This window comes from Zootoca vivipara, chromosome 4 (genome assembly GCF_963506605.1).
Source record: "Zootoca vivipara chromosome 4, rZooViv1.1, whole genome shotgun sequence".
In the NCBI taxonomy this organism is placed as follows: domain Eukaryota; kingdom Metazoa; phylum Chordata; class Lepidosauria; order Squamata; family Lacertidae; genus Zootoca; species Zootoca vivipara.
The window spans coordinates 81,243,967-81,388,145 of record NC_083279.1 but is presented as its reverse complement, the minus strand read 5'-3'; the positions used below and the strand labels follow the sequence as shown (position 1 = coordinate 81,388,145).

At 42.7% G+C, this 144,179-nt stretch overlaps 2 protein-coding genes across 8 annotated transcripts; one reads left to right on the top strand and one right to left on the bottom strand.

Moving 5' to 3' along the window:
- Nucleotides 1-51,025: 51,025 nt before the first annotated feature.
- ZC3H12C (zinc finger CCCH-type containing 12C) lies at nt 51,026-96,446 on the top strand. 2 transcript variants are annotated; one of them, XM_035116643.2, is made up of 6 exons: nt 51,026-51,427; nt 80,780-81,543; nt 90,164-90,303; nt 91,407-91,641; nt 92,782-92,888; nt 93,527-96,446. In XM_035116643.2, exons 2-6 carry the CDS (start codon nt 80,852-80,854, stop codon nt 94,921-94,923), a joined length of 2,571 nt encoding a protein of 856 aa, XP_034972534.2. In that variant the 5' UTR covers nt 51,026-51,427; nt 80,780-80,851; the 3' UTR covers nt 94,924-96,446. The 2 variants fall into 2 exon arrangements, with proteins under 2 accessions (XP_034972534.2, XP_034972535.2); XM_035116644.2 differs by lacking the exon at nt 51,026-51,427 and having other exon boundaries at nt 79,803-81,543.
- A 17,379-nt stretch (nt 96,447-113,825) lies between these two features.
- Nucleotides 113,826-143,631, bottom strand: RDX (radixin). 6 transcript variants are annotated; one of them, XM_035114926.2, is made up of 15 exons: nt 143,132-143,631; nt 137,146-137,353; nt 136,476-136,553; nt 130,339-130,422; nt 129,647-129,742; nt 126,751-127,025; nt 125,246-125,329; nt 124,602-124,748; nt 124,221-124,317; nt 123,486-123,649; nt 122,174-122,304; nt 119,657-119,817; nt 118,717-118,809; nt 117,787-118,035; nt 113,826-116,381 (listed from the first exon to the last, which is right to left on the bottom strand). In XM_035114926.2, the coding sequence occupies exons 3-15, from the start codon at nt 136,485-136,487 to the stop codon at nt 116,217-116,219; spliced, it is 1,758 nt and encodes a 585-aa protein (XP_034970817.1). In that variant the 5' UTR covers nt 136,488-136,553; nt 137,146-137,353; nt 143,132-143,631; the 3' UTR covers nt 113,826-116,216. The 6 variants fall into 6 exon arrangements, with proteins under 6 accessions (XP_034970817.1, XP_034970818.1, XP_034970819.1 ...); XM_035114927.2 differs by having other exon boundaries at nt 143,271-143,631; XM_035114928.2 differs by lacking the exon at nt 137,146-137,353.
- Between the last annotated feature and the right edge of the window lie 548 nt (nt 143,632-144,179).

Sequence of the window (144,179 nt, the reverse complement as noted above, 5' to 3'; positions counted from 1 at the left end):
CACTATGGCCCATTGGCACCCTGGAGTACTCTGAAAATTTCAATCATGTTCAAGATCTGGAAGCCAAACCGCTAAGTAGGCAAAGGTCCAATATATACCAGTACATGATTGTTAGACATGGTTTGGGTGGGAAGTTTGGCTTCCCAATTCAATTGAGCTCAATACCAAAATGAGCTAAAACCTTAAGCCTTAAGCCATGGTCATGTGTGCCTCAGGTACCATCAAGGATGGATTACTACTTAGATTCTCTACTCAATAGTGTCTTTGAAAAACAACTGCAAATTTAAACCAATGCACAGTTTTTAGAGCATGCGACTCCTTATCGATTTCACCAGATGCTGGTCCACTTCTGAGCTCAATTCTATGTTCAGTGGAATTTGCTGCCAAGGAGTATGGTGGAGTCTCCTTCTTTGGAGGTCTTTAAGCAGAGGCTTGACAGCCATATGTCAGGAATGCTTTGATGGTGTTTCCTGCTTGGCAGGGGGTTGGACTGGATAGCCCTTGTGGTCTCTTCCAACTCTATGATTCTATGATTCTACCTATAAAACCCTAAACATCTTGGGAGTCCTCTCCTTGGGACCGCCTCCTCTCATATGATCCTGTCTAACTCCTTAAGTCAGCTGGAGAGGCGGTTTTGCATGTTCCACCTCCATCTGAGGTGCAGTTGATGGAACTCGTGGTGAACTGGCAGAATCAATGCAGGTACAGTACTTCCGCTGGTACAAATTTTTTACCATGCCAAACTCAGTACCATTTCTTGCAGTGGTTATTTAAATTTATATACCTTCATCAAAAAAAGAAAGGCCGCAGGGCCGTTTCCAACATGGCGTAGACCCTGGGCTAGAAAAATTCTATAAACTGTTCTGCAGAGTCTAGGGAAGAATGGTCATATTTCCAATATCATCTATACAAAGTAATCCAATCAGGCAAATCAGTTAAGCTTGTGTTCAGATAGACGGGAGCAAACTCAAGTCATTGATGACAGTTCTTTTGATCAAATTGCAGCTTAGAACTAATTAACTGAGTGAGTGGTTGCAAGAAATTGAGTTTGATGGCGGTGTTGACAGACTCAACAAAACGAATTGATTTGGCTTTAAATAATATTTATGAGGATGACAGCATTGGTATAGTATAGGTTGTCAGAGTTCTCATCAATTGCCCCATTCTCTTATCCACCCTCATCATTCTGTCTCTGGTACCTGTGATGTATTAGCTTCTAATAATAGGTGATAAGCCAGCTACTCCCAGGTAACTATTATATATATATATATATATATATATATATATATATATATATATATATATGTATGTATGTATTAGTCATACTCAGTGCGGATCCACTGAAATCAATGGAGTCTGCTCTGAATATGACTAACATTAGTTTTTACTCAATGATTCTGTAGTGTTACATTTATATATATTATTCCCCCACCCCCACCCTTTAAATCAAGCTGTGTACAAGTCTGTCTTTCATCTTCTCGCCCACACCAGAGGTGTGAGAAATGATGAGATCAGGATCTTCCAAAACCTGCTTAGGAACTGTCAGGGACTGGGCAAAGGAGGAATGGTGAAGACCGCCTCCCCACCTTGACCCTTTCAGGGATGAGGAGGAGGAAGACAGTTTAGATTTACAACAGGGGTTTGAGGGAGGTCGCAGCTCAGAGGCAGATGAGAGGGAAAGCTGGAAAATCATGGGAGAGGAGGAGGAGGAAGCACCAGGGGGGCAACAGCTGATGGACACAGTGTCTTTAGAAAGAATTCCAGACTCCCCTCCCAGAAGAACCCGGCGACACTGGTGGAGGAAGAGGGGGCGGGGAGCACACCTCCCCCGGCAGCACGATCCCGGTGGGGTGCCATCACGGCTCCCCCCCACCCGCGCTGGGTACCATGCCCCCGCAGGCGGTGCGCCACACCCCCAGGCGGTGCGCCATGCCCCCACCTGATCTCCGCCCCCCAGTGCTGGAGCATGAAGCTCCGCCACTGCGCTGCAAGCCTTGAAAGGCGCCCTGAGAGCGAGTCACGAAAACTTGGAGCTCCGCGTTTTGCCGAGCCCAACTAAAAGGATAGTGGTGTTTAACGGGGGGTGCTTAGCGTCAAGGCCCCCCCTCAAAAAACGACGAAAGTACGGGGGTTTCGTCGGAAAGAATTAAAAAAGCGGCAAGAGGGACAGAACTCCGCAACCGGCACTTTTTGTGGAGGCGGCGGAGAGGAGTCCAGCTTTTACTACAGACGCCATTATCGCGACGCGGCAGACTTGCCTGGTAAGCGCTTGAAACTCACCGACTTTGAGAATATTAAGAGGGATCCCCCCCCGTGAAGGACGGAGGAACAAAGCAAGGATAATTTAACCACCAAAGAGTGAAAATCTTGCAGCTTAGAAAAGCGCTGCTAAAGAGGACGATTGGAGAGGCGGGGGGGGAGAGGACAAAGTCGGAGGAACACAGTATCATTGGCTGAAAGAATAGCTACAATATCTGCTTGTGTTTAAGCGTAACTTGTAAGAAAATATCACAACCTGAGCTACAAAAAGGTTAGAGTGCTGAGCGCCAAGGAGACTATTAACACCGGGAGACTTTTTGACTGTTATACGATCGGGTCTGACTGTGACCGGAGACTTGGAACTGTGTTTAAGAGAAGGGGAGGAGAGGAGTGAAGAAGGGAGGATTAAATAACATCTTGGAGGAGAGAAGACGTGGCAGGAGGAGAGGGAGAGGAGGGGGAAGAGAGAAGGGGTGACTCAGGATATATTGAAAGAAAATGGCGATCGCCCGCTCTTGCTAAACCGTTTAGACAAACCTACTTGAGGAAGTGGGTGAACTTGGAGGACTTGATTGGAGTGACATCTAGTGGCTGAATACCGTAACGATATTTAGATATTTCACCCCCCTCCCCTCCTACGACCTCTAAACCCTCTCTGCGAAGGCAGATGCATTTGGAACTCCCCAATTAAGGCCCAAATTAGACGGGAACTTTTTTTTATATTTTTTGATTTTATGTTTTCAATTTCAATTTGGGAATAATGACTCACTAGAGCCCGTATAAGGAGATTCCCACAAAGAAAGGATTGGGGCTGAAAGAAAGTGACCAAGGCGAATCTGGAGAATCAGTGGACACCTGTTTCGGAAATAACAAAATTTGGAAAGAAACGGAAGAACATGGGATCCAAAACCAGAGCAGCGACGGCAACGGCAACTTCAAAACGCCAATCCCTTACGGGAGACAACGACCCGTTAGGTGATGTCAAGGATCTGATCACCGAAATGAATAAAACTCTAATTACTGAAATAAATAAAACTTTGAATGATAAATTGGATTCTGTTGAGGCTAAATTAGAAAATAATTCGAAAGTGATCTCAGAATTGACAGGCCAAATTAAAGAACTTTTTGGCAAGAGCAAGGAAATGGAAAAGGCGATGAAGGAGCTGAACACCAAGGTGAACAATCAAGAAGACAACATTAGCAAATTAACAACAGAGAGCAAAGACCTGAGGAGAACCCAAGAAAGAAATGATAAAGAGAGAAGAGAATTATTAAAGATGCAAGAGGAGCTGGCGGATCAACTAGCCCTCGTTGAGATGAGACAGAAGGAGTTAATTCTCCGTTTGAGAGGCGTCCCTGAAAGGCAAGGTGAAAAGATCGATGAGAAATTATGCAAAGATTTAGCGGAATGGCTCGGTGTTAAAGAAGAAGATCTGATACTAGATGTGGACAAGATATACCGAATTAGAGGGGACAGATCCAAAAGATTTAAAGGACCCGGGGACTGCCTCATATTTTTAAATTCTGGCTTACTAAAAGACAAAATTCTCCAAAAGAAAAAACAGGGACCCTTGGTGATTGAGGGCAAATCGATTGCCATTTTTAAGGAGATTCCGAAACGAATTAGACTTAAGAGACAAAAATATAAAAAATTGACAGACGCCCTAACAACGAAGGGGATCTGGTATGTGTGGGAATTTCCTGAGGGTCTCACATTCACATTTAAAGACAGAAAGAAAACTATAAAGAGTGCAGAGGACGCAGAAGCCTTTTTGGAGAGATCAGGGAAAGAATTGTTGGGAGGGGGAGAGGAGGAAGAGAATTGAGATTGAAGTTAATTGATAAGAAAAGGCCTGCAACTGAACGTAATCTTTATAGAGGGGTGGAGGTGAGGTGATTATAACATTGAATGATATAAGTCTATGTAGTAAGTTCATGTATTAAGCTTTCTTTATTCTTCTTATTGAAATAATAAAAGTTGACAATCCTAAGGTAAAGAAGTAAATTATTAAGAGGAATATCTATACGTATACGTAAGCAGGTATACATATAGATATATAGAACGACAGCAAATCCAATAGTATCAAAATAATTATGGAATTAAATATAATGTCATGGAACATAAATGGGCTGAATTGCAAGAGGAAAAGAAATAGGGTGGAGCATGTTTTGAAAAAAGGAAATTGGAATGTAATTTGTTTGCAGGAAACCCATGTGGTAAAAAAACATGAAAGAATCTTAAGGAACGAACGATTGGGGATAGAGTATGTATCGGCTGACAAGAAAAAGAAAAAGAGAGGAGTAGTAATATATGTAAAAGGGAATTTAAAATCAGAAAAGGTATTCCAGGATGAAGAGGGGAGGGTGGTAGGGGTGAGAATTTACACTCCGAGAGGTAATGTAATAGTGATAAATATATACGCACCCAATGGATGTAAATCCAAATTTTTTCAGAGAATTGAACAAAATCTAAATGAGGTTATTGATGGAGAGGAGATAATATTTGTGGGGGATTTTAATGGTGTTGTATCACCAAATTTAGACAGATCAAGCAATACTAAAAAGGGAGGTAAACTGCCGAAAACATTCTTCCAAATAACCGAGAATTATGAGCTTAAAGATATATGGAGACTCCAACAACCAATGGAAAGGAAATATACGTTCTTCTCTGAAGCTAAGCAATCAGCCTCAAGGATAGATATAATTTGGGTCTCAACAGGGCTAACAACATTGGTTAAAAGATGTGAGATTATGGCCAAATCGGTAACGGACCATAACCCAGTGATGGTGCAGATTAAAGATGTGAGGGAAAGCATTAAAAGGTGGAGAATGGACGATAGGATGTTGGAGGATGAGGTCTTTGCCAGGAAACTGAAAGAGTCGGTGAAAGAATTTTTTCAACTTAACATATCTCCAGAGGTAAATATAACATCTGTATGGGATGCTAGTAAGGCCTTTATTCGAGGATTGTATATGCAACAAAAAAGTAGATATAAGAGGGATAAACAGGCAAAATTAGAGAAATTAAAAGCAGAGATAGAACTAAAAGAAAAGGAGCTGGGGAGAAACCCGAAAAATATGAATATAAAGACACAAGTGAAAATTTTACAGAATAATTTAAAGCAACTAATGGATGAGGAAATAGAGAATAGAATCATGTGGGCAAAACAAAGAACCTTTGAATTTGGAAATAAATCTGGCAAATTATTGGCCTGGCAACTAAGGAAAAGACGAAGTCAACAACAAATTATAGCTATAAAGGATGGGGATAAAATTAGGACTAACCCGGATGAAATACAAGATTGTTTTGTGAAGTATTATAGTAAATTGTATAAAGGGGAAATTGTCAATAAAAAGAAATTAGAAGATTATTTAGACAAATTTAATGGAATTTGTATTGGGTCAGAAGAATTGGAGAATTTAAATAAGCCAATATCATACCGAGAAATAGAAGAAGAGATAAATAAACTCCAATTGGGGAAATCACCAGGTATGGATGGCCTTTCAGGGAAACACTACAAAGTGTTACAGGAGGAATTGAAAGAAGTGTACAAGATAATGGTGGATGAGATTTTAGAGGGAGGAGAATTTCCAAGAACATGGCAAGACACATATATTACCCTGATACCCAAAGATATAGAGAGAAAAGAGGAAATAGGAAATTACAGGCCAATTTCATTGTTAAATATTGATTATAAAGTATTTGCCGGAATTCTAGCCAAGAGGATTAAATGTGTTCTAAACAGAGTAATAGGGAAGGAACAACAAGGATTCTTACCTCAAAGAAAGATGTCAACTAATATTAGGATTCTGTTGGACATGTTCGAATATGTGGAATGGAATCCTAGTAAGAAGGTTGCCTTTGTATTTTTAGACGCCGAAAAGGCATTTGATAACCTGGCATGGGAATTCATGAAGGGGGCGTTGGAAAAATTAGGAATCAAGGGAAGATTTATGGAAGGAATAAAGGCCATATATAGCAAACAAAAGGCGAGGTTGATTATTAACGGGAACATAACAAATGAATTTGAAATAACTAAAGGAACGCGGCAGGGTTGCCCTTTGTCCCCGCTATTATTTATATGGGCCCTGGAATTCTTAATAAGAGATATTCAATTGGACAAAGACCTCAAGGGTATATCGGTCGGGAAAAGTGAGTTTAAAATACGAGCCTTCGCCGATGATCTGATAATAATGCTGGAAGACCCAGTGGAGACCCTACCCAAGTTAAAAAGAAAGTTATTGGATTATGGGAAAGTAGCTGGCTTAAAAGTTAATAATCAAAAAACTAAATTGATGATTAAAAACGTAAGAAAAGCAGAAGGAGAAGAAATACAAATGATTAGTGGGTGGGAGATAGTGAGGAAAATTAAATATTTGGGAATCATTATTTCTAATAATAAAATGGAATTATTTGATAATAACTATGCCAAAATTTGGAAGAAAATAAAAATAGATATGGATAATTGGAAGGGATTGAATCTAACATTTTCCGGCAGGATTGCCGCAATTAAAATGATGATTTTACCGAAATTGATATTTTTATTTCAAATGCTGCCAATAAAATTAAAAAAAGAAACATTTGACACTTGGAAGAAAGATCTAAACAATTTTATTTGGCAAGGAAAGAAGGCAAGAGTGCAATACAGATTATTAACGGATGCAAGAGAAAGAGGTGGATTAGGAGTTCCAAATCTCAAATTGTACTACGCGGCATCTTGCCTGTGTTGGATGCGGGAATGGTTCATGCTGGATGATCTTGAGCTACTCAAATTGGAAGGTTTTAAAAACATTGGAGGTTGGCATGCATACCTATTAAAGGAAAAAAGAGGTGAATACACATCATTTACAAACCATGTAGTTAAAAAACCCCTATTTGATATATGGGAAGAATTTAGATGCCTATTAGAACCTAAAATTCCATGGTGGGCCTCACCTATAGAAATGTCTGCAACAAGTAAGGAACCCAAAGGAAGTAATTGGCCGACATATAGAGAATTGCTTAGAAAAGTAAATGACCAATATGAGCTAAAACCATATAACCAAATCGAACAATACTGTCAGAGCTGGTTACATTATCTTCAACTGCAATCGATCTTTAAAGGACATAAGATAATCGGATTTGAGAATAAAAGATCAAAATTACAAGAATTATTATTGGAAAATCAGGAAAAACCATTGGCAAAAATTTACAAATTTTTATTAGAATGGGACATGAAAGACGAGATAGTAAAAGAGGTAATGATAAAATGGGCTAAAGATATAGGGAGGGCAATTTATGTTAAGCAGTGGGAGAAATTATGGACCGAGGATATAAACTTCACAGCTTGTATGACAATAAGGGAGAATATATGGAAGATGGTTTATAGATACCACCTCACACCAGCTAAATTGGCAAAAGTTTACAGAAACAATCAAGATAAATGCTGGAAATGTAAGGAGAAGTCGGGAGACTTTTTCCACTGCTGGTGGAGTTGCTGTAAGATTAGCTCATATTGGTCAAGCATATACGAAGAACTGAAAAAAATGTTGAGATTTACATTCGAGAAAAAACCCGAGATCATGCTGTTAAGCATGATCCCGGAGAATATACCACTGGATAGGAGGAATATACTACTCTATGCATGTGCGGCAGCCAGGATGTTGATTGCCCAAAATTGGAGAGGAGATAAAATCCCAACTATTCAAGATTGGTACCTAAAACTGACTGAATACATGACATTAGCAAAGTTAACCGCAGCGATCAGAAGAATACCTAAACAAAAAGTCAAAGACGAATGGAAATATGTGGATGAATATTTTTATAAACAAAAAATAAGCACAAAATTAGTGATATGTTTAGATTGAGAGACACAAGAAAATAAGAAATAAGGTGATGGGAGTGGAGAAAGATACTTAATTAAAAAGAAAGGAGAAGCTTAATAGAACACAATAACGAGAGGGAACCAATGATAAGTGTTTGGAAGTCATATCTTTATTCTACTTCACATCATACTTACCTTTACTTTCCCTACTCTTACTTTTCCCATTTTCTCTCCTCTTCCTTTTCCTCCCCTTCCCTTGTCCTCCCTCTTTTTATTTTATCCTACCCCCCTTTTTGTCTTGCCCCCCCCCTGTTCCCCCCTCTTGCCACTGACTTACCTGGGATCTTTCCTTTACTTTGTCTTCTTTCCGCCCCTGCTTTCTTCCTATCTGGCTTTTATATCTCGAGCCTCTCGGTCCAAGATTGTAAAAATTGTAAAGATCAAATCTCAAATTACCGAGACTCGGAGGCCGATTTTATAACGGTACAATTTGAAAATATTGCTTATTTGTTATATATATATTGTTTTGTTTTGTAATTGAATAATATGTGCTTTCTATGTATTTTCTTATGTATTTTGTTTTCTGAAATTTTATAAGTAAATAAAGGTTTATTTATTAAAAAAAAAAAAAAAAGAAAGTAGGAGAGCAAAGAGCTCAAAGACAGAGGGCATGTAGCAGCACCCATAGCAGAGACAATGTGAATGACGAATGAGGAAGTGGAAGAGACAGGGGCAACGCCATTATCCAAGAGGCTGGGTTCTATAGCCTCTCTCTGTAAATACTGAATAAAAAGCGGATGGTAAGAAACTTTTCCTTGTCTATGTACGTACCTGGGCAACAAGCCGGGAGTCGCTGGCATCAGCCTGACAAGAACAATCGCTCAAATTCAAATATGGGTATCCACACATGCACGTGCGAAAAATGTTCAATTAGATTGCTTGCCACATAATTGCCTGTTACCTTCAGTATTTCTAAATTCATTTTAGGCTTTTGATAATCTACCTTCCTCTTCGGGGATTGGACTGCTGATCCTTTTCTACATTTCTTTCCATTGTACATTTAGAACATTTCAGGCGGTTTGTTAGCAACAGACACAGTCCTGGAGTGAACTACACCATCCTAGCTTTCATCTCCTGCCATGTCAAAGAACACCTGTTTGGTTCATTTGTTATCTATTAGCACATGCCAGAAATGCAGCTTGTGCACTGGAAGGAGCCAAACCATCTGGGAATCATGTCTTTGAAAAGAAGAAGAAGAAGAAGAAGAAGAAGAAGAAGAAGAAGAAGAAGAAGAAGAAGAAGAAGAAGAAGAAGAAGAAGAAGAAGAAGAAGAAGAAGATTGTCAAAAGTAAGCTGTTAAATCATTATTTAGTCATCTGTCACTCCGAGTGTGGAAATAAACAGGCCACTTGAAAAGTGATGGTTAAATATTTAATGTTATGATTATTACCAGCATTTATATCTCCGCTCTTCCTCCAGGGAGCTCAGGATAGTATGCAACATTCCGCCCCCCTCCCTTTGGCTCAATCACATGGTGGTTGGCAGCTCAGGATCAACCAATGAGATTCATAACTGAGTCAGGATTTGAACCTGGGCCTCCTCATGCTGTGACCAGCATGCTAACCGCAATGCTTAGCTTCAGATCTATTCCTTCAAAGTCAGTGATTCCCAAAGTATCAAGACCTGATGCCCGGTTAATGCCAGCAAGGCTAATCCAGTTCCCATACACACCAACATGTTTCCAATTTCCAAACCAGGACATGCATCTTCCCATCCATGCGCCTGCATGAGTCATGTGATCTGCATGAGATCATAGAGCCCAAAAGACACACTTTTGGGGAGGGGGAAACGTGCTCTCATTGTGGGGTGCCATTTGAGATCACAGCCCCGAAAAGCGCATTTTTCGAGGCGCGATATTGGGGCAAAATCACACGAAATCCTGGCGACCAAAATGGCTGGCGTGGGGGGAAACGAAATGTCTCGGTTCTTCTGGAACACTTGTGGGGTATGTAGATCAGTTCCATCATGGACTGAGCCAAGAAACAAGCTGCTTAGCACCAGACCCTTGAATTGGAGGGCCTTGTATGACACCACAGAAGAACAAGGGCAAGAAATGCTGCCTGAATACATAGGAAGCTGCCTCATACCAAAGCCACATTCAAACCGTACACTGAATACCACCTTAAACAGCCATGGCTTCCCTCAAAGAATTCTGGGAGCTAAGAGTTGTTAGGAGACCCCTATTCGCCTCACAGAGCTGCAGTTTCTAGAGTGGTTTAACAATCAATCCCTCTTCTCAGGGAACTCTGGCATTCTTGAAACCATTGGTTGGAGAACTGTGTCATATTATTCAGATAACTGCATGTTTTGAAGGTTAGCTGGTTCTCCGTGTGCATATTTGAAGAAAGGGCAAGTTTGATAGATTTGCCCTGAGAGATGAATGGAGTCCAATATCTCCCCCATCCCTAGATATAAGTATTCTAAATAAATATATAGGGCATGGTGCTGTACTTCAAGGTGTGCTGCGGTGTGCCTTGAAACAGAAAGTCACCATGTTGGGTGGATCTTTCAGAACGAGACCAGTGTCTCCATCTCTCTGTCAGTATTAGGGCACTGACATCCCTCTGAGGGGGAGAGAAGGGGAGTAGCCTGTGGCAGCTGAAAGGCATGGAAGAATTTCAGAATTATTTCTACAAGGAAGTAGCTATAACAGCTTCTCTCCGATAACCACTGAAAGTATCCTTTGTTGCATTTTGTGACGCAGTTTTGGGCGGACTCCCACAGAAACCACCCTGCAGTGCCTAACACTGCAATTTTGTCCCATATACATTCCAGGATTATTATTTTTTTAGCAATTCTATATCTTTGGCTCTTCCAGGCATAGCTTTCTCTGTGCACGTGCAACTCAGTGGCAATTGCCAAACCGAAAGAATGTAATTCACATTAAGTAAGTATGACCTGTTCTACAGAGACGAGAGCAATCATATTCATCACCGGCCGAAGGAAGTGGAAGCGAACAGCCCTGGGTAGAATGGAACACTGCCATCTTCTGTTTTGGCTCAGCAGTTGATCTATGGTTCTGCTAGGATTGAATTATGAGTGCATTACAGGAGGCTGCTGGGTTTCTCCTCTGAATTGTTGCTGTTTAAAGGCTGGTTTGTTCATTCAGCAGAATCAAGTGGCAAAGCTTTTTTCTAGAACTTCAAAACTGGGTCAGGGAGCTCATTCAGCTTAGTGGGTGACCATTTCCAGCTTCTCTCACATACACATACTCACCCTACCATTGCAAGCGCTGCAAGCAAGGAACTCCCATTAACAATATAATATAACAAATATAATAATATAATATAATATAATATAATATAATATAATAATAATAATAATAATGCTATTGAAGGCAGGCAGGCGGACTAAGACAAGGGATAATACAAGGCTCAAAAAGAGAGGAAACAAACTGAATCAGAACCACAGAAGCAAGGTGCTGGGGACTGTTTAATTTTGAAAATGCTCCAATAAAACTTTTTTATGCTGTGTTAATTGAAGTATCTGTTAAAATAAACATTAGCCAGGCTTGGTCACTCCCGGTCTAGGAACACAAATCTTTTTTATTTTATTTTTTTAAATATTTAATCATTTTTTCTCGATACCGCAAAACCATTTTTTCATCAACCGCAAAAGACACATACAGTACAACAAAAACCATAATAACAATAATAACACAATTTGACAATTCAGATTTGAATACACTGATATACCTATGACTACACCTTTTTAAACAATATTTTCCCACCTCTCTCTTCTCCCCCTACTATCCGCTTTATCGCTTAAATATTCGTTCCAGATTTCATCAGATTTATCCATTCGTATTTTGCATCGACAATTCGTTTGTATGTAGCTAATCTGTCCATATTATCAATCCATGTGCTCAATGGAAACTTTTTGCGGCTCTTCCAATTCATCACAAATTTTGAACCACCCTGAGATCTATCGATGGAGGAGGAGGAGGAGGAGGAGGAGGAGGAGGAGGAGGAGGAGGAGGAGGAGGAGGAGGAGGAGGAGAAGAAGAAGAAGAAGAAGAAGAAGAAGAAGAAGAAGAAGAAGAAGAAGAAGAAGAAGAAGAAGAAATGCTTGCCGCAAACACAAAAGGAGGATTTCAGTCCTGAGAAGCCCTCTCTGTCTTTGTATTTTTACTGTATTGGTTTATGCTCCAATGATGGGCAGTGGAACAGAGCAAAGTCAGAGATCAGCTTTACTGGAGACCATGGTGAGATTAAAAAAAGTGGATATGCACTTCTATCACCTCAAAAACTTGTCATCTGTACTTGCTCTCTGATTTGTTGTTTCAGCCTTCTGTTTGAGAAGGTTGCAAATCACCAGAGGAAATCCTAGAAGCAAGTGGAAAGAGCTCGACAGAGTTAAGTACCAAGGATCCTCTGCAAAATGTTAATAGTTCTCAGCATGATATTTAGGAGAGAAGGGGATTTGTTGTGGAAGCTTAAGCCATTGACAGACAGCACGAGTGCATTAATTAAACAGCGAGATGTCCTACAGAGACTTGCACAGTAAGCAGAGGTTATAGCCAAGGTTATTTTAATAAAGGACAAAATGGACACAAGAATGCCATGGAAAGGGGGGTTGCCAAGAAAAGTTCCTTTCTTCTTAGTGAATACCCCCCTCCCTCCCGCCATATTTATTAATGCAAAGGACAACGTCGAACTCTACCAGGGCTTGAACTATGGGGCTTCTAAGTTTAACCACACCATACTGCCCTGGAATTTCTCTTACATCATGACTTAGAAATGGTGCTTTGTACTCTTAACAAACTGTATCTTGAATGCACACATGTCTGCTCATCCACTGGATGCAATCCTGAGCAGAATAAGGGTTGTACCCAATGCTCACCGACCCATTGAAAGTAATAGACCTAAGTTGGCCGTGTTCATTCATTTCAATGGGTCGACTCTGAGTACAACCAATATTGGATTCAGCCCTAAATCCTCCTCTGCTCCTCTTCCCCGATTTCCACACAAGAGCATCAAGTTATGGAAACGGGTGCTTCAACTCGCCCATCAATCAAAGCTCAGCTACAGGTGGCACAGCCCTGAATGAGAACCAGCTTCCTTCTTCCTTTGTTTCTTCCATTCCATAGAACAATCTGCTTCCATAAAATATACACCGATCCTTCAAAGAGGATAGACTTGCTCCTTTGAAAGATCCCACCAAGGGATTCAAGGTGGGCTTTTGTCAGCTCGCTTCCACTTTGGGATGCTCAGCCTGCCTTCCGTATCACTGTCACTAAGGAGTGCCTAGGCTGTCCATCATAATGGAGACATTCAAGTTATACATTATGATATTATTCATTTGAGCACATTAATATTCCTTCCCTGCTTTTGCCTAATGAGCTCCTGATTTGTAAGCTTTCCCTACTCCCCACCTGGCTCTGCCACTGCCCAGCCAGCTATTGTTTACTTCCTATAATCCTTCTCAGAGTGCCTTCCATTGTCCCTCCTCATATCTTCTCAATGCGCCATTCATCCTGGAAAACATTTATCGAGGATTAATTTGCCATAAATTGCTGCCATACCCTCATCTTACTGGTAGGATATAGATTGCCCTTCTGTCAAAGAGCTACGGGTAAAACCATTACTCTAACTCTGTCCCACCCCTCTTCTTCCCGCTTCCATAGAGGACAGGATTTGCATTCTTGAAAAATAAAATATGGCTCTGATTATTCAGCTTTGAGCTTTTTGTTTAGCGTCAGGCTGAAAACATTTGCCCCAATCCAACCGGTGGAAATGTGCCTGGCAAGGGATGCTGCCCATGTATTTTTCTGGGCTGAACAATCAAAATGTCAGGGCTGGGCCATGGTAACAGTCTGAGATAGGAGCCGGGGATAAATTCAATTCAGGTCACATTTAAAGACAAGTCTGTCAAGTTCACACTTTCTGAAATAATTTGAAGACAGAACCGTGGTCATCCTTCAAAATTTGCTTATACAAAAATATTGCGATACAGTACTCCAATCAAAGAATTTTTGCCAAAAAAAACACATATCAGAGGGAACTGTGCATAAAATTCAATATATTCATGAAAATGACATTTGTTGTGTTATTTTGCTTGCAAAGTTGTCACCTATTTAAACCTGAGAGATGTTACTGGGGCATTTTTTACCACATTTTTAGGTTATCAAGGCTAACTGCTCTCATTATAAATAACCTAGAAATGGGACAGTAGTTATCGGGAGTGTATTTATTTAAATCGGTTAGAGAAATATTATTAAAATTGGGGGGGGGGCTGTCATTTGAGTGCAGCTTGTGCTGAGCCTCTACCATTACTTTCCTGAATAAAAATCATTCCCATACTTACCAGTAAGAGTCGCTTACTGCATGTGTTGGAGCGCAGTCAAAACCTCAGACTTTCATCTCTCTCTTACCCCCAACACCTGTGTTGGGAGCCCTGTCAGAAAGTTGTATATAGCCTTGTGCAGAAGTTAGTAACAATTGTGCTTAGCCTGCATTCAAGAGACACTGTCTGCCAACAACAAACATTCAACTTTGTTCAGCTGGTCATGTGTAGATGCCTGATTATTGTCTTCCAAAGCAACTACTCTATGGAACTACAAAAATGGAAAGCGTAATGCTGGTGGTCAACAAAATAGGTTTAAAGACTCTCTCAAGGCAAATCTTTAAAATGTAGTATAAACACCAACAACTGGGAAACACTGGTCTGCGAGCGCTCCAATTGGAGATCAGCCTTTACCAAAGGTGCCATGGGCTTTGAAGAAACTCAATCTCAGGACAAAAGGGAGAAACGTGCTAAGAGGAAGGCACACTTGGCAAACCCTCACCATGATCAACTCCTGCCCGGAAACCAATGTCCCCACTGTGGAAGGACGTGTGGATCCAGAACTGGCCTCCACAACCACTTACGGACTCACTGTTAAGACCATGTTCATGGAAGACAATCTTACTCAGTTACGAGTGATCGCCAGAAAAGAAGAAGTTTCCTTCCTGGAACCAACATGACAAGGTTGCTTTCGTTTGTTCATGAACTGGGTCTTTCTTCTTGAAATCAAAAGCCAGCGTGTAAATTATTCTATTAATATTAAGTCAATAATAATTGCCGGCATCAAGTAGCTAAGCAAACTGATGATAAAGCACATCCCCATATTCAGGCAGAGGACAAGGATTGCTGGGCCTGTCTTGGTCGTTTCTGGCTCAAGAACTTGCATTGGCACATGGATGCATCTTTCCCCGTTGGATGAAGTTGTTGAGCTATAAACAGTCGCAGTGGCTTGCTTTTGTTTGGCTTCATCATGTGTTGTTGTCGTGACCTCTGCAGAACATGCACTGGCGTAGCAAGTGGGTGCGATGGGGGCGGTCCGCCCCGTGTGACACCCTGGAGGGGGGTGACACTCGGGGGCGCCCCCCCATGACTCCCAAGCCGAGTGGCGTCGCTCCAGCGCCATGTAGTGATGGTGCCAGGGTCCTCTGCTCACGGCTGCAGCTGTGAGCGGAGGATCCTCCATTCGTGGCTGCAGCCACAGGCGGGAGGTCCTGGCGCCATCCCTGTGTGGCGCTGGAGCAGTTTGCCGGCACCGGCACTGCGTGGTGTCCATGTGTGGCGTTGCTATGTACAACGTGATATGATAGCCGTGTTCAAATATATAAAAGGATGTCATATAGAGGAGGGTGAAAGGTTGTTTTCTGCTGCTCCAGAGAAGCGGACACGGAGCAATGGATTCAAACTACAAGAAAGAAGATTCCACCTAAACATTAGGAAGAACTTCCTGACAGTAAGAGCTGTTCGACAGTGGAATTTGCTGCCAAGAAGTGTGGTGGAGTCTCCTTCTTTGGAGGTCTTTAAGCAGAGGCTTGACAGTCATCTGTCAGGAATGCTTTGATGGTGTTTCCTGCTTGGCAGGGGGTTGGACTGGATGGCCCTTGTGGTCTCTTCCAACTCTACGATTCTATGACGTGCGTGGTGACATGTGATGTGTGTGGTGATGCCATGCATGGTGCATGGTGCGTAGTGACGCTGCACATGCACGCTGCGTGGCAACGCCCCGCCCCCGGTTGCACGCCCCCGGGTGCTGCTCCGGGTGCCTGAGCAGCTTCCTCCGCCACTGGCACAATGTTTAGTTTCAGGCACAAAAGTTACCACTTCTTTTATTTGTAAAATAATATATCAACTCTGCCAAACGCACAGAGATCTTGTGGAGGTTCTTTGAGCCACGATCTCATTCGCCCTTGCTGCGGGAAGTTTGTCTGCACACACGCTCCCCAATGCCACAACTTAAAAAATAGAGCAACCACTTCATGCGGCATTTAAGGACATTACCCAGTGAATATGTTGGTGCAGCTTACGCTTCCGGCATGCTAAGTAACTGCCTGTACTGCTCCCCACTGCATATCTTAATGAAATGCCGACAGTTTGGCACCTCCTTGGATAGAAGCATTCCAGAGTATCAGTCACAACTGACAGCTGTTCAGGAAAAGTGTACAAAATAATCTCGGAGACAAGAGCTTCGCCACGGCAGCATGGTGCATTATTTATATCCTAGTTATTGGTGGCAATAGAAAGCCAACATTTTAGGCACAGAACATCTTTAGATCTAGCAGGAAACGACGCACCACCAATTTGTCACTTGGTATAGAAGAAGGATCTATGCAAAGTTTTAAAAGCAGCACTTGCAACTACATTTGCAACTTTTGGTCTGGTAGAAACCCCTCTATTGGTCTGTACCTTAGAGTCCTGCTGGGGGATTGCTTATAGTCCTATTAAATTAACTTGTTTTATTATGTAACATGTGTGTGAAGGCAGAATCAGTAGCTAAGTTTCAACAGCCAATGTTTGGTGCTAGAGCTTTCATGGTCACCTCGTCCCGCTGGAAACAGACCGCAAACCATTGATTCCAAATCTCTGCAGAGTGAAATACAAATCTGGAAAGAAGAACAGAAAGACTGTGATCCCCCATCTCACAGTCTTGCACAGAGGACCAATTTGCTAAAGAGAAACATTTGGGCCAGGTGACCGAGAACCACTGAAAGGTTGTTCCTCTTGCCTAATGCCAACGGGCACTCAGTTCCATAAGGCGGGTCCTGCTGCGCTAAAGGCAGAACATCACAGCAAGGGAAAGACTTCCTGGCCCCATCTACTGGCCTGAGAAGGAATAGCTGCAAGGAGTGGGAAGCTCCCATCCTTGCCAAAGGCCAGCTTATTCTTGGTCTGTAATACCAAAGGGAAGCATGTTCTGTTTATTCTGTTTCCAACCATCATTCAGAGGGCTAAAATGTATATGTGTGTGTTATTAGTAGTATGAGCTTCTTGTAAGCTGCCTTCAGAATCGTTTAATTGAAAGGCAGGGTATAAAATCTTCAAAATAAGATGGGATAGCTCAGTCAGCACAACATGAGGCTATTGATCTCAGGGCTGTGGTTTCAAGCCCCACGTTGGACAAACGATTCCTGCACTGCAGGGGGTTGGACTAGATGACCCTTGTGGACCCTTTCAACTCTTTCATTCTATGTTTTTAGGAAATAAGTAGATTGGCTCTCAACGGGGCAGCCAAGAGGCAGGTACAGAGGGTACTAGTGTACCAGGCCTAAGGACAGCAATGGACCTGAGACACGAAGCTTTCATTCTGGAAAAGAGCAAGTCTCTTGCCCTCCTAGAAAGAAAGATATGAAGCAAAATGTGCAGGTAACGTTCTAGGCAATTTCTGTGAAATGTGCCAGTCTTGCTGCTTCTACTTTTCAGTGTTTTTAGCCAACAAGTGAAGTTGTGGTTGACAAGTGAGATGTTTGGACACCAGGTGATAAGAATCACCAAGGTCCTAAAGAGCAGACCGTCCAAGTGTCCCTATTTTCCAGGGACTTCGCTGATTTAGGGAAGCCGTCCCAGTTTCTGAGTTGATCCCGGAATGTCCCACTTTTCCTTAGGATGTCCCTATTTTCATTAGAGAAATGCTGGAGGGTATGGAGTTATCTGACCCCCGAGCTGTCTGAAAACAATCCTGTATAGGAAAGGGTTTTTTAATGTTTAATGTTTTATTATTATTTTTATATGTTGGAAGCTGGAAGTGCAAGTGTACATGGTCCCACGACACTTCCTCATCTCCACCAGTCTGTCAATGGAAATGGCAAAGGCAAAGGCAGAGAGTGCTGCTGCATTGAGCTTTCCTGCCCAAAAAAACACCACAAGGACAGAATGGCCTGTGCACAAACAACAGGTTCCTAAATTGAAATATACTTGGAGTCGAGAGTGAATTTCATGCACTTTATTCAGCTTGTGTAGCAGAAGAAGAGAAGAATGGCTCTTTCCCCAAAACGTCTGCTTATATACATTATTTACACAATGGGCCTTGTGTGGTTGGCTACTTCAGGGCTGCACCTGTAGGCCAATCAGGTTGCGGATTCACTTCTGCCAGCAGCCTGATTGGCTGCTCCTGCAGGCCAATCAGGTTGCGGATTCACTTCCACCTGGAGCTGGATTGGGTGGCTCCTGCGGACCAATCAGACTGCTGCATTCTGGGTCCTATTGTTCTAGGATTCAGCTCAGTACATAACATATATCAATCAACAATCTTGAGCAGGTGATAAACACAGAGTATTGCCCATGATCAGCACTCTAGTAATAAAGTTGCCAGTTGCTTGGGAATTCTAAGAAACCAAAATATTTCAGTGCAGCTTTTAAATTAGCAGTTAAAATCAGAGCAGTTCTGATAGGTTCAATGTGCCATCTTGAATCAAAATGGCATCCAAATGTATTCAGACATAGACGAAAACCTCCTCCTTGATCTTAGGAAGACTGGCTGGGGAAACCCAGCCAGATGGGCGGGGTATAAATTGTTGTTGTTGTTGTTGTTGTTGTTGTTGTTGTTGTTAGGAACCATCATGCAAAATGTAATTATAACCTGAGAGGTCTCCGAATGCATAACAAGGACAAAACTTTCCTAAATATATTGTAGTTCATAATTTAGGATCGTTTTGGTGTGCTCATCCTCCATTCTACCCCATAAATATCTTTCCCAAATATTTGACAAAGAAAACCAAGACTCAACCCTATATTTAAATGATTCCTATCCCTAAATTTTCTTGCCATCCCACAAAAAGGTTATGCCTTTCCTTTCTCATACCCAAGTAGGTCATTTGGGCCTTATTTTTAGAAAGGATTTATTCAGGTAGTAGCAGGTGACCTTTCTTACACACCGTATTGATTGCGCTGCAATGTCTCAGGCTGACAAGGTGAAAATGGCTACAGTATTTTACAGTTTACAGTTCTTGTTTATTTACCTGGTTATGTAATACATTCGTGCACTGCCTGGGCTTGATTGATTTATTGCTTGCGGCCTGGCTAGGGGAATTTCTTCAGCTGCTTGCTTATATGCGGCGCTCTCTGTGAATTAACAAATTACAGATAAGGAATTCACCCAAGAGCATTGTGTCTGCGCTTCGTATAGGAACAGCAGGTGTGGGTGTGAAAACTGTTCCTAGAATCATAATGATGGACTGGGTGATCCTTTAGTTTGATCTGGTTCTTACTGCGAAAGACTGCAGCTATTTATTATCTATTTCATAAAAGTACAGTGGTACCTCGGTTTACAAACACAATTGGTTCCGGAAGTCTGTACTTAACCTGAAGCGTACTTAACCTGAAGCTAACTTTCCCATTGAAAGTAATGGAAAGTGGATTAATCTGTTCCAGACGGACCGTGGAGTACTTAACCTGAAGTGTACTTAACCTGAAGCAAACTTTCCCATTGAAAGTAATGGAAAGTAGATTATTCCGTTCCAGACAGGTCCGCGGAGTACTTAAACTGAAAATACTCAAACCGAGGCATACTTAAACCAAGGTATGACTATATTTATTCGCCACCCTCTCATAAAATATTAGAGAGGTGTACAGCACAAGAAAACACAAACGCTGTTAAAAAATAGTGCAAAAGAATCATTAATGTGGTTGGCTAATCAAATAATGTTTTAACAGTAGCAGAGGCCTGTTGTAGTTTCCAAGTCACCTTCAAAGGTAGCCCCACATACCGGTAGAGCACATTGCAGTAGTCCAAGTGGGAGATAACTAGAGAGTGTACCCCTCTGTCAAGACAGTGCGCGGTCAGTTAGGGTCTCACATACCCTCCAACATTTCTCTGATAAAAATAGGGACGTCCTGTTCCGTTGTCGTCATCATCATCATCATTTTATTATTTATACCCCGCCCATCCAGCAGGGTTGCCTCAGCTATTCTGGGCAGCTTCCAACATATAGAAAAACATAATAAAACATTAAACATAAAAAACTTCGCTATACGAGGCTGCCTTCAGATGTCTTCTAAAGGTTGTATAGTTACTTATCTCCTTGGCTGGGGGGGTTGCATAACTCTATACCCCCCAACATTTATCCAATGAAAATTGTTGTTGTTGTTTAGTCGTTTTGTCGTATCCGACTCTTCATGACCCCATGGACCATAGCACGCCAGGCACTCCTGTCTTCCACTGCCTCCCATAGTTTGGTCAGACTCATGTTCGTAGCTTCGAGAACACTGTCCAACCATCTCATCCTCTGTCGTCCCCTTCTCCTTGTGCCCTCCATCTTTCCCAACATCAGGGTCTTTGCCACAGAGTCTTCTCTTCTCATGAGGTGGCCAAAGTATTGGAGCCTCAGCTTCAGGATGTGTCCTTCCAGTGAGCACTCAGGGCCGATTTCCTTCAGAATGGACCAATGAAAATTGGGACGTCCTAAGGGGAAGTGGGACATTCCAGGATCAAATCAGAAACCGGGACAGCTTCTGTCAATCCGGAACTGTCCCTGGAAAACAGGAACATTTGGAGGGTCTCAGCTGACGTAGCAGATGGAGCTGGTAGACTACCGCCCCGGGCAGAGATTTACCTGCACCTCCATGGACAGCTATGAATCCAAAATGACCCCCAGGCTGCACACCTGGTCCTTCAGAGGCACATTTACCCCATTCAGGACCAAGGAGTCCCCCACACCTGCCCGCACCCTGTCCCCCAGAAACAGTACAACGGATTCACCCTCAATCCATTGACCGCCATTCAACCTCCAACCGCCTTCAGATACCTACACAGGAAAGAGTTATTGACTGTATGTCCTGCTTATGGGCTTCCTCCAGAGACATCTCGCTGGCCACTAAAGGGAAAAGGATGCTGGGCTGGTCTGGTCTGATGTAGCAGTGTTCTTTCGATATTCTTATGCACAGTGCAGCTCTCAGGTATGTGCCCAGCCACAGTCACACTGATTTATATTTTTTTTAATATGCTCTAACCGAATACTTTATTAATGCATCCTATTTGCCCTGAAATGTGAGCGGCTGCTGCTGTATGAGAAGCTATCGATTATTATTTTTGCCTGCAAAACAACAATTTTGAATCCAATCACTCAGAAGCTTTGGAGAAAAGTAACATGAGTAAAAGGGAAAGCATATTGCTGAATAATAAATGAAACATAACCATTCAGATTATGGCAGCGAGTCAAAGAAAGGTGACTCATATTTCTCCTTAGTTTTTAGCAGAAGGTTTAGACTTCAGCTGGGCAGAAGTAAGACCTATGCCTCCATTCAGCGATCTGACTTCTTCCACAAAATACTATTATCGAAGAGGGACGCGGGTAGCGCTGTGGTCTAAACCACTGAGCCTCTTGGGCTTGTCAATCAGAAGGTCAGCGGTTCAAATCCCCGTTGCTCTGTCCCAGCTCCTGCCAACCTAGCAGTTTGAAAGCACATCAAAGTGCAAGTAGATAAATAGGTACTGCTGTAGTGGGAAGGTAAGCAGCATTTCTGTGCACTCTGGTTTCCGTCATGGTGTCCCGCCGTGCCAGAAGTGGTTTAGTCCTGCTAGCCATATGACCCAGAAAGCTATCTGTGGACAAACGCCAGCTCCCTCGGCCTGAAAGCGAGATGGGCACCACAACCCCACAGTCGTCTTTGACTGGACTTAACCATCCAGGGGTCCTTTACCTTTTTTACCTTTACTATTATGAAGGAGACGTGACTTTGAGACTGCAATGACATCTCAGATTAAAATTACTTGCTTATGCGGCAAAGAGTAACCATCAGGTATAATTCCAAAGCTCATAATTAATCAGTGGAATGAAATGATTATATTTACAGCAACAAACCAATAACAATAACAATAACAATAACAATAATAATACTTTTAAAATCCTCATTATGTCTGAAGCCACCAAACTTAATCCTGGTTGCTGTCTCATTCCTGGTGCCCATGTGGCTGCAAAGGAATGAAGCAGGGGCAGTTAGAACATGAAACCAACATTAGGCAAAACAAGCTGTGATTACTTTGTCTGCAAGCCTAATCCTGGTTTGTGCAACAAACCATAGTTAAAGCAGACCACAGTTCAGCATTACTGTACGTGCCAATCCATAACAAGTCTAGCTTTTAAATAAAACTTTTTAAAGCATTTTTGTGTAATATTTTAGCAGATTCAGTATTTTTGAAACTGTTAATCTCTAACCCGTTGTTCAATTAAATGCTGCTTCTCTAGTAAAGATTTTTTCAGATAACCTTAGAAGAGGAGAGGTGCCTTTCCCAAGTCATATCAACTTGCTCTGAACAGGATTAGATGACGCAGTGAGCTAGATTAGCTAGCTAAAGCATTAAATTGCAAGGTTTAAAAGACCTCCTTGCTTTAATGTCACGGCTTCTGTTCCTTCTGTGAAGCAGCACCACAGAACAAGGTACCAAAGTGATTTTTTTGCGTGGACAGGCAGAGACAACCCCCACCCCCCAAACCTCAGGCGATTCCCTAGTGGAATAATGACTGATGACAACATGTTATGGGATTAAAACTGGCCACAACTTTATTAAAGATTCAGATGTAGGGAGACCTTGGCTTAGGCATTGAGCATTTATCCCTCCCAGTCCCCAGCCGGGGATCTGGGGAACATCAGAGTTATCCAAAATGTGTGGGGATTGGGCTGGCTCTGGAAAACGTATGTTTAAGCAGAGAGCCCCCCCCCCCCATTTCGCGACAACACAGGGGAGACCACTGACAACCTATCGGCGTATGGCCAATGACTCCCCGCAAAACAACCACTTTAATGGGGAACCCTGGGATTGTTGCCGCAGGGGGGGGGGAACGTGGGTCACCGCTACACACACACACACACACACACACACACATTTAGGGAAGATAGACTAAAGGATTCTGCCCAAGGCCTGAAACCACCCAAGTTTTGCTATGGGGAAGGAAAAACCTGCCAATGCAGGGAAATTCCTTCCCGGTCCTTTAACAGCAACCAATGACGTAGCAGCGCCCGCATACCTGTGGAGAAGAGGTTAACCTGCAAAAGAAGGCATAACCTAGAACAGGCATCCCCAAACTGTGGCCCTCCAGATGTTTTGGCCTACAACTCCCATGATCCCTAGCTAACAGGACCAGTGGTCATGGATGATGGGAATTGTAGTCCAAAACATCTGGAGGGCTGAAGTTTGGGGATGCCTAACTTAGAAGCTCTGGAGCCGACTGAGGACTCCCAGGTAAGTTCCACCCTCTATTTGGTGGGCAGGGCAGTCCCACCCTACCTGGCCAACTCCTCTGGCAATGCCCACCCCCACCCCCTAGGATTGGTTAACTGTCTGAGGTTAGGCGGGAACCTTCAGGTATCCAGGGTGGGAGGGGGCAAAGTCAGGTTGTATTTTAGGGAGCTGTGTAGGATTGGGGGGGAGGCACATGACCACGCAAAAAATGCCCCCCCCCCATTTGATGTGGGGAGCGGTCATTTCTGCCATAGGTGAAATCCTGGTGGTGGATTATGATCCAAGCTTTAACAGTGACTTGGCAATGCTCATGGAAGCCGAAATCCAGAGCAGATCTTTCCTTTTGTGCTCTGTGATGCGAGGGGAGTGCACATTAACGGCAGGCATAAATTGTAATTTGTTCAGTATAATTAAGGATAATCTCCAGAAAATAATTAATAAGTTTGTGCTGAACCAAGAGGTACTACAACGATGGCAAGGTTGGTTGAAACTCCCCACCACATTTTAATCACAGTAATGCAATTACAGGCGGGGTTTTTTTCCTTTTATTGAAAACAAATGCTGTCCTTTGAAAAGAAGAAAAAGCCAAAGAATGCCATTAATTATTGGCAATGATTTTTTATCTCTCTTCTAATGGTCGAGCAAAATGAATGTGAAACGCAGGCCCGTAATTAAAAGAGGCTCCAGAGCGAAAGCATTGCACATCTCCAATGCAAATTCTTCCGTTCCCAAATCATCGTTACCAAAAATGATGCAGTGCTTCCCATCCAGGAAATTCTACAAAAATTAAGGCCTGTGGTAGAGATAAAAACAAGAAAAAGGAGTCACATAGGCAATAGTGATGAGAGCCTGCAGTCTCTTTGTCATAGCCAGGCATCCCCAAACTTCGGCCCTCCAGATGTTTTGGACTACAATTCCCATCATCCCTGACCACTGGTCCTGGAGGGATTTTGTCACCCCCTCTCGGCATGACACCCGGGGTAGACCGCACCCCCCGCACCCCCTTGTGATGTCCCTACCTCTGCTGCTGGGAGGAGCACAGAGAGAAGAAACGCCGTGGTGCAGGGGCAGCAGCGCAACCAGAATCCTTCATCTGCCCTTGCTGCAAGGCCCATTTCCACCTGGCCTAGGGGCGGGGCCCACACGCATCCTGAACAGCTAAAAGAGGTTCCTGGGAGGCCAATGGGACATTGCTGGAACAACTCTTGGGCTGGGGCAACTGGCTAAAATGTTTTAAAATGTTTTAAACGGTTCTAATTTTGCTTCCTCTGTTTCGGTTTTGTCAGGTTAGTGTTGGTTAAATGTTTAGTTGGGGTTGGTGGTTACTTTTATTTGGGTATAACTGTAAACTGTTTATTATGATGGTTGTTGTTGTTACTGTTATTACTGATATTATTGTTGTTGGTTTCTATTGGTTTCTTGGTTTGTTGCTTGTATAGGATATTTTGTTTTTAATGTTTGATGTTTTGTTTTGTTTATATACAGTGGTACCTCGGGTTACAGACGCTTCAGGTTACAGACGCCGCTAACCCAGAAATAATACCTTGGGTTAAGAACTTTGCTTCAGGATGAGAACAGAAATCGGGGGGCGGCAGCAGGAGGCCCCATTAGCTAAAGTGGCACCTCAGGTTAAGAACAGTTTCAGGTTAAGAACAGACCTCCAGAACGAATTAAGTTCTTAACCTGAGGTACCACTGTATGCTGTAAGGCAACCAAAGTGGCTGGGGAAACCCAGCCAGATGGGCAGGATATAATTTTTTAAAAAATTATTATTATTATTACTACTACTACTACTACTACTACTAGTACTACATGTCTCCCCTGCATTGGTCTACAGCCATAGCAGGTGCTGCAACCTTCCAAGAGTTTGACTTCACCTCCAAAAGCACACTCCTCTGTTGTCTCCTAAGATCAGGGGTGCCAACGAATAAAATATGGGGGATGCAGGTAAGCCTCGCTCCACATAATCAATCACATGATGTGGGGCAGGCCCATTAACTGGGGGGGAGCCCCCTCAAATATTTTATTGTGGGGGCTGAAACCCCCTTAGCCCCAGGAGTTTGTGCCTATGCCTGACACAGTTGGGTGTCAACAACTTGCATAGCCATTAGGGTTGGAAGGAAATATTCTGGCAGAGTTTTGCATATCAGAATCCTAGATTTGTAAAATTGCAAAGTTGGAAAGGAGCCTAAGGGTCATCAAGTCATCAACCCCCTGCAATGCTTGGAATCTCAACTAAAGCACCCTATCGCTAAACTATTAGTTTGTATCCTTTTCTGATACCGGCTGTGTTTGCCATTGCAAAAGAAACCATTGCTCCACAGACTTGCATCATACTACAAATCATACGGCTGGCGCATGAGAAGGGAAATGGAGCATTGCCATACCGTTGTCTGCGCCGTTGATGCAGCGCATCCCGCCAGCCGAGAAGGCAGTTGGAAAAGCTGCATCATAATAATGCAGATATCAATGGAATCCTGCAGGATTTCAGGCTCGGTGCACCGCCAAGGCCCTGTAGAGATCTTTATAGTTCACGTTTTCTGCTCCTGTTGCTTTCATTATCATTCCTTTTCTCCCTGTCGGAAATAAGATATTTGGAATGTGGGATCTTAAGTGACGGTCCCAGAGCGTGTGCCATTCAAAAGCAACAGAGATATTTCATGTAGAACAAAATACCGCAAGGTGTTTCAAGTACCAAAAAAAAAAAATGCCTGAAAAATGCATCAGTCTGAAACCAATGAAATAAAATTCTACAAAGCAATACATATTGTTTACAAAATATAAAAGAGCAGAAGCTAAGGAGAGAGAGAGAGAGAGAGAGAGAGAGAGAGAGAGAGAGAGAGAGAGAGAGAGAGAGAGAGATGTATGGCAGTGGTAGAGAATTGCTGGCTTTGGGGGCCTCATTAGGCGCAGCAGGGGTCCTAATTTGGCTCATGAAGCCATCTTCCCCAAGCCACACACACACACACAAAACATCTAACATCATATATGATTGAAATAAAAAATATATAAAAAGAATATTGTCCAGTAGCACCTTATAGACCAACTAAGTTTGTTCTGATATAAGCTTTGAAGAAGTGTGCATGCACACGAAAGCTTATACCAGAACAAACTTTGTTAGTCTATAAGGTGCTACTGGACTATTATTATTATTATTATTACTACTACTACTACTACTACTATTACTACTACTATGTCAGACCAACATGGCTACCTACCTGAATCAAGAACAGGCACCCCCAAACTTTGGCCCTCCAGATGTTTTGGGACTGCAATTCCCATCATCCCTGACCACTGGTCCTGTTAGCTAGGGATGATGGGGGTTGTAGCCCCAAAACATCTGGAGGGCCGAGTTTGGGGATGCCTAATCAAAGTGCAAGTAGATAAATAGGGACCGCTCCGGCGGGAAGGTAAACGGCGTTTCCGTGCGCTGCTCTGGTTCACCAGAAGCAGCTTTGTCATGCTGGCCACATGACCCGGAAGCTGTCTGCAGACAAACGCTGGCTCCCTCGGCCTATAGAGCGAGATGAGTGCCGCAACCCCAGAGTCGGACACGACTGGACCTGATGGTCAGGGGCCCCTTTACCTTTACCTTTAATCTAGAACATAGCTGTCAAGTTCTCCCTTTTTTTAAAGGGAAATTCCCTTATGCTGAATAGGCTTCCTCGCGAGAAAAGGGAAAACTTGACAGCTATGATCTAGAATGATGTCAGTTTCGGGGCAGGTAAAGACACAGCTGCATAGGAACAGTCCGGAAGCCTTAGAAAGAGCTCCGGCTTGTTCCTAGCAAGTGGCACTCGTACTCAGCATCTGTTGAATTTGGCAGCCAATGCCAGTGCTCCTGGGACCGGTTTCATGTGGGAGCTCCCAATCAGAGCTCCTGAGTGGTTCCAATCTCTGATGAACAGCAGAGATCAAACTCAGTGCTAATCAGCCAATAAGCTCTTTTTTAAGCCTCGTTGGGCCAGCTCCACTCCAAACATTCTCTAATCAAGAACTCAAGAGCACAGCTGATGTATGTGTGGCTCCCCAAGGGTGATAGGGAGCTAAGAATCCAACCCACTGGGTTGAACAGGATCCCTACCCCTGATGTACAACAGACAGGTGTAACCCTCAGGTCCTTTCTTTCCAGATACATTTCTCCATCATCTGCACCTTTTTTCTTTTTGAAACATTTTCAGCAAAATGTTGATAGGAGGATTGGCCTAGCTGGATCTAGTGGGGATGGGGAGGGGGAGCATAACTCTCATCAGAGTTTGGTTTGATTCCACTTGCTTGCTCCTATCCAGAAGTTAACAGTTCTCTCTGCCACAGCTTAACCTTGATATTTATAATGTCTCCGCGCACCCTACCATATGGCAATAATGATGAATTAATCTTCATACATTGCTGAAATGAAGCCTAGGTACGTATAATTGCAACTGCGAAACGTTTAATCCCTATGGTTTCTTCATTCACCCTCTGTCATCGGCCCCATGGTCAGTGTCTAGATTGTAGGGTTGGAAGGTACCCCAAGGGTCATCTAGTTCAACCCCCTGCAATGCAAGAATCCCAGCTAAACTATCCATGACAGATGGCCATCCAACCTCTGCTTATGTGCTAATATGCCTCTTCTTTACTTTCCAGTTTCCTTCCCCACCCCACCCCCAGTTTCAAATTTTCACAATCACCAGGTTGGTGCAATGTGTGTGTGTGTGTGTGTGAGAGAGAGAGAGAGAGAGAGAGAGAGAGAGAGAGAGAGAGAGTTAGTGATTAACACCAAACTGCTAAATCAAATTAAAGTTAGAAGACTCGCTTAAGGTTCCAAATACTTCAAACTCATGGCTTCGTCTCCTGTCTTCAGTGGAGAGTGCAAACATTTGTTCCCTCACTTCTTTCCAACATCCTTGTAAATATTTCATAACTGTCAACATATTTCCCCTACGCTCATCTGTTCTCTAGACTAAACAGACCAAGGAGTGATTTGTCTTCTAACCCTTTCAGAATCCTCAAAGTTCTCCCCTTCTAACTTGTCAACATCCTTCTTAAAATGCCCCCCCCCCAATAAAACAGACAAGGTTCGGAACAAATGAATGTTGTTTTTCTTTAAAGATCTGGATCTGAAATAGATATGCTTGCAAGGATGCAGTGTCTCACAGCAGGCATGTAGCAGCAGGGAGAGGAAAAATCATGGATATCTGAATCACTGATATCCTGGTCAAAGAGGCACTTTGTCCTAGAGTTTGGCAGGAAAACATATAGACTGCAGTGAAGCTGATGGGAAACTCACCAATGGGGATGCGAATTGCAAAGATAATTTACAGGTTTTGTTGCATCAAAGACTTAGGTAGTACCAAAGATGTTTTCCTGCTTTTTGTAAACAGGTGTGTTTATTTTGGTCCAAATAAAAGTTTCTTCTTCTTCTTCTTCTTCTTCTTCTTCTTCTTCTTCTTCTTCTTCGTCTTCGTCTTCGTCTTCGTCTTCTTCGTCTTCTCTCTCTTGAATGGACACAGAGGTTTGTAATGCAGGGAACCAAATCAATTTGCAAATCAAAATGCAGCCACCCTCTGAAATTCACACGTCTCCTAATTTTGCAACGTGAACTAGTTTGGGAACATGTGTGCAAAAAAGCATTATAATGGGGGGAACTGCTTTGCAAAATTATGTATATTCACAAACAGATGCTGAAATGTAGAGAACTGAAGGGTGGGGAAATGAGAAACCAAAATTGACATATTTGCTCAGCTTTAGTCTGTCTGTTGTGCAAACTGTGACTGCTGTTCTGCTGCATCTGTCTCTACCCTTACTCCTTTGCAGAACTCACAGCAATCTATGTGTGGCAGAAAATACCATCCCCTCTCATGCCTTCTAATTTCATTCTAATGGCCTGAGGGGAGAGAAACGCCTGAGTGATCGTTTAATTGTTTCTCGCAGAGCAGCAGGCAGAGCAAAAGTATAAATATGCAAAGGCCACTTCATTTCAGAGGAGTGTGGATAACTAGCAGATGGGCAGCTGGACGTGAAGTTCTTTCTTATCTAGAGAAACTGCCCTCCCCAGTACAAATGGCACCCATCTGGCTGGATACCACAGCCCGCTTGGGGAGAAGGGGGCCAAAGGATTGTGGGAGATCCTAACTTCATTTGCATGTGGCAGTAATGATAAACACTATCACTGTGTGCAACTTTTTCCATTTCTTCCACTAGCTCACAACAATGCACACTTTATGCTGGAGAAGCATTCTGCAATCCTTTGCAAGCGCTGCCTTCATGCACTTTCAAGAATAAAAAGCATGTAGCATTATGATCTTTATTTAACAAATGTTATAAACCAGTTAATGAGACACGTGTGTGTTCTTAATAGTACAAAACATTCAAAAGAAAATGCAGATAAAATCAACAGACTTTCTTTTAAAGGGGGGGGGGCTTTATGGTTTGTATTCAAAGTACTGTAGCGCTAAACAGAATATTCCAGCAGTGCAATGATTTTCCTAGAACTTTCTCCCATCTCCTCTTGCCCCCTAAATATGTTCTGGGGGCTCCCTTCCAGAGCTTTCCAGCCCAGTCACCTGAAAGGCCTTCAGCTTTTTCCACCCCAGCTGGTCAACAGATGAACATGTAACTAACAACTACCTGACTTCGCTTATTTCCTCCTCCCTCCTGATCCATTTTCCTTTGGTGTCATGTCTTTTTAGATTGTAAACTGCTCTGGGAGCCTTCTTTGCCTGAAGCGTTCGATAGAAATCCAGCAGCAACAACAATAGGATTCTCCTCCTTCCTCTTTAATCCAGAAGCACGCAGTTCTGGCCTGCAGCTTATCCTGCAGACCAGGCCCCTCTAAACTGGCATTAAACAAACATCCTATTTCCCTACCAAGTCACTGGAAAATGAAGAAACTTGAACTGCCAACATAACCGGTTTTTGTATTCTCGTTGGCCCTCATCCAAACATTTTTATGTGTGGCAGTGAGCTTTGTGGTTGCTTCAGAGCACAAAGAGCTTCCAGCTTAGCAGATGAACTATTCTATCAGCTTTGACAGAACTGATCTTCTATTTGCAGGGAGAGAGAGAAAGAGAGAGCTTTGAATTAGTCCCACCTGTAGTTGTCTCTGCCTCCGGCCACAGTTAATGTCTGAGCCATTTTTGTCCCCACAGATCACCATTTACTGGGACAGTGGGAAAAACACAGCTGCATATCCTCCAACATTTCTCTGATGAAAATAGGGATGTCCCATTCCATAATGACAATTCTACTATATATGCCCCACACATCTTACTGGGTTGCCGCAGCCACTCTGGGCAGCTTCCAACATACAGGTGAAACTTGGAAAATTAGAATACAGTATTGTCGAAAAGTGCATTTATTTCAGTAATGCAACTTAAAAGGTGAAACCAATATATGAGATAGATGCATGACATGCAAAGCAAGATATGCCAAGCCTTTATTTGTTGTAATTGTAATTATTTGTCATTAGGTGGGTCAATTATAAATGGAATGTAATTAATGGGATGTAATAGCCATGTTTATTTTTGTTTATTTTTGTATTATTGTAACTATTTGTTTTATTACTGTGGAATTTCCAAAAGAAAGCATTTGCAAAAATTAAAAGAAAAATAAAAAATAATAAGTTATATTACTGAAATAAATGCACTTTTCGACGATATTCAAATTTTTTGAGTTTCACCTGTATATAAAAACATTAAAAAATGTTAAACAGCCGTGTCATGCTTATGACAATATTTTATTCTCCTGTCCTTTGTAATGTTTTATTTTGAAATCTTTAAAATCATATTTTAGTTTCCTGTTAATTATGCTGCTTTGACTGTATACTTTGACTTTCTTCAGAAATGTTTGATTCTGGATTGTTCTATTGATGTTTAGTATGCTGTAATCGAGGTTTTTCTTAAAAATATCAAGTGGTACAGAAATGAAAATAATAAATAAACATTTTTTAAAAACTTCCCTATACAGGATTGCCTTCAGACAGCTTGGGGGGGTGGGTCTGATAACCCCATACCCTCCAACATTTCTCCAATGAAAATAGGGACATCCTAAGGAAAAGTGGAATATCCCTTTTCAAGGACATCCCTGGAAAATAGGGACACTTGGAGGGTCTGCAAGCTGGAGAGATGGTCAGTGCACAATGACTGGTGTCTGTTTGAATCCATCACGACACCTATGGAAGAAACAAGACACTCTTGGGATGTTAATGCTGTGAACCCCTCTTCCGTAGGCTCAGGTTGTATATATGTGTAAATAAACCAAAGACCACAGTTTCCAAAAGGAAATGCGAACCCAGGGCAAAGTGCCTGGAAACCCCTGGAGTCTCGCACTAGGGTTGGCGTGCAAAAATAGTATAAGGAATTCGCACTGAAATGCTGATGAGAGGCCTTTCGAAAAGTCGTAGAGTGTTGTCAAAATGTGAACTTTGAAGATTGAAAAAATGAGAAAGGAAGAGAAACGGACATTGAAAGCTTTGCTCACTTTTACTCACAAGACTTTTCCACTGTAGGATTATTTGGCTATAAGATGAATGGGGATTAGGAGCAGAACCTGTAGATGTTTTTGCTGTCCTCTGCCAAATATATTTCTTCTTTTTCTTCTTCTTCTTCTTCTTCTTCTTCTTCTTCTTCTTCTTCTTCTTCTTCTTCTTCTTCTTCTTCTGTAAATCCCTTTCTCTGGCTTGTTTTCTGAGCTCTCCATCAGTACTGAAGGCAGAAATACGATTTTTTTAATTTTATTTTTACTCCTGTACCCTTCATCCAAGGATACATAGGCTGCTGTCCTAGAAAGTTGCCACAGTGCCCTCTAGTGCCTTCCTAAGAGCAAAATATTTTCTTTCTATATTGCCTCTGCCTATCCAGAATTGGCCTCCACAGTCACTTACGGACTCATTTTTAAAACCGTGTTTATGGAAGACAATCTTACTCGGCTACGAGCGATGAAGAAGAAGAAGAAGAAGAAGAAGAAGAAGAAGAAGAAGAAGAAGAAGAAGAAGAAGAAGAAGAAGAAGAAGAAGAAGAAGAAGAAGTGTGTATCACAACCTTTTTAGGCAAAAGGGATTTCGCTGCCTTGGAAGACGGTGGACTCTCCTTCATAGAGGTTTTTAAAGCAGAGGCTGGCTGCCCAGCTCTCAGGGATGTTGTAGTAGTAGATTCCTTCACAGGCCACGGAGCAGGGAATGGATGGGATGATCTTTGAAGCACCTGACAAGGAATCATGGAATCATAGAGTTGGAAAAGACCCCTGGGGGTCATATAGTCCAACTCCCTGCAACGCAAGAATCTCGCTACAGGAAGAGAAAGTAATTTTGCCACCACTGCCTCATGGGGGGGGGGGGGCTTGAGCATGAAACAGGTGTCTTTCTTTTTATTGTTTTATAATTTTATGAAAATAAGACATAACAGAAAAAGAAGCATCTCATAATACTCACCCCCTCACCTCCCAAGCCCTCAGTCATACAGTTAGATTAAAGGTAAAGGTAAAGGGCCCCCTGACCATCAGGTCCAGTCGTGTCCGACTCTGGGGTTGCAGCGCTCATCTCACTCTATAGGCCAAGGGAGCCAGCGTTTGTCCGCAGACAGCTTCTGGGTCACGTGGCCAGCATGACAAAGCTGCTTCTGGCGAACCAGAGCAACGCACGGAAACGCTGTTTACCTTCCCGCCGTAGCGGTCCCTATTTATCTACTTGCACTTTGATGTGCTTTCGAACTGCTAGGTGGGCAGGAGCTGGGACCGAGCAACGGGAGCTCACCCCGTTGCAGGGATTCGAACTGCCGACCTTCTGATCAGCAAGCCCTAGACTCTGTGGTTTAACCCACAGCGCCACCTGGGTCCCTACAGTTAGATTACAAGTTACTTAAGAATTATTAGGCTCTTGGTTTGGTTTGGTTTGGTTTGGTTACTTGGAGTCATTGGAAGGAGTCTGGGTGGAGTTTCATTTCTCCATTGCAGTGGAGATACAGAAGAAGACCAAGAACTTGTTCTCATGATGCTGTTTGATGCTCATACATTGATGCGATGATAGCCATATCTGTCTTTGAATGGATGATCATTGGTCCGCCCCGCGATTGTCATTAGTATATTTAATAAAAGGTCACTAAACCTGAAATATACTTGGAGTCGAGAATGAATTTCATGCTCTTTATTCAGCTTGTAGTAGCAACAGAAGAAGAAGAGAAGAATGGCTCTTTCCCCAAAACGTCTGCTTATATACATTATTTACACGATGGTCCTTGCGTGATTGGCTACTTCAGGGCTGCACCTATAGGCCAATCAGGTTGCGGATTCACTTCTGCCAGCAGCCTGATTGGCTGCTCCTGCAGGCCAATCAGGTTGCTGACTCGCTTCATCCAGGAGCCTGCTCCTGCAGGCCAATCAGGTTGCTGATTCACTTCCATCTGGAGCTGGATTGGGTGGCTCCTGCGGACCAATCAGACTGCTGCATTCTGGATCTTATTGTTCTAGGATTCAGCTCAGTACATAACAAAACCATTTTTAAAAACCTATTTGCTTTGAGCGATATGGATGTCTTTAAAAAAAATCCCTCATTAAATGTTCCTCCATTTTTTAAGGAAGCCGTCTAATAAGCAACCCATAGCAGCTTGCGGGGTCGTTCGAACACCACCATTAACTTCAGCCTACTTGGTGGGACTGAGTGCTGGAGCCAATCCTGTGTCCCTGTCAGTATGTCAATACAGTCCCAACCTTGGCCCAACAGCATCCAGATAAGACCCCCTAGTCCCCACACGGAGCTACAATTCTCAGAGCAGTTTAACAGTCAATTCCTCTTCCTATGGAACTCTGGGAATTGTAGAAATGGGGGGGGGGAGAGAATAGGAGTCTCCTTACAACTTTCTTTGTGGGAAGCAACAATTGCCTGGCAATGAAAATCTGAAAACTGCTTTAAGCATACTCTCCAACATTTCCCCGATGAAAATAGGGACGTCCTATTCAATAATTAATTTAATATTAATAATAATAATTTTATTATTTATAACCAACCCATCTGATTGGGTTGCCCCAGCCACTCTACACAGCTTCCAACCCATATAAAAACATAACAAAACATTAAACATTAAAAAAGCTTCCCTGTACAGGGCTGCCTTCATATTTCTTCTAAAGGTTGTATAGTTACTTATCTCTTTTGCTCGAGGGTCACATAACTCCATACCCTCCAACATTTTTCTGATGGAAATAGGGACGTCCTAAGGAAAAGCGGGATGTTTCAGGATCAAATCAGAAACCGGGACAGCTACTGTAAATCCAAGACTGTCCCTGGGAAATAGGGGCCCTTGGCGGGTCTGCTTTCTGTCCTAAGAAATGTGACTATAACTAGATTGTAAATGCATACTCAGCTTGATGGTCCTAAAAATACAGCCAAGGTATCTGCTATGGTGTCACTAGGCAAGGAGATCCAAAGTCCCTGTGCCGCCACAATAACAGAGTGATTTCTTACAAGATGGGGACAAGAAGGAAGAAGAAGAAGAAAAAGAAGAAGAAGAAGAAGAAGAAGAAGAAGAAGAAGAAGAAGAAGAAGAAGAAGAAGAAGAAGAAGAAGAAAAGGAGGAGGAGGAGGAGGAGGAGGAGGAGGAGGAGGAGGAGGAGGAGGAGGAGGAGGAGGAGGAGGAGGAGGAGGAGGATTTAATAAATGTAGATCTATTTAGTAAATATAAATAAATAAGTAATTTCTGCAATGAAAACCCACCAGAGCTCAAGGCTGGACTGGTGCAAGACATTTCGGCATGTGAGGTGGACTCCAAAATGGCAGCCCCTTCCCTGCCACAGAAGAAGAAGAAGAAGAAGAAGAAGAAGAAGAAGAAGAAGAAGAAGAAGAAGAAGAAGAAGAAGAAGAAGAAGAAGAAGAAGAAGAAGAGTAGTTTGGATTTGATATCCTGCTTTATCACTGCCTGAAGGAGTCTCAAAGCGGCTAACAATCTCTTTTCGCTTCCTCCCCCACAACAAACACTCTGTGAGGTGAGTGAGGCTGAGAGACTTCGGGGAAGTGTGACTAGCCCAAGGTCACCCAGCAGCTGCATGTGGAGGAGCGGGGACGTGAACCCGGTTCCCCAGATTACGAGTCTTAACCACTACACCACACCGGTATTATGGGGCACCTCTAATTGTGCTCTAATTGTGCCAGTTTTGCAGATCGAAGGATTGAGTTGGCATGGCCTGAAAGTAAACTGGTACCAAGCCGTTAAGGGCTTTATACGTGTGTACTCATCGTAACACCTTGAACTTGACCTAGTAGCAAAAAGACAACCAGTGGAGGTCTCTGAGAAGTGTTATATGCAGAGAAATGCAGACACTGGGGTTTCAGGTATCTATTCTGGGGCTCGTGCTTACAACTAATCAATTAGAGCACAATCTCTGCTTTTAAAGCATGTTGCGAGCAGTTTTGTGCAGAGAAATAATCCCTTAAAGAAAATGAATTTCAATAGTGTTATTTAAGACTGCAGTCTTATACATTTTTTTCTGGAAGCAAGCCCTGCTGAATATATTGGGACCTACTTCAGAGTGAACATGCACAATCCCCAGCTAGGATAGTCCTAAAGATGTTACAGAACCAATACTGTTAACATCTCTATTGTTAGTAGTTATCAGAAATACTCATGACTACCCACTAGAGGACACCATCCCATAAGCTTAGAGAAGCAAAAACAAGTGAAATGGCAGCTCGTGTTGCATTTATCCCTCCTCCTCCCTTAAAACCCTACAAGTTTGCTTTTGAAAATGGGCAGAGTCCAGGCAAATGAAGCTCTTGGGAACGGAATTGATTTCAACAGGAGAGATTTTGAGCAGATGCTATATTCTCCTGTTGAGATAAGGTTACCCGGGGTTTCCCAGGGGCAATCCCTGGATTTACAAATCAGTCCCCATACAAAATCCATTGAAGTTGAAGAGTGTCCCTGGATTCATTGAAAAAAAATCTGGTAACCTGATGTTGAGATCAAGATTACTTTAACAACCATTTCATCTGATCTTGCTTATGCCTTAATTTGTTATCCATTGAGCAAAAGTGAGAAGGCTCCCTTCATTTTCAAAAATTCTTCTTTCTTTAGTAGGGTCTGTTTTCAATTTTATCATAGAAGCACCAATCTAGCCCAGGGGTGTCCAACTTCCAAAAGACTGTGACCAACCACCACTATAAATAAAGTGGCAGTGATCTGCCCATTGGACTGACCATAGTTGTTGAGCTTTTGGGGGGGGGAGACTAGAGTTGTTGAGCCTTTTTTGGGAGAGATGAACCAAAGTTGTTGAGCTTTTTTATTTTTATTTTTTCAACAAAAATTGGGGGAGTTGATCGATGGAGATCACGTGATCGACCAGGGACAGGGATCAACCGGTAGATCACGATCAAGCAGTTTGACAGGCCTGATCTGTGTTAATTCTGTGTTAATTGGATGGTGGATAGCTTGATCTCAATGCGGCTGGGGAATGCCCAAAGTGGGGCTGCTACGAGTCCCATTCACCCTTTTAAGCCAAGCCCATGATATCTTATTTATTTTTTGAAATATTTAAGCTTTCCTAAAAATGCAGCAAGGCAGTATGCAGCATACAAATTACAATAAGATGAATAAAACCGTCAATAAAACATTGGGAGGGATCAATAAATAATGATTGTTAGAAGAAAAAACCACGACACATTGCAAACGCTTGTGTTTTTCGGAGACTTCTCAAAGAAGGCAGGAATTTTATTTTTCCTTGTCTCAATCTTCAAACTCTTTGACTCTGCATTTGGCATCCATGTTACAGAAATCAAACTGGTACAGCTGCGATGATTAATTGAAACAACAGGTCTGGTGGTATGTGCTGAGTGTACTAACATTTTGTGTGTGTGGTGGCCACTTCATGTCCCACTCCAAATGTCCCAGAATGGGGCAATGTGCAATATCCAGTGCATGCTGGGAAAATTAAATGACAGTAACCAAGAGGCAACTGGTGAAATCTGCTCCCTTGTCAGTGTCACAAATGAGAGCAACGCCTCGAAGAGTGATGCAACTACAGTATGTAGCTGAATCCATCCTGTTGGGTTTGAAAATCCTTTCTGTTGAAAACAAAAAGCTCTCTCTGGAGAATCTAACTACTTCTCAGTATATTCATGTGATTATTTAACCAGCTTGATGACAGCCTGTTTTTAAGTTAATGCTTAATGTTCAGAGCCCACTCAGAGGAACTTGGAATCAATTCATGCACTTCTCCAAGTGTCTTTCTAATGAGAACATTTTATTTATGCTCTCAAATGAATGTGGTTACTCATCATTTCAGGCTCTGCTAGGATTTTACTAAGATGTCATATTGGTAAAGGTAAAAGGTAAAGGAGGACCCCTGGACAGTTAAGTCCAGTCAAAGACGACTGTGGGGTGTGGCACTCATCTTGCTTCAGGCTGAGGGAGCCGGCGTTTGTCCACAGACAGCTTTCTGGGTCATGTGGCCAGCAAAACTAAACCGCTTCTGGTACAATGGAACACCTTGACAGAAGACAGAGCGCATGGAAACACCATTTACCTTCCCGTGGTACCTATTTTTCTCTTCGCAGTGGTGTTAGGTTGGCAGAAGCTGGGACAGAGGAATGGGAGCTCACCCCATTGTGGGGATTCAAACTGTCGACCCTCTGATCAGCAAGCTGAAGAGGGAGCAGGTGGCGCTGCCATACTGATGTTATAAAATCATATTGGGGGGGGGGGTTGCAGGACACCATTATTAATGAACAGAGAGGGGTGACCGAATCTGACAGCTGCAGTTACCCAGAATCCCTCGCAACACCACCTTCTTCGCCTCTGCTCCACTCCAGAGACCCGCACCCCTCCCGCTTGGACTCAACCCTGCCTTAAGGAAGGCTTAAGGATCAGCATATGCACACATTTCCACATGACTAGCAACTTGGGAGCCATAATTCCCTGTCAATGGTATCTCATTCACAATGGAAGACTCCTCTGAACAAAAGACAGTAATCAACTCTTATGAAAATGTTAATTTCTCTTTGTGTTTAGGAATTCACACCTGGGAGGGGTGATAGGAGGACTAGGAGAGGTGTCAAAAGTGCTCAGATTTCTACCTTGAACCCTCCTTTTTTGTGAGGTATTGATTACATAGCTGTGATGTAGGAATGATGTACTGGGGGCGTTTCTTGGTGATGGGGAAACTGATAAAAGTGGAGGTTCTCTTTTGTTCTGGGTTCCTTCCTTGTTCTCCTGCGTGAGGGGAAGGACCCTGTTGCAACAGCAAATAAAGGCTTTGCTTCTCAAACTTCTCTGGTTGGCCTCTGTTATATATTCTCCGACCGATGGAGAACCCAATAAGGCTCTTGTGTACCCCATAAGGGAATAAGAGCAGATTTTGCTTAGAACACTGATATACAGTGGTACCTCAGTTTAAGTACACAATAGGTTCCGGAAGTCTGTACTTAACCTGAAGCGTACTTAACCTGAAGTGAACTTTCCCATTGAAAGTAATGGAAAGTGAATTAATCCATTCCAGATGGTCCGCGGAGTACTTAAACTGAAGCGTACTTAACCCGAAGTATGAGTGTAATTGGTTCTGGAAGTCCGTACTTAACCTGAAGCGTACTTAACCTGAAGGGAACTTTCCCATTGAAAGTAATGGAAAGTGGATTAATCTGTTCCAGATGTGTCCGCGGAGGAATTAAACTGAAAGTACTCAAACCGAAGTGTACTTAAACTAAGGTATGACTGTAATCCATCTCTGCCTGCCTGCTAGGGAAATCCAGTAAGCAGGCAAAGCCTAGAAGCCTACAGATCTGCAAAGCAAAGTTACCCCTTCCTTGTTATTGTTTCATGAACGACAACCCTTTGCAAGGCCACTGGTTGATATGCTCTTGTAATGCACCCTCCCCATTTTCCCAGCATAGCAATGACGTTGTTTGCTGAATGACTTGTTTGCTGAAAGCAAGAGGAAAAGAAAATAATGCTTTTAATGTTGTCAATTCAAACACCAGAAGCCCGTGCAGGCAAGCAGCAGAATCAAATTGGAAAGCTTCATCTGAACATTATTTTAAAAGTGGGGGTGAATGTTAAGAACATAGGAAGAGTCTGCTAGATCAGACCAATAGCCCATCTTAGTCCAGCAGACTATTTTCACAGTGGCCACCCAGAAGCCTATGGGAAATCTTCAAGCAGGACCAGAGAACAAGAGCACTCTCCCCTTCTGTGGTTTCCAGCAACTGGTATTCAGAAACATTGCTGCTTCCCAGTAGCGTCTTAAGCTTGTCTCGCACCCTGGTGCAGGGATCCCTAGGGCGCCCCCGGGGGTCCCCCCCACCCTCCCACATGCACGCCTGACACCTCGCCCACACTTTCCTCAGCGGCTGCCTTGGCCAGGGAAGAACAGCACCGAAGCCTCCTGGGGAGCGCGGTGCGCCTTCCTGCCAGGCCCCGACCACGGTGCCTCGTCCTCCGCTGCCACGTCCCGCAACAGGCCCGCCATGCTCACTGCCTCCCCCTCCCCGGGGGGTCTCGTTGCTCTGCCTCAGCTGAGCCGTCACTGCGCGGAGAGCCGCAGGGCCGGGGAGAGTGCAGCCTCCGGAGAGGCTTCGCCACCAGCGTGCACACAGCACGGGGAAAAGGAGAAGGAGGCACAGTGCGGCGGTGGGACCAGCATAGGGCTTAGTGGCTGGCTGGTTGCGCCCCGCCAGTGCCCCCCAGAGGCTGGCGCCCTGGCGCAACGCGCCACTAGGCCCTATGGCAAAGACGCCTCTGCTGCTTCCAGCTGTGGAGGCCAAGCATAGTCATCAGGGCAGGTAGTCACTGATAGCCTTATCTTCCATGAATTTGTCCAATCCTGTTTTAAGTCATACAAGTTGGTGGCTATCACTGCCTCTTGTGGGAGTGAGTTCCACAGTTCCACCATGTGCTGTGTGAAGAAGTACTTTCTTTTATCTGTTCTGAATCTTTCAACATACATGAATGCTAGTGTTATGAGAGAGGGAGAAAAAGCTTTTCTCTATCTAATTTCTCCATGCCAGGCATAATTTTATACACTTCTATCATGTCACCTCTCGCTCACCTTTTCCCTAAACTAGAAAGTCTCAAACACAGCAACCTTTCTTTTGGCTTGCATGCCTGAATGCTCCCAACCACCAAAAAAAAAACCCCCCAAAATCCTCTGCACACAGCAAACAAGCACATCATGGAGAAATGCATTCTGAATCCTTCTCCTTAACATGCTAATTTTCTAAGTGTAGGATTGTCTTAATAATAATAATAATAATACCGTGTTTCCCCCTTTTTAAGACACCGTCTTATATTTATTTTTCCTTAAAAAAACACACTATGGCTTATTTTCAGGGGATGTCTTGTTTTTTTATGGTACAGCAATCTACATTTATTCGATTTATTTTTTTAAAAAACGCCCAGATCAGATGGCCCCCAAAAATAAAGACGTGCCGCTACTGCTGCGTCGTTTCCTTCTAAATGCACAACAGAGGAGGCTGCAGAGTCCCAGCCACTTGCAGCGCGATCCTATGGCTCCTAACTCAGAAGAAAGCCCCGTGGAGTTCAGCGGGGCTCTGACAGCCAGGGACCAGCTTTGGCTGCGATCCTGCTGCTGCTGCCGCCGCCGCCGCACACATTTCCCCTGGGGGTAAAGCGCGCCACTGAATGCGCAGGATGGCACTGTGCGCGAGCGAGGGGACGAAAGTTAACTGACCCAAACGGCAGATCCCCAAACCAAAGCGCACAGTCGGATCAAATGCCTGCGCCTCCTTTTGTGCATTGCTTCCTCCCTCCAGCTCCGCAAGAGGGTTAAAGGCAATAGGGCAGCCCAATCCTGTGCAGAGTGAACCTCCATACGCCCGCGCTTCAGTGTGCGGGACCCGGGAGCGGGAGACGCTGCAGCGAGGAGAAGAGGCAGCGATGGCAAAGGGGGAGGGGGAGGAGGCGGGGGAGGAGGAGGAGGAGGCGGTGGAAGTGGCTTCGGCTTCACCTCCTTTCCTCCCTTGCAAGGCTTCTCAGGAGCCCCGGCGCTAGGCAGAACCTTGGGCCCGGGAGCCGCCGGCCGGCACTCACCAAAGGGAAAGGACCCAGCGTGCCGGCGACGTGCGCTCTGCACCAGGGCCACGATCCTCGCCCCCATCTCCTCCAGCCTCCCTACTCGCCCTTCCATGTTGGATGCCTTGCAGAAACTTCGCTTCTGTAGGTGCAGAGTTGCAGCCGGACGCTGAGTGCCGCTTCCCGGCTCCCCCCCCCCTGCGGTTTCCCTGCGGTCTGCCTCGATCCGAGGCCAATCAGGCTCCCACATTGCTTCGTTCGATCACCTTGAAAAAAATCAAAGCGGGGAAATGGCGTGGGCGGCCGCCGCTTTTGCTCTCTTTTCATCCAGTTCTTCCTCGTTTTCACTCAGGTTCTTCAGCTTTCCTTTAATTGCTGCTGCTGCCGCCGCCATTGCTATTGTGCTTTTTACAGCAGAGTGGATCCGGCGGCCTGCCGGGTCGGCGCCGATCAGCGCTGCGCTGAGCACCGGATCGAGGAAGTGGCCTGCAGGGTCGGCGCCCAGCAGCGCCACACGGAACACCACCTCCTCAATCCAGCACGGCGCTGCTGGACGCTGACCCTGCAGACCGGCTCCTCGATCCAGCACTCTGCGCGGCGCTGCTGGGCGCCGACCCTGCAGGTAGACCTATGGCTTATTTTCGGGGTATGTCTTAAATTTTACAAAGATTAAAAATCCTGCCCTGGCTTATATTATGACTACGGCTTAAAAAGGGGGAAACACGGTAATAATAATAATAACAACAACAACAACAACAACAACAATAACATTAACAATAATAATAATTTATTATTTATACCCCGCCCGCCCATCTGGCTGGGTTCCCCAAGCCACTCTGGGCGGCTTCCAACAAAATATTAAAATCCAAAAATCCATCAAACATTAAGAGCTTCCCTAAACAGGGCTGCCTTGAGATGCCTTCTAAAGGTATGGTAATTGTTGTTCTCTTTGACATCTGATGGGAGGGCGTTCCACAGGGCGGGTGCCACTACCAAGAAGGCCCTCTGCCTGCTTCCCTGTAACTTGGCTTCTCGTAGCGAGGGAACCGCCAGAAGGCCCTCGGCGCTGGACCTCAGTGTCCGGGCAGAATGATGGGGGTGGGGACGCTCCTTCAGGTATACTGGACCGAGGCCGTTTAGGGCTTTAAAGGTCAGCACCAACACTTTGAATTGTGCTTGGAAACGTACTGGGAGCCAATGTAGGTCTTTCGCAGGGGAACATTAAAATATAAACTAATGAACACACCATTATACTATTTAAATTTGGATATTCCAGGGAAAGGTATGGCAATTGATTGGGCTGTTTGTATACTCTGTGTTGATTTGACAAGTTCTGGCAAGAAGTTGTTTTAGATCTCGATATCTATGGCTGCAATCAAGCTGGGAGTAAACCTCGCTGAATTCAGAACTTAATTCTGAGTAGATGTGGTTATGATTCTCCCCCCCCCCTCTTCTCAGTTTGTTAAAATGACTGAGAGGTTTGGGGGTTCACGAAGTTAGAGGTGTTGGGAGAAATTTATAGGTTTATGGATTTGTAGTTTTGAGGGTTAAGAGTCTTAAGTTTTTGAGGTTAGAAGTCCGTTTAAAGTCCTTAAAGATACTCTGAATAAGTTTATCGCAAGGAGTCAACGGGAAACCAGGAGGGAGTGCCTTAATGCCCAGGATGGAATGTCTGAGAGCCTGAGAGGCTGTTTGACTTCATTAAAACTTCATTAACTTCATTAAATCCCGGCACCGAGGTGGATAAGATAAGATGTTCAAAAGTACAACGAAGTGGTAAAACTGGAAATATAAATCAAAACAAGGAGGAGAGCCAGCAACAGAGGCATTTAGTTTAAAAGATTTCTTCGAGCTCCGATAAGAGCGTCTTACCTTGGCGCCATCTTTGGTTCTCGCAAAGGCGGGCTTTTATGTTGGCCCGTCTAAACATTTTTCCATCTGCATTTGTCAGGGGAAGATATCAAAACATTCCTAGAAACAAGAGGTTCTGCAGGTGTTCTATGAATGTCCCGAACACTGTAGAGCAGCGTTTCTCAACCGCTGTTCCGCGGCACACTAGTGTGCCGCGAGACGCTGGCTGGTGTGCCGCGACGTGCGGCGGCGAGAAGGGTGATTTGCATTGTCACGTGCCTGGCGGCCGCCAATACACAAGGCTTACCCGCCAGAAAGCAATATTTCTCCTCCTCTTTCCCAAAGCTCAGTGCAAACGAGCCTGAGGGCCGCCAATACACAGCGCTGACCCGCCGGAAAGCAATATTTGGCAAGTGTTTCTTACAGTCATAATTATAATATAGGGCGGCACAGAGTTAATTTTTTTAACTTTTTAAATGGTGGTGTGCCTCGTGATTTTTTTCACGGAACAAGTGTGCCGTGGCCCAAAAAAGGTTGAGAAACACTGCTGTAGAGCATACCTATTCTCTTTCACTGTCCACTGTACAGTACGCTCCGTCAACGTATGCTGTCCCCTCTTTTGGGTGGTCTGGAACCCCAGCAAGGTGAAAGTGTGGGATTCTGCCTATCTGACATTGACCAAAGGGTAACGGCGGGGGTAGCCGAGTTTTTAGTAGCAGTCCTCCAAGGAGCAGGTTAACAGGGAAAACCACAGTTTCTCTCTCTCTCTCTCTCTCTCTCTCCACACACACACACACACACACACACACACACACACACACAATCAGTCTATGTAGCCAACTGCTGCCTTTTTAATATATATTTCAAGGCTCTTATATGTGTTTTTCTCTTTTATGGTTTTATTTGTAAAATGCCTAATAAAGGTTTGATAAGTAAGTAAAACTCCTTTTAAAATAGGAAAACAAGGTAGTTTTCTACATATAATGAAGACTCTGCGATGCATGTCTAAGAAAGCAACAGCTTGTGGGGGGGGGAGTGTGTGTGGCAGAAAAATACAATGCATTGCCTTTGGCCTTCACAACTAAGACTCCAGGATGTTAAAACCAACCATCTATTGAAAAGACAAGCCCCAAAATAATTGTGCACGGGGCTTAAAAGCTCCCATAAAAGCAAGCAGAAAATTGATGACAATTACTTGTGAATGGCAGGTACACTCTCCCACTCAGTGTGGGGGCAGAAGATATGGAAATTTAGCTCATCATTCCCCTTTGTTTCATGGATCTTGTTCATCAGATCTTCTCCTCTATGATCTCATGAACGATAGGGGCTTTTAACTGAACAAGGGAAAGAAGTTATGACTACTACCAGGGTATATAGTTATGCCTATTCTGACCCCACCCCCACTGCCCCACCATGGTATAAGTCAGGCATCCCCAAACTGCGGCCCTCCAGATGTTTTGGCCTACAACTCCCATGATCCCTAGCTAAGAGGACCAGTGGTCAGGGATGATGGGGATTGTAGTCTCAAAACATCTGGAGGGCCGAAGTTTGGGGGTGCCTGGTGTAAGTTGTTCTTGTTTTCCCTGAATGAAGTGTCCTGGCACTTGACAATTCTTCCTTGGGAAAATATGGATGTCTCATGAAATTCATTAACAGAGACAGCGTTTATGTCTTGTGTGTCTGTGTGATGAGTGGCAAATCCCATAGATGTGATGCAAGGAGGCTCTCGTAAAGAGGAGTGGACCTACTTGAGGGAAAGGAGGCAATGTTGGCTCTGAAACACTAGTCTTTCTCCAGCATTTCACCTTACCAGGTGTTCCAGCAAATAAAGATTTCATTATTTGAAAATCAATAAAGTTCTATAGATCCACCAAGAAAAGAGAGAAAATAGGTGGTCTTGTCTCTGGGCCATATGTACTTTTGAGCCTCAGAAATACATAGACTTTCTCAGAAATACACTAAGAAAGGAGTGAGTGTGGAAAAGAGAGTAGCAGAAAGCGAGAATTGATCCGCTCATCAAAAACCATCAAAACGAATCATCTGCGACCCCAATGGAGCAGTTTGGATCCCAATTTCCCCAAACTTTTGGGATTATCCCCATATCAGATAAACCCGAGTTTACAGAGGGAAACCATCCAGATTGGTGTCACCCGAGAGCTAAGGTCATGTGGATTAAATGGAAACACAAACAGCAGCAAACACACAGTAAACTCTGGCTTGGACAAACCTTAAGTTTCCTTCCCTTCAGCCTAATGTGCTTCCTGGGGTGGCTGTAAGCATAGAAGGATATAAAGATCAATTGCTATCTGTTCTTTCTATAGTTCAGATTATGTCGGAAAGAGATCAAAGTTGTAGAACACAGTTTTTAAAGGGTTGCTATCCCCTGCAGATGTTACAATCTCCTCTGACATGATTATTCACTGATAACAATGTTTCTTCCCAGAAGTAATGACATTGATTAGATCTGGGTGTCTATAAGGCTTTCATTTGGTGATTTTCCCCTCCTGCTGATTTCCTCTTTTAAAACTCAGGCAGGCTGATTAAACCTGACTCATCTATAAAACACAGGCATAAAAACATAGGGCTCACACACTTGCTTTGCTTGAATAGAACACTATCTATCTTACCACATTTATAGATTACCAAGTGGAACAGCTACCTTAAAAAAAAGAAGAAGAAGAACTGGAACAAGCTGTTTTTTAAAATAAATAATCAGTTTCACACAATCTTTCCATGTACTCATTAAAAAATAAAAAATAAAAGCTATTAGGGCACTTGTTTTGAAAAGGGTTCTATTTTATGGGTTTTTGCCGAGCCATTTTTTCACTGAGATCCAAAAGAATTGAAGCAGGAACAGAGTATACACTTGTCCTCACATTTTTTCATTCCCGATATTGAGTGATTGACTGAGTTTAATTATATGCCGCCTATGCACCCAAACCATTTACAACCAAGATCCACTTATCAAAGTTCAAAGCATTGGAATCAGGGGGTGGGGGTGGGGGGCAAGTAAGCTTCCAAGACATAAAATGAATAAACAGGACGAAGGTCAACAATTTGGCAAACAGAGAATAAACTCGGTGTTGCAAAAGGCATCAAAGAATTATAGAATTGTACAGTTGGAAGGGCCCCTGAGGATCATCTAGCCCAGTGATGGCCAAACTTGGCCCTCCAGCTGTTTTGGGACTACAACTCCCATCATCCCTAGCTAACAGGACCAGTGGTAAGGGATGATGGGAGTTGTGAGTAGAGAGGCAGAGATGCTAAACACTTGCTCTTCCCATCCATCTTAGGCCACTCCCCAAATCTTTCTACTTTCTAAATGCATGCATGAGTGTGCTGCAGCTAGAGGCTGTGGGGAAAGTGTTACTGTTTAAAACAAAGGTTCCAATTTGAAATCTTTCAAATCATATTTTGCAATATGATCGCAACAGAAACTCTTTAGAAAAAGAAAAACGAGGCAGGCCTCTGCATAAAGGAGGAAACAACTGCATCCAGGAACCAAATTATTCCTGGCTTATGGAGCCTTCCAGAAACTCATGAGGGGAAAGTGTTAGAATTATTAATGTGCAGAATACGTAAACAGGGATGAGAGATATTCTGCTCACGGGGAGGCTGCTGTTGTGGAACCTGAATATACTCTAGGGTCAAGCGCAGCATATAATATCCTTTCCAAATAGAGATAGCCTAGACGCTCTTACATATCATTCGTTATACAACTTTTCATTTGATGCACAACTGCAACAAATCAACCAAAGTTCAGCACTTTCAAATGCCTTTGATTTCAGCTGGAGCATATAGAATCATAGAGTTGTAGCGTTGGATGGGTCCCTGAGGATCATCTAGTCCAACTCCCGCAATGCAGGAATCTCAACTAGATCGATCATGACAGATGACCAACCAAGCGCTGCTTTAAAATCTCCCCGGAAGGAGAGTCCACAACCTCTCAAGGGAGTCCATTCCACTGTTTGAACAGCTCTTACTGTCTGAAAGTTCTTCCTGATGTTTAGTCATAATCTCCTTTCTTGTAACTTGAAGCCATTGGTTTGAGTCCTACCTTCCAGAGCAAGAGAAAAGAAGTTTGCTCCAACATCCATGTGACAGTCCTTGAGATAGTTGAAGATGCCTATCATATCTCCCCACAGTCTCCTGATGAGAATCCCATCAATCCCTTACATCATTTATAAAGATGTTGAACAACAAAGAGCCCAGGATAGACCCCTGTGGCTCCGCACCACTTATTACTTTTTTCCAGGAGGACAAGCAACCATTACTGTAGTGAGCACTCTTGGTGTTTTTTTCAGTCAGCCAGCTACAAATCCACCTAACCATTACCTTATCCAGCCCACATTTTACTAGCTTCTCCACAAGAATATCATGGGGGCCTTTGTGAAATCAAGATACACCACATCCACAGTATTCCCCTGATCCACCAAGCTTGTAGCGCTATAAGAAAGAAAGAAAGGAAGGAAGGAAGGAAGGAAGGAAGGAAGGAAGGAAGGAAGGAAGGAAGGAAGGAAGGAAGGAAGGAGATTTGTCTTTCATGATTTGTTTTTGAGGAAACCCATTCTGGGTCCTAGTAATCACAGCATCCTTTTCTAAGTGCTCACAGACTGACTGCTTAATTATCTGTTCTAAGACCTTTCCTGGTGTCAATGTCAAGCTCACCAGTCGGTAGTTACCTGGATCTTGTTAGGCCTGCCATGAAATGGATAGTACCTGAAAGTGTTTAAATTTGGTTGGATTGCATCTATACTATGGGACCCTGAACTTCATGGAAGTACAATGTGATAATAAAACAATGACACTCTCTAATCACAGCCCCACTAATTCAGTGGTGTACACTGAAGCAAATGCAGTCATGCATCCCCAAAATATGCATTGGTGCAGATGTCACCAACAAATCTGTGCTGGAAGAGAGTGTTCCACAACATGGGACTGGGGACACTAAAAGCCAGACTTCTCATTGAGGCCATTTGGGCCTCTGTAACATAGGTGACAACTAAGAGTGCTCCTCCATCTTATCTTAGGGATTGAACTGGGCTCGAGTTGTCCGGAGCTTTGTGTATGAATACAATAACATTGAACCAGTCCTGGTAGGATATGGGCAGCTAATACAGATGCTTTAGCAGAAGTGTCACATGCTGTCATCCAATGTAAAGGGACAGAATTGCAAGGGCCTAGAGTTCAGAGGCTATTAAGTGTATTTCATAGTCCTCAAAATACAGCTCTGTGCAAGTATTCGTGTAAGAGATTGCCACTGGAAATTATATAGAATGTTTTGCAACACACTCAAATCACTGTCACCTTTCATCCATGACAACCAAAACCAGAGAAACAAATACACTTTCATTATTTTAAGACCTATTTCCCATTCCTGGCATGAGTTTAAGCGCTCTAATTTGTGCTTTTCTAATGCTGTCAGCAGATGTTTGCTTTTTTTTTATTTGATGCTGGTTTCATTGATACACAAGGGACAGTAATTGTAGGGTGTTTTGATAGATGAGCTATCTACCTTGACAAGGAATACAGAAATGCAGCAGCAGCCTGCTTTAATATTATAGTATAATTATCCCCACACTCTTAAAATAAGCCAGAGTGGGACGGGAGGTTGTCTCAAGTGGCAAAATGTCCCCGACCAGCCCTGGTGAGGGGAGTCTTCAGTTAACTATAACCACCAGGTCTTCAATTAATACAGCTTCCCATGTCATCTAAATGGGGAAAGTATAGTTAACTGCTTCTGAACAAGCCAAGATATTATGCCATGATTTGAGTTGGGCTAGTATCATGGCTTGTTCCAAAGCTGCTGACCATACAACAGTTACCGCCCAGTCAGCCTGACATCAATACCAGGAAAGATTCTAGAGCAGATCATTAAGCAAACGGTCTGTGAGCACCTAGAAAGAAACTCGGTGATCACTAAAAGTCAGCATGGGTTTCTGAAAAATATTTCATGTCAGACTAATCTGATCTCATTTTTTGACAGAATTATAAGCCTGGTAGATGAAGGGAACGCTGTGGATGTAGCCTATCTTGATTTCAGCAAGGCCTTTGACAAGGTGCCCCATGATATTCTTGTAAAGAAGCTGGTAAAATGCGGGCTAGACAATGCTACCATTCAGTGGATTTGTAACTGGCTGACTGACCGAACCCAAAGGGTGCTCATCAATGGCTCCTCCTCATCCTCGAGAGTAGTGACTAGTGGGGTGCCAGAGGGTTCTGGCTTGGGCCCAGGCTTATTCAACATCTTTATCAATGACTTGGATGATGGGCTTGAGGGCATCCTGAGCAAGTTTGCAGACGGCACCAAATTGGGAGGAGTGGCTGGCCATACAACAATTACTGCCCAGTCAGCCTGACATCAATACCAGGAAAGATTCTAGAGCAGATCATTAAGCAAACGGTCTGTGAGCACCTAGAAAGAAACTCGGTGATCCCAGTGTCCCCAGAGGACAGGATCACATTCAGATGGGTGTATTCATCCAAGTTATTTAGCCTGGTTCACAGGGCTACCACATTTCTGTTTGGAGTCACTGAATTATGGAGGAAAAAGTAGGTTGGGCGGGTTACTTTATTATTATCAGTGTAAAGGTGGCAACCATTTTGGGTGGGTACTCCATTCCTGGCCCCTGCGTGCGTCCGCCCCTGTTCTGCCCTCTATCGGGTCCCAAAGGACCCATGTGTTGGCAGTCGTGCATCAATTAGACGTGAGCAAAATGGTCGCCTTCTGTATATAATATTCAAGGTGGTTCTCAACACTTTTAAAAAAGGGAGCCTACAGGAACAATTTCAAAACTGGCTTGAATTCAGTGGCATCCAGGTATGAGTGGAACAGAATTATCTTTGCAGCTGCCCCCCCCCAAACAAAGTAAATACATAAAAATACTTACCTGACCAATTGCATCACAGATAACTTGGTTATGCGCCCCCCAACATAAATGCCTGCACACCTCCCAGAATATTTTCCTGAGGGTTGGGGGATCCTCTGGAGCATATTTGAGGACTGCGATGGGAAGAAGGGGAAGGAGAAGACCTGTTGTGCAAGTAGAAGTCTGCTCACCTGAAGTTGGATATTACCCTGAAAGAAGAATATGCAACAACAACATAAAAGACACACAAATAATTAAAGACATATATTTGAATTATTGTTGTATGCTTGATATTTTGCCAACCACCATATGTACCCAAAGAATGCATATGTACCCAAAGAATTCTTTGAGGGACTGGTTTCATAGATTGTAGAACTGGAAGGTACCCCCGAGGGTCATCTAGCCCTAGGGAAAGAATAGGATTTGTTAATGCGGAAAGAAAAGCAGTTTCTTTTCTCTTGCGATTTCACATGCTCCATATGTGAGCACTGATGCTGAAAACAAATGATGGGCTTTAGCTCTAACAAGCCACTACAGACGTCTTAGGGTGCCAGTCTCCCCCACCCACCCTACACCAGGCACCACTGATACGTTGTCACTTTGTCAACATTTGTGTTCGGATGCAATTCTTACCAACCTCCCTCCAGCAGGAGGAGGTTTAGCAGTGAGCTGAGTGAGCAGCTTTTGAGCACTGCCTTCCCTTGGCAAAGAGGAAGCCTCCTTCCTTGTACTAAACGGCGGCATGAGAGGAAGCAAAGAAGCCAGCATGATGCCTCGCAGGGAAGAAGAAGAGAGGCTTGTCCCAGACCTCTGGGCGCTGCAGGAGAGAGCATTTAAAAAGCTCCCCCGAATCTGCTGCTGACAGGAGCCAGTTGGGGCTCCCACGTTCAGTAAGGAATCTCTTTGGGCTTTTTTTTCGGACAAGAGGATGAGGATGAGGAATTATTGGGATGGGGGCAGGTGCCGCCTGCAAGCCCCACCTCTTTATTCTCCCAATTTTTAACCAAAGCATGACCCTCCCATAGCTTAAAAAAAGCATCCTCACAAAAGGTCCACCGTCTGGCACTGGCAGAAAGAATCGAAGGGCTGGACAACTCCCATGAGAATCCAAGGGAAGTGGATGATGGAGGCAGAGACCCATAGGTAAGGGGAGCTGTTTGGAGGTGGGGTCGTTCAGCAAGGTAGAAAAGGGGAGAATAATTGCTGGGGCTGGATAAGTTTGGGGCGAGGGTGTGTGTGAGGTGATTTAGAAGCCTGCTTATGGGGTGGGTGGGTCAGCGATGTGGGGGTGGGACTGTGAGCTTTGAGAGATCAGTGGAGACTGAAGTTTTTCTGGCAGGGTGGTGGCTCAGGCTGGGGGGCGTACAGAAAATGTGGGGGAAGTCGGTTCCTGGGCGTGGGCGGAGATCACGGGGAGGGAGGTTCGGCAGAGGGAAATCTAAAAGCTTCCAGCAGGGATCCAGTTCGTGGGAATGCAAAGGAATATTCTGGCGTGTGGCGGGTTATAGGGTAAAAGCAACATTTGGGATCCTGGAGGCGGGCGGCAGAGCGGTGAAAGGGGCAAGGCATGGGCTGGGTGGCAGGGAGTGGCCGTCGGAAAGGAAGGGCGCACGCACCCAACATTGGGTGAATGAGTTGAGCTGCTGCTGTAGGGACAGGCAGGGCGAGTGGGCTTTCAAACCATGCCCTAAGCATAATAATAATATATGATCTCCGCCAGTAATTTCAGAGTGCAGTCTCAGAGGGTAGTAAAGCTGGGTTCATTCATTCATTCACAAAGGAGTGATGTTCTTGGAATGTCGCTGGAGTGGCAAGCAAGGAATAGGCTGCATGTGCCAGAGCTCAGCCCCCTGGCCTTGGAGCATGTGCAGAGGGTGCCTCAACCACACCAACGCTCGGGTCATCACCACAAATGATGATGTGTGTGTGTCGTTCCCCCGCCCCGCAGCTCACTTTTTGTGTGAACTCGAATGGACATGGGGGTTTGGGGCAGTTTACATGGGGAGCGCCCCACTGAAAGCCCCCATGGCGAGAGCAAGAGAGGAGGAAGGCGGACGCCATGGGGCCCTTCCTTCCCCCTGGTTTATTATAGCTGCCCTCTTCCTAGCAGGTGGCTCCGCTGGGAGGTGTCTGGCCAAGGAAGGCCGCCGCCGCCGCTCCTGTGGGGCGAACGAGGCCCTGGCGACGGGGGCGGCGTCTGGAGCCGAGGAGGCCGCGGGCTTCCCCTTCCCCGGGTGACCCTCTCGGTGGCGAGTGAAAGCCGAGGCCGGAGCCGACCGCCGGGAGACTCTTCCCGTTGCAACCGGGCAGGCGGGAGGCGGTCCTGCGGAGGCCCAACCGGCAGAGCGCCGGTGGTTTTGCAAGGCCGAGGCGGGCGCCGGCGACTCCTCGGGGTCGCGTAGGGGAGCTTTCTCCGGACCCCCGGTCGCGAAAAGGTCGTGGCGCGGACAGAGGCCCCTTCGGGGGGCGGGGAGGAAGAGGAAGGAAAAAAGGGCCGCTTCACCTTGAATTTGAGGAAGGTGAGAGACCGTTTCCCGAGCCTCTCATATATAGCTCAGGGACTGGACAATGGAGCCTTCCCTCTCTTTTTTTCTCCGCCACCCGCTAACCGGTATTTCCCACCCCTTCAGCTGCAATGCTTTTTGCCCATATCCCCCCCGGGAAGTTTTTAGGGTGTTTTTTTCTCTCCTAGGATTTTCCCAGCGCCCCCTCCTCCCAGTCAGGCTATTTCGCTTCAAATTGAATTTATCTGCTCCCCCCCTCCCCAAGATGCCATTTGCTGATACTTTTAGTATGGATGAAAGTTCAATATAATGAATTTCAATAAGTTGGTGAGAACTGCATCTGCAATTATTGTAAAGATTTCATGATTTGAGCTGAAAGGTTTTCTCACAAATCTTTTTTTCAACTATAGTGCCTCTCTAGTCATTTGTCTTTAAAAAGGTATGTTCTTTGGGTTTAAAAAATGACAACTGTGATGAATCCCCAAAGTTCATGTTCTGCTGTTGTTTAATTGCCAATAATTTTTCAATATTATTGGATAGTTTCCTTATTTGTCTTTTTATGACTTTCTTCTGTGCAGGAAAAACTCTTCAGATAGCTTCATTTGGAGCTCAAGGGACAGAATTTTATTTCTCCCAGTTGTTGGGAAAGTATCTAAGAAAACTTTTAAAAAATCAGCCCAAGGTCACTGTGGTTTTGTTTGTCCATAATCTGCATTGGGTCTTGGGCTCTTGCAAGCAGTTTCATAATTATATTAGCTATTAATTTTAGTTTTATAGATCTTGATACCTCATGTGTAATCCAGAAACAAGGCATCCAGATTAATTGTATATGCCTACCAGAATCAAACTGCTTTAAACAGCCGGTGAAGTAGTTGGGTGATTCATTGCAATCATGAGCAGATGGCAGAAATCTAAACAGGAGATTGATCTGGGTTTTTTTGTGCTATCTGAGCATACTTGTCCACAAGTAGAAAAGCATTACCTACTTAATTAGCCCTGTGGCACATGTATTTTCCCCCTTTTCAGAATTGACTGCCCAGCTGTTGCATGTTTAGATAGAGGCAAATGCTTTTAGAAAGTGTAAGGCTGAGCTAGCGGAGCTTATTCTTTCACATACTTTATGAAATAATCTCTGTTTCCACTGATTCAACATCAGAACAGGTTTTGTGGATGAAAGTCAGTCTAGCGAATGGTGGTTTTCTAAGGCCGGTCAGTTTTTCTGCAGCATATATAACTAACCAAATACAATACAATCACTCTCTCTCTTCATATTTACTCCCTACCCCAAATCTACGGTACTTAGATGGCCAACCAAAGCCCAGTCTCAAATCTTCCATTCTTGGGCAAGGTGATTGAGCAGGTAATTGCTGAACAACTCCAGGCACACCTGGAGGATGCGGACCATTTGGATCCCTTCCAATCAGTATTCAGGCCTCATCATGGGACTGAAACTGCCTTGGTCGCGCACAGGTCGATGATCCGTCCGGTGGGCTAGGGACAAAGGTGAAAGCTGTTTCCTAGTTCTGCAGGATCTCTCAGTGACCTTTGAAACCATTGACCATGACATCCTTATGGACCGTCTTGAGGAGCTGGGGACAGTGTTATACAGTGGTTCCGCTCCTTCCTCCTGGGCCGTGTCCAGAAAGTGGTGTTGGAGGATGAGTGTTCAGACTTGTGGGGTGCCTCAGGGTTCCATCCACTCCCCCATGCTTTTTAACATCTATATGAAGCCGCTGGGAGAGATCATCAGGGGTTTGGGCTGGGTGTTCATCAGTATGCGGATGATACCCAGCTCTATCTCTATTTTAAATCAGAACCAATGAAGGCGGTGAAGGTCCTGTGTAAGTGTCTGGAAGCGGTTGGAGGATAGATAGCGGCTAACAGATTGAGGTTGAATCCTGACAAGACAAAAGTACTGTTTGGGGGGGACGGGGAGGGCAGGTGTGGGGGACTCCCTGGTCCTGAGTGGGGCAACTGTACTCCTGAAGGAGTCAGTGCGCAGCCTGGGAGTCATTTTGAACTCACAGCTGTCCATGGAGGCGTAGGTCAATTTTGTTTCCAGGGCAGCTGTTTACCAGCTCCATACCAGCTGTCCATGGAGGCGTAGGTCAATTTTGTTTCCAGGGCAGCTGTTTACCAGCTCCATCCGGTACGCAGGCTGAGCCCCTACCTGCCCGCGAACTGTCTCACCAGAGTGGTGCACGCTCTAGTTATCTTCTGCTTAGACTACTGCAATACAATCTACGTAGGGCTGCATTTGAAGATGACTTGGAAATGACAATTAATCCAGAAGGCGGCAGCTAGACTGGTGACTGGGAGTGGCCGCTGAGACCGTATACGATAATACCATCCTGAAAGACCTACATTGGCTCCCAGTATGTTTCTGGGCACAATTCAAAGTGTTGGTGCCCTAAATGGCCTCGGCCCAGTATACCTGAAGGAGCGTATCCACCCCCATCATTCAGCCCGGACACTGAGGTCCAGCTCTGAGGGCCTTCTGGCGGTTCCCTCACTGTAAGCAGCAAGGTTACAGGGAACCAGGCAGAGGGCCTTCTCGGTAGTGGCACCCCACCCCCCCCAACCCCGTGGAACACCCTCCCATCAGATGTCAAGGAAATAAACAACTATCTGACTTTCATAAGACATCTGAAGACAGCCCTGTTTAGAGAAGTTTTTAATGTTTGATGTTTAATTTTATTTTTAATATTTGTTGGAAACCACCCAGAGTGGCTGGGGAAACCCAGCCAGATTGGCGGGATAAAATAATAATAATAATAATAATAATAATAATAATAATAATAATAAGCATTTTGCTCCGGGAGTTCCTATGGATGGGATCAACATGGATCTCCACCTGTAGGGAAACAAATGACATTTCATTTGAGCCAGGGGTTGAGGAGTGTAAGTTTCTCCACATTTCTGTTATGTGCCAGTGTGTTCAAACTTGTGGTCATCCCCCCTGCCTCAAATTGCAGTGGTACCTTGGTTCTCAAACTTATCTGTTCCAGAAGTCCATTCCAAATCCAAAGCATTACAAAACCAGGGTGCGCTTTCGCATAGAAAGTAATACAAAACGAATTAATCCGTTCCAGACTTTTAAAAACAACCCCTAAAACAGCAGTTTAACATGAATTTTACTATCTAACGAGACCATTGAGTCATAAGATGAAAGCAATAATCAATGTACTGTATTATAGAATAAATAAGACAGTACTGTATTGTAGATGATAAAAATTTTTACATGCACTTATGATAGTCATTGTTTGGATTGGGGGGTGGGGGCTTTTATCCATTTCCACAGTCACACAACCAATCAATCAGTAGCTGAACTGGGTTACACACAGTCACGAAAACAAATTAACTGAAAAAGCCTCAAAAACAAAAACACAGAATAAATAGCAAAAACAAAAGCACCAAACTTCATCCATTCCGGAGGTCTGTTTGACTTCCAAAATGTTCAAAAACTAAGCCACAGCTTCTGATTGATGCAGGTGGTCTGGAAACAGCAGCATCGGACATTCTGCTTCCGAAAACATTCGAAAACCAGAACAACTCCGGGTTTTTGGTATTTGAGAACCAAGGTGTTTGAGAACCAAGGTGTTTGAGAACCAAGGTGCCACTGTACTGTTTCAATAACGGCCTCAAATGTTTATCTGAATCTCCAACATGCAAGTATCCTCAGTGGTTAGAAATGTGATAGCTAAAGGGAAAGCCCATAAGCTTGATAAGAGTGTGCCTATTATGCGTGCATGCAAGCATAAGACCTTGAGCATCATTTGATAGATCTTCCAGAGCCCTGCTATCTCCCAAGACTTTTTGAAGTCCTGCCCGGAGGAGGAGCCATATATTCTGGGCCATATAGGCAGCTTCATATGTTCATCTGTAATATGGCCTGATCCTATGTGTACATTTTGAGGGTCTGGCAACTTAAAACTTGCAACTCTAGCCCAATTGTGTTGACTCAGAAGTCTCATCTGTCTCTCTGTTATAACCTGATGATCAGGTTGTGATTCTGCAATCCTAAGCATATTTGCCCACTGCTTATGTAACTGGAAATTGGCAAGTGATAACCAGTTCTTTATACACTGCCTCTTTGGTTGCCCCAACCCAGTCAGATGGGCAAGGCACAATAATTATTATTAAATTGTTGTTGTTGTTGGGGGGGATCCTTATTATTCCCTGATATCTTCACTTTGCAAAACATGGTGAAACTATAATATGTGAAATAAAGAAAGATTTCCCCAGATATAGAGGAGAGGGCACGGGGCAAGGTTTTTCTTTTATTTATTGAAGTTTACCTAAAGAAAAAAAGGCTCCCGGGCTTACAATTATCAGTAATAAAAACCTGCCCGTGGGCTTCCAATCTGAAAGACATGGCACAAAAGGAAAAGTGATTGGAAGGGAGGAAGAAAACAAAGCAAATCTAGCTCTTAATTAGGGGGTTCCTGTTTAAACAGAAAAAAATGAAAGAGAGGAGGATCCAAAGTTGATGGATCCTCAGCTGAGCCAGTGAAGAGGTCCTGTACTAGCTCCTCTCCCTCTGCTATAGCTCCATGGAATGGCTACATCAGGGTTAGTGTTTGAGGTGTAAGAACTTATTGTCTAGGATACTTGTTTTCTATTTTAAACTTTTTATGCAAGGCAAAAAACCATTGTGAAAGTTAAGTGGATTCATACTTCATGTCATCAAGGTTATTTATTTTTGCAGTAAAATTTCAATTTCCTCCCCGGCAAAAGTGAAGACGAAACCAAGGTATTTTGCATAAGCTTCAGCGAAAGCGTATCAGCTACCTCGTGGTTTATTCTTTTACAGGAATATTCATATGCACAACCTACGCTGTGTTTTCCATATGGTAATCAGTAGCCCATATTTTCTCACAAGACGATTCTTGCAAGTTCAGTGGGATGGAACTCCAGAGAACGAGGTGCTAGCATCCAGTATGGTGGGTCTGCTTGCCCTGAAATCCATTCAGCTTGGTAAGAACATCTGAGATGTGGCAGGAAGGGACCTATGCTGGTATTGAAAAGTACTGTATGTGCAAAATTAATATGTAAATATAGCTGTGCTGGTGATGGGGAAATCCCAGTATCTTTGCAGTTTACACAGTGGTGATCTAAGTGGTTCAAGCCCTGAGTTGGCAAATATTTACAACAGTGGGCCTGTCATTTACCAAGTTGCTTAAAAATGCAATTAGTTGTTCTGACGGTATTTTCTAATTTATTTTGGCATTCCCTAATGTCAGTTGAATAGTCCTTCAGATGTTATTAGAAAAGATTTTTATATGAACCCAACAACTAAGAACATGCAAAAAACACCTCCATAAAGAAATTCACGATGGACATGCTGTGTTTTCCTTCTTTCATCCACAGCTCTTGGCTAGAACACACAACTGAGAACAGTTTCCCAACAAACATGTGTATTTCTTTTTTTAAAAAAACTTTTTTTATTGATTTTATATTAAGACAAAAAGAAATAACAATAAAAAGAAAAAATACAACAATAATAAAAAGAAAAAAGAGCAAAAATATAGCAATTCATAAACACCATTGAACACTAATAACATCAAAATTTAACTTTATATAATACTATTTTGTTCAAATGCAATTCTTTATCTCTATAGACTTCCTCCTGTCCTCCCTTCTACGTTTCTCTTTATAACTAATTTAGCACTTCTTATCAATATTCTTCTTCTAAATCACTCATTCTAAATTTTATTCTCGATCCATTATCCCAAGCAAATTCCAAAAATTCATAATATAAATTGGATCTTGAAATCACATTAACTAGTCACTTATCTTAAATCATCCTACATATATCAAATTAGCTTCTACAACCTCCTTATACTTCCACTTCCTTTATCAAATATTTCTAATCTTATAATTCTTTTCTAAATAAATTTTAAATTTCTTCCAATCTTGTTCCACCGCTTCTTCTCCCCGATCCCGGATTCTCCCAGTCAACTCAGACAGTTCCATGAATTCAATCAGCTTCATCTGCCAGTCGTCCACTGTAGGCATTTCTTTAGATTTCCAATTTCTTGCTAATACAATTCTAGCTGCTGCTGTGGCATACAGAAAAAAGTAAATATCTTTCTTCGGCAATTATTTTCTTATAATCCCAAGTAAAAAGGCCTCTGGGTTTTTAACAAACGTGTTTTTAAACACTTTCTTCAACTCATTATAAATCTTATCCCAGAAACTCTTTACTTGGGGGCAAGTCCACCACATATGGTAAAAGGTACCTTCTGCTTCTTTACACTTCCAACATTTGTTATCTTTTTTATGATAAATCTTTGACAATTTCACTGGTGTAAGATACCATCTATACATCATCTTTAACATATTACAAGTGAATTTCATATTACTTTTCCATAACCTTTCCCAGTCTTCCATCATAATATTGTGCCCTATGTCCTTTGCCCATTCAATCATCACCGATTTTGTTTGTTCGTCTTTAGTATGCCATTCCAACAATAGATTGTACATCCTAGAAAGATTTTTTATTTTTGGCTCTAGCAATTCTGTTTCCAATTTGGATTTTTCAGTTTGAAAACCGATTTTCTTATCCAATTTATACATTTCATTTATTTGATGATATTGCAACCAATCGCTCAATTGGCTTTTCAATTGATCATATGTTTTTAATTTAACCTGTTCATCGTCGTTCACCAATATATCCTTATAGGTCAACCACTTGGCCTCCATATTCAACTTTTTATATACTTTAGCCTCTAGAGGTGAGATCCACCTGGGTGTTTTCCTTTCTAAAAGATCCTTATATCTGACCCATACATTAAACAACGATTTCCTTATAATATGGCATTTAAAACCTCTGTGAACTTTAACCTTGTCGTACCATAGATAGGCATGCCAACCAAATGCATTGTCAAAACCTTCTAAATCCAAAACATCAGTATTGTCAAGCATAAACCATTCTTTCATCCAGCAAAATGCAGCAGCTTCAAAATATAACTTTATAATGTGTATTTCTACTGTGGCCAAGGGGCTGCAACTCAGCTGCTTTATAAATTCTAGAATTTCACTGAGTTACTTGTCAATTGTAAATTTAAGTAAATATTAATGGTTAGGCTGAGTTGATGGAAACTATTATCATTTCTATTTAGTTCACAGAGAAACCAAATTTGATTGTTTCTGTTGTTCGAAAGGGATATCTGTATAAGCAGGTGATGTTGGAAACTCAAACTATGGAAGATTTTGTGCTTTAATGGATTTCAGTAGAATTTGGAGGATTGAAAGAATTGTTTTCTGTTTCTTTGCAAGTAAAATTAATGCTCAAAATTTATCCTTTTGATACTTGCCTAAATCTAAATTTTCAGTAAAGAGAAATGAATATGATTGATGGTTCCTTGAGACTAACTTTTTAGAAGCTTTCTAATGTAAGGAATTGGGGGAATAAATCTGACCATGAGAAAACATTCCAAATTTTTTAAAGGGACAGTAATAGCATAGGTCATGTAAAATCTTCGTTTATAGTCTACAAAGAAGCCTTAATCTCTTGTTAAGGCCGCAATTGATGAGTCAAATTTCCTCCTTGAAATATGTCAGCTAGTAGCCAGCTAGCAGCCAGTACAACAGAAAGTACATTAACATCACAATCTTAGGCATGTCTACTTGTTATATTTTACCTGAAATCTTTGAATCTGATAACTTAGGGCCATCTGCTATCTTGGGTGTTAACACCTTAATGGAGAACATTTCCCATCATGTTGTCACTATCCTAAGTCCCATATATAGAATCATAGAATTGCAGAGTTGGACAGAACCCTGCCCACAGCCATCCCTGGGTTGGCTCAAACCACCAACCTTCTGGTTAACAGCCAGACACACTGACCCATTGCGCCACAGGAGGCCTTCATCTCCTTGACAACTTTCCTTGAAGGCCCTAGTGAGTTCTTCCTTAACTTGGAAAATTACTTGGAAAATAAAATAATTTTTTAAAAAAATTACTCCTAAGAACCCCATTTCGCATTATAAAATGTTTCCATGGAAGTTCCCCAGTCCTTTACAAAAACAGTAATGGCACCACCATCCATATAGTTTGAGTACTCGGCTGATGAGGATTTGTGTGTTTTCCAGGCAACAAGTCAAGGAGAAAATTGCATGGCAGGCATAAAGCTCTTTCAGTGCAATGCAATGCATCTCTCACCTAGCTTACTTCCAAGTAAACAAATATAGGATTGTAGCATTTTATGCTTCTGGGCATATTTGAAGCTGTTGCTTCTGCTTCTGCTGATAATGCTTATACCCACTGTATCAGGCATGGGGAACCTGCCCATGGACCAAATTACCCATTAGAGGGCTCCTATTTGGCCTGCAAAGCTGTCGTAATTATGTTAGGTGTGGGGCAGGTAAAGCCTCAGCTGCAAAGCAACAATTGAGAGCCTTAAACTGTGCTCCTGTTTGCTCCTCTAAAAGTTTGATGCCAAGTGCAAGCCTTGGCTGGGATCAACGCCACTTGGGAAATATCAGGTGGAGCAAACGCTGCTGCAAAGGAAGTGCTTCACCCGACAGGGATTGTAGTATCAGGTAACTTGCCAGATGGACTGCCCCACATCCTGTCAGCATGGCCTGAGGCAGCTGGACGCATGAGGATCCAGCCTGCCAAACAGATTCAGTTAAGCCCCTCCGAGTTATATCTTAGGACAACCTTGCAAAATAAACACACAAAATTACTAGCCTGCCTGCTGTCTGCACTTGTTTTAAAAAACAAAGCAGGAAAGCCGAATACCACCTTGCAGAGAGCCAAATGTGTGCAGAAGTCAGTTAAGACTAGCATTTATGGAGACAAGGAACATTGGTTATTTCAGACACTTGGAAACACAGAGAGCCCCATAGAAAACATTAGGCATGCTCTACTCGCAGGTACATTCTGCCAAAACACAATTTACATAGGGGTATGCAATCCACAAGACATGATACAAAAGAAAGAAGGTTGCCATATTCAGCTACCCACTCACTAAATGACCACTGACACAAACCATAGGTAAAACCAACTATGTTTCCCATGTAAACCAGGGGTTGAAACCAAACTTTGAATTGGGTTTGGAAGCCATGGTTATGCAGAATCTCCCTCCCTCCCTCCCTCCCTCCCTTTTTTTTGTAAATGATGAATTTCATCTGTTGTTTTTTTTTTAAAAAAGACACATTAATATTGGGAAAGGGGTGGAAGGGGAAATTACTGTCAAGAGGGCAGGAGGGAGTGTGTGCACAAGGCAGGTCCTCAATTTGCAGAACCATGCCTTGACAAAAACCAGCTTTAGATTAGCTCCGAATCTGTATAAAACCTAAAACAGACTGTTACTTGATAACAGAAGGCATTGGCTTGAATCCAGTGCCACACTACATAATCGTCCCATCAGTGCAAGGAGTTCCACTTGTGCAATGGGGCTTTCCCCCTTCTCTCCCTGGGTGCACTGTGCATCCTCCCCAAACTTGTTCTGGAGGGCTTGGGGGAAACCCCAGAACAGATTTAGGGGAAATGGACATCCTGAGCACTATATAAGATATAAGCCATTATTAAACATTAGAGAGGGTGGTACAGCTCATTGCAGCCTGACTTCATGTTTGATACTCTAACTTAGGATACTAAAAGAGAGGGTTATTTAGTGAAGTGTCTTGCAGTGAGGTGGCAGTGCTATTATCTTAGCCTTCAGAAATATGACAGAAAAGGAATGCAATATTTAGAAGTTTTAGATCAGAATCGAAGGAACTACCTGCAATACACATACAATATATTATTGCATATACCATTAGTTAAAGCTCATATACAGTTTATTTCATTTGCCTGTGAAAAAAGAGAGCCCATCAGCTTCTGGTGATAAGTACTCTTAAAATCTTGATAAGATCTATGCGCCTTGCTGTTCATTTAGCACTTACAGTGTTTATCTCACTGCAGCTGAAGAGCATTCAGAAATGTGTAGGTTTCTCCCATGGGTACAGAAAAATGGGTAAGTTTTTTTAAAAAAAACTCACCGAACTCCCCCTTCTTTTATAAGAAACAGCTTTTATTAACACTGGCCCACCAACCATCTGTTGATAGTCAGGACTGATAGTGTAAAGAAACACTTGAATGTCATCTCTCTGCAATGCAAGATGTTGTAAAAATTAATATATATTGATGTTAATTGAATTGCCATTTCTAGTTTCGAGGGAATGGTTTCCAAATGCATTTATCGTTGTCCGGAAGCTGGCAAGTGTGAACTTTTTAAGAAGTACAGTTGAGTCGAGAACAGAAAAGAGAGAAATAGAAGGTGTGCATAAATGCAAATATCTAATAAATATTCTGAATGTGATTTTGCATGCTCATTTTTCTACAGAGAAAATTTATGATGTGCTGACAGTAAACAGATTATTCAACAAGACAAAAAAGATTCTATGTAATCTTAAATATGTTGGGTAAATTGATCTTCAAATCAATTTTGGTTGAGAGAAATTTTGGACTTTTAGAAGCAGCATAAATGCAGTGCTAAAGCAGCAATAATCAGTGGTCTAGGTCTTCAGGCAAAATTTGAATCAGAAAAAAAATCTGATTTCTTACATTAATTGGGAATATTTTAGCATGTTTGACCATATTTAATAACTAGAACAAAAAAGCTTATTAATTTTTTATAAGTTTGGGAAATATATTCTCATAGCTAAAATAGTGAAACTGAAATATTGTCTGTATCCAACCAGTTCAGTTAGGAGTGTACTCATAACCTCCCCATGTTAATGACTGAAGGGGTTATGAAGGTGTGTTGGTGATTTACTGCTGTCGTTGAAACAAGTGTTGCCCATTGGTGCTAGTGGCCTTGGATACACTGGATTCAAACCTCTGTAGACTCTGCAACTACACCAAGCTGGATCTGGTATAGTGAAAATGACAAGAAAAAGCGCTTCTCCAAACTCCACTTAGGATTGCTCTGAAAGTGAACCTTGTATGGTTCGAGTGTTGTATTCAGACTTGTACATGGAAATTACTCATTTTGGAATACGGTACTTGTAATTTTTTAAAAAATATAGCATCTCAATAGCATACACTACATTATTTAGATTTTAACAGCACAATCCAATGCATGTTAATTCACAAGCCAGTCCCATCGAGCTGAATGTTTTTGTGTTGTTGCCTACAGTCATATGATTTTGCATTCCTATTCATAAGAGAGGGAGAGAAAAGGACAGCTGGGAGTGAGGGGAGAGAAGCCCTGACAGAAGTTGTGAGGTTTGAACACAAGTTGGCAGGGCAATGTCTGTGCATGTTTAAGTGGCGTACAAGAAATACTTTATTGAAGGGCTCTCACCCTAATTAATATATACTCTTCATATTCTATTTTGTGATGGAAAATAGCAGGATAAAGTTTGGGAATCTGAATAAATCAGCAGAGATTTTTGCAGATGATCTATTATTTTCTTTAATAGAAACTGATCATTATGCATAAAGTAAACTTTAACAAAGAGGCTTTTTGTATAATCTCCCATTTATAGTCATTTGAAGTATTAGAATGGCAGGGGGCATATGTATAATTCAGAAAAATGTGCGTCTCCTCCACCACTTTAAAGTCTGGGTTTGGTGAAGGTATTTCTAGACATCAGAAAGCTTAAATCTGGATTCATTTCAAAGGATATTTTCTACTCAAAAGTAAAAGTACATGTTGATTATAAAGGGTCACCGAATATATTTTTCACATTTGTTTGCTGAGGAGGGTTTACTTGGAGGAATGCCTTGACAGTTGTCTGACAGTTTTGCCCTGATCTAAACAAGGACTAACTTCTTATTTCATTGGACTTCTGAGACAACTCTTGGTTGGGAAATTATCACTGCTACATTTATAGAATGTAGAAACAGTGTATTACAAGAAAACTGTAACCAAACCAAGACATTGGCAGGATTATTGTAAAAAAACCTGCAGTTTCAAAAATGTATATAATATATATATATGAGAATAGATGGTTAAAAGAATAAGTTAAGGCAATTTGGTATATGCAGGAAAGGACGAAAACAAATGTAAGAAAATGCAGAAAGAGGGGAAGGGAGTCGAAATTGAAAATGTTAAAATTATAGTTAAATCATTGTTGTAATGTATATAAATGAAAATTATAAATAGAAAGAAAAAAGAAACAATATATACTATCACCAGTGTATGTTCAGAACAGGTCCAGCACAACAGACGGTGTGTTGAATTTTGGTTTGCTAGACCTTCCTTCAAACCTCAGCTCTTGGTGTTGGCTTGAACACTTACAAATATTATTGTAACATTATTACTAAATGTTTTCCATGTTGAAATCTCTGTTTCCTGAACGAGCATTTATACTGCTGGATATTGTAACCCTCAAAGTTATTAGTTTGAGCTAAATACGACTTCTACAACCTCAGATCATAACCTGAAACCTTAGGCATGCATTGCAGAATAATACTGGCATAGAAACCAAGAGAGGCATTTGTTTGCCTGTCCTTGTGCACATGTAAGCATTCAAAGTAAGAAAAGGCTAAGGCTGCAATACACTTTGAAGTATTTTAAAGTAAACAAGGCTAGGATTGGGGGATGTAAACATCCAGAACTTCCAATGAATGAAGTTTGGCACAGACAGCTCTGCAGCTAATATCAGGCCTTGCCAGTAGCAAGCATTAGAGCCTGAAATGGAGAGTTCTGAAAACTGAACAGGGGTGGAACAGAGTCTGCTTTTGGATCCTCTCAAGCCTAGTGCTGGTGCAACTAATCCCCCCCTTCCATTGCAACCAGTGGCAAGAGGAGAATAAAGGGGGGGGAGTCTCTGCATGATGGGGAGGAGGTAAGTCATTATCCTCATTCTGTCCTGGCTAGTGCAAGGCAACAGGGCTTGGGATATGATGGAGAACCTGCCACTTTGCACTAGCCAAACCCCACTTCAGAGTGCAGTGTTACCTGTTAACGAAATGTTTTTTTAAAAATTTTTTTTAAAAAAACTTGATTAATAAAATAAAATAAAAATCAAGTTCATCCTCCCTCTGGCAAGGGGAGCAGGAGATGAGAACCTGGCTCCTGGTTCCAAGAGGCCACAGTTCTCTTAAGCAGCTTCTACCCTATGGGGACAAATGCTGTAGATTCTTGGCCTTTCCACATTCTACCAAGCAGAGCACTGAGTTCGGTGGTCTTATGTGCCATTTTAAAGAGTATGTTGGCCATACTTAAGAGTAGCTCACCACTTTTTTCGTGACAGGCTCTGTGTCTAGGGTTGTAGAGAAGGTGGCATAGCTTTTGTTAACTTTTATTAACCAATCTCGTTTGAGGCATAGTTTGCCAATGTCAGTGTTTATTATTACAGCAAACAGACTCCAGTATCTTGCAATTCTGGACCATTTCCTGTCCCGTGGCTCCACTAGTGCAAGGTGCTTCCATGTGCTCCACAGAATTTCCTCTCCTGTCCCTGTGGGGGGGGGCATTAATTATATGAACCCCTATGGACCCACATGTGTGGGTGAACAACCGAAGAATCTGCTAGATGCCTGGATCCAAAATGCAGGGCGAGCACACAGAGAGCCCCAGTAGCAGGGTATTAACCTTTTTATCCTGTTCAGCTGCACACAACAGCTGATCTCTTTCTACCTCTTGCAACAAGCAAACCATACAATGTTAAGTAAGTTTAAAATTCTTTACTTACAGATTCAAGATCTGTATCATGCATTGTTCCATGCAACAGCAAGGATAATACAGGCAAAATAGTATTGGGTAGAAAAGTCACTTCAAACATGTGGTCTGTGCTTAGGAATAAGCACAGTTTACATGATGGAGAGAGAGAGAGGGGAAGAACAAAGACGCTTCACTTTCTCACCAAAGGAGCAGGGTCATGATCTAACTGAGTCTATCTAGCAATTACAACTATGTGGTTCTTAGCCCCTTCATGCACTGACTAGCAATTATGCATAGTTATGTTTGCAGTCTCCTACCCTGTTCACCTCAAATTTGCCTTCAGGGAGATACAGGACCTTCTGGAGCAAATGTGGCAGGAGGACACTAGGGCAAGGCCGAATGGGAGTCGTGGAAGCAGAATCCTGTTGGTGCAGCATTGGATACAGCCAACTGTTCTTTCTGCAACCAAAAGCAACTTAAGAATTTTAAAATATTTTTTTCACTAGTGATTTTGTTACATACCGTAGGTAAAACTCTCAGCCTTAATTATACTGTTCAGCTCTTTGGGTTTTGCAAGCTTCCGTTAGATGGGCTCGAATAAGAAACATGCTTTTCACTTCCTTCAACTAGAGGATGGTCGCAGAGGTGAACAGTAGTTTTGCCGCGGGGCCTGTTGATAAAAGCTGAGGTCATAGAAAATCTAGCTCCCTACACAATACTAAAAAGGCAGTGGGGCCGGGGAGGGGAGGGGAGAGTATTAAGGTTTCTCCTAAGGCAATCTGCTCTGGCTATTGTGAAGCATAATATTGGATTAGATGTGAGTGTCGCTTGTGCTGGGTTTGCAGTGCCACTTACTGAAATAATTGAAATCTACCAAGTGACACTTGCTGCTTTGCTTCTAGAGAGCAGGTTTGTGTCTTTCTCTGTGGTTTTTAAATTGTAAATTGATTTGGGATGTCACTCTTGTGTTAACTTTAAGATTCAGCCTTTGTCGAAACAAAAACATTGCGCCTAATAATTTAATCTAGGCCAAGACTTGCTTGTTTAAATACCTGGTGAGGCTTTTGACTGTTTTTGCTGGAAGTCCAATTGGTGACTGGCTGCCCAATGTTCTCAACAGAGAATACGATTTGAATTTCTGGTGCTGTAAATTAAAAGCACGCTGTTAAACATAAGGGTATTATCTAGAAACCATTTAACGCTGCCATATTTGTTTATAAATCAGATTAGCCCTGCTGAACTTGGTGAGACTTACTGATCCAATCCTAAAATTGTTGCAGCAACAAAGAATCACTTAAACTGGGGTGCATCAGCTGCTGCACCAGCAGTGTCACAAGCTGATGTCGTAGTATCAATGTTCTTCCTACATTGCCAATCAACTGGTACAGCCTATAAGTAGGACCCCAATTTGTTTAGTTTCTCTTAATAACCAGCCATTATTTTTGGCGTCCACTGACACACACACACACACACACCCCGTCACAGTAATAAGAAAAGGAACTGTGCCCCTCTGAGTTCTCTGCAGTTCAGGAGATGGAAGGGATGTTTTCTCTGCCTTTATGCTAGGCTGTTGCAGGAAGGAGGCAGCAAAGCACTGCTTGTATATTCTGCAAAAGCCCAGCCCACAAACAGAGAAACCACTCCTTTCCTTTCCGTGTTCAAGTGCAGAGAAACTGTCCACCTCTTACCCAAGTTCTCTGCAGTAAATAGAGAACGTGGGAGTTGAGATATTTGCGCCAAGTGTCCAGGGAAGGGGCACTGGCCCAGGGTGCATGTGTGAGTGGCGGTCACTCTTGCAAACGACTTGTGAATACACATCCTTTCAACAGTCTTCTAACTATTCTGTCACGAAGAGTCGGACACGACTAAATGACTAAACAACAACAACAAACTATTCTGTGATTTGGGAGTGCGACTATCAAGGGGCAGATAGCTTTGTAGAATGTGGGTCATGTGTGACTAAAGTTTCCACCTGGATTGTAAGCTATTTTCTATACCTACAAAACAGTTTGCTGCCTATAACTGCATTATTAGTGTCAGGCATTTAGATGTTTTACCATGTGTGTGCCTATGTGGAAAAAATAGTTCCTGGTATCTCCTTTGGTGGAAATGCATTTCTCAGATACGCCTGACATACAATCTGTATCATGATTAGAGAATGGAATAGCTAGTAACTATGATAGCTAAAAATGGAGGCCCACAATCATAGGCATGGAATCTCTTAGGGACAAAAAACAGCCAGTGGTGATCACTGTCTTAATAGCCTCCTATGTCATCTGACTAGTAGCCGCTCTTGGAGATGAGTGCTAGATTGAGTGGACCTTAGACTGAGTTATCAAATTCCTAGGTGGTGTATTAAAATATTCTTATATATACATCCCGATGTAATTCAGGACAGAAGATGCAAGCTGAGGTATATATTTTTCAGTTCCTCTGTTTTGTTTCATTGTCCCAGCAAAACCAAACAGAGGCAAATCTCTGGTCCCTTAAAGGCAGTAGAGTACAGAAGTGTGCATATCAATTCTGCAGGCCACTTTTTCAGATGACCTGGAGTAACCTCTTGCATTTCAGCATTGTGTTTTAAATATAGCAGTGGGATAATGGCTAGACTGCTCAGTTTGCTGGATCGGAAGGCTTTGGTGCAGAACTGGAGCTTTCTTTGTTCCATCTGCTCTGTGTACTTTCTAGTAATGCCATTATACCCTGTCACCAATGTGACAGGAGACCCACATTGTTTCCTGCTTAGGTTTCTTTGTTGTTCTTGATGTTTCCAGTAGGAAATCTACTATACTAGTTAAAACTCTTAACATGAACGCTTTTCCAGCATGATTTAATAAAACTGCACTAACATTTGTGTGTGTGTGTGTGTGTGTGTGTGTGTGTGTTGGCCAATGTCCAGGATCTCTCTAGGAAGAATTTAGAAATGACTCAGAGAAAGCTATCAAGACACATCAAAATAATATAGTAGCAGTATGGTTTGTTAACTTCATCATATGTGCAAGTGTGCTGATTGTAAATCACCCACCCACATACTGCTCAGTTAAGATGTTACAGTACCCAATTGGAGAACCATGGTGTGGAAATCATGAAGATGTGCTTTCTCTCCTTCCTCCCCTTTCGTGTGTTGTTTCCATGGCTTGTGATAATCTCCGTTTCCTGCAACACCTGACTCAAAACGAACAGCGGTATGTGTTAGCTTTAGAATTTCCTCCAAATCATGGTTTGAAGTGGGCTTGAAACCATACTTTTGATGCAGCCTCATTTATCCCTTCGGTATAGTTTGCACAGTTTAGATGTCACAGCAAGGTATAGTTATCGCGAATCATGGAGGAAGGGGAAAGGCAGGATGCATGAGCCTGCATGCAAATCTGTAATCTCCAGCCTATAGTTGCAAGATTTGATATTGTTATGCCCAAAATGAGCAGCTGGCCGAAACGTTCCGAATTTGATCCAGCATGGTATTACATAACCAAGGCAATAAAATTTTTGAACTATGAACTGCTTCCTTCCTTCTGATTTCCTCAATTTGCAATTTCTGGGCCCTTTAAGAGCTGGGACTGAAATCCCGTTTGGAAGTTTGGGCTCATTTTGTAATGGGCTTATACTAAGGTTACCAGATTTTTTTCAATGAATCCAGGGACACTTTAAACAAACACAAACAAACAAGCAAACAAACGTTCAGGACATTGATGCTGCAGCGATGGCGGTGGCAGAGGGGCAGCTGCTGCCTTGACCTCAACCACCACGTTTCCCCTTCCTCCGAGGCTTCTATCCTTTCTCCATGAGCCTGGGCAGCCCCTGAGTTGTTGGTTCTTCAGTGGTGGTGGGGAAGCGGTGCACGGTGGGTCAGGCATGGAAGGCGGAGAAGGAGGGCCGAGAGCGGTGGCGGTGCCAGGGCTCAGGCAGCACAATGCCTCCCTTCCCATCGGAGCAGCCCCAATCCCATTCCTGCTTGCACGCAAGTAGGACTTGGGAGGCTGCTCTGATAGGCAGCATGAAGCCTCCCTTCACAGCTTAGTTGCTGGGGTCAGGGAAGGTGGAGACAGCCCGGAATCTTAGAGCCCCTGCACCACCATCATATGGGGACTTCCGAGCAGCTCCTGAAGCCAGCCAGAGCCAACTGCTCCGGGCTGCTGAGACTGCCGCTGCTGTGTTTCCCGGGGATATTAGATGAAATCCAGGGACATTACAGGGATGGAATTTGTCCGGGGACTTATTCACAAATCCGGTGACTGTCCCCGGGAAATGGGGACGTCTGGTAACCCTAGCTTATACCATCCAACCATTTAGTTAATTGACAAAGGGAGTGGAACAAGCAATTGGAGGCATGACCTGAGATCGTACAAGCCTCCTCATCAAGGCCAGCAGGATCAAGCATGTCCATTGCTGAATGGGAAATATAATTTCCAGTGCAATCTTGTGTTCAGTGAATTGGAGAGGGACCCTAGCTTAGTGGTGGGGTGCATACTTTGCAGGCATACAGTCCCGGGTTCAGTCCCCACCATCTTTAGTTAAAAAGGTAATGGATTAGCCTGTGGCACAAAAGATACTAATGAGAGTCACTGTATGGCAATAATAATAATAATAATAATAATAATAATAATAATAATAATAATAATAATAATTTATTATTTATACCCCGCCCATCTGGCCGGGTTCCCCCAGCCACTCTGGGCGGCAACAGTGGGTTAGGTCACTGGTCTTCAGCCTTGATCCAAAGTGGGTCTCCAAATTCATGTTTGGGTTAAGAGTGGGTCCTGGGTCTGAAAAAATTGAAGTCTACTGCTCTAGGCAGACAATTGGTCTGCAAAGCTGCTGTTACTAGCCAGTCATTTCTGCTTCTCATAAGGTAAATTTGCTTGGGGTAGGATTGGCAGGAAGGCAGAGGGTAAAATCTCCTGGGGCTTTGTCTCTTGGCTTTTAAAGAGCTCTTAAAATCTCCTGAGTTGCTGTTTGTTTGTCTGTCTGTCTGTCTGTCTGTCTGGGAAGTAATGCTTATTAGAAGGTAAATCAAGGGGAGCTCATCACTAGAATAATCTTAACTTGTGAACTATGGATATTCAGGGATAGATTGTTTTAGAATGAAGCAGTTGGAATCCTGTAACTGAAGTGCTTTTAGAACCACCACCACTCCAGTAGTTATTAGAGTTGCATGACAAACATTTCCAGTAACTTAAATCAAGCATAAATAAATAAATCTATATTTTATTTTTGTAAAAGGTACATAATCTCTGCAAAATGCTGTTTACAAGAGTCCTGCGGCATCTTAAAGATGTATATATTTATTGTCACATTAAGATGCAATGGTCTAGAGCCCAATCTGTAAGAAGCAGATATGCACACGTGTGGAATAATAGTAAAAGGAATGATTTCTGTACATGATTAACTTTGTATTCAGTGTATACAATACTGTTAGGCTAGCCTCCTGAACAAGGATGAATGTGTGTACATATATTTCATGGAGTCTTTAAGTATTCTCCCAGGGGTAGTTTATATATATATATAATGCAATCTATTTTTATTTTATTTGTTTAAGTATACTCCCAGAGGTCTTTGCAGTTGACAAGATTTATTCATTATATTTATGTCAAGCCTTTCCTTCAAGGAGCTCAAGGTGGTTCTCCCCCCCCCCCATTTTATCTTCACAACAACCCTGTAAGGTAGGTTAGACAGGGAGATGGTGACGGAGCCAAGGTCACCAGTGTGATTCAGGGCTGAGCAGGGATTTGAACCTACTCCCGCAGGTCCTAGTTTGACATTCTAACCACTATGATTGTCTGTCAGCCTTTTCATCACTCCAAAGTAAGCAGTTCATCAATTTTAAGTTATTTAAAATACTTCTTCCCTCCCTCCCCTTGAATATAATTCTCAGGGTGGTTTTCAAAAATTTAAACACCACAAAATATATGCACAAGAATAACAATGGCCCAGATTCAACTGACCCAGCGCACTAGCAGAGGGCAGTGTAAGAACTCCTGCTAGCACAATAGGGCCCCTCCCCGCCGCTGCCAAGTACCCACAGCTCCCTCAAATTCATAGAATTGGACGGGAACCCGGGAGTCATCTAGTCCAACCCCCTGCAATGCAGGGATCTCAGTTAAAGCACCCATGACAGATGGCCACCCAACCTCTGCTTAAAAACTTCCAAGAAAGGAGCGTCCACAACCTCCCGAAGGAGACTGTTCCACTGTTGAACAGCTCTCACTGTCAGAAAGTTCTTCCTGGTGTTTAATCGGAATCTGCTTTCTTGTAACTTGAATCCATTTGTTCAAGTCCAAGAGAAAACAAGTATGCTCCATCCTCCGTGTGACAGCCCTTCCGTTTTTGAAGATGACTGTCATCTCTTCTCAGTCTCCTCTTTTCCAGGCTAAACATACCCAGCTCCTTCATCTGTTCCTTGTAAGGCTTGGTTTCCAGACCCTTGATCATCTTGGTTGCCCTCCTCTGCACACGTTACAGCTTGTCAATATCCTTCTTAAATTGTGGTACCCAGAACTGGACAAGGTATTTCAGGTGTGGTCTGACCATAGCTGCCAAGTCTCCTGTTTTTCGCGGGAAACCCCCGTATTTTAAACTGTTTCCCGCTGGCATGTCCGGACATGCGTAGAAGCGACTACTGGTGCCGCGCTACCCATGTATGGGCACCAGAAATTGGGCGGCCCCGGCACCGGAAGTTGCTTCTACGCATGTCCAGACATGCGTAGAAGCGACTTCTGGTGCCGCGCTGCTGCTGATCCCGCATTTTTCAGCGGGAGACTTGGCAGCTATGGGTCTGACCAAGGCAGAATAGAGCGGTACTATTACTTTCCTTTACCTGGACACAATGCTTCTGTTGATGCAGCCTAGAATAGCATTAGCCCTTTTGGTTACTGTATCACACTGTTGAATCATGTTAAGCTTGTTGTCTACTAAGGCTCCCTAGATCCTTTTCACATGTACTATTGGCAATCCAGGTGGCCCCCATCTTAAATTTGTACGTCTGGTTCTTCCTTCCTTAGTGCCTTACATTTGTACCTACTGAAATAAATTTTGTTAGTTTTGGCCCAGTTCTCCAATCTCTTAAGGTTATCTTGAATCCTGATTCTGTCTTCTTTGGCATTGGCAACCCTCCCTGTTTGGTGCCATCAGCAAATTTGATGAGCATCCTCTCAATTCCTCCATCCAAGTCTTTTGTAAAGAAGTTGAACAACAATGAGTCCAGGAAAGAACCCTGTGATACCCCTAAGAAGCAGAAATGCTTACAGTAATGGAACCAGCAAAAGACCGTGACGTTGAATTCCTCTCAATAACTGGATATACTGCATTTTCTCAGGTGCAAAACACATTTCCTTTAGTTTCTAAGAGCACTGTTGAACTGTTCTGTTGTTCACTCACTACACACATGGAGAAGTGAGCAGGCCTTTGAAAAGCAACTAGAAAGAACTACACCAGAACAGTGATTCTGCTAGGACTAAAAGTTTTTGCAACTAGGTAAGACAGACTGGGATCCCTCATTTCACCTACAGATGTTTTTAATACGCTTAACATTATCCAATACCAGTAACTGAGGTAGTCTAAATACCACAGCAGGGACTGATTAGCTTTTTCAGATCACTGCCTTTATTTGCTGTTTGCAAAGAAGCTTAATCCAGTGCTGGCGACCAGGCTTCCTGCTGTGGTTTGAGGTAGTATTCTCTTATTCTTTGTATCCATAGTGGCAGAAATTAGAGGGGGGGGACTCCTGTTCCTGATTGAAAACCACAAAATAGTCAATGACAGTCTCAGGATCTGGGCGATTTTCTTTTCCTGGATCATTTAAAATATATTGGTTAGTTGGTTAGTTGTGGATTTGTTCACTGCCACCACTACTACCAGAGAAAGTACATACAGCAGTGCCTACAGAAATGGATTTTGAAGTTTAAGATCTATAACTGTGAAGAAATGGAAGAATTGCATATATTACATTGCATTGTATATGCAATAATTCATATTTTGAATTTTGAATTTTTTATGATTCAACATTTAGCTGATTTTAATGAACCGGACCTCACAGTAAAAAAATTCGTTTGTCATTGCCCTTGTCATTCACACTTTCTGAATGTCGAAAAGCGAGTAGGCAGTCACATCAAAACAGCATGTTGAATTTTGACTGTTAATTCTCTTACAGGTGTAAAGGATTTTAACCAATGGTGCCCTTCCATTTATGAAAGGCATTTCTGTCATCAAAGGCTGCGGGGGTAATTTTTGAAAATTCCCACTTCTCCTCGCAGCCCCCTGTGAAACCTCTCCGTCTTCTCCAGAAGGTTTGGGGACCCACAAGGGATGGTGTATGGGGGAGGGGGAATAAGCAAAAAAAAAATGCCTCTGTCCTCCATCCACTGTCTGAAGCCTCCACTGGATCAAATTGGAGGGGACACTGTTGGATAAAACCTATTGAACTTTATGAAACTCGCTGTAGTATTATCTCCCCCTCCTCAAATGTTTCTTGCTTTATTTCCACACGCTGTTAGAAATTCTCCAACAAAGAGACTGCAAAAAGTGGCGCTTGATTTTCACTTTTGCCAGCTCCTGGTTCCATTGCTACTCGGATGCACCTAGCCTCATGCACGTTGCAGTTATGTAGGTTTTTCAAGAAACCACACAAACAAATATTTTGGGAATCAAACACTTCGGGGAGTAATTCCGCACATAAATACTCTGAGTGCTTTTCCCACTGCCTGTTTGATTTTACTTTTACTTTTACTCTTCTTTTTTAACCTGGAGAAGAATGCGGGTACAATTGTGCCGCTGTTCTGGGTACTGTTGCGCCTCTCCCCCCCCCCCGCCCCCCCGCCCCGCAATAAAAGCGAAATGTCCTTTATGATCGGCGTGGGCTGTGTTTTTTGTTTTGAGCTCTTCTAGTCGAACCTTGCAACTTTTACTATATAAAAAATAATTCCCTTTCTTTGTTTTGCGAATTAGAAACAATGAGGAAAAGCTGAAGTCTGCCAAGGCCAGGTGTTTCTTGTTGGCAGCCTGCTCCCTAATGACTCTGGCTCTCATACAGCAGCTGCCTGCTAGTCTCTTTTGTATGGCCTATTGTTGCTGCACACCCCTCGTTAATACACATGCTGCCCGGGGCAGGCCCTGAGAATGACATCAACTTGCTTCTCTTAGAAACCTACAAACCTGATGCAGGGTGGGGAGGCTTTTCCTTGCATCTGCCTGGCCAACTAATTGTCAGCCTTTCCTGGCCTCCGATTGGTTGCTGTTCTGCTCGGTAATAGGTTAAGCAAAGACATTGCTATTCCATCTGGTCAACCATTCATTGTTCTGCTCGCCTGCCTGGAAGTTTGCAGCTGAAATCGGGTTAAGGAGTTGCTTCTGGACCTGCTGCAAAAAAGCATTGCCCGCCTCAATATCTCTGTACTTTCCAGTTAACGTAAGTATTTGGACTTGCCTTTGCCAGGGATTAAACGCTTTTACTCCTTTTGACCCATCAGCATGTTCCTAAATAAAAGAAGCACAATATGTGTAAGGGATTTTTTTGGGGGGTGGGAGCTGTAAAAGTGGCAATCCCCCCTCAAAAAAATTGCATTTCAAAAATGTGCTATTTTAAATCTCATTCATTCAAAGTGAAGAAATGTAAGAGAAATAAGAGTGAAACATTACCAGAAGCTTGTACGTAGCTAATGGACAATTTAAAAAAATATCATTACAAGTGAATTTGATTATTTTTAGTAGCATTTGGCTGACTTGATAAACGTTATCCTTGGTAAAAATGAGCAGCTGGAAGAACACCAGTTACCTGTGTTTAAAGGATGGTTTTGTGATAAATTAACCTCCATGTGACAACATAAATTATTTTATGATCAAAGAATTCAGTCTAGCTTCATGAAGGTGCAGGGAGGATGTAGAGTATGTGTGTCGTTTGAGAGAGAGAGAGAGGAGATAGTGAACTTTTTCTGGTGGTTTTGATTTGCTGTTCACCCTTGTTTTATATTTTGGGCTCAGATACTAGGCTGAAGAACACTTTTAACACTTTAATCTTTGAGCCAATGCCAGAGTTCCTCTAAGGGTGGGGGTGGGGATATCTTCCTGGGAGGGGACACCTGAAAGGGTTAAAAAGAGGTTTGCATTTCTACCAAATGCCCTATTGTGTGAACATATGCATAAGTCTATTGAAAGTTTTCAGAAGATGGGCAGGCCACCAGTTGCTGGTCTCCTGCAGTTCCAGTAGACATCTGTTGCCCCAGAGCATTAACCAATCTGTTCAACGGGACATCCTTCCTTTGTTAGAGTGAGGGCTGTTGTCTGCATCACTCTCTGAAATACAATGGTAATTAAATACATAAAGTCCTGCAGCCGATATTTATTACATATTTATTATTTTGATTTGCATTGTTACAATGTCTTGGCTATTTTAATAATGCATAACCTTGAACGATCCCTTCTTTTCCCAGCAAAACATATAATTCAAAATATACTAATATTCTCAGCGTTGTTGATTAGTGGGAACATTTTCTACTGAAAAGCAATAGAAAGGCCAGGCAGTTATGACACCTATTTCCATGAACTAACTTGATGTTGTTACTTTCCAACATACTGACTAGCACTTGCCTTTCTTGGCTCAAGAGGCAAAAATTTAAATAAAACCTGATAACTGGGCTTAAATTTTAAGTAATCATTTTAGTGCACATCCCTGTGAATTCAAGTCAGGATTTCAGTTTATCCCAATAAGGCCATTTTCAAGATGTGACTGGACAAGTGCTCCCCTGCTTTTCAGTATATGGGCAATTGACCCCACTGCATTCATTTGTAACTTAAGGTTTCATTGGAAGTAATGTACATATATATCATATAATGCATCAGAAGTTGTTTCCAAAGACTAACATCTTACGGAGGTGCAGCTGCAAATTTCTTGTGTAAAGTTACAGCTGCTGATTTCTTGGAAGAGAAAATACACAGCTGTGGAACAGAGATGTACCAGTGGGAGTGCTATTTGGGAAATAGAAGTCATGGCATCATTAAGTTTTATTTGCAGTAGACTCTCAATAGATAACTACCTTAAGGCTGTAATACTTGGCACTTCCTAGTAAATCCCGTTGAAATCAGTGGAGCATACTTCTTGAGTAAACATGTGCAGGCTTCTGCTGCACAAAAAGGGGTTGTTCTTAATGTCAATTAGATTGCATTTCTTTTTGTGTTGGTTTGTTAGCTGTTAATCAGTACATATCTCCTCAAAAAAATGTTCCGAGTACAAGCATGTTGTCCATTACATTTCCTTAGTTCTGTTGTCAAATGTGTTACTAGTATGCCTTTGAGGTATATTAAACATACAGTTGCACGTCAATTATAAAAAGCCCTCTTTGTAATGCCTGGCTGGAGATAGATCACTTGTGTGCAATGGCTGATTTTGTAAATGCCACGCACTTTTTCTCATTTAGTAGCCATTTCACATTCTCTTAGAAGGTTTCCAAATGCTGAAAACTCCAGCGAAAGTTTATTTCTAAAACAGGCTTCCTTTTCTGGTCCACATCTCTTAACTAACTTTACTCTGGATCAGATGAAAAATGCTTACACCTTAAATGGGTTTCAATGGAAACCAATGGTAGTTGCTTCCAGGTGATGTTATTTTCAGTGCCCAGGAAGCATTTCACAGCGCATGGGTTTGGCAAGTGAGCCATTATCTCAGTGTATTACTATTGCGATACATGAGCCAACGTAAACTTTTTCAGCCAATCTTAAAAGTGTTGCCCATTAAATATACTTCCTCCAGTCAGAGCAGATTGCAGGGTTTATGGAACAATGATGTCGGAGCTTCCAGATTGGTTTGGCAGCTGCATTGTTCTCCGAGGGTATACCAGACGCACTTAAGTCCCCGTCTTTTTTTTGTAGGCTTTGTTCAAACCAAATTATTCTTGCACTCTGCTAGCATTCATGATGGCTTGTTAAAGGAGTGCATCCTAGCAACGAAAGGCTGGTTGCTAAGCAACATAGCTTTCCATAGGTTTTTCTTGTTTAAGATACTTTTTGGTGGTAGTTTTATGAAGGCCGCCAAAGTGTGGGTTTTGAACTGTATTCTTTCATTAGGATACTGTTGTGATTTGTTAGTGGCAATGGGGCTACGAGTGAATTGCAGCAGTAAATCACAACGTTGTTCAGCTCTGCTTCCTGAATTCACCATGTATTTGTACTGCAGCACTGTCTGAATGAACCTGGAGATCGTTATTTTTATAAAGTCAAGCCTGTTAGGGCTTCTTAAAATTGATATCCTCTTAACAGGTATTACTGCAGTTGTGCATCCATTAAACAAAATTAAGAATTCCAAGAAAATGAAGACAACTTATTTTTGTAAGACCAAAACAGATTGGACAGTAAAAATGCTTTTGTCTTTTTAAATGAGTAACTACATATTTAGGATGGAAAGCTGCTTTATTAACTACCATGATGCAACTTTTAGAACTAATTTTTAAAAGCTGGTGAGAAGCATCTATGAAGGACTTTGAGAGGAGAGGGGACAAAGAAATATTGGGAGTAAAAATGAATTCTGAGTCCTTTGGGGACAGAAATGTATGGTGGTTTAAAAATTACTGCTACCCATCCAGAGTTTTCAGAAGATGGGCTATACTTTAAAAATATGTCATCCTTTGGAACTCATTTTTAGACAGCAATTTTCTAACATTGTGTTATGAGAATAAATATATATATTTCTTCTCTATTATTGGCCTCAATCCACAGGCTGTTTTATGTAAAGATTTCCTGTGCCAAACAGATGGTAGGTACTATCAAGCATGGAAGTGTTAGTCACCTGTTGAGGAGAGAGGGAGTTCCTGGAATAAGTGCTGTTGCGCTCTCTCTCTCTCTCTCTCTCTCTCTCTCTCTCTATATATATATATATATATATATACATTGCACATATCCAGTAGCTCTGGTTACAAGGATTTTCTTAACACAGCACATGGGACTTCATCTGCAAGAGTAGTCACCAAGCCCAAACTTCATTTGCACTTACTGCCATTTCTGGATTGGGACAGCTGTCTTTGAAGCATTTCTTCTTTTATCTAAATGTTCAGCCTCATGAATGGCATTATACTTTTAAACAGGGTCCATTTTAAAGCAATCAGTGTGCATAGATGCTTGTGCATTCAAACACCCCACCCGTTGTATCAGGTGGGATGGGCACACGGTATATTGATGTGTGCAGTCCTGTTCCATCTTGTGTACAGAGTTGAAGCCTTTTGTCGACTACTTGCTAAAATAAATGAAGATTTCACAGCAGCTGTTGGAGTTGCAGCCTTCTTAACCACTGGTTTAGCTTTATTCCCAAATATTCCCTGCTTGAAGTGCTGTAGGTTTAAACTTCCTGGTGTGTTTAAATAATCAAATGTTGACTTACTGCGGAAGGCAGTATTTTTCTGACAGTGGCAATTGTTCTGCTTTTATATTAGAATTCTTACTTAAAAATAATTTTTTTATATAAAAAATACAGGTAAAATGTCTTGTTTCCTTGCTTTGTGGCTTGAGACATCTGGAATTTTGTGAACACTAGGCATCCTTGATCTTTCACCCGTAGTTTTTGCCTGCTCTAGTGCCTCTTATTTTCACCTGCACCTAGTCTAGATCTTGTCGGTTAATATAGCATGAATGCTCGAAATAGCTTCAACACTCCATAAAAACTAAGAGCAAATAATTGATCAACATCTTGGGTTTTGTTCCTAAGAATCTTGGCGGGACACTGGAAATTGGTTTAATTCGCATCCATATCAGAAGGTTTATAGAAAATGCTAAATAGAAAAAATGGGTGAGGCGGATTCCAAGCTTGTTTATATATCAGAGTGACATGGTATGTCAGAGTTCCTAAGCTGAATGGTAGTAAACATGCCAATTGAATGTCACATATTTGCAGTCCTGTAATGGCAATTAAAACTGCGTGGCAGGAATTGATATGACTTGATAACAATTCAGACAAGCTCTGAAAATTCATATTTGCCAATAAATATGTATTTGGACGTTTATGCTGCACTATAATGAAACGTTTAGTAAATTCTGTCTCACTGGTAATATGTTGTAAGGATTTTGAGTCCTCTTGATTTAAAGCACATTATGATTGAGCTGTTTCATTGTTGAAACAAAAGAGCTTTATTGACTTGGGGCCTTGACATCTGCTTGAAAACCTTTACAAGGGTCAAAGGCCAGCATTAGTTTGGCCAAACTCATTTTGGAACCTTGACCATTTGATATTTGCCCATGGTACAAGTATGTATTGGATCTTTCACAGAGCTGAGTTCCAAATACATCTCACCGGGAGGTGATTAAAAGAGAGTAATTTGAATCTCCCTTTAGGAAGGCAAAAATCTAAATTTTAAGACAAGTTCCAAATGGAAAGAAAATCCCTAGTTCTAACGTTATTATTTCTTCCTTAGGAATACAGGATACTTTATATCCCGGAATACAGGAAAATCAACAAAGTGGAGTCAAGTACATGCAGCAGCTTCATGGGCTTGAAGGATCACTTGAGACATGACCTTGGCCACCTCTATGAGGACAGCACTGAGACTCAAATAAGTGCCATTGCACCTTGGTCAATGGTAGAGAAACCAACCATGGATAAAGTTAACTCTAGAAAGGAGGATGCTAACAAGGAGACTTCTGAAGAAACTGGAAGCTCCAGTTGTGATTCTGAGGAGAGCACAAATTCTGATAATGAATTGGAACGACCAGCTATAATTGGACCAGAATCATGCTTCTTACCTAAGACTCACAGGCCACTGTGCAGGTCTCCTTGCTTAGAACCGCATATATTAAAGCGCAATGAAATATTGCAAGACCTTAAGCTGGAGGAAGCTCAGATAGGGTCTAAAGAACTTAAGAAACCTCCTGACGTGGTGAAAGAGTATCAAACCAAACTGGAGTTTGCACTTAAGTTAGGTTATTCTGAGGAACAGGTTCAACTTGTCCTGAATAAGCTTGGTACTGATGCTTTAATCAATGATATATTGGGAGAACTTGTCAAACTTGGAAATAAAACTGAGACGGATCAGAGTGTGAGTAACATTAACACTAGCCTAATGCGAGAAGCATCTTCTGTCGAGTCTCAGAGATCTGACTCCCCGCTTCCGGAAGATGTGCCAGTGGATGGTGATAACCTCAGACCTATAGTTATTGATGGCAGCAATGTGGCAATGAGGTATGTTACAGTGGAATGATATGTTACAGTAGAATGATAGCTGTTGTGTTTTGGGGTTTGGGTTGTACCAGGTGAGCATATTACTACCCTTCTGTTACTCGTGATGTTACATGATCAGGGATAACCAATGTGATGCTTTCCAAATGGTGTTGGATTACAGTTCCCCTCATCCCAGACGATCAGCCATGCTAACTGGAGTTGATGGGAGTTGGTGCTCTGACAAACGCGGGTCCCTTCTTCCAGCTCTTGATTCTAACATCTGCACTGCTTTGGCTACCCTATAGTCGCCTTTGAGTGAACTTATCCTTCCAGGGGTCCTTTACCATTTTTTTACTTTTATCAATAGGTAGAGTATAACCCACTCAAAATAGTTCCCCCATCAAGTAAGAAGCAAACAGAATAGTAAGCAAACATTTACATTTCTAAATCACAATATTCACCATTACTTCATGAACGAGCTACAACCTGTTAAAAAGAGTTTAAAATTCCAACGATAAAACTTGCTGAAAAATATGAGAGGTTATTGAGTCCATCAACTTCAGTGTCATGGTACAAACAAAAGCTTGGTGCAAAGTATACTATTAGCAGTGCACAGGAGACTTCCTCAGACATTCAGACTATACACATGTTCTGTAGAAGAGAAAAATAAAAATGTCATTACTATTATCACACAAGATTAGTCACAGATTTCCAAAAACACAACAGTAGCAATAAAATTCAATCCTATACACATTTAGAAAAAAAACCCGTACCTCCTGAACTACCAAGGGCTTCTAAAACATTCACAAGACTTAGACTGCAATCATTTTCTCACTTACCTGGGAACAGGCCCCATTTAATTCAGCACAACCTACTTCTGAGTGGACATGTATAGAGTTGCACTGTGAAAAATGCCTAAATTGTTAATGGCTGGAGATAAATACCGCTTGAGAAAGCATAAGGAGAGCTATATTTCACAATAGAGAGTAGGCATTCTCTCTGAGATGGTTATTTTGAAACCCCCTTGTGTTGGAAAGACGTACATGTTTAACCAGAGAGCTTGCTTTCCCTTTCCATGGGAAAGTGTATTCAGAACTGAGGAAGAGATTCCCTTGGTTTCAACACTAGAACTCTTGGGCATTCAATGAAGCTGACTGTTGGACAACTCAAGACAGATAAAATGATGTACTTCTTTCACAGTGCACATTAAGCTATGAACTTGCTCCCAATTCGAATGCTTTAAAAGAGGAGTAGGCAGATTCCAAAAGGACAGTGCTATCAGCTATCAACATTTACTAGCCACGATGGCTATGTTCTGCCTCCACCGTCAGAGGCAATATGCCTCTTAATACAAGTTTGGAAATTGCAGTTGGGTGTAAGGCCGTTTCACTCATGTCCAGTTTGCAGACTTCCCACAGGCATCTGGTTGGACACTCTGAGAACAGGATGCTGAGCAAGATGGGCCATTTGCTTGATTCAGCAGACTTCTCTCACGTTCCATGTGGGGTTTTCTGTATTTTAACCGTGAGAGCAGAAATTTAATAGAATGAAAACTGAACTAAGATTCTTTGCGTGCACAAGATTATCCAAAGTAATGGCAGATATTCAGTAACGCTAACAGTACTGCAAGGGAGACTACAGAAGGGAAAATGTACATGCGCACGTATAAATATTGAGCTAACCATGTTGGCTCAACAAAGCTGCTTATATCACTCTTGGGATGTGCAAAACAGAATGTGAAATGTCAGGAAATATGATGATAGGGTGATAGATGAATATAGCAGATCCAATTTATACATCACAAAAGTGTCCCAGTCTGTTTTTATGACATACAGGTGAAACTCAGAAAATTGGAATGTCGAAAAGTGCATTTATTTCAGTAATGCAACTTAAAGGGTGAAACCACTATATGAGATAGATGCATGACATGCAAAGCAAGATATGTCAAGCTTTTATTTGTTGTAATTGTAATTATTTGTCGTTGGGCGGGTCAGTTAAAAATGGAATGTAATTAATGAAATGTAATAGTGATGTTTATTTTTGTTTAATTTTGTATTATTGTAACTATTTGTTACTGTGGAATTTCCAAAAGAAAGCATTTGTAAAAATTAAAAGAAAAAGAAAAAAAATAATAAGTTGCATTACTGAAATAAATGCACTTTTCGACGATATTCTAATTTTCCGAGTTTCACCTGTAATGTAATCAAAGTATTATATTATATTAGACTGTACTGAACTAATCACTTGTGACTGTTTCCATATTCTTCTTGGATGTTATTTGGCGTTTAAAAGCTCAGCAGAGGTGAGCTTGGTGCAGAGTTCCTGCAGGAAGAGCATGCTTGACAATCAAACTGAGATTCTGAGTGGGTAAAATGGGAAAGCTACGTTTATTACTGGCAAATATGTGGTTGATAGGAAGCATCCCCAGTTCCTTCTAACTAAGGTGGAGATGGCTTGAGCCATGCTTGCTCTTGTAGCTCAGATGAAGAGACATTTGAGAGTGTCTTCTGTCGCGAGGGAGGCACGAAGGAATAGAGGCAGTGAGATCAGGTCAGCAGGTGCAAGTGAAGGAACATCAAGAGCACAAGGAGGACAGCTTAGGAAACTTGGAGATTTCTCCATCTACCCTTTGCTGTGGTCTAAACCACAGGGCTTGCCGATCAGAAGGTCAGTGGTTCAGATCCCCGCGACGGGGTGAGCTCCTGTTGCTCGGTCCCTGCTCCTGTAGTTCAAAACCACATCAAAGTGCAAGCAAAGTGCAAGTCCGACGGGAAGGTAAACGGCGTTTCCGTGCACTGTTCTGGTTCGCCAGAAGCAGCTTAGTCATGCTGGCCACATGACCTGGAAGCTGTCTGTGGACAAACGTTGGCTCACTTGGCCAGTAAAGCGAGATGAGTGCCGCAACCCCAGAGTCGTCCGTGACTGGACTTAACAGTCGGGGGTCCCTTTACCTTTTACCCTTCCCAAGCAGGTATATTGGCCTAGAGCACTTCTCATAGTAATTTTGTCCCATAATACACTGGTAGATTTAGACATTATGCCAAAGCGTATAGTGTTTTAGAATCCAAACGTTCAGACATCAACTCCTAGTTTCATATATGTCATTCCCCCCCCCCAACCCCTGTGGTGCTTAATTCAGTTTTCTTCACCCTGTAGCATGGCAGCCTTGACTATGCACAGTTCCCTAAGGAATTCCAGGATCTGGTAGATGAAGCAGAATGTTAATTGACACTCTTTCTGATAAGCTACGTGTAACTAGAAAACTTTCCTCCCCTCCTCCCACCACCAGATTGATCTAGCCTGCCTCTTATTTTATTGCAACGACTCAAAGAACCACTAATGAAATATTGGATGGCATCCACTGGTGGATTTGCCCAGATGGAAAGTGTTGTGACAAGTTGGGGCACCCAGTTTTCACCACTCCCCCCTACCTGCTGTAACTTTCCACTGTGACCCACCCGTTATGTTCTGGAGTATTCTCCAACTTGGTCCTTTTCAGATGCCTGGATTACAATCTCCTTTATCTGATGATCAGCCATACTGGAGCCAAGACTGCTGGAAGTTGTGTAAGCTAAAACATCTGAGGGCAGCATGTTGAGAAAAGCTGTTTGGCATTCTACCGCCCCCGCTGCCCCGAACAGCCTGTAGAGGGGGGCTTAACTAGTTGAGGAGAATTGGCAAAAATTGGGTACTCCAACATGCAGAACCACTACCGAATATAACCCAATATCTTTTATCTGCTAAAAGGACAATTTTATGTGAATTGAATGTAATTATATAGTTGACATTTAGCTGGAATACTGAAGCTGATACAACCAAATTATTTTTTTTAGTAAGCCCTAGAGTAAGGATAAAGAACTGATCTTAAAATCCTAGTGAAGGTAATTGCAGACTCCCCACTGCCTTTAATGGAATCAGGCTTTCGTTGAGCTGACCTTATAGCTGCCTTCGGAGTACTGAACCATGCTAAGCTTGTTTTTAAAAGTACATCCAATTATGTCAAGTGACATGTTCCCATTTCCAAGAAGCTGCTGGTGGCTAAAGTAATCGACTTTTACATCCCCATGGCATTTGTTTTCCTAGCTCAGGATACAGAAAAGTGCCTTTTGTTCCCATTGCTGCCAAAAGAATACCTCCCACACCAGCCCAAATAATCGTGACTTTGCCATAACATCTCATAGGTAAAAGTCATGGGGGAAACACAGTTATAAAATCAGTGGCAATATATTTCAGAGCTAAGCTGCCTCGCATTTCAGGTATACTTTCTCTTTACAGCAGCAAATGACTGCCACTTAATTGCATGAATTCAAAGTAATTGTGCATTTTGCTGGATACAAAGAACGAGCGTGACTCATCACTGATGTGATTTTTGCAAGAGCCTTGACTTCAGTTCCAGCTCTAAGCCAGCAAGGCTTTACAGCAGTGATTCTCAAACTTTTCTCTCTGAGCCATGCTTCATAATGTGATCGTGGGGCATCCAGAAAGTATCCCCACGTTGTTGTTGTTGTTGTTTAGTCGTTTAGTCGTGTCCGACTCTTTGTGACCCCATGGACCAGAGCACGCCAGGCACTCCTGTCTTGCACTGCCTCCCGCAGTTTGGTCAGACTCATGTTCGTAGTTTCGAGAACACTGTCCAACCATCTCGTCCTCTGTCGTCCCCTTCTCCTAGTGCCCTCAATCTTTCCCAACATCAGGGTCTTTTCCAGGGAGTCTTCTCTTCTCTTCTCATGAGGTGGCCAAAGTATTGGAGCCTCAGCTTCACAATCTGTCCTTCCAGTGAGCACACAGGGCTGGTTTCCTTCAGAATGGATAGGTTTGATCTTCTTGCAGTCCATGGGACTCTCAAGAGTCTCCTCCAGCACCATAATTCAAAAGCATCCATTCTTCTGCGATCAGCCTTCTTTATGGTCCAGCTCTCACTTCCATACATCACTACCGGGAAAACCAGTAAGTATAAAACCATGAATATTCATTCCAAAAATAAAATTATAAGCCTCTTACATGTGTCCCTTAAGTATGCATACAAACTTACTGTAAATGAGAGGCGTGAGCTTGCTTTTGCTGGGTAATCTCATTTATATTGGGTCTAATTTGAGACAAACAAACCCACCTCATCAACACAAAGGAGCCTTTCTCTTTCCTGGTCTTTCATATTTGTCAGAGTTGAAAATCCTTGTTCACAACAATATGGCGTGGATAACTGTAGAAGAAAAGTCAAGATATTATTCAGCACTCTGTTTGCAAGAAGATTCTGGATCACAGCTAGGATTGTCCTCAATATCGCTTGATGCTTTTGCTCTCATTTTGAAAAGTCTGCAAATAAATAAATAAAACATGTTGGTACTATACTATACTATACTACACTACACTGAAATATTCATATATATTTGATTGTCCTTGAATCTTCCTGCCACACCAGTGTGGCTCCCCATGTCCTTAGAGAACCACTGTTTTACCGTCATAATAATGTATCCATCAGATTAGTTTATGTGCTTTATGAAAGCTTGAACTAGAATTGGGTTTTTTTAAAGGAAACGTAGGACCAGAACTCACTATGCAGCCTTTACAGGAATAGTGCATTTCTTTCAAAGTGTGTGGGTTTGTTTTGGGTTATCCCCCATGTTTTCTGGAGGAATGGTTTTGGTTCCATAGGTGTTACTCACAATGAAGCATTTTAAAGAAGGGTTTAGAATTAATTGGGGTGGTAGTTGACATAAGTTTTACCCAGAGTAAACCCATTGAAATTAATGAACATGACTAAGTTAGGTCCATTAATTTCAATGGGTGTATCCTGAGTAAAGTGGAATAACACTTTATAATCACCATATAAATCAAATCAGCACCTTAAAACCTGAACCAACTATAAAACCCGAAAGAAAATGCACAGCAAAGTGAACATCCAAAAAATAGTGGATCTGAATAAAGTTTATTTATAATAAATTATTGGTGTTTGTCGGTGGGAATGGAGTAATTAGTAGGCTTCTCTGGTGTGCAAATGATATAGTTGCTTCATGTATTCCAGCATAGAACTATCTGATGATTCCTTGAAAATAAAACTTCCACTTCAAATGATTAAAAAGCCAGCTTGGTCCCTTATTATTTGGAGTTTGCCAAAGTCTTGCATAGCTGATCTTGATTGCTTGAACTCCTCCCAAATGAGAACTTTATGGTCAATATAAAGTAGAAATATATTGGCACATACTGGGATGAGCATAGACTACATTTTAGAACAGATCTTTCAGGATTTTAAGCTTTACCTTTCTAACTACTTTGGATGGGTACTTTAAAGTTAGCACACATCCCAGCTTTTTTCTGGTCCCATAATTTTAATGGGAAGTTTCCTTTTGAAGAGGCAGGGTAGCATGAATAACATTTGAGATATCCTGCTAGCAGTTATTAGGGATTGGTTTGCTGAGTTCTCTTTTCTGATACGTTGGTTGAAATGAATAAACTTGCAAAGGGAGTAAAACATCCCTGTTCTGTATACACTAAAGATATTTCCAAACTTAAAGCATGGTTGCTTTTGGGAATATATTGTTGGTGTTGTCTTGATAAATAATTTTTTATATACTTCTGACTTTTTCTAATGGTGTGTGGCTCTGCATCAAGGAACTCAGTCCCGCTGCTCTTCCCAACTTCAGAATTTGTATGCGAGGACTGGAAAGTGACTTCAACAGTTATGCATCAAGGAGAAAGTGCTAGTCAGAAAATACCAATATGAAATTCAACAGGGTGTTCCTGGATTAAGAAGCACTAAGATTTGACGATATGAAAGAGAGATAATTTAAACTGATGTGTCATTAAACTAGAAAGACGAAATTAACTGAAGTCTGAGTAAATACTTTGTAAGGGAACAAAGATCTTATGTCTTCTTCAGCGTGATCACTTGTAGCCAAGTAAGATTGTCTTCCATATACTGACTGAATGTTGTCTTAACAAGGAATTATGTGTATTACGTCCTGCTGTTTTTCCAAAACGCTCAAATCCATAAGAACCACTGTTCGCAAGGTTGCTGAGGGGGAAGCCACACTCTTCCTTGAGGGTGGTGAAAGATGGCAGCCGGGTCACGGAAAGACTCTTGTAAATATTTCATCCCTGGAAATGAGGGATTATCCTGTTGGGATATGAAACTGCCGCTGATTCTGGAAAAAGAGGCCACCAAGATGTTAGTATGCATTTATTTACTATTAATCACATTTCTACCCCACCTTTCCTCCAAGGAGCTCAAGGTGACACACCTTGTTCTTCTCCCTGTTTTTATCCTTGCATCAGCCCTATGAGGTAGGTCAGGCTGAGAGGCAGCAACTGGCCCAAGGTCACCCTATGAGCTTGATGGCTAAGCAAGGATTCAAACCCTGGTTTCACAGGTCCTAGTCCAGCACTAACCACTACACTGCACTGGCTCTCTTTCGTACTAGCAAGACATTTTTTCCCAAGGGAACAATATTCTCCCAAGTTTTCAATCGGGCAACCCATAACCCACTTATAAATAGCTCTAATATAGTTGTACCCCAGGTTTTATTAGGACAAACTTGCATAGTCGCCTGGAAGTATCCAAACCAGATTTTGTCCATATTGAAATATGTGACCATAGAGAACTATCCTTTTTAAAACCTTGGGGATTGCAGCTACACAGCACTTCTGCCCTATCTGTGAGAGTTGCCACATCACCTTGGTAATTGCAGGTCTTGGCTGCAGTTCACAAAAGCTGTGGATTTACTGTGAGGTAAATGTAACTTTGTGCAACACTCAGGTGTCATCTTTTTGGATTTGAATATTGAGGACATAAGATCAAAATAAATTTTATTGGATTCTAATAAACATAGTTTGTTCTGCAAGCATATGTATGTTCCTGGCTACTGCCAGACTCCCTGCTTTCTGTTTTAATTCCAAGTTGGTGCAGCTGTGTGTGAGAGGAACTCCCAAAGTCATGTGCACTGTCGTGTGTGTGTGTGTGTGTGTGGCTTGGTTTGCTCTCTTTTTGAGTTGTTACCAGTTGGTGTGAAGTAAGCTTCATGTTTCTGGTTTAACATGAGAGGTAAATGTGTCCCATTTTCAGATATTTGTGGGTAGTCGAGGTGATTTGTGCTCATGTGCTGACATTCAGAGCTTTAGTATCTGTTGTGTAAGTAGCATAGTCTCCATGGGGGAGACACATTTTTCAGGTACTTTGAAATGAAAAGGCCAGTTTTTATGGGTTAATATTGGCTGTGCAGTATGTACAGAGAGACCCACCTTATCCTTTAAGTATCCAGGAGGTCACTGCTTTCAGCAGGAGAGTCCTCCATGGCATCTTGGAGCAGGACCTGCATTGTGGCTGCCCCTGCTTTCTTCTAACAGATACAAAATGCGGCCACTGTTTATAGTTTCCAGAAGCAACTGGATACAATTTTGTTTCATCAGGCTCTTCCATCTGGATGTTCTATGCCTTGGGTGGTTATTTATACAGTTCTTAAACCTATTTTTAGCTGGTATTATTGTATGATTGCAAATCACCTTGGGACTTAAGCAGAAGGGGATTTGTAAATTAATTAAGCAAACGTAATAATCCAGTGTATTTGGTATATTCCATTCACATTCATATGGAAAAAGTGAAGGTTGTAATTCAGGAGTACAGTGATTTTGGGGGTGTTTATTTCAGCCATGGAAACAAAGAAGTATTCTCTTGTCGGGGGATCAAACTGGCAGTGGACTGGTTTTTGGAAAGAGGCCACAAAGATGTCACGGTGTTTGTACCAGCGTGGAGGAAAGAACAGTCCCGACCGGATGCTCTCATCACAGGTATACTTTGCTCTGCCTTCAACAGCTTGATTTGAAAAGGGTTGCTAGTCAACCAACTTTTACTCAGAGTAGACTATCCATTACTTTCAGTGAGTCTACTCTGAGTAAAAGTTGAGTACAACGCTATGGGACTCCAGAGTGCACAATATTTTGCATGGAATACACGTCAGGCTGTCCTCATACATTTTGCCATAGAGCAGTGAGTTATAATCCAATAACATCACTACATTGCTTCTGATCCTGTGATTTGCCTCCCTGCTAAAGTACTGCAAGACTAATAAATAAACATGTAAAGTGGCCAATGATTCATTCTCCTTATGGTTGTAACATATTGCTTGTACAGAGAAAAATTCATATGAATGAGTCTGTGCAGGGTTGTAGAAGCTCTCAAAAGCTGCTTGTTAATTATGTAAGGCCCTTGTATTGAAACCTTGTCCAAGTCCTTTTGAACATTTTTCAGAGTTAGGACATCTTATTTTAAGTTTGCTTCCAAAGTTTTTAATGAAAAGCCTTATATTCTAGTCCTAGGATTCTATTCTGTTTCTTGTATTTGAGTTTCATTAAATCATGATTATGAATCATAAATCATTGGAAAAGGGTATGCACATACTGTAATGCTAATAAATTTTAGACTCTTCCCTTTAACACTCAGTATACATGAGATGAGCATGCATTTTTCTGGGAAGATTGTATCATTGGGAGAGGGAAGATGCTGAAATCCTGATTTTGATGGACATTTGGTTTAAAAACATAGCTTGTGCTTAATTATATTTTAAATGGGAAACTTTTTTTCTATTCTTCCTTCTGTTAAGTATCTTTGAAATCAAGAACCCCTGTATAATATGTGTTACTAGAATTAACTTCAGTATTCCTTGCACCTAAGTGTAAGCATGACTGTAGATCCTGGCAAATGTAATTTATGCTTATATATTCTTTAATGTGTTGCTGAATATTAGTCATCTTCTTCCAGCAGAATCAGAAGTGCTTTTGTTTAAGTCAAGTCATTCTTCTCTGAACATCTGCTCTCTTGTAACAGAGCTCAGTTGTAGGCCGAATAAAGTACTGACCTCAGTGCTCTGCTTTCCCCCCTTTACTATTTGTAGACCAAGAAATCCTGCGTAAATTAGAGAAAGAGAAAATTTTGGTGTTCACCCCATCCCGCCGTGTTCAGGGGAGAAGGGTGGTGTGCTATGATGACCGGTTCATAGTAAAGTTGGCCTTTGAGTCGGATGGCATAATTGTGTCAAATGATAACTACAGGGATCTTGCAAATGAAAAGCCAGAATGGAAGAAGTTCATTGATGAACGGCTGCTGATGTATTCATTTGTCAATGACAAGTAAGTTGTAGGAGATTTTTATATATATATTTTAAAAAATCTCTTGCTGGAAAATAATTGGCTCCAGGACTTGGAGCATATACTGGATTTTATATATACACACCTGGTAACATTTCTGCACATGGATCTTGTGCTTCGGTGGTGGTCAGCTTTTTGCAATAATAAAAATGCAGCCTGCTCTCCTTTCATGCAGAGCATTTATGAGACCCCTGCCCCATTGAAAATCCTTGTAGCTACATGTAGAGTTGCAGCTCTAATGTAATCTTTCTTCACCTATTCCAAGACAAATCACTTCTTTACTGTGGAATGAGCAAGCGGTCTTTCAGTACATGAACCAAAGCAGCCTTCCCCCCCCCTGACAAATAGTTGCATGTGTGTATTCAACGAATATATGTTCAGAACAGACCCCTTGAAATTAATGAATGTAACTACACTAGGTCCATTAATTTCAATGGGTCTGCAGTGTAAAGGTTAGTTGTATGATTCTGTATGTTCGTAGCTGCTTCTAAAAACAAAGATAGGATCAATGTCTTAGAACACCCTTTGCCAACCTCGCCCTCCAGACCAAAAAATGTGGACTGCAGCAAAGGCTGTCTTGGAAAACAATTTCTCGAACTAATTAGACCTTTTATACTTCTGAGGCTTCATGAATGTAGATTGCTGTGACATTCGACTCAAGTACTGCTTCCTCAGTTTTAAAGATTTCTAAATAGTGCTGACTGGTTAAGTTTTAAGTAAACTGCTAACCTTGACATTTAGTTTGAAAAGTCTTATGCGTAGAGATCCACAAACTGGAACTGGAATATGTAATGCTATGACACCAGCAGCTAGAGTAGCCTGGCTTTCTGAATTAATTCAGTGAGGCTAGAGTTTCAGTCTTAAAACATAGTCTTAATCATGTCTACCCAGAAATAAGTCCTATTGAGTTCAGTGTGGCTTACTCCCGGGTAGATTGAGTTTAGTTTACAAGGCTGTTTTGTTTTCCAGAACAAAATATGGAATGCATCTGAAATAATCTGGGAATACTTAATATCCTATTTAGAAATAGAAAGTGGTATTTTTTTTAGATGTTAAGACCGAGAATGTGGGTTACTGAATGCCTTGTTCATTTAATTATTATATATGTATATATCTTGACAGATTTATGCCTCCTGATGACCCCCTTGGCCGCCATGGCCCAAGCCTGGATAATTTTCTGAGGAAGAAACCTATTGTACCAGAACATAAGAAGCAACCATGTCCATATGGTAAACATTTTTCCTTAACTAAACACTAATTATATTTTAAGAAGCAAGGCCTGATTGCTTGTCTGGGTCTGTGTGAAACGTGTCTTTGTAAAACGTTGCTGCAGAATTTTGTTACAACTTCCTTTCAGTAATAGGTTCTTGTCCCGTTGGCTTTGCTGAAAGACATTCCCAGAGTTGGAATGCATATTTCTGGAACTGTGGTTCACAAAACCATTGTGATCATGAGCATATAATGTTCCCCAGACATAAATTTAAATCCCTGCCTGATCAAGACAGTATGAGTTCCTCCTTTTGAAAATGAAAATAATAGTAGCCTGCAATATTGTGGCTACATATCAGAATAATAAACAGCAAACAGACCAGCATATGCTTTATTGTGCTGCTGCGAAATTGTGTACATGTGTGAATAAACACACACACACACACACACACTGTTCTCTGTTCAGCTGGTATTACTGATGCCACATCTTACCTAACTGCAGAACGTTTTAACTATCCTGAAAGCATCCTTGACCTGTGATTCAGTGTTATACAATTTTATTTTCAGCCCCTTTTGTCTTAATGCCTGGGTAAAATCTCATTATCTCTTTCTTTTCCTCCCCTTTGCTCGCTTAAATCTCGAAACGACAAATTTTCAGGGAAGAAATGCACTTATGGACACAAATGCAAATACTACCACCCAGAAAGAGGAAATCAGCCTCAGAGGTCAGTAGCGGACGAGCTTCGTGCCATGTCCAGGAGCACAGCTGCCAAAGCTGCTAGCGAAGGAGGTCTGGTGAAAAGCAACAGCGTCCCTTGCAGCACTAAGATAGATAGCACTTCGGATCTCAAGCGAGCCACTCCAAAGAGGCAGTCAGATCCTAGCATAAGGACTCAGGTCTACCAAGACTTGGAGGAAAAGCTTCCCACCAAAAACAAGTTGGAAACCAGGTCTGTACCTTCCCTAGTTAGTATACCGAACTCTGCTGCTGCAAAACCCCAAAGTACTGCACCTTTGAGCAATGGCCTTCCCTCCGGAGTTCATTTCTCACCTCAGGATCAAAGAGCGCAAGGGCCGTATCCTCCAGTGTTGATGGCAACCAAAAACCACGGAACGCCAATGCCTTACGAGCAGTATCCCAAATGTGACTCTCCTGTGGATGCCAGCTACTATTCTATGCTGAACGCATACTCGAACCTAAGCATCTCTGGCCCGCGAAGTCCCGAAAGGCGTTTCTCTCTGGACACAGATTACAGGATTAGCTCTGTAGCGTCCGACTGCAGCAGCGAAGGGAGCACGAGCTGTGGCAGTAATGATTCCTACATGGGCTACAGCGACCGGTCCTATGTGAGCTCTCCCGACCCCCAGCTCGAAGAGAACTTGAAGTGCCAGCATTTGCACCCCCACAGCCACCTGAACTCCCAGCCCTTCCTGCAGGGCTACCACGAGACGCTGAGCAGGGTGCAGAGCTACAGTCACGAAGAACCAAAGCACCACCACAAATCTCCGCTTCCCTACATGGCGGTCCACCTCCAGCATCCCACTGTCGGCGCTCGGTCCAGTTGCCCCAGTGACTACCCAGCTCCCCAGAGCTCGCCCCGCTCCAAGGGCATACATCTGGGGAGAGCCCTCGTGTCTACCCGAGTAGACAGCATATCTGACTCGCGTTTGTACGATAATTCCCCGCTAAGGCAACGGAAAAGGTACTCCGGCCAAGACGGGCTCAGCAGCTGGGACAGGCAAGGCTACGGGCTTGACGCGTACGGCTACCGCCAAACTTACTCCTTGCCCAGCAACCCCAGCCAGCCGTGTTACGAGCAGTTTGCCTTCCAAAGCTTGCCTGAGCAGCAGGAGCAGCCTTGGCGGATCCCTTACTGTGGGATCCCCCAGGACCCGCCGCGGTACCAGGATAACCGAGAGAAGGTCTACATCAACCTGTGCAACATTTTCCCTCCCGATCTTGTGAGAATTGTCATGAAAAGGAACCCTCACATGACGGACGCTCAGCAACTCGCTGCAGCCATTTTGGTGGAGAAATCTCAGCTCGGTTATTGAGGCCATGGCGATGGTGATGCATCTTTGCGGTGTCTTAATAGTTCCGTTTCAGCTGTAACGCTGAGGGAGGTTTGCTACAATAGCATGTGTGATCTCCTTCTCAGCAAGGAGGTTATATAGTAATCCATTTATGTGAAATAACTGTGCCATGGAATCTCTATGTGCAACCCCGTGCATTGGAAATGACAGGTTTTAATTTAAATTCTCACTTGGATTTTATTTTATTTTTAAAGGATATTTCATGACTGGATAAGAATCTTTCCAGTTTAATATATTATTATATCTGTGGTCTCTTAATACGTTTCTTTGGTGCATCCGGGGGGGGGGGTTATATGCAGCACTTTTTCTAACGTCGTTACGTGTTTATTAAATTAATGGGTGTTTTTGTCCTTCAAAGTGCAAAACAAGTTTTCTTAAAAACAAAAAGCTGCAGAAAACTAAAGAGGATTTTATGCACCCAGCAAATGGTTTTTTTTCGAGCCAAGCTTATTATGAACTTTTTAAAAATTGCAATTAAGTTATTTTATTGTGTGATCTTTTTGCTATAATCATTTTATTTATAGAAAACAAAGGTCTTTTACAGCACTGACTATTTTTTAAAACAATGTTTTGAGTTACCAGTTTTAACGTTGAAATGGGTAACAGTGTATTATTAGTACTTTATAGTATGGCACTTTTTGTTGGTTTTTGGTTTTAAGTGACATTATTTGTTTATCACTGTTAATTTTTGGTGCACGCAAAAGCAATCACTGATGGAGAAATCTGCCATGATTAATTTATTATGTAGGAAGGCAAAAGCCTTAGATGCAGATTTTGAAGATGTCGCGCTCATCCAACTCACATTGTCTAGAATTAGGCTACCAATATATCAGTTTAGGCAACTACCTTATCCACACTTTCATGAGTCATAAACTGAGATTTGTTTTTGTCGTGTCTCTTGCTCCTCTAATTAATGTGCAGGTATACTGGACAAAATGTGTTTTTTCATACCTGTTTTTAAATGAAACTAATTGTTCTCAATGCAAATTTTTTTTGTATATAAGATACTATGTATTTTTCATGCTATTTATCAAGGCTGGCCTGAGAAGCTTTTATGTTGTGTTGACGATATGCAACATTTTTTTATAAACTGCACTATAGTATAATATAGCATTGTATCTGAGAACAGTCCATCCTTTTTGTAAAATACTGTAGATGTTCTCAAAGTTAGTTAGTCTGGCCTGCTGTATTGTGCAGGCATGGCTCTTTCCGCAAACAACATAGATTTAGAAGCAGACAGAGCCGTCTCTTCTAGTGTTAGTAAGGAAGATTTCTGGTTTTTAAGTCGTGGGTTCTGCTAGCTCTTCTAAAATGTAATCTTGCATAGATAGAATAGTACTAGATCTTGCAGGCAGTAACTTATACATAGTGAGCGTAATCTTACACACTAGGATTCCCTGCAGAATCACCTAATGTGATGTTTTCCTAGTTTAGCCTTCAGCAACCTGGCTCCTTCCAGATGTTTTGTACTTCCAGCCCCAGCCACCACGGCCAAAACATCTGCAAGGCACCATATTTGCAAAGGCTGCTCTAGTTTATCATCTTATTGCTGATAAACCAGGTGCACAGCTGCAACTTGAAGACCCTGTAGAACCAGAAAGTTACCTTTTACTGTTGATACAAATTGTATCTTTAACTTTGATATTTTGATTTATAGATCTAACTTTAAAAAAAAAAAGGAAAAACCATGCACAAATGTGTAAAGATAATTTTAGACTTTGGGCAACATTTTATTCCTTATTTAAATGAGAAAAAAAACCCCAGTAGATTTCAAATCCTAAACAGTCATATAGGCAATTAGTTGGGTTCTTATTGTAAACAATATTCTCTTTCCCCCCACCCACCTATTTAAATATTCTTCTTCTTCTTCTTCTTCTTCTTCTTCTTCTTCTTCTTCTTCTTCTTCTTCTTCTTCTTCTTCTTCTTCTTCTTCTTCTTCTTCTCTTAAACCACGTTGAATGAGCTCATATATAAAAATAATAATGATAAAATGCTGCCTGAAAAGAATGTCCAAGCACCTTTTGAATAGGAAAACATTTTTTCACTACTCGTGCAACACCGTGTGTTGCGAGAAGTAGGATTTTGGTATACAGTAAATGCTCCTGCAAAGCATTGTGCTTATAGATGTATCCAATAATCTGAACCATGTTCAGCTACTTTAATTCAGGAACTGTTTTTCTACACAGCTTTCACTGTTGACTAGTGAGACAGGCTCTCGGTCCTGTCAATTCAGCTGCCCTCCTCTGGGTACTGTCTTAACACTCCCTCCATCTCCCCTTAGGGAGAACTTCTTGTCCTGTCTGTTTTCTTTTTTCTCGACTTCACTGTTTCTTGTCTATACGGAATGTATTTCAAATGGAGATCGTTGTACACTGCATACTTCTTCCTGCATAAGCCCTCCATTAAATGAATGTGGTTTGCATCAAAGCAAGTCTCGTTCATCCAGGTGGGCTTCCGGTGGACAGTTTCCACATGCAATTTGTGTTGTGAATTGGCTTTTGACAAAACCATCACTAAAGCAGCTATGGGGATAACGACCCTCCATAGCTAGCGAGACCGGGAGATAATGGCGTCCAGCAGACTTCCCTGCGCTTGCTCTGCTGGCCCCCCTTTCTTCTGGGCTCCCGGTAGAGCAGAGTATCTTCGCAGAATTCCTGCACAGCAGGAGGAATAAGGCGCGGAAACGTACTTCTTCTAGTCTAAGAAGCGTTTATTAACAAAGCAGAAAATAACTCATAGACAAGGCATTGTGCTTCTCCGTTCGTGGCAGAAACTAAACCAATACAGTTCACAAACAGACATTGAACATAGACACTCCCCAGTTTCACAGGATGCACTTCCGCAGAGCGGTTAACACTATAAGCACTGGTTTACACCACATCACCCCCCTCTCATCCTGTACTACTGGGGGAATAGTAAGTGTATACACAACTTACCCCAAAACCAACCCTTCACAGAACTCCCCATGCCTTTGGAAGCTCAAAGGTTTAGTGAACCCATCTGCAAGGTTATTCTGGCTTGGACAGTATTGCAGCTTGACCAAGCCTGATGGAACATCCTGACACACATTTCAGAAACGAATGTCCAAATGTTTGATTATGGGCTTAAACTGGCCAGACTCTGCCAACGTCAGACAGGGTCCTCCCAAACAGTGATGGGCAAACAACAATTGGACCAAACACCTGTAGTACTCTAATTCCCAGTACAACTCAGACAACGCACTGAATTCAGCTTCTGTAGAGGAAAGTGCAATGAGACTTTGCTTTCTAGACCTCCAACCAATTATTGAGATTCTCCTAATTTTACAACCAAACCTGACACAGATTTCTTGTCCTCTAAATTGGCCCAGTCGCTGTCCGTCCAGCATGCGAGCAGAGGCTCACCCTCTGAGGACAACTTGAGACAGAAATCCTTGGTGTCCTGCAAATACCTCAACACTCTCTTAATGCCATTCCAGGCATGCACTCTAAGCTTGGTAGCTTCTCTGCTGAGCAAGTTTACAGCAAAAGCTATATTTGGTCTGCTCCATTGGGAGAGATACAACAGACTAACAGACTCCCTAGAGCGGACTGAAAGACATTGGGACTCTCGAAATCAGCCTTGCCCCTACCTGGCTGTCTTTCACAAAGCTTGTCTCCATAAGAGTTCTGACACTGGCTTTCTGATGGAGCAAGAAACTGCCCTCCTGACTCCTATTGACTTGAACGCCTAGGTACACTTTCACTGAACCTAGGTTCTTGAGCTTAAAGTGACTTCTGAGCTCCTTTGCAAACTGTTGCACCTGCTTCTGAGTATTTGCTACACATATCAGATCATCACAAACACAAACAGCTCGTGTTCATCACCTGAGCCTTTCAAATACAGACAGCTGTCAGCAGGAGGAATAAGGCATGGAAATGTACTTCTTCTAGTCTAAGAAGCGTATATTAACAAAGCAGCAAATAACTCATCCTGGAGAAAGGCACGCCATTGTGCTTCTCCATTCGTGGCAAAAACGAAACCAATACAGTTCACAGACAGTGAACATAGACACTCCCCAGTTTCACAGGATGCACTTCTGCAGAGCAGTTAACCCTATAAGCTCTGGTTTACACCACATCACAATTTGTGTGTTGTTTATAGCTTATACTGTAACCTTGAAGTTGTATTGACTTTCTATATTCCTTCTGAAGTATTGGTGGGTTCCTGATCCAGTGTCTGCAGAATGCAGAACTCCTGTCTTCTGGAATGGCACCATTTCCTATTTGTTGTTGGCTGGCTTACTGTATTTTACATAAGAAAATTCCTTCAGTAGCACCTTAAAGACCAACTAAGTTTATATTTTGGTATGAGCTTTCGTGTGCATGCACACTTCTTCAGATACACCAGATCATCACAAACACAAACAGCTCGACTCAGACCAACACGGCTACCTACCTGTATTTTACATGTTTCTGTCTGACTGTGGCGTGGAGCCTGATCCTGCACTGTATACTACAATGTGAAGTGAGCTGCCTCCGTGAATGTGTGATGCAGCTTGTGACTTTTGCTGGGCTGAAGATCCCAGAAATTCTGGAAGCTCTGCTTCAGCATCTTCCTTCCGTGTTGATACCCGGTCTTTTGTTATTATGGCCTTCATTGGGCTCCATTAAAAGCTGGCATATATATTAAAAAAAACTCGCAGTGTTTCCTGCTGCAAGAACTTTGCATGTGTGCTTTTTTACCTTACAAGGAGTTCCAGGCTTTGAATAACTCGAAGCTCCTGTCCTCCGTATGTCCTTTCCCTGAGAGCAAATGGTTGCCATCTCCGCAGCAGATACTTAACTGTCTCTGTCGATTGACCGGTGGCAAGCCTTTCTGCGATTCAGAAACTGCTTAACTGCTTCTCCAGGGAGCAGCATGTTGTTTTGCACACACCAAAAGGCATGGGAGTCATTGGGCAGCTCTTACCAGCAGGCAGCATCATGGCTGCTTCACATTTTAACCACATTGCTTTATGCACACCACCTCCTATGAACCGTGGCTCTTCTAAGTTGCTCTCTTTCTCCTTTGACGTTCCAACACTCAGGACCCGCCGCCACCCTCCTCTTCCTGGGATAGCTTTCTGTAGAATATATATGGTAATAGTTTGCAGCAATTGTAGGACAACATGGAAAAGGGAAATGCTGGGAAGATGTCAGACCCGTTTTATGCCGATTTATTGATGCAACTTTTGGGTTGGATCCAAATTTGCACACCAAGTGTTAAGTGAAAAAGCATGTCTACTCGTATATGGGGGAAGGGACAAAATTAGCAGAGGCGTTTTGTTCTTTTGAGGGGATGGTAATGGAACTGGAAAGCAAGCAGCGCACCCATGTGTAGAGGGGCGTTATAACTGTGAAGTTAAAGTATGGGATATATGATCGTAGGAGGTCAAATATCTTCTTTGTTTTAATTTATTGCAGCATACAGACATTGGTGCGCTCAGTCCAACTTTGAAATTTGAGCTGAGTTTTATGCCATTGGTCATCGTCACTGTTGTTTGGAAGTACTTAACAGAAGGAATGAAAAATTTACCTGGAAACATTTCAGAGTTTTGGATTTATGGGCAAAACCATGTGTGTGCATGTATGTAATTATGCAGTTTATTTATATCATGCTCTACCACACAGAAGCCCCTTTAGATCTACTGTACCTATGATGTCAAGGTTAAACTCCTTGCCATCTTGTGCATGCATCTCACTAACATGTTTGAAACTTCTGACTTTTTTTTTTTAACCTTCTAATATGACTCCAAAGTTATGAGAGTTTAACTGTTAGGTTTTGCGTGTGCATGTTTAGCAAATTCTGACACTATGAATAGGTCCATGGGCTTCATTTCTGAAAGCGGAGCGCTTCACTTTCCAGTCCCGCTGTCCTCTCCCAGTATAAAATACAGTAGTAGCTGTTGTTTTTTCCAGAAGAAATGAGAATATACACAATGTGAATTGTCAAAATAAGGGCGGTTTGTGGCTTCTTTGGAGACTGTAGCAATTTCTGCAGCATCCATGATAACACCTCCTGGTGAGTCAGTAAGTGTAAATCCTTCCCAAGTCTCTTCTAAGAGACAACGCAAAGGTTGTATGTGTTATACTGCATTTTAAGTGTAAATTAAAATGGAACGTGATTAAGGACTAATTCCTTGTGTGCCTTTATTCTGCCTTTTAAATTTCTCCCTTCCTACCATTTCTTTCACCTCCTGCCGTTTCTCTGTCTTTTGCTGCTTTTATTACTCAGACTTTTTATTCCTGTTTTCCTTTTAAGCCTTTCCACATTCTTTTTTCCTGCTTCATAAGGATATGACTTTCTTTTTGCCTCTCAGCCACCCTTTCTTGGGAGATCTTTCTGCCCCTTTGCGCCTCAAATAGAGTATTCGCTGCGATTCCCCGTGCCCATCACTGCTGTGGCCTCTGAACCCCACTTCTTCCTAGAGGAGATGCAATTTAAGTTTTTGAAAATATCTGGATAAATCTGAGTGGACATTTCTTAGTAGTATTGGAATGGCAACTATCCAGTATGTTAATTAGATTCTTCATCTGTATTTTAAAAATAGCTTGGTGGAGTATTTATTTTGATATATTGCGTATATTTATCTGGGAAATTTATTGACCCTAACATTTTGAGGGAGAATAATGGGAGAACTTGGTCTTCTGTTTTAAAATTGGGGGAAGAGCAGAAAGGAAGTATGTATTTTAATTGACCGTTTTTAAAAAAGGGTTAAAATCCAAAAAGTGATTTGCATTTTTCATGCTTTGTAAATGTCAGAAATGTTCACAATATCGCACACACACACACACACACCTTATTCTGAGTGCAGATGCATCTGCATTCATCAGTTCTAAATGAAACTTTGCTTGATAATAGAGCTTTAATTAGACTTGAAACATCATTGTTCAAAATTATGGAATTGCACTACTGAGGTGTTGATAATTCGAGACTTTTGGATGTTTGCCAGCATCTACTGGACTTTCAGAGGCATGTGATATTTATCAAAATTCCTTCATGATTATCAACAGTATTCACATTTGGGGCATTGGCTATAGCGTACACTTATTGGAGAACATTTTGTGACCTTAGGAATGTACATGTTGTGTGCCTGGGGGGGGGGGAATGATGTTTAGAACAAAGCCCAATGAAGTTCCCCAAGATTACAAAATAATAGCCTTCAAACTTACTGAAGTTTTGTATTTGTACAGCTTTAAAATACTTAACTATTTGGTATAGCAGTAGTTTGAATTTTCTTTCCATCTACTTGTATTGCTAGTTGGATGGGCATTTTTCAATTATCCTGGAGCTAAATGTAAGGAATTGCTTCTGGTGATGATGAGATGTTTTAGTTACAAGTGTTCTTAAGGGCGTTTTTTTGGGTGGGGGTCGTCGTCATTGTCCTCCCTGCATGTTCCCTTCAATTTGAACTGGTGGGATCTTGTCTATTTGGAAACTCATATCTGTAAAAAGAGAGGATCAAACATGTCTATGAAAAGTTTGGTGCAGCAATTGTGTACTCTTCACTGGCTGTTCTTTACATAAGCTGTGGCTATGTATACATCAAATAAAGCAGTACATGGGCATTACAAAAATCAACAAAGCATGTACATGGATTCTATTCTTGGACAATATTTTTAAAAATGCAAAGCATGTATATGGATTATATATATATATATATATATATATATATATATATATATATATATAGTTCCCCCTCCCTTCATGGTTCGACTCCTTATTTCATACTGATGCTCTCTCCAGAACAGCATGAAATCATAAGAACTATTTGTCCAAAAGAAATTCCACAGAGCTAAAAAGATTTTGAACACTTTGCATATTAGTAGGAAGTTGGATCATTTTAAGGTCAAATTCTTTGACACTTTCACTCAGCCTCTCTGCCCCCCCTTTCTTTAGTAGCAAAAAGTATATCCTGGTATTTCAAATGAGAGGTGAACCATGCAGTAGGAGGTCCTTTATGAGCATCTTAGGCTAGAGAGATCACCTTTTCATTCCTCTGTGCTGCTGACTTCTTCTTCTTTTTATTATTATTAATAATAATAACAATAATTTAAATTTCATTTCTGTGAGGGACAGGGGATATCGCGAAGTCCCTCCCCTCCTGAGTTCAAGCCCGTCCCCGAGCAAAGGGGAAAGCAGGGAGAGTTCCGATTCCAGTGGGGAAGCAGGAAGTCGTGTCCGAGGCTCAGGCAAGGTAGAGGAGCCAGGGTCCCAGGTGGGACAGGAAGGGGCAAGCAAGGGGGGAAGACCCATCCCTCCAACTCCAGAATTACGCAGGAAGAGGAGGGGCAAGAGGATGGGTCTGCCAAAGCTTTTGTGTTGGAGAAAGACGCGCCAAAAGCCATTAGGAGGTTCTGAAACCGACTGACAACATCGCTCCGTGTAAATAGCAATGACTTGAGCACTGTAAATACGCAGCACCAATAAAAGAATAAAATGCAGAGCTGCGTAGCGTCGTTACTCTGAAGTAGTCCACTCCGGCCACTGTGACAGCAACCTCCTAATCATTTTGGGGCTACTTCGGAGTTGCCGGGATGAGCGTGTCCGAGGCGGAGAAGTGGCGGCAGATCGCTGAGCAAGCCCAGCTAGAACTGCAACAGCTGTCGCTGCAGGCGCAGGGAGAATTGAAGGCAGCTAAAGAGGAGACTAAGAAGGTCCAGGACGACCGGCTACAACTTGCGGAACAGGTGAGAGAGCTCCAGGAAAAAGAGCAGCATTTAAGGGCGGTGGCGGTAGACCTCCAAAACAAGCTGGATGCAGAGAAAAACAAGGCGGGAGGGGCTCCCCAAGTCCAAGTGCTGCCAGGAAGGAGAGCAGGGACCCTTGTAAGCAAGTTCAATGGAGACCCGAAGGAGTTTCAGGGCTTTGAGACTGAGATCGTGTATGCTCTTGAGCTGCACCAGAATGAGTTCCCCGATGATGAGCACAGAGTAGCGTTTATTGTGGAACATCTCACCGGAGCAGCCAGGGAGTGGCTAAGACCATTAATCGCAACCAAGAATCCTTGCATGAAAAATGTCCAACAATTTCTAGAAGGTTTGAGGACGATGTATTCGTCCGATAGTCATTTGGACCAGACTAAGGAGGAACTGCATAATTTACGCCAAGGAAATATGACAGTTCGCGCATATTGGGCGAAATTCACCATGCTGGTGCACAGACTGGGGTGGGTTTTGGATTCGCCTCCCATGCAAGCTGCGTTTTACTTGGGTTTGAGCGAGGAGGTGAAGGATGAACTCTCGAGAGGTCCAAAGCCCAGTACTATGGATCAGCTGAGCAAAGCAGCTCTGGCGGTGGGGGTGAGGCAGGAATCCCGGAGGAACGACAAGCAAGCGACGCGCGCAAAGCGGGCTTGGTTCCCACGGTCGCAGGAGAAGCCACTCCCTCAACAACCCTTTCAGGCCACGCCTGGAGCCAGCCAGGACCAGGAGCCCATGCAGATTGATAGCGCGCGCGCGCGGGCTTTTCAAACCCCAGCGGCGCCAAGACGCAAGGAGGGAAGGGGCGGGAATTGCTTTCTCTGCAACTCACCCCAGCATCTCGTCAGAGACTGCCCACATCGCAGGGAGTGGCAAGGAAAGGCGGGAACGGTGGTGCCCTCCCCCACTGACGCAGCACCACAGCAGGGAAACGGGAAAGCCTGGCTGCAGGAGACAAGGGGCAGCAGCCAGGCACAGTCAGCAGACAACAGCCCCAGCCCGCCCACCCGCACAGAGAGGTGCAGAGCCAGCCCACCCCTCCCAGAGCAGGAGTGGTTCTAGAAGTGACGCTAACGCTCCCAAATGGCTATCCCCTGACGGTCCTCGCCTTAATTGACAGTGGGGCGTCCGCCAACTTCTTCTCGAGAAGCTTTGCAGAAGAGCACCAAATCCAGCTTTTGCAGTTGGATTTTCCTCTGCACGTAGCAACCATTGACGGCAGGGAGCTGCTGGGAGGGGCCATCACACATCAAACCCCCCCCATGAGAATGACGGTGGGAAGGCACTCAGAGACACTGGCGTTCAACGTCACCACCATCTCAGACCCCCCCATCGTCTTGGGCATGAGCTGGCTGGCGCGCCACGACCCCTCCATAAGTTGGCATCAGAGATGCATCACTTTTGGATCGGACTTTTGCCTGGAACATTGCATGCAGCACCAACCAGGGGAGGGGCCTCCGATAGCCACGGTGGCCACCATGCACGTCAAAGGGGGTGAGGCGATACCCAAACCATACTGGGACCTGCAGGAGGTCTTCAGCGAAGCGGAGTCCGACCACCTACCCCCACACAGGTCTTTTGACTGCCAGATCAACCTGGTGCCAGGGGCAACTATACCCCCAGCCAAGCTGTACGCCATGTCAGACCAGGAGCTGGAGGATCTGCGCGCTTTCATCGACAAGAACCTCAAGCGGGGGTTCATAAGGGAAAGCAAGGCAGCAGGGGGCAGCCCGGTCTTCTGGGTGGACAAGAAAGACACGCAACAGCGCCGTCTTGTGGTGGACTTTAGACGGCTGAATTCGGTGACAGAGCCCGTGGCTTTCCCCATGCCCAGAGTGGATGATCTCCTGACAGCGGCACGCAGGGGCAAGATTTTCACCAAGCTGGACCTAAGGGGGGCGTACAACTTGATCAGGATCCGGGAAGGAGATGAATGGAAAACCACGATGTTCACGCCTCTGGGCTCTTTTGAATATCTGGTGATGCCCTTCGGTTTGCAAGGGGGCTCAGCATGCTTCCAGGCCTTCATGCACCACGTCCTGGGGTCCCTCCTCTTCAGGAAATGCTTGGTCTTCCTAGATGACATCCTTATCTACTCGAATGACCCAGTGCAGCATGTGAAAGATGTCAGAGAGGTGTTGCAACGCCTGAAGGAGAACCACCTGTATGTGAAGCTGGAGAAGTGCAAGTTTCACACCAAGGAGGTGGACTTCCTGGGCTACAAGCTGTCAGACAAGGGGCTGGCGATGGACAAGGACAAGGTGCAGGCCATCCTGGACTGGCACAGCCCCAGGACGCGCAAAGATGCCCAACGCCTACTAGGCTTCGCTAACTTCTACAGGAAGTTCATCAAGAACTTCTCTCGCGTTACGGCTCCCATCACGGACTGCCTGAGAGGCACGCAGAAGTTCAAGTGGACACCAGAGGCGCAAGCAGCGTTCGAAAGCCTCAAGAGAGTGTTCGCCTCAGACCAAAACCTGTTCCATGTGGTGCAGGACGCGCCCCTACGCATTGAGACAGATGCTTCTGAAAAAGCTGTGGGCGCAATTTTGTTGCAACTGGACGCCAACAGGGAGTGGAGACCCTGTGCCTTCTTCTCCAGGAAGCTGACACAGCCTGAACGCAACTACACAGTGTTTGATAGGGAACTTCTTGCGATCTACGCTGCGTTCCAGCACTGGCGACACTTCCTGGTGGGCGCGAAGCACCCCATCCAGGTGTGCACAGACCACAAGAACCTGGAGTTCTGGAGAACTGCCAGGGTGCTCAACCAGCGGCAGATACGGTGGGCAGAGTTCTTCTCGAACTTCAACTTCTCCATCCACTACATCCCGGGGGAGCAGAATGTCAGGGCGGATGCCCTCTCCCGCAAGCCAGAGTACATGGAGGAGGAGGCGCCACCAGCCCCAAGGCACATTTTCCCCCCGTCGGCATGGTCCTGCGGAGCAGCTGTGGTGAGCGAGGCAGAACTCACAGCACTGACGGCAGCGGATGAATTTGCCAACCGCATCTTCAGAGAACTGAGAGGGGGGAGGGAGCAGGCAAAAGACTTTGCAGAACGCAGAGGGCTGCTTTTCTACAAGGGTGCGCTGTACCTACCCACCACCCAGCTTCGACGTACGGTCCTCAAGCAGATGCACGACAACCCTACAGCGGGGCATTTTGGAAGGGACAAAACCGCTCACCTAGTCATGAGACACTTCTGGTGGCCAGGGGTGCGGGAAGATGTTCGAGACTATGTAAGGGGCTGTACCACCTGCCAGCGGGCGAAGGTGGTCAGAGCAGCGCCACCAGGGTTGCTGGAGCCCTTAGCCACACCACACAGGCCGTGGGAAGTGGTGTCCATGGACTTCATCACAGATCTGCCTTCGTCCAGGGGTAAGACTGCAGTGTTGGTGGTGGTGGACCTTATGTCCAAAATGTGTCACTTTATACCGTGTGCCAGGGCAGTCTCGGCAGAAGAGACAGCCAAACTGTTTGTTGATCACGTTTTCAGACTGCATGGATTACCTTTAAGGGTTATTTCGGATCGTGGCCGCCAATTTGTTTCCAGGTTCTGGCGGCGGCTCATGAACCTCCTGCAGGTGGAGGTCAGCTTGTCGACGGCTAGACACCCGCAGACCAACGGACAAGCGGAGAGGGTCAACGCCATTCTGCAGCAGTACCTGAGATGCTACGTCAGCCAGCGGCAAACGGACTGGGTGGATCGCTTGCCACTAGCAGAATTTGCCTACAACAATGCAGTGCACCTCTCCACAGGGGTGTCGCCCTTTAAGGCCAATTACGGGCGCGACCTCAGATCTTTCCCAGAGAGGGAGAGGGAGGAGGAGGAGGAGGAGGGCCCACAGGCTGAGGAGTGGGCAGAGGAACTGGAGACGGTGCACCAGCAGCTCAGAGAACACTTGGAGAGGGCCAAGGAAGCGTACAAAAAGGGGGCAGATCGCCACAGGCGACAAGGGGAGGTCATCAGGGTGGGGGACAAGGTGTGGTTGTCCTCGGAGGGCCTTCCCACCAGAGGGAGGTGCAAAAAGCTGGCACCCAAAAGGCTGGGCCCCTTCACGGTCACGCAACAGGTAAACCCGGTGGCATACCGGCTGGCACTGCCAGAGGACATGAGGGTGCATCCAGTGTTTCATAGATCGCTGCTGTCGCCGTACAGGGAAAGCAGCAGGCTCCGAGACAGCGAACAAACCCCCGAGGGAGGGGGGGAGAGGGAAGGCAGGGAGCAACTCAATGAGGCCACGGCCATCCTGGATTCAAGGTGGGGGGTGGGGGGACTGGAGTACCTCATGGCATGGGAGGATGCTCCACCGTCCCAGAATGAATGGGTCCCAGCCACTCAGATACAGGAGGAATTCTTGGTGGAAGAATTTCACGCCCTCTTTCCCCACAGACCCAAGCCCTGGCACATGGAAAGGGAGGGGGAGGAGGAGGAGGCACGGGAGAGCAGCTCACCATGGCGCTGGGAAGCGGAGTTTGAGGAACCAGAGGATGAGGTATGGGTGTCACCGAGATCCACCCAGTCAGAGGAAGGAGCAGATTGGCAGAACGTTTTTACCCCCACCAGCTCTGACGCCACGGACTTTTTGGGATTCCCGTCAGCCCAGGCGGAAGGGGGGGGCTCGCAGGACTGGGGGGAGGTATTCACACCAACGGGCTCGGAGAGCACTGAGTTCTTAGGCTTCCAGTCGTCACCGACACATGGGGGGGGCCTGGGGAGGGGTGAAGGAGAGCTTGGGAGGGGGGTGGATGTGAGGGACAGGGGATATCGCGAAGTCCCTCCCCTCCTGAGTTCAAGCCCGTCCCCGAGCAAAGGGGAAAGCAGGGAGAGTTCCGATTCCAGTGGGGAAGCAGGAAGTCGTGTCCGAGGCTCAGGCAAGGTAGAGGAGCCAGGGTCCCAGGTGGGACAGGAAGGGGCAAGCAAGGGGGGAAGACCCATCCCTCCAACTCCAGAATTACGCAGGAAGAGGAGGGGCAAGAGGATGGGTCTGCCAAAGCTTTTGTGTTGGAGAAAGACGCGCCAAAAGCCATTAGGAGGTTCTGAAACCGACTGACAACATCGCTCCGTGTAAATAGCAATGACTTGAGCACTGTAAATACGCAGCACCAATAAAAGAATAAAATGCAGAGCTGCGTAGCGTCGTTACTCTGAAGTAGTCCACTCCGGCCACTGTGACAATTTCATTTCTATACTGCACTATACTTGAAGGTCTCAGGGCGCTTCACAGGAGTTCAAGTGCACTATGTCTATCATTGACTTATTGTGTGACCTTGGAGCAAGCTATGCCTTTTCTTCAGCAAGGGTGAGGAATCTGAGCCCCAGTGGCCTCAGGATTCTCCCTACATCCTCTGCAGCCTTGCTCTTTAAGCCCCCCCCCCCCCCCGGCTGGCCACCCAGTGTTTTTGTGTGGCTGGAATATATTCTTGAACTATGGTTGTGCCTCTGGCTTGCCTGAAGGATGCCGAGGTATTCATATTGGAGGAAACAAGCTGAAGACAAATGATTCACTACCTGGAGAGATTGGCAGGCCAGAGATTTCTGCTCAAGAAGCCATTTCAATCTGTACGCTGCTACACCACTCTGGCTCTCATGTAATTGTACTCCTTCGCGTAGGGGCAGACCATTCACAAGCAGAGGCCAAAAGTGAATGTTACAAGCTGAGTCATCTCCTTGCCTCTTGTCGCTTGCTGAGGTTTGGACAATTACATAGCAAGGTTTCCAACAACCGCATAACAGGAATGGGTCACTTGGGGCCCTGTCAATGTTGATGAACGAATCCCACATCCCTGGCTAGGACTGGTGGAAGTTGGGGTACAACATCTGAAGGGCTGTAGGTTTCCCACTCTTGGTACAACAGCTACAGATAAGGAAGAATTAAAGTCACCAAGCAGGCACACAAGCCTCAAAGATGCATTTATTCAAGTACATAGGTAGAGACAATTTGCAATATATGCATATAATGCCCATTTGAGCGATAGTGAGGAGGGGAATCGATCGGCTGTAGCACCTTAAGAGGAAAACTGAAAATATTCATTTGCCTGTGACAAATTACCAGTTGATTTAGGTTTTTATATGCCATCAAGGCTTAATATAAAATGTGTAAAAATGAATAATGTAAAGGCAAGAGTAATAGCAGTTACTTTTACATTTCTGATTCTGCCAGGGTTCATGCAGAGAATATTTAAAAGATCCCACTTTTAAAGAACAGCTTGTCATCTGCTATATTGATTTCCATTGTAGCTGCATAGTAAACAAAGGTTCTCATTCTTCGGCCTTTGAGGAAATAGTCACAGCCATATTTTGGAAAAAAAAAACATGCCCCCGATCAAACGCTTAGGGGAAAAAAACCCCAGTTAGAGAACTGAACCAAAAGATCTCCAAAGCATAAGTTGCTCTCCATCAAAAAAGTTGACATATACTTTGCACCTCTTGCATGCTTAAAGGATTGTAAAATTTCCCAAATAACAGAAGCACAGAGGCAGGCCTGGGTAGACCTCCGGTTCTTTTGCTGTTCCTGAATAAGTTTCTATCCTAAGGGTTGCAAGAGATCGTACTTTTGTAACCTGCACAAAGACACAGAAGAAAAACCGAGCAGATTTAATAAGGAAACCAACACCACATTTATAGCTGCAGAAGCGCCTAGAATGAAAAGAGATGGGTTGTTTCCAAAAGAAGTTTGAAACTTGCTTTTCAAAAGAAGAGTGAAGAAGTTTAGACTGTGAGGCCTATCAACTCTGCATGCACTTGGGCATCCCGTTGAAATCAAGAGGGTGTCAGAGCTCATAAATGTACACTGAATTCCAGCTAAAATGTGCATTGACTTGGCATGCAGCCAAACATCAGCAATACTACTAACAATAAAAGTGTGACTTTTGGAAGGCTCTCCTATGCTTTGACTAGCCTAGTAAGCACAAGGAGTTACCATAAGCCCTACTCACATGTTCAAAGGATGCACCAGCTTCACCTCTAATCCAAAGGTCTTCAAGCATTCAGGAAAATGCACTTAGAAGCCTCCCGATGATCAGGACCCCAGTGGTGCAGAACTCTGTTGCAGAGAGGAGTCACACTCAAAGACCAACCACTTTGACCTCAATGTGCAACAGTTGGCAGCAGAACCAGTGGGGATTTGGGGGTAGGGCGGGGACTTGGACCCCCTACAAGAGTTTTTGGAAAACCTGAATAGGGTGCTATACAGTTGACTGTCCTTGCCAAATATTTAAAGTGCCTCGAAGGTTAGCTAGTAGCTTGGTATGCTGACAGTGGTTATTCAGGGTATTTTCCAGTTTTCAAAACCCTTTCTTTAAAAAGGCAGAATTCAGGTTGTACCTCAAACCTTATAAATGTAACAAAAACACTCCATTATCAACCTATGGGCAGGCAAAAAGCTAAAGATGACACAGCCTTGAAAATACCCACTGTGGTAAGTTTTGAGGCCCTCCAGAACTATTCTTTTAGTACTCACCCTTTAGAAATTGTTTTCCACTTTTATTCCCTAAGAAAAGTTCAGTTTGACAATCAGATCATTGTCGACTCTGCTTTTGTTTCTCAAAAGCTCTGCTGTTTCCGTTGATGGCAGCAATTGGCTGGTAAAGGGGCACCAAGATATACCAGCTTCTGATGCTAGTTCATGACAGCAGCACCCTATATAGTTCATACCAATGTACTGATTGATATGCCCTGCCCACAGCTCCATTTTTCCTGTGCAACATCTCTTGGACACAGCTCTATAGGAACACTTCTGCTTTCCTAAAAAGCCCTATGAAAAGTGATTTTAAAGGGGCATTTTGAAGAGCCCAATCTCTTAACACTAGTATCCTGGCAGGTGGAAGCAACACATTCGAGACCTCCTGAATGTGAAAAGGACTTTTCCTCCTTAGTGGTGGGGCTGAATATCTGCTGGTTATCATTTTCTGCATTTCCTCTTAAACACTATAGCAGCTTGTATGGAAACACAACGGTGGACTGTACAACATACTTTAATAGGTATTATGCATAGAGAGGTGGATATTGCTGCTTCACTTTAATGTCTCTCTCCCGAAAGACCTACTATATGTTGAGGGCTTAAAACCGATGTATTGGATGCAGAGTGTTGCAACAAGGCATCCTGGGGACTGAAAACCTGGTGCGTCTCTGTACGATGGCCAAAAAAGAAAAGACAAAAGACCCTGCACGGGGTGGGCATCATAAGGATAGAAGGGGTGCACTGCAGACAAAGCCGAGCCCTGCTGCTTTCGATAAGGCAAGGGGCTTTGTGTAAACACATCCACACTGCAATAAATGGTCCCCAAGGGAAAATGGAACAGAGGTCCAACACAGAGCCGGCAGGACTGAAAATGGAGAGGGATGTACGCTTTGCCCACATGTTATTTTGCGCATCCCTGTCCAGCAGAGCAACGAGGAGTAACCAACTGCACACAGCAGGCAAAACAGAAAATCGGCATTGTTTTATGAATAAATCATTTTATTTCACCTCTGGTCTTCTTCTGGTAATGAATTTACATTCCCCCCCCCTGCTTTTTTTTTTTGCTTCCCCCGAGAATAGTGGGAGAAGTAATCTTAATGTGACTTTTCCACGTCAAAATATAAACAGTAGGAAAGAGCCTAGTGGATTCAGAATATTAATTCCGCCCAAAGAAAGGGCTTCTGAAACTCAGAACATAAAATATACATTGGAATTTTCTTCAGCCTTACCTTGATTCTATTTCGGCGAGGAAAAGGGGGCGGAGAACATGCATCTTATCCCATTAGGTGGAAAACTTGTGTGAAATGCAGTGCATGGTTGAGGAGCCAGGATCTGAACAACGAAAACCTACACACAACAGTCCACAATGATAAACGACAAATACATTGCACAAAGGGCCATAGAAATATATGCATGCCTACTGTTTTGTATGTGTGGTGGTTTTCTGTTTGAAGACGGCCTGTGGGAAATCTAGTCAAGTGCTACAGCCTGCATCATCATCATCATCATTATCCTCGGCCTCATTTATTTCTTTTCTCTCTCCAATGACTGAGCCAAATAGTTGCCTTGCTATTGCTGGCCACCAGCCAGGGCCCTGGCAGTGATCTACACTGAATCCAAGATGGGAGTTAGCTATAAAAGCCAATGCCTTGGCTAGCTGAAAGATCAGTGCAGGACAGCCAAATGGACTGCTTGTTCTGCAAACAAGCAGGGGGGACGGGGACTGGAGCAGCAACCTTAGGAAACTTCCCAGTATTCAGCTTTACATCCTGTGCTCCCCCTGCATCTCCTAGGCAGTGGGAAAGTCCTATTTTGGAGTCCTCCTGCACCCTACCTAGGGAACAGAATTAAGTCACAACCATGGTGAACAGCTTTCATTTGTGCACTTGGACTGCAAGGACTTGAGAATTGTTGATGTATTACAAAATATAGACGAGCATGAGATGGGCCATGGATCAGGGATAGAGCATCTACTTTGCATACAGAAGGTCCCAGGTTCAATCTCCAACTAGGACAATGCTCTGCAAAGCCACTGCCAACCAGTGTAGAAAATACTGAACAGGATGGACCAATGGTCAGAGTAAGTAGAAGGCAGCTTCCTATGTTCCAAACTGGCTTGCATATATGAAACGGAAAAAGTATTTTCGGCGTTCTGGATTTCTCAAATTACACAGCTTTAAAAACAAAAACAAACAAGTGAAGTTCCATTTTATATGCAACATTAAGTCAATGATGTTCAAATGAGCTCCCTCTCAAATATGTGTGTGATGCTAGCAGTGAGATCTTACACTACTCATGCATCTCCATATCACAAAGCTGGAGCATATTTAAGCAGGCAGGCACTCAGATCACCTCTTGAGACACACCAAGGAAAAAGCCTCAACTTTTGTCATATGAGCACCTGCTGCCTAAATAAGCTCTTCATCCTCAACAGCAATTTTGTGCCAGTGATTCCTGTTTCTCGAACCTGCAATTACCCTTTTTCCTTGTATCTGTAGTAAGCAGTTAGTGCCCCCTCCCTCCATAGGAGTGTCATTTCTGCTTACATTTTAAATGAATTCACGTTAAAAGGTTTGTCATCTATGTTCCAGACATCCATTCCTTAGTCGTAAGCAAATTGTGGGGTTTTTTCAAGCAAAACCGAACAATTTTGCTTGGGAAAGATGAGATTAAATAACAACAATGGATCTCAGAGGAATGAACTGTAGTCTCTTTATTGTTAGCCAATGAATGTTATCCAAAATAATAGATGTCATTAACTGTAGCTTAATTTTACAACACAAAAGATGCTAAGGAGGGGAGGGGAAGAAGAGGGGAAGCGTGTTGAAAATTCCTTCACCAAGTTATTTTCTTAATGCCTCTGCATCAATATGTGTTTCCTCAGCAATTGGTGACAACCATCACCATCACTTCGTTCACAGTTAAAAACCTGATTACAGATGTTAATTCCTGGTTGCTTAGAAAAAAGTCACACAGTTTTATATATGGATTAGATCCATTTTAAACTCTAATCTATACATTGTATATTATGAACAGCAAATCTAACTCGTATTTCCCCCCCCTTACACTGATAGTCTGGCATTGTCAATGCATGAACACACAATTCAGGGAAGAGCCATACACTGCATTCCATTTGCTATGGCAAAATAATTTTTTGGACATAATAATTTTGAACACTTTGGACATATAGGTCTCATGATTTGCTGCATGAAAATGTGCAAGGCATCTGCCCAATTTCTCTGACTGCAAGCAAAAGTGCCCAGGGCAAACATTTGAGCATGTGCACAGCTTTTGCACACCCGTGCAAGGAAAATCAGCTACCAGTGTGTCTGTGTCCCTTTCATTATGTCCTCTCTCCAAGATCTCTCTTAAATTTAAGGGTGGGGTGGGGGACAACCTTCAAGAAGGTTCAATAAGTAATCCTTATTAAAGGATATTTAATAAAATGGCAATTTTAATAGGGAAGTGTAAATTTTGAGTGCATAATACCAAAAGGTTAGCTGAACCATCCTCAGAGAAAGCAGGGCTTCTTTCTCCCAACTACTAATTAAAGTTATAAAAATGGTGCGTAGTTTCAGATTCATAAACATGGTCCTCAAAACTCAACACATGCCAATTAGTCATCCCAAAGAGCGTTAGATAAGGGTGATTCAGCGGTGGTTCTAAACATACATTCAATATTATCTGACTGTATGCTGAAAATCAGCCTAAAGTTTTGTTCATACAACTCATTTGCCCCTGTTCTGCCACAATTCCTGTGACTGGACTCCCTGCAAGTCCCTTGCACCTTCAGTTATCATGGAAGGAACAACCTTGATGTGCAAGTGGGCCCCCAAAGCAAGTACAAGGCAGCATTGTTTTATGCAGACTTCTTTAAGAAATTAGCCTCAGAGCAACGTTAATTTAGTACAAAGGAACCCAAGACCCAGAAAACATGCTCAAATGTTTCACACCCTCTCAGTGGATCGTATACCAGTTCCAGGTTACTTTAATAAAAAATAAAAAAATGGAAGATACATGGTGCAGAATTTTACTCAACAAAAAGGCAGCTGAACACTGTTTGAATACTACAAATCTATGCTGCAACAGAACAAAATATTTAAAGAGTAAAGGTGTAGTGTTTAGCTATGCAGAAAACTAGCATAATGCAGTTTGCATTTCTATATGGTGTTTGAAAGACCAGTCATCATGCATATCGTAGTGAGGTAGGCTATTGTCCCCTCCGTGGGGCTGATGTTTTCATATGCTCCCTTGCCAGAAAGGTCCAGGTTTCCCACATTGTAATTCATATGACAGCTAACAAAATGCAAGGGAAGGAGAACCCAGAGCAGGCAGGGGTGGAGGACCTTGCCCTCTAGCTGTTACTGAACTACACAGCTCCCATCTTTCCTAGCCATGCTTGCTGGGGCTGATGAGAGTTGTAGTTCATCTGGAGGGCCAAAGGTTACCTATCCCTGCCTTAAAGAGTGTTTCATTTTTCCTACTTTTGTCTGAAGAACTGAAGACTTCAGTAAAACAGACCTATAAGCAAAAACTTTCTACCGGTTAATGTTCCACTTTTTAAAAATCTAGACCTTTGTGAACAGGCAGGCAAAGAAAACCATCAATGATGATAGGACGTGAAACACCAAAGAACTCCGCCTAACAGAAGAAAAACAACACCCCTAAACCCCTGATAAATTAAGCAAGTTCTTGCAAATTCACTAAAATGAAAAAAAGAAAAGAAAAATCCAAAGTGCACCCATGCCAAAAACTGTGGCCAGTTATAAAGTAAAAGCTAGTGTTCTTTCAAATCATTCCTGTTTAGGTTAACAGCTTTGTCAGTATAAGATGGAGCTAGTCCTCCAGAGGACAAAGAATAAAAAACAACAACACGTGATATGAGATCATGGAGATGTGGCCACCACCTCTCCCAGAGAGCCAGAGCGGACAGGCTGCCTTATTGTTGAACGGCTTTCATGAAATGAGTTTTAACCACAAACTGGTATAAATGCTTTGGCAAGGTGGGGTGTGTTCCTTTCAGAAAGGTCTGCATTTCTCTGCTGGTGGTTCAAGCTTAATGAAGAACATATATGCAAAGTAACAGCTCTCACATTGCTTCAAATTCATCAATGCGCTGCTTCGTATTGCCTTGCCGGATCTGTCGAAGAGTCTTGTATTTATCGCGGCCAGCTTTAACGTTCTCCGCATGAAGGACATCGTTCTGGGTCTTCTTGGTGTCATCTCTGGCTTGGGCCAGCTCGGAACTCAGGGCCTGTTGAACAAAAGCATTGCTGGTTTAGACACTGCTAGTTCTGTCAAGTTCAATGTTTCATTTGCAGTACAGGATTAATTTTCCAACCAAATGGCCAGAATGTATACATGCATAAAAAGGGGGTATACATGTGCAAAAGGGGAGATGATATATTCTTGTTCCTTTAGTGGACTATTTTCACGATTTGGAATATTTTTTTCTGGAGAACAGTTATCAGTCTCACATGTATAGCTCCTCAATCACATATTCTTGGAATTACAATAGAAGGGGACATAATGTGGTACAGAGAAGCATACATATTGTATTAACTTTTGTGTTCACTGTTTGCCAGATTCACTGCTCAGGCCAACCTATGATACAGCAAAACATAGGCAGGTTAAGATTTTTTTTATTTTTTTTAAATTACATTGGGTTTAGTGAACATTCTGTTAGTGCAAAGATTTCTACCTACACAACAAAACTTTCCCCCCATCCTCCTGTGTGCCCCTAAATCTGTTCTAGAAGTTCCCCTAATCCTCTGGCACAAATTTGGGAAGGGAGCATGCACAGGGAGTGGGGGGGGGAGTCTTGTTACAGAAGTATAAATCCTTGTTCTGATGGGACACCTTAGTTGACTACCCATCGTGTTCTACTAAACTAACTTATTTACCCATCAGATGAAGGAATCATCTGCTTCTGCATTGTATGGATTTATCCTTCAGAATGATGATTTGTACAACAGCATTGCCAGGAAACTCACTTACTGGTTCTGATTGCCTTCCAAAGTAAATGGTGTCTCTTCATGCATTATTAAAGGGGCCTAAAGGCCGATGGAAAGCTCAGCAGAATGGCCCCCCTCCAAGAGCTTCAATTAAGATGGAATCTGATCTTAGCTTTCAAAATCCTGTGTTAACTAGCTTAACGCTCAAAATCCAAAGTGAATAAAACCAACATTTGCACTCTGTGGTATGAATTTTCATATAAAGGAACTTGCTTGTGTTGGGCATTACGAGCATTTTGTTATTGTCACATGGGGCTGCAGTACCTAGTTCTGAAACAAAATTTGTAAAGCAGCAAAAGAGAGAAACTGAACGACACTGGTCTCCCGACTGCATTTTCCAAAAAACAGGCAACATCACAAAAATGCTTCTTTTAATTGGAAGGAGAATGTCTAGGTGTGTGGAGGGATATATTATTAATTTTTGCAAAGCAGTATGTACTGTGCCCAGGGCCCACTGAACCAAGTGACTTCCTCTGCAAGTTGAGCAGAAATGTCCCCTCACACCCACACCAAGATGGGATCAATGGGAGTCATTTCAAAAGCTTTGCAGGGGACTACTGTGCAAAGCAAGGCTCAGAATGCTCAACCAGCAAGAAGAGAGCTTTTTGGTTTGTGGCCTATATTATATGCCTCTGTAATCATTACCTGGAGCTGTTTCTTTACACGTTCATTCTTCTGCGTTTCTGTTACACGCTCTTCCTCGCTCCTGTGATTCACAACGCCATCAGAAGCCAATTCAGCACTGGCCTCTGCATTATTCTCATCCTGTTCATCATGTTCATTTTCTGTGGGAGGAATTACAGGGGGAGGCGGAGGAGGTGGCGGAGGAGGAGCAGACATCACAGTCTTCAGCTCTTCTTTGGTCTTTTCCAGATCTTCTTGGGCTGCAAAGGCCTAAAAGGTAGTAATGAGGATTAGTCAACACTCCACAACAACTCCACAAACAAAATCTCCCAGCCTTATACTTTAATGAGATTGAACCAACTTAGCCTGTCATTGCTTTAACATGTTTATGGGCCACATAATATATGCTTAAAATTACTTTGAAAGTCTCAAGAGCAGACCAGAAGTCAACTCAAGCAGCTCCACACATCTTTCTGACTACCAAGTCAGCTGCAGTCAACTAATACAAAGGAACTGTGATGCATCCCTCAACCCCAAACACTCATTAAAATGATTAGCCCAAACAGCATTTTCAGAAGACTCTTAACATCTTTCCCTGTCTCTAGGAGAAAAGTAGGATACTTATTTAGGATGAGATTTCAGAAAAGCATAAGTAGGTACATGAAGACATTTGTTTCCCCTCCTGCGTTCGGATGAATCTATATTGCATCAAGTCAATCTGCCTTCTAGCCAGAGAAAGTAGAAAGCACAGGACATATGCAAGTCCAAGTATTGCTCTCATCTCACATTGGGGCAAGGAGTATTGTAAGCTTGCAGAAGATTTAAAAAAGCATTTTCCAGCAGAGAATTTGACACCCGATGCTGGGTAATGCCTTGTTCTCGGCTCTGGCATGCAGACAGAATGCTTTGCTCATTCACAAATCCCAGCTTTAGTACATTAAAAATAACTACTTTGTGCTGCCATTCTGAAGCTTCTTCTTCTTTCTTCTTCTTGGCCTCCTCCAAAAGTGCAATCTTAGCTGTGAATTCTGCAAGTTCTGCCGCCTAGGAAGTAAGAAAAAAAGTTATTAGCTCTAAGGCAACATCATGTATTGGTCTGCGTTAAAGATGAAGCTGTAAAGAAATCTTAGTCACCTTTTCATAAGCTTTGTATAATGAACAGGCAACTGTTCAAAAATCAAATAGCTAGACAAATAAGAAAAATAACCGAACTATAAAGCCACTTAATATTCCCTTAATACTGACCGGTTAATTCACCAATAGCAATATAATAAAAATAATTTTTTAAAAATGAGCCTGATTATCATGTGCCCCCAAAACTTGGAAAAAAGAGAGTCATGAAGGCATCCTTTGGAGAAAGTATTTCATAAGGATAGTGCCACCATTTGGATGGTGGTGGTATAAGGAATATCTGAACTTAATATTAACAAGATGGTAAAATGGATCCAGAGACATGTAATGGAGTTGGTGGAAACAGACTTACTCAGTCCCCCCCACAACCTGGTCAGAGAGGTTCCCCTAAGGTCGCGGCACTTTGCCAAAAGTGGTGGGCACAGAGGGGCTGAGGGGATCCCCAAAATCAGAGAGGCAACCTTGGTGAGTGGAGAGGAGTCAGCTTCTACCCACCCTGTTATGTGTGCTTTGGTTTGGATGAAACCTAGTGGATTGTTGACTAAAAATGCAACATACACCTTTCTCTCCCAACAGCACAGTACATAACTATATGGGGAAAGAAAGTACATGCATCTACCTTTTTTGTACTTAGATGACACCATGCAATTATGAACCTGCATGGTTTCCTTAATGCAGTTTCCTCTTTGGATGCCAGAATTTTAACAAACTCATTGAAAACAATACATCCTAATATAATCAGGCTCATATAACTTCTTACCAGCTGCTCCTGATTTTTCATTTGGTCAGCAGCCTGTTTCGCCAGAGCAGCTTTTGCCTCTTCTGCAGCTCTCCGATCCTTTTCCAGGCGCTCTGCTTCCTCTTTTGCTTTCTTCCTTTCTTGATCCAGCTCTAGGGCTCTTCTCGTCTGCTCTTCCAATTCTATGCAGAAGTTTAGAAAAGATCAGATAACTAAAAGGAAGCCAGACTGTGTTACACCGAGCTGTTAAGTCCAATGGCTGGACTGCATAGTCAATAAAAATAAATATTTCCAACACTGAATATTAAACAGCTCTGCTATTTTTCTAAGAGCAAGAACAGAAGGTCTCATTTGCTTTCAATGGAGATTGCTTAGGGACAAGGGTGGGGAACCTTTTTGACCCAGTGGGCAGATCTTTATCTTAAACCCCGTGGATCAGCTCTGAGAGGCAGTTCGCAGTAGAGTTTGGGGGAGATAGTAACCAAGCAGGAATCAATTCCCAAGCCATCAACCAATGGAGAGCGGAGTTCAATCCTGATTTCTGCCAAGTTCAACAGACCTAGTATTACATGTCTTCAGACTTGTTTTACACTGCAACTCATACACAGAATTATAGAATCATTGAATTGTAAAGTTGGAAGGTACCCCGGGGGTAATCTAGTCCAACCTCCTGCAATGCAGGAATCTCAGCTAAAACATACATGTAAGATGGCCATCCAACACATCAGATTATAATATAATGTCAATTTCACATTGTACAGTGGTACCTCTACTTGCATTCACCTCCAGTTACGTATCCTTCATGATACGTATGCGGCAAACCCGGAAGTATTTTTCTGGGTTTCGCTGTGCGCGCAGGCGCAGGAGCGCTCCATGCGCATGTGCAGAAGCGGCACCTCTGGTTGTGGAAACCTCGGGATCCGACCAGAGCTCCGGAACGGATCCCATCTGCAACCAGAGGTACCACTGGAATGGAATATTCCAATGTTTTCTCCACTTGACCGTGTTGGCAAGAACTTACTCTTCTGAAAGGATGCAAAATGATGCATTTCACTTAATGCCAGTTTCCCAAATACATGGCAGCCATGATAGCTGAGTAGGCACATAAACCATAGCAGTAAGGACTAAAGCTCAGTGGCAGAGAACATGCTTTGCACACAAGAAGGTTTCTGGGTCAATCCCAGGCAACCGTTATATGAAGCAGATGATAAGCCCTCTTCCTGCGACCGTGGAGTGCCATTATCAAGCAAAATACACAGTACAGTACTAGGCTAAATGAACAGTTAGTCTGGAGTGAAAAAAGTTACTTCTTATGTTTCTGTCAAGGTTTTCAAAAACACTTCCCATTCTCAGGCATCTGTGTCTAATTTTATTTGTTGCAGCACACTGCAATTCTCAAGAGCACACAGTTTGGGAATTACTACCTTTAGTGTCTTAATGCAAACTATTAAAAGAGATGAACGAACATTAAAATGTTAGGAACTGCAAGAAGTCACTCCATTCAATAGCTGTGCTATGATTCAGAAAGTCAAGCACAAAAAGAGTAATTGGCTGTGGTAGAGAAATCTATGCAAAATCCTGCAAAAGCTATTAAGTTTAATGATATAAAGACTTTAACCTTAAAGAGCAGAGACACGTCAGAAGTAAATCCAATTCAACTGAACTTCTCTAGGAGACTGTAAAATAGAACACCTCACTATGGAAGTGGGTTTATATCTATTACATTTTTTGCATGCTTCTTCCCTTCATTTCCTTTCCCCTTCCTTCAGAGAGTAGTTCTCCACATAAATTTCTATTACTATTTTAGATACCTGACCTATAGATATGATAATTTTCAGTATCAAATAGATATGAAATACTTTCAGTATCAAATAAGGTATATTAATTAAAAAGGGCCTCTTTCAGTTTTACTACAATGGTGGATTATAGACAAATCTGTTTTTCCTGACAGAGCCGACAGCTAGTTCTGAAACTAAAGCTTACTGCAAACCTATGGCAGAATATAAATGATTTACCACTACATAACTGAATTTGATTTTAATCTAAGCTGCTATTTCTTATAAAGTGACAGTCCAGAATAAGGTTTAGACACTGCAAATTTGTACTCTTCACAATGTCACATAAGGTTTGTGTGCCACTGTCCGTAAATTACACTCAAGCAAAAAGGAACAAAAGGAAAAAGGGACACAACAATGTACAAGTAACTCGAAACTTATGTTCACTTAAGTTGCATGCATTCAGCTTTATGTGCTTGCCAATGTTTTTTTTGGGGGGGGGGGCATCCAGGAAAAAAAGACTTTGGCAATCCTACCCGCCATTGAACCCAATGTGTCTTGACTATACACGATTTTGGCTTCATAAAATCACTTATTTTGAGAGTTGCCTGTAGTTTAAAATATGATGCAAGTTAAATTAGCGTATTGTTAAGCTAGCTGCTAACTTCCTTACATGATGTGGTAAGCAATGTAACATAATAAACCTAACAGACTCACAAACTTAATATTTATTGAAGGAAATAGATGTGATGAACATGCTCACCTTTTTGGGCCTTCATTGTCTGTTCTTCAATTTGTCTTAGCCGTTCCATCAACTCTTCCTTTTCACGCTCTATTCTTTCCTTCTCTTTTTCTGCTATTTCCCTTTTCCTTTTTTCATTTTCTAGTTGTGCCCTAAATTAAATAAATGCCAGCATCAGCATAGCAGAGGAGCAAGTGATTTTCATTCTGAGTTTACAGTGCATCCATCAAAATCCATTTACCCAAACATGCCAAATTTATTCTCACAATACAAGTCACAACATGATATGCTAGGGGGAAGCCCTGCGGCAATCATCATCATCATCATCATCATAAAAGGTTTGTTCAGTCAGAGGATCTCAAAATTGCATCCTAAGTGTCTAAAAAAACAAGGCGAAAGCTGGAATGAAACAGAATAGGCAAACAATCTAGCTAAAGATCACCATCAAGTAGGGTAAGCTAGTGCTTCTAAACTACAGGCTTCTCATGAGCATCTGGTTGGCCACTGTGAGGACTAGAGAAGTCATTAGTCTGATCCACCAGGGTTCTTATGTTCTACACGACAATCAAGTACCTACAAAACTTCAGTCTATCAGGTAGTAAACCATAGGATAACACAATATTAGGTACTTCATAAAATAATTTAAGACAACAAACAATCTGACCCAAAACTGTGGCGCTTAATTATCTGCTCCCCACCTCTACCGAGACTCTCTGCACACATGGTAACATCCAAGTGGCAATTACATATTTGTCTGCAGTCACTAACAGCAGTTGCAGTGTTACTATTTAGTTTACTTAGTGCAAATCTTCTGAAATCACTGTGGAAACATGCGGTAAACATGCCAGTACATGCCGCTTGTTTTTCCCCAAAGCATCAGTACTCTAGCAGAGTCCAATTAAGCAGGCAGCCTGCTGTCCGTGCACTTTGCTGGAGGACAAATCCAATTGTGACACAAAGCTGGATAAGGACATGAGCTTTCATAGACCCAGGGCTAAAGAAAACCAGGGGTTTTGACAAACATCCTTTCTTTCTCTATATATAATTCATGAAGCCAGTTTGTCACTGCTTAGAACTGGTGTGCATCCATGTGTAACAGGAGTTAAGTATGATACCAAGAGAACAACAGTTTCCACTACTGGCACTGATTTAATAGGAGTAATATCTGTTTTTAGAGAATTCTGTCCATGAGGGCAAAAATAAAACTTAATATTTTTCCTCCTTAAGTCTGCCTCTAGGTCACATGTGCTAGAGTGCTTTTGTTTGTTTGTCTGAAGTTATGAATGACAAAATAATTCCAACTGCTGTTCATACACAGTTGTCAACATCATACCTCTCCATCTGTTTTTGGTGTTTTTCTTCCCTAGCCTGGGCCTTCATCTGTTGAACTTCAATTGTATCTGGCTTTCTCCTCCTCATGTACAGCTCATGATTTCCCATACACAGTGCCAATATCCGCTTATTAATTCTCAGACGTGGTGCATAAAACACAAAATCCTAATAAAAAAGATTAAGTTATTGAAATCCCATTTATGTTCTAGAAACACATGCTTGTTAAGAATATGGACACTCTTAGCTTCTTCTTAATGAGATTCTAACTTCTTAAATAGATAGCTTAACACTTTCACTTCCAATGAAGCAATATTTGGGACTAGTCATTAGCTGTTCCAGAACAGATCAATAAATGACTTGGAATTATGTGTGATCAGTGAAAAAACTGACACCAAAGTATTAAGAATGATTAAATCCCAATGAAACAGGGAATAACTCTAAAAGGTTCTTTGAACTTGGGTGTCTGTAACAGGCTGGCAGAGGAAACTCAAACAGGATTTTGAAAGTTATGTACTTTGGAGGCGGGGAAAAGAAAATTCCAGGCATAATTAGCCCCAACTCTACAGCGAACAATTAACCAATGTAAGTGAGAAATTCCAACACAAATATTAGCAAAAGTTACATTAGTTAAGCAAGAAAATTCTTTGGAGAATTAAGAGCTAGATAGTAAGGGGTTACAGATGTGTCCTACATTGATAGTTCAGGTCTAAACAAGAAATTAAAAAGATTTACTCACAGGTGCCTTTTTGTCGATGGGTTTTATCACAAACTTTTTGTCATTGAATGAAATATTTCTGATTTCACTCCAAGGAAAGCCGATCTTGGGAGTCAACCTTTAGTGAACACAAAAGAATCCTTAGTCACACACACTTTGTGAACAACCACAGTAAAAGAACAAACTTAAGTTATAGGGTGAAAGGACAGCGTGCAATTTCATCTACCTCTGTCCAACAGGCAGGACCACTCATTTACCAGGCTCTTCTCTACCCACAATAACATCTACAACTCAGTTTCTGAAGAGCACACAATTAAAAACAATGTACATCAAACTCTATTAAGCGAGAATGATCCATGAACAGTTCTTCAGGAATACTGAAACAGTTTTAATACTACTTACTTATCATCATGTTCATAAATATTTAAACCCAAAGCATCGACACCAAGCCATAATTCAGTTCCCTTTTTGTTCTTTATTTCGAAATAGTTGACTCCATACATTTCCAAATCTTGTGCAATTTTGAGGTACTCCATCATAGAATCTTCCCTGATCAATGAAAAGAACATAATTGAAAACCAGATAAAATGCAAACTTCTAGAGTCATTGTATAGGCAGAAGTAGTAAGGATCATGCACCAAATCATACCAATTGTATCCTTAACTAAGTCTTAAGTGGGGTAATTGTGGAATCAATGGATGAAAGTGCAATCAGATTTACAGCCCAATTCTATACATTATAATTTGGAAGTCCCATCAATTTCAATGGGACATACCCCTAAGTATATGCAGATAGAACTGTAGCCCTAACAGAGGCCGATTAATATTGGAACCACTCTGCTTTTATTTGTATTTTTATGATAGATTTAAAACAGAAGCAGGGAAAAGTGGAAAAGGGTAAGCTAGTTAGGTACAGAAGTAAGCTAAAACGGCTCTTTGGAGTAATATGTTTCAGTTACCAGCACTTATTCTGTTTGTAGGATATATTAATTAATTAAAAGCAAGCTAAATTCAAAAGAGGAAGGCTAACTATACCGGGGATCTTACCTTAACATCCCTCTGTGTTCTTCATGCCAATTTTGTATTCTTTCTTCCCACTGCTCTTTTGTCAATTTATGCTGTTCCAAAACGCTGTCAAAATAAAGAATAATCATGAAAAGAGTACCCTACTATTTATTTTATTTTTACACAAAAGTTACAGTCAGCGTCACCTTTCTAGATTTAAATATATTTTTATTTAACAAAAATTATACACCACTTGCTTGTAGTAAAACCTCTACGCGGTTTACAAGAAGTAAATTCGAATATGTTGCAATACCCTGCCCTTTCACTGTATTCACAGCCTGCAGGGAAGCTTACAACTTTTAAAAAACAATTAAGTAAATAAAAATACTAAACTGAAGACCACAATGAAACAAAACTAATTATAAACAGCAACAGTAAACAAGAACAATGTGTGTATCACCAATTGTATTCAATTCCTTTTAAAATGCCAACAAATTTCAACAACAAAAGAAGTCATAAACTCTGTACTTAAGGTGTGAATGCTAGAATGGGGCTTGCCCATCTGACAACTGGCTTGGCAGGGCTTTGACTTATGCTACTACCCTGTTTCCCCCTTTTTAATACATAGTCATAAAGTAAGCCATGGCAGGGTTTTTAAGCATTTGAGAAATATAAGACATACCCCCCAAATAAGCCATACTTCCGCGCCATGGAAACCAACCCCCACAGGCACCTCCACTCACAGAGTCACTCCATGCGGCCAAGAGCTCTGCTTAACAGCTGATCGCGCTCCCGCCTTGCTGGCTGCATCCCCGTGCTCCGCTTGCCACCATCGCTGGGCTCACTGCTTCTTCCTTGCCTGGCCCAGCCAAGGAGCTTGGAGCACCCTGCAGCGGCGGGGGGAGCGCCTGAGCCAGTGGCCTCCGCCTGGCCTGGCCAAGGACGCCTGCTGCCCCGCCGCCCGGAACCGGTGGCTGCTGCAGTGCTGAGCACTCAAGAGAGCACAGCAGCGCCCTGAGCCAGCGCCCTGAGCCGTAAAAACCGTACCAGTAATTAAAAAAAATAAGACATCCCACCGAAAGTAAGCCACCCTGTGTTTTTTTGAGGAAAAAAAGTTATAAGACGGTGTCTTAAAAAGGGGGAAACACGGTAGTCAAGCTAGTTAAGAAAATCAGGTACTATCTAACTAGTGCAACAAGTTCCACTATTGTGAGGAGTTTCAGCTGTGCAATGGAATTTCCCTGCTCTCTCCTTTCCCTGTACACCCCACAAATCTGCTCGGAAGTGTCATAAGAACCCCAGGAACATATTTAGAGGCCACACAGGGAGATGAGAAGAAGGGGAATATCCACTGCTCAGCCAACATTCCTTGCAGTAGTAGAAGTCTTTAGTTGGATACTGCCCAGTTTCTGGGATGGAGATGCATATTTTTTAATTTCCAAGTTGAAGACCAATTGGGTAGGCCACTAGACAAGCTTTCATGTTAAACTTATATGTTGTACCCATAGAATTTGCCAGACTTTTGATGCACCATATAAGTTTCTTACCGCTGAGGAAGAAGTCTGTCATTGGCCAAATATCCTAGCTTATGTATCTCTTTATTGTAATCTCCATACTTGGCTTGAACAGCATAAGAAGCTAGCAGAACAGCAGTTTCAGGAGGACAATAGATTTCATCATTTAAGATGGCTTCTTTTACTTGCAGAAAGAACAGTCTCTGGGTTATTTCTTGAATCAACTCTTCAGACACATCCTCAGGAAAAAACTTTGCCCTGAATTTGAACTGAAAAGGATTTTCTTTCCTTACATCTTGCTGTGTTACCTGAAAAGGAGTTTGCAGAAGGGTAAAGAGAATATGAGAGTATTGGGAAAGCAATCTAGTCACCGGTTGTTACATACTGTAATTCAACTCTAGGAAGCACAACATTGAAGGACTTGTGATTCACACAGACATCTAAATAATTAATTGTGAATTAGGAAAACATGACAGCTTTCAGAGGCTACATAAAGCCGTTTAAAGTCCTTATTGTATCCCTGCGTTACTCCAATTTTCATTATACAAATTCAGTTCTGAAGACCCACCCAGGAGGTTGATTTAGGAAAATCAACCTTGCATTCAAAGATGTACACAACATAGCAGTAGTTTATCTGCAAAAAGTCTCTTGCACAGGTTTGCCAGATATTGATGAGCTAATGAGCATCATGTACACCAGATTTCTCAAGTAAAGTGCACTAATTGATATCTGGCAAGCTTCCATATATCTCCGAGAGGTTTATCAAGAACTGCACAAAAAGATTTTTTAAATCCCAATGTTTGGTAACAATGCAAGAAAAGGAATAATAGCTGCAGTCTATATTCAAGTAGTCTGCTTTTTCATAAATAGCACATCAGGATTTCCCATTCCACTAACCCCCTTCCCCCCAAAAAAGACAATCAGTGGGTTCTCAATTCCAACTTTTCCTTTAAAAAAACTATGGCAAACTTTGGGGTTCCTCCAAACTAGGGGATGCCTCCCATCCTGTTTTTCTCAGTAGAGTGCTCATCTTTAGAGGGGGGCAAGGGGGAATATTCCCCCCACCCACCCAATGAGCTATCACCTCACATTTCTCTGCTTTCATTTAAAAAGAGCAACTTGAACCTGGCATGTGACAAAATGTCCTGGAGCTATTCTTCTTACTTTCTGTGAGAAACCGGCCAGTTTGCCCCTCCCTCTATATAAAAAAATTCATGCAGAAGCCCCTGCACAGGGCTGCAATCCTGTCAGCACTAACCAGTTATGTTTGCATTAGAAGAAATAATTTGTAACGTATGAGAGAAGAATGTCAAACCCTTCTCTTACCATTTTTGCTGCACCCCATCTCAAGTGCCTCAAAAGAACTAATGAGTTGAAAGACAAAAACAACTAGGATTATTGCCCTAGAGCAAAGTAGAAAGAACTCAGAGAACCTGAACAGACGTTATTCTACCTGGCTTCAAACACACCCACAGGAGAACCCTGTCCAAACTCTGTTTCCACCCTCAGCTCCTCTCACTGCAGGGAGAAATATTTGATTAAACCGATCCCACACTTATTAGAACATATTTCTTCCAGATTGCAGAGAGACACATCAGGCAGATGTGAAGTTGCACCAATGTAAGACCCTCTCTGATAAATTCCCAGGGTCAGTCTCAGCAAGATTAAGATCTGAATGAAACCATTTCTACAGAAGACAAAGAAAGCGGGTTCTATAACTTATCCACTTCCAATGTATTCCATGCAGTGTTCAAAACTCCCATTGTTCTAGGCACATTTTGTGACAGGGAATTTCATTAGCACGAGCAGTTTCTGAGCTGTGGGCACTGCACCTAAGATTTCAAATTAAAACTGCAGAGGAGAAGGAAAGGACGACCTTTTTCTGCCTCCCCACGTCCAGCTACTCTCTGAGGACTGAAGAAGAGACCCTCTTAAGAATATTAGGGGGGTGGGCAGGGGAAGGACTACACCAGGCACGTCCAACATATAGATCATGATCTACCGGTAGATCACTGGACGTCTGTGGTAGATCACTGGTAGCCCCCAAAGAAGCTAAAACAAGCTCAACATTTTTGCCCTGCATCCCCCCAAAACGGGGCTTTCCTCCTCCCTAAAAAAAGCTCAACAACCTGAACCCCCCACTGCCAGTTTTTAACTCTGTGAGTAGATCGCAGTCTCTTGGGAGTTGGCCACCCCTGGACTAGACGATGTGAAAAATGAATGTAATATTTTAGCTGCTGTTCATTCATTTTCAGCTTTGTATTCTTGTTATAAAAAAGTGCGCCTACACATTCAGTTGTTGCGTCCATAACCATAGCTGTCAAGTTTTCCCTTTTCTCGCGAGGAAGCCTATTCAGCATAAGGGAATTTCCCTTTTTAAAAAAGGGAGAACTTGACAGCTATGCCATAACCTAGGTTTCAGGTGCCATTTAGCTCTAAGCTTTCATATATCAGTTTCTAACACTGATTCCCTGTTGTGCATCATCACAAATATTAATACCACCCTATAGGAAACAAATCCAGAAACCTCTTAAGATTTCAAGTATGAACTAAATTCTCCATATAAACAGAAGAAATTGGATCAATCAGTTTAGAAATGTAATCGTTCAGAGCAGGGCTTCTTTATAGTTGGCCACCATAAAAAGAAAGAAAAGAAAATGGGCATCTGACTTCATATCAAAATTAGCTTGACTTGTAAAATGGTCTTCACAGAGTACATCAATCACTAAAAATCCTTATTCTACTGAAGAAAAAATTGAAGAAATAAATCTAAACTGAAGATGTCAAGTTGGTCAACTAACATCACAGCACGTACATGCATGTCTCTTCTAAATGAAAGTGAAATCTAAACTAGAATACTTTTTTAACACCACCTACCATTCCTTCATTGCAGATTGAATTATTTTAAATAAAACAAATTATACATTACCTTTTTGTTCAACTTCAACCAAGTTGTGTATCCTTTGCTGTCTACATACTGTAGTCCAAAAAACCAAACTTCCCGTAGGCCAACTGTTTTTACAACCTTAAAAAAGAATGACATCAATACTAATCACATAAAGCTTCATGCTTAACCCTTCATTGTATTATCAGGGAAAGCTATGATTCCCTGGACTTACCACCTCTTACTTCAAGGAAAAAAGCCCGTCTATATGAAACATTGATTAAGGGAATCTTAAGTACAGGGGGATGGGAAGAGTGATAGTAAGGTCCGCCACAGCTAAACAAGCAAATGGCTGGCCAACTTCACAGCAATATGGTTCTTAAAGGGCAAGAATGACCACAGCAGTAAGCCATTTTGTTAGAGATAGCAACAGCAAGTGCTGGTTAAAATGTGCTCCCCAACTTCCCACTGTAAAAGCCTGCCATGTCTAAACCAGGACACTAGTACCTACAGGTGCAGCGTTATCAGCCAAGGAACCACGACTAGCTGGACAATAAGTGGTAGTACACTGATGCTGTACATGATGGAACAGGCAAGCTGGTTTAAGTGGAACAATGGCTGCTTGGAATCATGAAGTTGTATGTATGACGTAGGTCAGAGGTTTTTACCTCTTCATTCTAAGCGCAAGTCACAGTTTGCTATGTCATGTCTGAATCAGCCCATAGTAAGACGATTACCTGATCAAAAAGCTGTTTTCCTGTTGTGTTGGGCTGGATGGCAAACTCCAGCTCTGCATCCATTGTGGTGACTCTTACATTAATCTGCATAGAACAAGAAGGTATTAAATCTAAATAGATTTTCATGCTTTGATCACCATTGCCGTGCCAAATTATAAACAGACACAACATCTCACACATTCCATGTAACTAAACAAAAAGTTAAACAACCAAACTAAGAACTGGTAAGAATGATAAGGTTTTTAAAAACAACACAGAGTTTTGTGATTTTGCTAGGAGTTAAAAATTGCAACCTGATATGCAACAATTAAATTCCATTGTCACCAGGAAACTTGCTATATCTATTTGATCTATCCAAACTCATTCTAAAGGATAGCCCCAACTCTTTCAGATTTGCAATGAACATCTCTGTGGCAGCGGTCACCAACTCAGCTCTTATAGGCACAAATGTACCCATAGAAAGCTTCCTTGCTACCTGCAGGTTGCTCACCCCTCCCACCACTGAAATTAAGCTTGAAAGAAGCTTTCACTGTAGACAATAAACTAGATTGCTGTATCATAATGTTGTTTGGGATATTAACCCTGGTACTCAAACAAGCACTGAACACAAAATCTTACACTTGGAAGAGTTTAAAAATTGTGAATAATATCTGTTTTGCATTCTGAGGGATTAATTTACAGCCAATTTTAATCTCTGAAGAGATAGATGGCAGCCCAAGAAAGTATCTGGGAAAAGATGCTTAGATTTTAAAGATACAATTTTTAAAGGACATTCTACGCCTTGAAAAACAGGCAAATACACAAGCTATGCATTTTAGTTAAAATGGCAATTCAGTGACTGAGATAAAATAGTAAGGGTAATGGAGTGGTAAATGACTAGAGAGAAGTGGCACGGTCCAAGTTTGCTGCACTCCAGGATTAGCTTGCCTCAGAGTTAGCAGAGAATGATGACTTGCTTTCTAGGAGCAGAAGTCAAAGAAGCTTGCCTTAAACAGATCATTTGTGTTGTACAAAGAGCGTCAAGGTTCTGCCCCCATTGTAAATTAGATGCCTTTGTCTCTAATGATCTAGCAGAGAGCATGTACACTGTATGGCAACATGTTGGGGGTTTTTAAGCCCAGCCTCCAATATGGTTCTCAGTTGTTGTTATCGGAATAGGTTTCCTTCAGTGACAACCAAAGAAATGTCATACTTAATTTAGCAGACTAGCATAAGCTTTGTAAGCTGTCTGTCTTTCCCAACAGAATGTCCCACAAGTCATGAGAATATAAATATCTTGTTCTATTCTGACAGGAGCATAGGAATTTCTTGCTGACTTTATAATACCCAGCAGTATTGCTACCAGGACCCAAAGACACCTTTTATTGTGCATACGTCTGAGCCTCCATGGTTTTAACTACAACCCCCTTGCTGTATGCATCAGAGGCCATAGGCTGCATTCAAAAGTCAGTAGTAGGGCACAGAAAAGCCCTACTCACTTGTGTTCTCCCATTCTGAACTCTTTACAGAAGCATTGCTGTTTCTAACACTTTTGGAGCATAGACTTATGACAAAAACTTTTTCATGTGCTAAGCTAACATACATCTATAGATTCAAATTTAGGCAAATATTCAAGGGGGGGATAAAACTGGCAGTCGGGGCTTACAGCTATGAGGTTTCAACAGTATTTTCTGGGCCCAGTACACTGCACCTGCAACCTACTAAAATTGAGCAACTGCCTCCGTGCAAATTAAGATAGTGTGTAGCTGTGTAGCTCACCCCACTGAGCCCCGCCTCTGTTATGCCCCATTACACCCCCGTTCTGCCCTTTTCCATGTCCAAAAGGACCCGCGTGTCAGAGATCATGTGTCAATTGGACGCACCTAAAATAGTCACTGCCTGTAGTTAATATACACCAAGGGTCACCAATGCAGTACCCACAAGCACCATGGCTTGTGTTGATCTCCCTTGGCAACCCTGGGTAGGGGGGGCCCAGACACCGAGCTTTCATTTTAAAATAACAATAATAATAAATATCTAGCCCTCCTAAAAAGAAGGTTACAAAACAGAATGTACACATATACTTATAATTTATATTAAATGAGGTAGGCTAGCTGCTAAGTAAGAAATTCAAAAAGGAAAGCCCTTTCTAGCATGAAATAGTTAAGCAGAAAACTTCACAATGACTATACTCTTTAATTTTGTTTTATGTCATGCCCACCATGGCAGCTATTTTGTGTTATCACATGTCTCTGGGACAGCCATTCTGTGACTAGTGCCAACAGCATGCTCTCAAAATTCAAAATGTGCCCACTGATACAAAAAGATTGACAACTGCAGGAACCATAGTTAAAGCTGAGGTATCTGACAGGTGGATCACTTAAACCTTGGTTCATTGTGTCACAGAAAAGTCAAAAGCAACAACAAGAGCAGCTGAACCTTGAGAGTGGTTTGAATTCTTCACTTGCAGCTCTGTAGCTTTGGAACGCTGATGACTCCTTAACCATAGTTAAGAGGTGGGATGTATTCAAACATAACAATAAGTTATGGTTAAATTTAACTAAGGTTTAAAACGCAATTACAAACCTTGATTAATGAGTGTCCTTTAATCATAGTTAATAAGCCATAGTTAAACTGCTGGCCTGAGACATAACTCTTACTCATTGCTTAATAAACCATGGTTATGTGTTAATCAGGCCAATGATTCTCCCTTGAACATTTGTGTGCTAATATTTATACCACGAAATAATCTTTCATATTTGGCACTATTACTTTCTAGTACAATTCATTTTATCAAAGAGTGATATTTTGCCTTCAGGATTCATAAGAAATCCTACATTAACTGATGCATTTAATTGTTGGCTTACATCAGGGGTCCCCAAACTACGGCCCCCGGGCCGGATGCGGCCCAATCGGCCTTCCAATCCGGCCCGCGACGACCCCCGCCGCCCGCTGCCGGCTCTCACAGTGCGCGGCGCAGCGACGATCTAAAAAATCGGCAAAAAATTGCCGAAAATCCTTTGTGCGCATGCGTATGGGCCTCTCCCGACCCGGAAGAGGTCATTTCTGTGCACTTCCGGGTCGGGGGAGGCCCATACGCATGCGCACAAGCGATTTTCTGCGATTTTTCCCCCGCCCGTGTGCGTGTGCGCACGGGCGCGTACTCCCCCGCCCTCCGGCCCGCTGCGCGCGCACTCCCCTGCCCTCCAGCCCACCGCGCGGTCGGCGCGGCGGGCACTGGCCCGCCGCGCGGTAAGTCTGGGGACCCCTGGCTTACATTAATTGCAATGCTTTTTGATATACAGTAAACATTTATCTAATGTGCACAAGCAACATAGTATTTGGAAACAGATGCACTGCTAAAGCTGAAAATGATTTTTAATTTTAATAACTGGGTTGTTTGACTTAATTATTTAAGGAGTATGCAAACTCATTTTAAATGCACGCATTCCAAAAGGCACTGTGTGTTTTAAATATTCTTTATGTGTATGGTTGAGACTCAAATGGAAATGATAAACATACCAGACAAAACACAAAATGCAGACACATGGTAGGACATTTAGATTCTGAACATTCTGCTTTGAATTAGTACAGAAAAGTTATATACTGAATAGTACACGCCTTTGGAAAATGCTGAAGTACTTATTTAACTTATAGTGCCAGGTAAGATTGAGCCCTTCAAGCCTCAAGTCTGATAATCCTTTAACAGCAATGGAAACATTATTTGTCAACAATTACAAATGTGCTTGAATGTAGAATGAAAGAAAATGCTGTTGCTATTATTTCTTGTTTGCTTTTTGTGAGTTTTGAATTTCTAAAATGAAAGGTTTGGACTCTATGCCTCTCTGGATATCACACTGACTTCACTTCATTTCCTAAACCTGGAAGATAATTCTCCATAATGTCAGATATAAGAGGCTGATTAAGATTACTCTGGTGTGATGTACTCTGCTCTTGAACAGAGATTATTACAGGGTACATTCTTATGTACACTGGCTCAAATGAAACAATCATTTTTGTCTATTAATACTTTGATCTTTTAAAACATATTTGTGTGTTTAGGGGTTGTTGTTTTTTACAATGGATGTGTAGGTGTAATCAATACATGAATCAAAAAAATTGATGTTATGTGGTATGGCTTAATTTTTAAACAAGAGGCATGGAGTTACCCTTGTCTGAAAATCATTCTGATGAAAACAGGAAGGTTAAAAATTGCAGCCTTACCAAGTCAAAATGTTACCAATCACCACTGCATACAGTACAAAGTTAACCTGCTCTTGCTTCTGGTCCCACCTACCACTGGCATGTGCCCCCCCTCCCTGAATGGTTGACTACAAGGGAATGCAGCACTCCCTTGCCAAAAGAGATTCCCCACCCCAGCTCTAAATGATGCTAGGTAGGAAAGCAGATCAGAAAAAGATTGTATCTTATGCAGGCACACACAAACTGTAAAAGATTATCAAATGTGCAGCTGCTACAACCCACCATATTCATGAAAGCTGCACACTTCATTGCGCTCTGGCAGTGCTACTAGTGTTGCTCTCTAAGCTACGCATTTTCTGCAGCAATCCTCATCACAGATCCATGCATCATCACTACAGTTCATCGGGTTGAATAAAAGTCTTTCTAAACCAGCTCACTATATTTGGATATACACTTAAATAAGGAAAACAAAACAAGACTGTACTCTACACAACAGCAAGACTCCTTTATAGCTACAGATTAGAACAAAAGTGTCTTTATGGCACCCAGACAATAATATTGTTCAACTGCCTTTTAAATATATAGAAAATGAAGCTGCAGTCAGAATGGGTGATTCAAGGTCATAGGCATGGAAGAATATTATCAAACCAGACTTGCATGTAAGCAAACGTAGAAACAAAAAATAGGTATCAGAAACAATGCCAAGAAGCAGCACTCATAGGAAGTAGTTGCAAAATACCAAGTAGCTTTTCATCAGATTACATAGTGTGGTATTAAAATAAGTTTTACACAGGGCAGACACATTAAAGTAAATGAGTGTGACTAAGTTAGTAGGTACTATATACCCTGATATTGGGAAAGATTGAGGGCACAAGGAGAAGGGGACGACAGAGGATGAGATGGTTGGACAGTGTTCTCGAAGCTACGAACATGAGTTTGACCAAACTGCGGGAGGCAGTGGAAGACAGGAGTGCCTGGCGTGCTATGGTCCATGGGGTCACAAAGAGTCGGACACGACTAAACAACAACAACAAACAATATACCTATTGAAATTAATGGACCTATTTAATTGACCACCACCCCATAGCTACAGAAAATTGTGTCTCAATAAACAATACACTCATTTTCCCTCTCACACATACACAAATCTTGACCAAGAGCTAATCATTTAGAAAACCAAACAAAAATACACAGCTCCATGCATCATTAAGTTCAGTGCCTTCTCGCAGGCTTCCCATAGTCATCTGGTTTGGGGCTGTATGTTTAGCATGGTAAAGAGGCGACTGAGAGGAGCTATGATAGCTCTTGTCATATATCTAAAGGGTTGTCACATGGAAAATGGAGCAAGCTTGTTTTCTCCTGCTCCAGAAGCTAGGACCTGAACCAATGGATTCAAGTTTCAAGAAAGGAGATTCGGACTAATCAGGAAGAACTTTCTGACAGTAAGAGCTGTTCGACCATGGAACAGATTCCCACAAGAGGTAGTGGACTCTCCTTCCATGGAGCTTTTTAAGTAGAGGTTGGGCAGCCATATGTCATGTATGATCTAGTTGAGATTCCTGCATTGTAGCAGGTTGGACTGGATACCTTCAGGGTACATTCTAATTCTACAATTCTATGATTACAGCTTCCTTTTGAAAGTCTCCTATGATGTTTCTATATATCAACTGAGAGAAAGGATATCAGCAGCAGTAATTAGTAGTAATTATTAGCAGGGCTTTTTTTCACCCAGAACTCACTGGAACTCAGTTCTGGCACTTATCGGGTGGGTGCCATTGCCATTATAAGAGAACAAGGGAGGTGTTCATTGTGAGTTCCGACACCTCTTTTTCCAGAAAAATACCACTGAAAAATACCTTGCAAAATAGAAAAATACCCTACAAAAACATCTGCTACAAGTAGCAGACAACACACTGAGCTGAAAGCCAATCAAGTACAAGAAATAGATTACTTACTGGTTTCGGCATTTTCCCTCCTTTTCTGTGTTTCTGGTTCAGTTAAATCATCTGCTGTACCACAATCTTTGTACTTTTCTGTTGAAACAAATTAATTATTTATAACTACATGCAGTTTACATTTCATTAATAAGATAACTGACCCATTAATACTATAAATGTTCAATATGCTGTTAAGTATATACATATGCATCTGCTTTGCATAGCTACATTGATTTTACATGGAAGGAGCAGAACTAATTGGTGCATGAAAATTTCAGAAGACTGTGCTTAATTAGACATGTACAAAGAGAAAATTCTAGTCTTTACAGTTGGCACATGGTCCTAACTTTTTGCTTGTGAGCACCAAAACAAAAAACATTATTTCTTTGTTTGAAGCTGGACAGATCCACATAAAGATTAAACGCAAAGGCTACTGGAAGAATTCTATGGTATTTCAGGAAATCTACACTATCTACTTATTACTTAAGTATAATAGCATTTATTTAGTTTATATGGCATCTTTCAGTTTTGAAAATCACACAGGGAGCTTCCAAATTAATGTTCATTAAACTAAACAAATCCAATACCAAACACTTTGACAGCCTCTATGCCAGACAGGCTATAGAAGCAGATTTCTTTCCCCACCACACCCATCCCAACCCCAGCCCAGTCTTAGCTACAGTCATACCTCGACAACCGAACGCTTCGACTTCCGAAGGTTTCGACTTCCGAAGTCGACAACCCCTGGAATTCTTTTCTCCATGCGTGGTCGGCGCGTGCGTTCTGCGCCTGCGTAGAGCTGCATGCGCATGCGCCGAAGCAGCGCTTCAAGAACCGAAAACCTCAACTTACAAAGACGGCCGCGGAACGGATCATCTTCATAAGTCAAGGTACCACTGTATATTACAAGCGATGGGAATAAACTGTTGAGTTAGTGCATCATCATATTCAAGTGTCTATATCCAGCTTGTACAATATGCCTTGCTCTACCTCAGCCTTCCACAACCTAATGTCTGCAAGATACTTTGATCTACAACACCCATTATTCCTACCCAATGGCCATGCTGACAGGGGTGCTGACGGGCATTGTAGACCAACACATCAGGAGGGCACCAGGTTGGGGAAAGATTGACCTACATTATATGTATTCAATCCACTACACATTGTCGATGTAAGAATGCAGCATCTTATAATCAAGGCAGAAAATCCATTCCTCTGCCCTTGAACTCTTCATCAGCTGTCATTTTACAAACTACTGTACAGAAAATGCTATTTTTAATAGACATTTCCAAATGTTTGCCAAAAGCCTATTATTTATAAAATAATATGTCTGTTTTTATGTCTGTTGAATCTGTTTTTATATTACATATTCATGGGCATGGGAAGAAGGCTAATAAATTGTTTTAGTATTATTATTTATTAAAGTTATTAATCATTTTTTGCCATGGCAACTCAAAGCGACTTACAACATCTTAAGCAAAAACCAAACATATACCTACAATAAAAACAACATAAAAAAATGAATGTTGCACTGCCTGCCATAAAAAAGCGACAATGTTAGAAACTGAGATATAAAAGCTAGGAACCAAATGGCACCTTTGGGTCACCACAATATGTCTAGGTTTTATCGTGTTTTTAATATTCTGTTGGGAGCCGCCCAATGTGGTTGGGGAAACCCAGCCAAATGGGCGGGGTATAAATAATAATAATAATAATAATAATAATAATAATAATAGGTGCTTTTTTATAAAGAAGATGGGGGATCTAGCTGAAGATGCACTGGAAAAGCAGTCTAGACGAGATGTGACTGCAGTTTCATTCTAGCAAAAGAAAAAAACCAAACCTCTTTTACTCAATCAAAGGGGTAGTTTGCCAAAACCTGTATTTTAAAAACTTGCGAACAACTTTATGTACATAATTTGTTTGGTTCTTTTTGCAATTTGTGGTATCTGGAGGATTGTAACCAGTCATAGCAAAACAGGTCATACAAAGAGCACAGTGGAACTTAAAATTCAAGCAGGTCTAGGACAGTAACACCCAGAAAACTTCACTTCATGGCCGAGTGGGAATTTGAACCCTGGTCTTCCAGATCCTAGTCCTACAGACATTCTAACCACTACACCACACTGGCTCTCACTGGGGAGAATTTTTTTCTTTCAGTTTGCAAAGTCACAGCTTCTGTGATAGGTGGAGCTGCCAGTGAGGGACCTTGTCTCATGCCCACATAACCTGATTATTTTCAAAGTTCTAATGATTTTCTTTCTGTAAAGGAAAGCACTTCCCTGTAAATGGTACAGGAGTACTCATGCATTATTATTATTATTATTATTATTATTATTTAAAAAGTAGGGTGATGCTCCACCATTTCCATAAAAAAATTCATAATTATGATATCCTTTAAGAGACATGGCAACCAGAATTACACAAAGTATTCCAAGTGCAGCTGCACCATAGACTTGTATAAGGCCAGTGTGATATTTCCAGTTCTGTTTCAATCCTTTTCCTAATGAACCCTGAAAAAAATTCCCCCTTTTTACCACTGCCCCAACCTGAGTTAACATCTTAATTGAGCTATCCACTATGACCCTAAGATTTCAGTTCTTAGTCACAGCCAGCTCAGACCTTAACAGCATATATGTAATGTTGGGATTTTTTGCCCCAGCATGCATCACTTTAGTTTTGTTAAACACTTCATCAGATTTATCATTTTAATGTTGATTTACATAGTTTGGAGAGATCATTTTTGAGCACCTCACAGCCTTTTTTAGTTAAAAACTACCCCCAAACAACTTGGTGTCATCAGCAAACTTTGCTAACTTGTCTCCAGGAAGGACTAGAAAGATGCTCTGTCTCATGCTACAGACTAGGGTTCAAAAAGCAGACAACACACATCCAGTAAATCTCACTCCCTGTCACAAATGGGCAGGATCAGAACCAAAAACTAGACCAAAATGGTTTTCTTCTCCATTTTAGTATTTATTCTACTTAACACTCCTGCCTTCATAGCAAATATGCCATCAGATACACAAAATCAAACTTCAAAATGGCCAGGTACACAAGAAGGGAACCCCTGCCCACAAAGTTTTTCATTTTTGTCTTAAGGGGGTGTGTGTATAAACCTCTGGTCAATGCCTGTCTGTAGGATGGTCTACTGTACAAAGGTCACATCCATTGCTGCATCCACTTTCACCTCTCTGACTAAACCTACCACAGAAATGCAGTTCTCAACCCCCCCCCCAAATGTCCCCCTCAAAGCAGCTCTCAGGTTGAAAAAGGTTCTCCAAACCAGCTTCAGATTGATAAAGTACTTCACAAAAGGCTCATCAAAATCTGTTACATAATATAAAATTATAAACCGGGTTCTGTTTATGAATGAAGAAAGCTAAGCATATTAAGACTGCATCACTTGGCTACTCAGCAAATATTTTATATTCCCAATTTTACCTCAATTTTATGAACCTTGAAACCCAAAAAAGTATTTACTGGCAAAAGTAATGTTTCTCTTCCTTAATTTATAACTACGGTAGTATCTTGTAAACTTTGGCTTGACCTTCTGTTTGGCACTGCCTAGCAAAGGGCTCAGCCCAGCCAAGCTTCATGCAGCCTCACAGTTTAGGGGAGTTGGAACAATAAAACAATGCGATAAAACAATAATTTAAAACAACAAAATGAAGCAATAAAAGGAGTTAAGAAGTAAAATGGAAGAGAAGATAAAACAAGTGCTAAGGGTTGGTTATAGAGCAGAAACTAGCCTTAGAGTTGGCCTTAGAGCTCAAAACCCTGCTTCAAGCATTCGGCAGCCATCTTCCCCCCTAATGTGCACCTTAATTTTTGCAACGTAATTTGACCAAAAAAGGTGAGCATTAGATTTGAGTAAATACAGTAGGTAGAACAAAAATTGTTAAGACATTCTACAGAGGCACCACATGCAAAAGTTCCCCAAAGAAACCTTTATTACACTGACAAGGATCAGTTTTCTGCAAACAAAATCACTGCCTGACAGACTTTTAGAATACTGTACAGTACAGTACTTTGAGAATGTCTACCTGGGCCTTTGAAATCCAATATATCTATTTTAAGATCCACCCTTATTCTTTTTACTGTTCTTCTGTTATTTGTTTTAGCTGTTTTTAATATCCTATTGTTAAATTGCTGTAACTTGCCCTGGGACCTCACAGTGAAGGGCAGGCAAGAAGTATAATAAATAACATGGGACCAGGAGTAGTCTTGTAAATATGACTATAAGACTTCTACAAAGCTTTGAAGTTCCTCACAAAAGATGCCTTTGCAAACTTCAGAGCAAAGGCAGGGAAAATCAGACAATGGAGTGAAGCAAGCACTAGGGTCTCCCAAGAATAACTGGAACTGGAACTGGAACACATTCATAAACTATTTGAAAACAGAGATTTATGGGTTAAACAAATAACTCAGGACAGTGAAGACCAAGCAATCAGTGAGGAACTCCAAAACAATCTCTTCCACCTGGGTGAATGGGCAACAAAAGAGCAAAACAATTTGTAGTGAGGTGCACTGGGGCAAAATACCCTAAATACTAATGGGATCTGAACTGGGGTCTTTGCAAATAAATCAATGTATCAACAGCAGTTGAAGGGGCATGATACAGGGGAAAGGGTTTAAACTCCATGCTTACTTACCAATCCTTACACTCCTCCCAACTGCTATTTAAATAACAAAAAGCAGGCACACTATATACATAAACTCATTTAGCATATCATCTACTTTGGCCCATGGTCTGATCCAGTACTGGTGCTAACCTGGAAATTTATTGTTCTTAATAAGGGAACTGCAGTCTTAAAAATGCAGCACTGCAAGCATAAAGGTTGCATATACTGTATCCCGCTGAAGTCAAAGGAACTTAAGCAGCCTATGTGGAGAATTACAGCCAAAGTTCTCAAGCCTTAACTTTTAACTTTAATTACTTTGTTCATAAGCTTACCACCATAAAGGAGATTTGCATAAAACACTGACCCGAATAACTCACAATAGAGTTCTTGTGCTCATTATGTAAATCAATACATTAAAAAGCCAAAAAAACACGAAAAAGTAGGTTTGTTTTCTACAATGGACAGCACCAGTCTTTGGATCAGTTTCATATGATGTCATTATTTGTCTATTATGGGTGCTTTTATCATAAACACGTGATTGGCGCATGGGTGAGCTATACCATGGCTAAAATTCTGTTTGTGTTGGATTTTGCAGAACTTTTGCATTTAATTACTGTTAAAATGCTTAATCATCCCCAATTCAATCTGGAATACTTTCAAGTTCTCCAGATTCTTGGTCTACTGGCAGCTAACTGAGGTCTGATTCTAGGATCCAAATTTCAACATGTAGCGGGAAGAATGGGAATAATAAGGGGGCCAAAGGAGGGCATATGGAGCCTGGTGATCATTTCTGACTCTACAGAGCTCCAGCAGTCACCATTTCCTTCAGCTGCTGCATGCTTCTATGGACTTTCCCCCTCCTCCTGAAACGGTGACATGCTGGGTAGAAGTTTGGCAGCTGCCGACATGAGGAACGTGTTTAAAATGTACTTGTCCCCGTTTGCAACAAGTAGCTGAGCCGCATGACAGAAGCTTCAAGTTCAATCCCCATTTCCGCCCCATCTCTTCTATTCTCTACCCAATAATACCGACGACTATTACTACACATGCGGTGGGGACGACGGGGACGACGACACTCGATTCTTCTCGTACAGCAATTTGCTAAACAAGCTTAACTGGGAAATAAGCCCCGCAAATACCGCTAACTCCAACAGAGCGTCCTTACAAGCAGATGTGCATTAAGCCTGGGGTGTCAAAAGACTTGCAGCCCGATCCCACAACTGACTTCGAGATGCAACTTACTCCCCAGCTCCGGATTGTACAGCCTGCCCTTAAGCCAAGCATATCCAACCGAAATTAATTCCACGCAAACGTGCTTAAATTCAGGTTGTTCGGCTACAACCCTCAAGCAGCGCTAAATAGGTAGTGATCGTAAACCCTATTGAGATTGCGTGCGTTTGTGGGAGCGGGAGGTTACTACAGAGTAAACACGCTCCGGACTGCTGCCACTAGAGCCCCCACTCTGCCTGCCCTTTCCCTTTTTTGCTAACAAAGGAAATAAATCAACAGCAGCGAAGGTGGTCTTGAAAAATGTCGTTAGTTGGAAATGTAAACAGAGGCAGCCTGCAGAATATGACACTAACAGTGTGTGTGTACACACATACATATACACACGCACGCGCCCATATATAAAGACATATACTGTACTTATACTGCATATAAAGACATATACTGTACATGCATACACATATACACACACTTATATGTAACAATTACGCCTTCCCGGACCAGTGACCCTCTCACACCAGCCTTCCTTCCTTAGGAGTTGAGGGGAGTGGGCGGGAGAAGAAGAAAAAGGCGGAGAAGCGGCGAAGGAGTCGGGAGTCCCCGTGGAAGGAAATACCCCATGGAAGGGGGCGGGGAGCGAGTTGGATCGCCGTCGGGGGGGGGGGAGGCGAGAGAGAGACGAGGAATAATCGCTGGTGAGGGGGGCGAAGGGAAGCGAAGAGTTTCTCTCCCCCTCAGATATATACACAAACAGTATTTTGGAACTACGATCCCCACCGCCCACATCCCCGTTAAGCTTGCGCAGGAGCCGCTAATGCGTACCGGGGGTGGTCTTCCCTCAGCTTCTTCTCCCAGGTGTGAGGCGTGAAGATTAAGCGAGGGAGCGCGAGTAGGAAAGGGCGAGGCCTGGCAAAGCAGCACCGCCGGGGTCGGCCAAAAGTAGCCCGCTTTTCTCCCTCACCTGGCGGCTGCGGAGGCTGAGGCAGCCCGGGGGCGGCGAGCTCTTCACTTTCCTCTTCCTCTTCTTCTCTGCTTCCAGGAAAGCGGTTTGGGTCCCAAGCGGCAGCGGGGCCGGAGGTGGGAGACGGGGAGCCACGCCACACACGCACCACCACGGCGCCCGCGCAGCCCCCTCCGCAGCCGGCCAGGAGGCGCTGCAGGGCCGCTCCGAGCGTGGCTGAGGCGCGCACCCGTGCGCGCTCTCGCTCCCGTCCCTACTCCTCCTCTCCGTCAGGGCCTCGCTGGTGCTGCTATCTTCGCTGCCGGGGACGCGCCAGCGCCGCGTCCGCTGACAGGTCCGCAATATGGCGGCGGCCGTCGGTTTAGAATTTTTCTTTTCCCTCCCCCTCCCCACCCTATCAGAGTTCTTGGCGCCTCCGCTTCCCTACCGGGCATGCGCGGACGGAGGCGGGAGCATGCGCCTTCCGCGAGGGTGAAGCCGCTGGTTCCCTGAGCTGAATTTGGGAGAAGGGGAGGCGCGCGCGCGACGGGGGAGGGATACTGTGCGTAGCGGCTGGCGGTAAAGGTCGGCGCGCGAGAAGGACCATTGCTCAGAGTCACGTGGGAGCGGGGCTTGGGTCCAGCTTTGTAAGGCTGCAGCCACCTACACACTAATACATCTCGGATCCTGTGCATCAGGAGCGAAGTCGCGCGTGGTTAAATGGGAATTGCTTCCAAGTAACTGGTGGATAAGTTGGAGCCCTACTAGGGAAGAATTCGGTGCTTGAATTGCTGGAGATGAGGAGGGAGGCCTGGCCCTCCCTTAACCTGCTGGCCCAGTAAGCAACAGGTTGCTAAGATTTGGCTAAAATTGTGGAGAGTCAAGAAGCAGAGCTTGTATGTTTCATTAAGGGACACAGCATACCCCTTT

Excerpts from the sequence above, each read along its gene's own strand:
- ZC3H12C (XM_035116643.2), top strand. The coding sequence starts at position 80,852 with ATGGGCTTGAAGGATCACTTGAGACATGACCTTGGCCACCTCTATGAG. Across the intron at positions 90,304-91,406 it reads ACCGGATGCTCTCATCACAG|ACCAAGAAATCCTGCGTAAA; the intron begins GTATACTTTGCT and ends TACTATTTGTAG. Across the intron at positions 91,642-92,781 it reads TATTCATTTGTCAATGACAA|ATTTATGCCTCCTGATGACC; the intron begins GTAAGTTGTAGG and ends ATATCTTGACAG.
- RDX (XM_035114926.2), bottom strand. Across the intron at positions 125,330-126,750 it reads GACAGACTTCTTCCTCAGCG|CGTTTTGGAACAGCATAAAT; the intron begins GTAAGAAACTTA and ends TTATTTTGACAG. Across the intron at positions 118,036-118,716 it reads CTTCAGAATGGCAGCACAAA|GCCTTTGCAGCCCAAGAAGA; the intron begins GTAGTTATTTTT and ends ACTACCTTTTAG.